Here is a 144,179-nt window from a genome sequence, read left to right on the forward strand (position 1 = left end):
CCCATCATAGAGAAGTGGATATGAAGATACAGGGATGCAATCAATAGATAAAAGAATGTGATAAGAGCTTTCAAAAGAGCAAATAGACACTTGCCATTCCTACCCACCTTGGAACCTCTACCAAATGTGATCAATATAGAATGGCTTTGTATGGCAATATCGATAGCACCACAAAATGGAGATATGATCACAAGAGAGGAGCATGAGTATGCAAGAGGATGTGACCCTCAGGTAAGTATATTCTTTATCTCTGTCTCATGTATATACTTTGTTTAATGCACTATACTAATGTTATGCTTTTGTTTAATGTTAGTACAAACTATATAATGCAATATGGTTAGAGGGAAGGTACTTTCGCACGGAGCGTGTGGATTCTAAAAGAAACACATTTGATTATGGTGTGATGCAAACTTTTGAGCAAGAAAGTCGACCTAGTAGACATGATACCAATGTCATAGGGGACAATCTTGAGTATTGTGGAACTATTCAAGATATTCTTGAGGTTGGATTTAGAGCATTTAGTCTATTCTTCTTTAATTTCAAATGGTTCAAGGTGATATATAGAGGTGCTCAAGAAACTATGAAGAAACATCCAAATGGGTTCTTTTAAATTGTTTCCACCAAGTTTTGAAAGATATGTTCATACTACCTCAACATTGTCAAACAGGTTAGTATCCCAACCAATCCCAAATCAAATCTTGATTTAGTATAATAAAACTGTAACCCCTTTGCTTTGTGATATTAGGTTGTGTTTTACATCGCTCAAATTGAACCAAAGTGGTAGTATGTTATACCAGTTTCACCTCATTCAAAATATATCTTTTAAGATCAAGATGTGGAGGTCGAATCTCTAGATGAGGTGCAAGTACTACCTCAAATTGGCTCATTGGAAGAAAAAGATGAAGAAAACATTTTGGAGGGGGCCAATTAAGAGCTCGGGGGGTTCACTATGTGTAAACTCTAACTATGTGTAAACTCTATATCACATGCGTTCAACACCTAATTAAAAAAACCCCTTATCTGTAAATTTTTCATAAATAAAACACACCCTTTTTCTATTCAATCTGTAAATGGTACCCTTCGGTATGTAAAAAATGTGTAAAAAAGGGATTTAAAAAATCCCTTTTGTTGAACCCATGTGCTATGCTTACATATTTATGAGTGAGCCCCCCAAGATCAAGAGCATGAGGAACATCAAACCGAAGAAGATGACGAGTCACCTATCAATCATGAGAATGCTTCATTGGATCATGATAGTAATATTGATATGGAACCCATCTTTTTAGTGAGCTTCCAATAGATATAGACATTGATGAAGCAACACACTTAGATTTATTACAAGATGGAATAGATTCATGATCTTGACATTGTTTTGCTTCTCAAGAGTTTTCAACTATCTTTTTGTTTTGCTCTAAACATGGCTCCAAGGGTTCTGATGGATTTTTTTTAAATTATAAATCATTTTCTGTGTGTATGTGATATGTATAACTTAAATTGAGCATCCAAAAACTCTCTAATTTTATGCAGCGAGAATAGCAACACAATCTCACTGCACAGTAGCAAAATCACAAAATAGCAGTGAAATTTTGCTGCTATAGGCGCTACTCATCCAGCAACGAAAAAGCGTTGCTATAAATGCTACCGAACAACGAAAATTTTGCTGCTACTATAGGTGCTACTTAGTAGCAACAAAATTTTGCTACTAGGCAATGCTATTTCACTGTGGGGTAGCGATTGGAATCCTCGACATCCTGACAAAATAAACGCTACTGGTAAACACTGCTATGCGCTTGACGTGCTGTAGTGTAATTTTGTGGATAAGGGGAATCTTGTGAGCATCTAGATTGAGAAAATCAAGTAACTACTTTCTTGGATAAGATTATGGAGGATAATATGCAACCTATAGATCTAATCGATGATGTAAATCACTTGAACCGTTTTCCTATATAAAGGTGCATCTAATACAAAGTAAAGTATGCGTGTTTTTGTTTACTGTCATTCTGTCGCATTAACTATTCTATTAATCTCGTATCCCTAATCATGCTTACATTATCACCATGAAATATTTATCTTTTGATCCATAGTAGTTTTCAATAAATAGTATCAGAGCCAGACACAGTTTCTACTATGCTGCTCTCTATCATGACTTGCTGACCACCAGTGAGAATAGCAGAAGAATTGATGCCTTCAACTAATGCAATTACTGTAGCCTACCCATTTGCGCCACTCTCATTTCAATCTATTGTTCAACGTTCTTCTTCAACTTTGCTTCTCTTCATTATCCCATGCTATCAATGATCAATAACATCCTATGAGGCCATTAATGTCCATCACATGTTGAAGTTCAACATTCAATGCTAGCTTGCCGCTTTTGCATAGTTGCAGCTCACAAGCCAACATTATCACATTTTTTAGCTCCTTACTATGTGCTCAAGAGGAAAAAATATTGAGCAAGGAGTTTCCATCAAGGATTTCTTCAAGTCTTTCTCAACAATCGGATTTCGACATGTCCTGTTGATTCCATCTAACTGATTCAGTCTAGCTGATTTCGATCAGTCGAGTTGATTTTGGTGATTCCGACCGATTCCAACTAGTTGATTCCATCTTGTTGAATCTAAACCTTTTGATTCCAAACTACTCATTCCGATGTGCTGATTCCAAACAACCCAACTGATTCCAAATTTACCTTGGCTTTCTTCATGACTTATAAGTAATGTCCATTAGTAATGAGAGTGTGGCTGAAATAATTAACATTATGTCTTCTCAAAGTGAAAACTCATCTTTATCTTCAGTCCACGAACCCTCCAAATCTCCACCAAGCACCCCTCTAGGAGACAGAAGTTGCCTATTAAAAGAAGAATTAATAGAGCTTCTAGAGAAGTGTGGAATTCAAAGAAAACTTGGTATTATAAAAAAGGCATTTAAATGGGTCTCTGTTCTTATCTTGCATCAAACCTTGATTTGTGTGGGACATGGGATATGAAACAAGATATAGGTTATTAACTTTCTTGTGGGGATTACTTTAAGTGGTCATATTTATTTAGTTTAACACGTGTTTTATTCTTCACCGAAGTACTAGACACTTCCCTTGATCTTGCAAGAGGTAAGACCCTGCTATGGCTCCTAGTGAGGTGAGAGAAAAGTTTAGAGGGGAGAAGTTTAATCTCATGAAAAAAGTCTTGTGGACCATTGTTCAAGGGGAAGAGGAAAGACTTACTACTAGAGAGACGAGTGCACAATGGGATTTAAAGAATGATAAGGAACTAGGCATTATTGCAGAACACTTGGATGACACTTTTGTACATCAAATTTACACTTGTGATATATGGCAAGATGCATGGGAAACCCTAGATAAATTATTGGGTGGTACTTGTAAACACTCCAAGATTACTCTCCTAGATAAATTATTTGGTGCTACTTATAAACACTCCTAGATTAGTCTCCTAGTGAAGTTCGTTGGGCTTCAAAAGGACTCCACAACTACTATGCCTGCCCACATTAATGATGTTAAAAGCCTATTAACATCACTTATGAAATAGAAGATGATGATAAAATTGATGTGTTGATTAAGCCTGTGTCACATCTTGATGAATATTCAACCCTTGTCAAAACTCTTTTAAACCTTTCTACTCCTTCCCTCATTGAAAATGAAGCTTCTCTCTTGGAAGAAGAGAAGCGGATCCTAAAGAAGAGTGAGTACCATGTTGATGGTGCTTATTTTGTCAAAGGGAAAGCCTCATCCTCGAAAGCCACTCTCCAAACCAAGAAGACCTTCAAATGAACTTTTTGTGGCAAACAAGGACATCTTGATAAGTTTTGTTTTGTAAAGAAAAAGGCTCAAAAAACCTGTCTTATTGGAGAGAAGAAAAAATAAGACTCTCAATAGAAGGGCATCCATAAGGCTAACATTTGATTTGATGACTATGATTATCCCTTTTGATGGTCATGGATTTGTCCCATTCTATTCACATGTTTTTTTTCTTTAAGCTTAGATACTCTTTTTATGGCATTGTAAACCAAGAGTTTTATTTGATGTACCATCTTTTACATCTAGTTTAGTGAGATAACCACCTTTGTGTATGACAAACTCACCTTTGTCATCATAACCATTGTATCTCGAGCTTTATACCTATCTTTGTTCATGGGAGGACATTATAGTTTAGGTCATCTTAGCCTTTTTTTAACTTTACCCATATTAATCATGCTTACATTATCTCCATGAAATATTAAGCTTTTGATCCACCACCATAGTTTTCAATACTTACAAAGAGAGATGACAAAAAGGTAATAGAAGTCCACAAAAAGATGAGAAAATATGTTTTCACTACTCGATCTACTCTCTAAACTCTGGCTTTATCAGAATGCAGTTGTGCTAGAATGAAACAAGCATCTTGTTCTTGAAGTGTTGGATGATGTATGATCATGTGTTGGTTTTGGCATGATCCTAAGACACAAATATAGTAAAATACATGTGTTTGCATGCCATAAATGGTTTCTTGGTCTCCTCTATTTTTTGAAAGTTAGGGCATGTGCAATATGGTGCATCTATAAGAAGGCAAAAGATGACATGTCGACTTGTTGTATATAGCAGCGGTCTCCTCTAAAAGAACTACATTGAGATCATTGGCTAGAGCTATCTTCTTCTTTGCCTCTATTGAGATCGCATGTCTCCATTTTTTTCTCTTGTTGCTAGATGGAGGAGACATGTCTTCTAAATCTGCAACTCCTTAAATATGTGTCTATGTTCTATGTAACACATGTGATGGAAAAGCAGCTCTCAATGTGAATCTAGGGTCTCTAAGTGTGGCGGGTAGTTTTTCTTGCTCACAACTCTAAAACACTTACGTTTGTAATGGATCTAAATTCTTATGATGGCCCACATTGTTTTGTGTATATTCTCCTCAATTACCTTTTTCTCCTCCATATCAATTGCTATGTTGATTTCTACAGACTCGCCAATGTCCTTTATTGTACTTGCTATGTATAGTCTCCTCTCTTTGAAGCACATCCTCCTCTCCAAAGTGTGCTTGCTCACCTTCAAAACTGATTTTCCATGGCCTAGCATCCTTGAGGCTTGTGTTGTCTTGACTCCATCACATAGCTTGGATTATGCAAGCTAGCTTCAATACTCCCCCTCTTCTTTTGCTGAACCATCTCTTTGTCTCCATGAATGTTAGGCTCTTTATACATAGGAGTTCCTACAACTTCGGAATATATCACTTGAGCAACCATATCCTACATTGAGTTATCCTTGCCGACACTCAATGTAGAAATGTCAGTCTATCTGGCCCTGTCCGAATGTATCCTCGCATTGGATTTAGCCTCGACGACACTCGATGTAGAAATGTCTCCATATCGGGCCCTATCCCAATGTATCGTCCAATCTCAAAACCAAGATACTTTTAACATTTCATGCAAGAATTTATCACATTGGTTACACAAGCATCAAATAAGGACATTTTTCTAGTGCCTCCTTCTCTAGCTAGCCAACTAGTATGCACACTCTCTCAAAGATTTGTGTTAGGGATTTTTGCTCTTTCCCATGGGCTCGTGGTAGCCTCTTTCGTCCAAAGTGAAACTTACACATGTGAATAAATATTTCTACTTTCTAAGTTTAGAAAACAAATGGAACAACTATGGCTTCACTAACCTCATGTAGACTCCCCCAATGAGAAATTCTCTGGTGCCACCACAAAAACCATTGCCACAGAAAATTAATATTTTATTTTGGAACATTACCCTCAACCCACTAAATCTCAAATAGGGAGGCTTGTAGAGCTGCAACCTCAGGCATTTGAGAAAGCCTCCATGATTTGCACATGTGAAGATGTGTTCTTCTATGTTCTACTGGCATCAAATTTTTGGTGTGCTTTTGTAGACTCTACTCCCTATGAAATAGACAAGATCTTTCTTTACCTTATAATAATACACTATTGGGGCCACCATTGAACACAATACATATCTCAATCCAATTAGCACTAGCCTCATTTTCCATAAATCCTTTATAGTCACCTGCTGGGAATCCTTATTCAATCATCACATTGTTTAGATTCTCCCAAAATAGAATTTTCCATTCCGCATCTTCCTCCTTTGTTTCACATATGGCTATTACCATCAATCCTTTTAAACTACAAGAACAAACATATCATTAAAAATCAAAGTAGACACTAGGAACAAACAAGACAAAAAATCCAATTGCAAACTTGGGTCATAGAGGGAACATGATATTGTGGCTCAACCATGTATTCTATGGGTGTGGTCAAAATGCACCCAAGAATTACACAAGTCACCACTACCAGTTCAATGCATGCAATTCACAAGATCCAATCTAGAACCCACATATTTGGTAGACATTTTGAAGAGAAAGCACTTGTCCCCAAGGCTTTGCCTTGACTCCAAAATTGGATGCCATGAAAAAAGGAAACATACACCTCTTTTTGAGTTGTAGGATGTTTCATAACCATCCCCTATAACTGTAGACTCTTTCTTTTTCTCACATGTGACGATGCCCTTGAGCTTGTATATGATAAAAATTATCAATATTCATTGATTGGAAAAATGAAATGCATTAAAATGAGGGGAGAGCTACAACCTTTGATTTTATACTAATGGTATCAACTCTTCGAGAAAGTTATTTAGCTCTATATCCCCCATATTTTCCACATGATCAACAGTGAGAATATCCATCAAAAGTTGTCGTGCCACCAATGTCTATATTTTTCTTGGTCTAGTACTACCTATGTTCACCTTGACGACATCCTTTCATGTCCCAGGTTGGATCAAATAATTGTATTCACCCTCCTGTATCATTAGATGTGTCATGGAATTATCATTTGGAATGACATAATAGACTAAACACTTGCAAGTATAAAGAGAATCTCGTTACAGTAATGACACATTATACGTGTCCTTTCTTATATAAACATAATGCACAATCCTGTTACAGTAATGACACATTATACGTGTGCTTTCTTCTTTAGCTGGAAATCCTTTTGGCACCCTATTTTCCAAGAAGCCATGGAAATATGTATCATTGAACCTCTTGCAATGACATATTGCTTTTCCTTGGCCTTGACCACAAATCACCATCATAGTTTTGTTGCATCCCATCTATACTTGAACCTGCCCAAATGTTAGAGGTAACTCAAAGCAAATATTCCCATCATATTATCTCGGTAGCTATATGTAACTGGTCCGCTTGACTGTGCTATTAAGACTTCATGTGCGATTACTTTTAGCACTTTGTAGAAGCCATGGCAGCACATGTTTGACTAAGCTATTAGCCCTCTCAAACACATGTCCCACCCACAATTAACACATAATCTACCACTCAATCATTAAATTCATCCTAAATAATATTAGCCAGTGCACATAGCTAATTAAACACATTAATCCTGACCATATCATTCTAGCGCACATAGCTTATTAAACACATTAATCCTAGTACATATCATACCAACACACATAACTAGATTAAACACATTAATCTTGGTAGATGATATAAAAGGCACATCCAAAAAATATTTCCCGAAATAAAATAATGGGAATCCCCATAGTAGTTATGACTAACAATTTTCTAGAGTGACTTTGTTGAGGTCGACTTATCAAGATACCTTGTATCCTTCAGGTTTGAGCTTTGCTGCAGTAGTTGACTTTATTCTTTGAGTTTTTCTACTTTATGGATTTTTTATGCCATCAACTTTGAAGGAGGATGTTTGGCCTCACTTTTCTATTTTTATTCCAAGCCAATGCTTCTTGAGCTAGATCAATCTTCTTTTTCAACATTTAAATTAACTCCTTTATCCTTTGCTTCTTCTTTCTTGACATTCAAATTCTTGTGTGTATTTTGTACGTTTTTCTTTCTTTCTTGAGATTACAATATGTTTATGATCACATACTTAAAGCTAAGATGCGATTGGTAGTTGTTAAGAGAAATCATGCAATTGAGGAGTTGGAAGGCTATGATCAAACTAGGCCTTCATTCGCAATTGAAAATTGCAAGATGGATCAACCAGTCACCATATGTTTTTTTAAATATATGTGTGAGGATTTTCTGCATGGATCACACTAATTCATCGTGTCTAATGTGCGCACCTTAGTGCCCTACACATGCATAATGAGATATGTCATGCCATGCAGAAAACTCATTGAGTGGTCTATGAGCTGTCGATGATGGGGCCTCTATCGAGCCTCTATCTTATGTGTTCGGTGTATGATGACTAAGGTACTCTTACACAAGCCTGGGTATTCAAACTAGTGTCAATGGTGGTGAAGAATTTTTTAATAACATCCTTGCTTTCTATGGAAGTCCTTCTTTGTGAACTGGTGGGTGAAAGTTTCTTGGAAAGGTCTTCTTAGAGCTCAAAGTTTTCCCCCAAAGGACTTGATTTTGGTATCCAAAACTACCAAACCTCTAAAATAATACACTTGAAAACCCAAGAAACCTAAGGCCAAAAAAAGTTCTTCAGCCAAAGAGACTTCAATTGCAACTCACCAACTACCGAATAAGGTAATTAAGCACCTGACATTGGTGGGTCCTAAAGAAATTGATTATTGCTCAAGGCTATTATGAGGGAACATCATCTATTTGGATTCCAAAAAGGAAGTTTGGCTAAACCTACACCATTATTGACCCTCTATCTGACAAGCCTATAAGTCCCCTTCAGACTAAATTGGACCTCATCCAACAAATTTGTCACACAATGTGCATTTTTTGATGTTATCTATCCTAGTGAGAACTCCTTCCACATGAATATTATGCAGTTAACAAATCACTTAAAAGGACCTAACATGGTGAGATTGGCCTTATAATTTAGCCACCACCATTGTCATTTTTGAGCTTAGGTGGACTTAGGGGTTTTTGTTTATGATGAGTCTTCGATGATGAGCTTAGGTGGACTTAGGGGTTTTTGTTTATGATGAGTCCTCGATGATGATTTGTTTGTGCAAAATGTTTGAGTACAACCTGGCATGTCCAAGAAATTCTTGAGAGCGATCAGAGTTGAAGGTATTTCACACTCAGAGGGTGCATGCAATGTGTTTGGAGGGCACAACCAAAAGAGTTTCTTCATTATGCAACTTTATAGTTTCATCCTCTGATAGGAGAATATTGACTTATTGAATAAAATTTTATAATTAAGTGTTCTAGAATCCTAATCCAACATGCTTCTTTAGTGGCCCACCATCCCCGATATCTCCCCAATAAAATCTCTTCTAATAGAGCACCAGACATCATTATAAAGAATTTTCCTTTTTCTCAGTGATGATGAGCTATTTCAAATACCATTTTGCACACAACCAAACAATTCACAATTTGGCTACCAACTGGTTACACTTATGCACTTGGGGAAGACAATGAGGGTTTCCCAACCAAGAGAAGTCCAAGTCTCATAAGACAATAGGTTGTGGATTGCACCGTAATTTAGAAGAACTAGTTTACATACAAAGTTATCCTCTGGCATATGCAACCACAATCATGTAGGATTAACTTGCCATTCCTCTTCTTCCTCATTTCCCAAAATTTTAGCCATATTTGTTTGTAACCCGCATCTTTTTTGAGTTTTTGTTTTCCTTTGGCCTCTATGTATTTTTTGGCCAACTCCGGGTTCCGCTTCCTAGTTGAAAGGCTAAGTTTCTTCAAATCTTGGGGTTGATTACAATGGGGGAATGACTTTGGTTTGGCATAAGAAGGCACCTGTTTGTGTTGGTTATGCTTCCCCCTTCCTATTGACTTCACACCTTGACGAGAAGTCTTTGTGGATTTCCACAACTCCAAGGTAATAAAGCCAGGCATGGTTATCTTCAATTATAAGAGGGTTCCCCCACTGTAAATATTTTTAGGCTTGAATTTTTTCCTCTTTTTTGAGCCTTTACTTAGTTCAACAATGTTTATTTAAACCATATTTGAATTATTGGAAAACTACGATAGATCAAAAGCTACAAATTTCATGGTGATAATAAGGTGGTACAATATCAACAAATTAACTAATGAGACAGATCCTTACTTGTTTCAACCCTGACATATGCATTGACACCGACATTTGTACTCTCAACATCGACTGTCTCCTCCCACACACGTACTCTCAACATCGATTGTCTCCCACATACCAACAACTTTCTATACTAGCATTAATTTTATGTATGTACACCATTGATAACCACTACAACACACGGGGAGCATAGCCGCATTCAAAATTATGCACTTATAAAAGAAACCAGTTAGAAAAAAATCCCTTGTGTAGCCATAAGAGTGGTTGTGCATGCAGCTATGGATATGCGGTTATAGCCGTGTGGCATTGCTGTCTATAGCCATGCCTAAAGTCATGATGTAGTCTATAAAACAAAAAAATGAAGACAAAATGGGAGAGATATGTCTCCACATCTTTCCCATTTTGTCCCCATTTTAAAAAAAGATATATAATATTAAACATTGCAAATACAAAAAAAAATTGCAATGTATTTGGCAAATGTCATAATTATATTACAGGACATGGCAAAATTACATGTGTATACGTCCAAAAAGGCCATATATAAAATAAAGCATAATGAAAATATATGGAGTTATGGGCTGTATTGAGGAGTCTACATCTCACATATTTCGAATATTATTGTCCCTTGTAGCTCCACCTTCTTCTCTCACATCTATATTACTTCTCGCGCTTGCACATTTGCACTATTTGCACTATTTGCAGTAGCACGGCTTTTGGTAACATGATGTTTAAACATAAAAAAACTAACATAAGTGAAAATCAATTTTGAAAAACAAAGAGGTTATGGTTTTAGGAATGTACTTACTTGCCAAGCATGGCTTCCGTAAATAACAATCCATCCTTCATCTTCCATCTTTTCAAAAAGAGAGCTTCCAATTCCCGTTGTAGTGCAAAATCATATTCATCTTACATAGGGATTTGGAAGCTTGTAGTCCACTGCTTCAAGCTATAGACATATAAACAAATGAACACTGATTTTATGTTGTTATAAGGTTATAACCTTTTTTTCTTTTAAAAAATGATACAGATTGAGGCAATATACTTACAGAGATTGTTGGGATATGGGATATCTAGTGCTCCTTCATGTGTAACATCGCGCTACAAGCTGTATGCTATCTATCCATGCATGAATATAATACTTAAAACTCCTATAGAGCATACATAAAGCATATATATACATGCATACAGAGCTTTTGTATGCTCTATTATGCATGCATAAAGCATACATATGCATGCATGTATATTAGATCTACATGTATACTCTAATATGTATGCATATAGATCTCTTATACATAATATATCTATGCATAGAGGTCTCATTATGCATAGATGCAAAAACACATTTATTATTTTTTAATGTCAATAGTAAAGGCATATTTCCTCAAATTTCTACACCACAATAATAAAGGCATCTTTTGGTACTTTTTTGGGAAAGAGCGAGTATGTATTGTTTTTTTTTGTACATGCAATTTCAGATAAGGGTTCATGTGCTTTTTGGCCCACCGTACCTCTCTCTTCTCTCGCTAACTCTTTGTTCCCCTCTCATTTCCTTAAGATTTCTAACTACTGAAAAATGCTCATAATGCAAACACCATTAATCAATAGAAGACCATGTTCTACAATACCATACCTACTTGAAAATGCACAATCCATAGCGAGAGGGAGAGAGGGGGAAGATAAAGATATTACACAATAAAACTCTCTACAATTAGGCTTCTTCTATTGACATTACAAAAGTCCCAAAATACTACAAGATGTGTAAAATTCCATGCATTGAATGGTCTAAAAATTAAGGTAGGTTCTCCTACGAGAGACAACGCATTGTAGAGATCCAAGTTTAATAGGATAGGTTGGTGGTCATATTATCATTCTGGCATAAGCTAATAACACATAAAAAAATGAATTTCAAGTGCTTATATGAAAGATATGGCTTCTTCTTGGATTCTCTATCTACAAAATTTGCACATGTACAACATGGTTTGTCTTTCACATGAACATCATATTTTCCAATGTGTGCATCATTCCCGTGCGATTCAATCTTGAAATGTTCATGGTTATGCTCTTACCTCTACACTTCTTCTACCACTATAGCTTCCTCTAATAAAGACTTGTGGTACTTGACTCTTATGCCATTTAGCAGGCCTAAGCCACCTACCTCTATGTTAGTAGTGGACCCATGTGGTGGTTCTTTATAACTTGTTGTTTTTTAAAGGACCTTGTAGCTCCACCACAACTAGGTGGGGTGGACATAACACCTTTTGCATTCTTTCTCTCCACCTGTTATCCACCTTCCCATAATGAATATACCTCCTCATTTGTGAGGTTAGTTGCCATATCAACTAGATATACCTTGGGTGGTGGATTGGGCTTTGGGTCTGTGTTGGTGTTTACAATATAGCAATAAAGCATGTGATCAAGGAAAAACCACATTCCTTATCTAATGAGGACATTAGGGTGCTTGCAATAGCCTTTGAATGATGGTTCAGGAATACCCTTTGCAAATCCAGCTATGTGTTGCCTACACTCTTACCCCCAGGAAGTGTTCTGTTGCATGTGACCTTGCTGCCAATGCATGTCATTTAGATTTCTCACATTGCTTCATTCACCTTACCTTGCGTGCAATCACACTGAACTCTTGGACTTCCATTGTTCTTTCAGGAGTACTAGTTGTCTCATGCTCCTTAAAATTGATCTTATGTGTTCTCCGCGCCGTATACTTGCAATCTCATACATGCACGCTATACTCCAGAAGATGTGTGGCCTCAACATCAATATCAATGACCATAGCAACTATTCTCTTGTGATGTGCACTTTCTTTGTCACCTCTAAGGGGGGCAGGCACCTTATACATGCATGTTCCTTCAGTTTCCATGTGATTAACTATTCGGACCATGTTAAAATCCTAAGATCTCTTTAGATGATTTTTATGCATAAACATGCATAAATGAGGCATAAACTTATCCACCTGATCACCCCTGAGCCCAAGGGATGCACACATGAATTATAATGAAATATATCATACCTTTACCTTGATGTCCCATACCATCAAGAGGTATAACTCCAATCCAATAGCATGTAGCTATAGTGTGAAATGGTAGGTGAGTAGTTATGATCCTCTATATACAAGAGAGCATAACATAACCTAACCTTAAAATAACATCAAGAGACGATAGCCTAAGCCTTAAGATAACATGGCCTTGGCCTCCTTGAGTGTGCGCCATGCCCCTATTATATAGGAAGGCCCTCAAGTGACTCTCGACTATCCATTTTCCATGTGTGACCCCCCTTGGATGCCTGACCCTAACCTTAACCCTTAAGGTTAGTCCTAACCCATGCTCCACTAGAGCTTGTTCCCATGCTCCCATGCTCACAAGCCTAATGTGGGTTAGCCTCCTAGTATATGCACACATAATGTGCATATAACATACCTCCCCTCTCTCAAAACATTGCACTCTTACAATGAAAAGAAGGAACACTACGCTGAACAATCTCAACCGACTCCCAAGTTGAATCCTTTATTTCCCTATCTTTCCACCTAATTTTAACCTCACGAATTAGTCAACTACAAAGTTTCCTTTCCCTCAATTCAAGTACCTTATCAGGTTCATGTGGAACAAAGGATAATTCTTTGACTTCAACGAGTTCTTGATGAGGAGTAACTGTGTTATCCCCACCTCCCAATTTCCCTTTCAATCTATTGATATGAAAGATTGGATGAACTCTAACATGTGGAGATAGTTTAGTTCATACCTAACCGTGCCAATCCGATGTATAAATCGAAATGGACCACAATATCTAGGAGATAATTTCGAGCATTTTCCTTTTGACAAAGTTTGAAAATCTTTAGGAACTTTTAAATAAACCATCATTGGAATATATTTTTTCCAATTTGATGCTTTTTCAGAGACATATGCACGAAGAATATCCTCTACAATCTGATTCATACACTCTATTTGCCTATCATATTGTGGATGATCATAGGAATTCATACTCAAAGTAAGTTCCTCATTGTAAACCATTCAAAATAAAGTAGGAAAACATGGCATTATAACAGCAGGAATTCATACTCAAAGTAATTTCCTCATTGTAAACCATTCGGAATAAAGTAGGAAAACATGGCATTATAACAGCAGGAACCAGGTATCCACCATCGGTGGTCCGATGTACCCCACATCTACTCATGGAATTACTGGCGTCTCGAGTTACCCATACCAACATAGAGAGTCCTCAACGTCTCGATGAGTCACATATGTCCATTCGTAAACCATCAGGTTGACTATATAAATCACCTATAGTACGGAGCTAGAGAAAGAAAGGCTAACAAAGGAAAAATATGAATTTCCTTAATCTAAACATAACAAGATAAACTCGTTGAACTCTAAAGAAAGAGATTTCAACAAGTGAAAATGCCGATGAGATTACACTCATCAATACATGCAGGCTATAGATAAAAGAAGTTTATCTAGAGAATGCCCACACTATAACTTCTAGTGAATTTAGAAAATGAGATTGTCTTTGAATGTTGAGGTCAACATGATAAGTGATGTAAGCAAAGCAACAATCTTGAGCCCAAATTATCCCATAAGATAATATATGTGAGGGATCACTAGCGTCCCATACCACAATGATACCACCCATACATACCTTAACAATTTGAAACTCCCTACTATGCCGTCTAGGAAAAAATGCCTGTATAAAAAGAATAAGATGGCCTTATCCTAGACTTTCACATACTAAAATCTGTCTCTATATTCTTGAGACCACATCAAGGAATAACTCTTTCTGAGTACATCATTTAGAAAAGAAATTGAATTATCGATGCCTTTCTAATGATAACTACCCAAAACACAATAAAGTTAGGATAGAAGAATAACTCACCTAGATACATAAGCAACTAGGTATCTGAGTTGGGATATGTACAAGAGTACAAGAATCATAGTCCAAAATTACGTGCAAAAAAAGAAGACAAATGCTACCTTCAAAGCACATGAAATTATCCAAAAGATCAAAAGATCCTTATAAAACCATGGAAAAAAGCATAAAAGCTCCTCGAATCCATAAAAACCATAGTTGATCATAAAAATCAATGCATGCCATCTAATGGACATTAATCATGCCAAAAGAAGCATTAAAATTGGTGGCCAACTCGTTAATTGAGAGTATATGAATGTGGTGTCGTTCAAGCAAAACTCCAAAGTAAGCAAGTGAAACATATGTATGATAAATGGAAGAAATAAAGAAAATCCCTTCAAGAATGAGTAAATACTCACATAAGATAAAGAGTTGAAAGCACTCATTAAGAAAACCCCTAGAAACAAGTGATCTAGGCAAAACCTGATGAGTCCATATAAAACTTGGAAAACATGCAATAAAATCCACCAAAACAAACCGATCAACTAACCCATGATAGAATTTGTCTTAGGCTTAGGAAATTAAGCATATACCACACTTAAACAAGTGAAAAATAAATTATCATAGAAAAGTGTCAAAGGTGAAACACACTTAACATGCAGATTCTAGCCTTCATTGAAAAAATTAAGGAACATGTCCAAAAAGAATAGCTAAACAATGGTAAAAAAACCATGAAAATATTGTTCAAAATTAATCTAAATAGAAATATCTACTAATACGAGGTATAATCATATTAATAATATGCGAATAACGCGCACATCAATCTAATGTCAGCACGAGAAAATGTACTTCAACATTAAAAAATCGTCGAAAATATTAAATTCTCGAGAAAAAGAATTATTATGATTTTTTCCAAAATTTTTCCAATTTTATAAGGCCTCAAAATATGATAATTTTAAATTCCACCAAACCTATCTTATGGCATTCCAAACCTATATTTTTTAAGAAAATTTTTAGCAATTAAATTTACTAAAATACCATTGTTATTTTAAAAAATACCAATTTCTAGGATTTCTAAAAATAATTTCTAGAATATTCCTAGTTTTTTCTCAGAATCCCATCATTCATGAAATTTCCAATTCCGCCTGACAATTCTCAAATCCAATGAAAATTTACAATTTTAATGGATTTTCTAATTTTCTAGGTCAAAAAATATATTTTTAAAGGAATTTGGATGGTCACGGGCACCCGAATGGACACACCACATGCCAAACACCAACCCCACATCTCTTTTTTTCCTTTTTTCAGCTTTTTTGAAAAGAATTGAGAAGATTTTTTTTCAAAAAAACTCTTTTTTTTAAATATATTTTGAAGCTAAAAATAAAATAAAAACTTTTAACTAAGGTTTTTTTTTAAAAAAACCCTTTAAAAAAACGATTGGGAAGTGGCGATTTTCGCCAAGCGCACAGTAGCCCCTCCTTGTGTTGCGATGTGAGATAGATAGAGAGGGAGGAGCCCTCTCCTCTCTTCTCTCTCCTCTATTCCACTCTTCTCACTCCCTCCTTCTTTGTTAACAGAGAGAATAATATTTGATTAATCTTTTTAAGCATAATCAAATACTAATTATGATTAACATTAATTAAAAAATGTGCTTTTTTAAGAGGTGTTTATACACGCGAGAGGAAAATAGAAGAAAAATTCAGAATTGAGAGACGAAAAGGGTCCCACGCACATGGGAGAGCATTCAATGCATCAACATGTTGCTCCCTATTGCATTTCAAAAGAAAATGGGCAAAAATTTGATAGCATACCCGCGAAAAAACCCGCAAAAATGTATTAAAAATACATTTTAAACCATAAAAATATTTAAAATATTTCAAAAAAATTAGAAAAAAACTCCTAAAACTTTTAGAAAATCAGGGAATTCATTCTACCAAAATATCCACAGTAAAATATGTGGTATTTTAGTAAAGAATTCCATTAATGCTTATTTTAAACCATAAAAAATAGAAAAAAATAGCATTAAACTCACGGAATTCCCCTGCACTGTCAATTCGTCTATTGAATAGTAGTATAACACATTTCAACTACCATATCGGTGATCCACATGCAAATCATCAACACAAATCAATAAAATAATATTTTTTATTTAGTAAATATTAAAATTTACTTCAAAAAATGCTAAAATTTACAATAAGAAAGAAAAAATCAACAATTAACTAGAGATTGCTCTGATACCATTGTTAAAACCCTAAGATCTCTCTAGATAATTGTTATGCATAAACATGCATAAATTCATCCACCCGACCATCCCTAAGCCCAAGGGATGTACACATGAATTATAATGAATTACATCATACCTTTACCTTGATATCCCATACCATCAAGAGGTATAACTCCAATCCAATAGCATGTAGCTATAGTGTGAAATGGTAGGTGAGTAGTTATGATCCTCTATACAAGAGAGCATAACATAGCCTAGCCTCAAAATAACATCAAGAGACCATAGCCTAAGCCTTAAAATAACATAGCCTTGGCCTCCTTGAGTGTGCCCCATGCCCCTATTATATAGGAGGTGTTGGAGCTCTATATATGGCTCACTCTACCTAACTGGGTCTCACCTATATATATGTATCTTGTCCTCAATATGAATCAGTCTTTGGGAGCGTACATGATGTGTCTCTTGTCTTGTCTCTCTACATTTCAACATGGTATCAGAGCATCTATAAGGGAAGCATCTATGTCTTCTTGTTAAATTCATGATTATAATTTCATGTCTTACAAGATTGTTCTTTGATTATGTGTTGTCTACATGATTTTATAGCTTAACTTGTTGTAATTAGAGTTGTTTCTTAATCGGTGCAGGTGCGTAGATTGTATTGTGCTAGTGAATCCTATCAAAAAAGTTTGTCAAATGGAGTTGTGAGTCAAACTTTATGACAGTTCAGGCAAACTGCATCTGTAACAGCAAAACAAGTTCTTTGAATAAGCAAACAGAGCTGTGGGAATTTGCAAATCTTCCATGGTCAGACTGGGAGAAGAATCCGCATGCAAAGAAGCAATTCGACTACCTCAAATCTACCGGCAGGTTTATCACACAACAGGTGCAAGTAACACGAGATTATGTAGCAGCAGCATTTCATTTACCTTCAAAGGATTCTAGTGTCTTAAAAGTGACCGACCAGATGATGAGGGCGGAGTTTGGTTCTCCCGATGTGGTACAAAGGGGTATTTCATGGTTAGGAATGCATCTCGACAGAGGCAAGTGCAGTGTACCTGGTTTTTATGCAAGGTGTGCCTGTTGGTGAAAAGTTTGTATATGAGTAAGGAATCTTATGCAGTGCTGCATAGTGCAGAAAAAGGATTGAGTATTGATTGGGGTTCTTTTCTTCATGAGAAATTACAGTTTTATGCAGGGCTTCGGGATAAAAGAAGGCAAGTTTCGGTGGACCGTTTAGCCCCATACATGGCCGGGTTATTTACATATAGGGATTAGCTTCGTTCCAATCCTATTCATGCAGAGCCGAAGGCGACCATGAAGGAGCCTGTGGATGGTGGAAACCTCAAGAGAAAGTTGCAATACATGGCAGGGTCAAGCATGAAGGCAACTGATGAAGGGGATCTCCTTGCTGCCGGATATTCAGAGCAGGAGGTGTTAGAGGCAGTGGCTAAAAAGAAGCCTTCTTTAGTGGTGTTTGAGGGAGATAAAGTAGGGGGTAGCAAGCCTGAATCGACTATCGTCAAACATAAGTTAAAGATGCCAAAATGAAAGGGCACTGGCGGATTGGCATTACAGGCTTTAGGGAGTTCTGTACCATCTACTCCTGTAGCACCAGCAGTTCAGATGATCATATCCCCACAGGGTTGGATGTAGCCATGAGACCTCAAGAAGAGGTCATCACAAAGTTATACTCAGTATAGCATTATATAAGGCAGCAAGCTAAGCAGGGAGAGAGACAGAAGGCTGCTATGGAGGCTTTGGAAAAGCAGGTAGCTGATAATGAAGCAGCAAGATTGGATGACATGCACAAGAAAATAGAGGATTTGAAGGAGCAGAATGTTCAGCTCAGGAAGCAACATAAGGAGGAGTTGTTGGGTGTGCGGAATTCCACAGCATTGTTCAGACAGTGGACAGAGGTGTTTAAGCAAGAATGCAAGTCTGAGTGGACTCAGACAATGGACAAAGTGGTAGCAGTTCAAGCAGAGAATGAGTTTTTACAGTCTCGGATTGCTACATTATCAGAGTTAGAAGAGGAAATCTTGGAAGAGAATCAGGTTCAAGGAGTAATAATAGCAACTGAAGATGTTGAAGTGATGAAGAAGGAGAATGCATTAGAACTGTGGGAAGGTTTGCTGTTGAAAATGGAAGAATGGATTTCAAAGCCTTATCAGGAGGTGAAGGCTATGTTTACTTCTGAAGTGGATGAGGAATAGGTCATGTGGATTAAAGAGCTTAAGGCAGAGAATATGAAGCTGTCTAATCAATTATTACAGCAGACATTGCAGGAGGTTAAGGATGCAGTTCCAGTGGAATCTGGTGTGTTGTGGATATGTAGATAGGAGGACAAGAGGCATTGTCACCTGTGTTTGCAGCAGGAGGTGATATGGCTAAGGGTCAAAATTTGATGTTAGTACATCTGAGGAGACGAAAAATCAGTTCGAATTGGTGAAGATGTCAAGACCTTTGGCTGATGATGCAGAGATTTCGGGAAATAAATACAACAGAGGATGAAGGGGATGGAGCATTTTAGGAGGGGGATGGTGGTTTTTCTGCTTGATCGTATGTTTGGTACCTTGGATTTGGTTCGAGGCACTACCGTTTGCTATCAAGTAGGAAGCTGCTATCCTCAATCAATAGAGTAGTTTTGGTCGGATCAAGGGATTATGGGAAACGGGTCCGCCTGGTCACGCTCAGGCCACCGGGCTGTGCCAGTGTTAGGGCTCTACTTATAGTATCATAGATGATTACTTTACTTTGTTTTAGTTTTCAAGTTTAGCAATTCCTTTTTGTAAGTCTTTTTGCAAAATACCTTAGTCGGACTTTCATTATGTCTTGGGGACATTCCGATGAAGGAATGCGGTTATAACCACTTGTAATGGATGCGGGCTTTTAATCAGCCGCACTATTGTGTTTTGGATATGATGAATTAAGGAGTTCTGTCTGTGCTCTGCAATGGCATTCGGACTCATTTCTGTCATCCACATGTGTATTTTTTATTTCAGTCTTATTTCCATGTATCCGAATTAGGTTTAGGGAAAGTCTGATTTGAGTCGGGAATATACATAGGAAGATTATTGAATAGATTGTAAGCTAATTAAAGTCTCGAGTGAGGGCTTAAACAGGAGAGACCAAGAGAGAGCTCAATGAGCCTCGAGAGAAAACAAGTGAAAACCCTACAAAACAAACATAAATAAGACATATTAACAAAACATTGAAGTCACACACACAATCAAAAGCACAGGCAAAGTAGAAGGGCTACCTATCAGCTAGTGTCACATGCTAGGGCTTGTAGCATGAGAGAATTAGAAGAAAGAGTTAAGGGAAGGGCTTAGGTTCAATCCTAAGGGATGGAGGGGTGTAGAGAGGAGAGAATACTAAAGAAATAAGCCCCTCTTTTGAAACCTACAAAAATGTGAAATCATAATAAGTGAACTCAGTACGATTTTGTTAAGAATCCCCAGAGTCAAAATAAGCATTGAAATATCCATTGAAAAAACCATGGAAAAAAGGCGTAAAAATAAATTTCTTATTTTTTGACACTTATTTTGATGTTTATTTTGACCCTTGCAACTTTTCACTTTAACATGCAAATTCTCATTCAAATTTAATCATTTTGGTGGTCCATTTTAAAATAGAATGTACTGACTAGGCCATGCATGAAATAGAAAGGAGTGTCCACCTCCCCCTCATTTAAACCCACATTCGAATGCGTATTCAACATACATGGAGCCTGAGAGTGTTATGAACATTTCAAATTTCATCAATTTAGAGGAGAAAATGTTGTGCCCGTGCAATCATTGCAAGTATCAAAATTTTCAACGTCAAAGAATTTAGAACGAGCATTCTAAAAATGGGCTTTATTTCCATAGAGCGCTTGAAACATCTACTTGTTGATCTCTTTATGCATCCAGACAACAATGAATTAGTCAATCACATGGATATCCAATCTAAGAGTGGAGAAAAGAAGAAAGGGTATAGCCAAGCTTGGTGGGATTAGAACTTGAGAAATCTTGGATAGACTATGATAAAGTTCTAGAGCATGACATGGATGTCATGATAGATGCTCTACATGACAAAAGTCACAGAGTAGACAATCATGATGAAGAGCATGAAATGGCCCAAGAAGAAGATGACATAAGAAGAAGTATGGAGAATGACATAAGATGACATGTGGAGCATGTTTCTTAAGAGGAGAAAGATCTACATAGGCTTGTTTGTCTACCACTTTATCATGGAGTATGTGTTTCTATTTTATGCACTTGCCTCTACATATTGAACTTGAAATCAATATATGGGTTGTCTCATACGAGCGTTTCAAAACTAATGGGGTATGGGTCCCTTCATCTCTATATGTTTCATATGTTTTCATGATTAGTATTTAAAGTGGATGCCACATGAATGTCTTCTCTTTCTCCTAAACTGTTCATTGTGATAAATCATATAGGTTATTTAAGAATAAAATTATACTAGAAGATAATGATATGCCTTCGGACCATGCACGAGTCAAATCAATGTTACACTCCATAGGGATGGACTACAACATACACCATGTTTATACACAGAATTGTATTGTCTTTCGGCAAGAATATGCCACTCTTCATGAGTGTCCATAGTGTGGTTCATCGAGATATAGGCGAGATGTCCAAAGGACAAAGGGTCCTTGCTAAAGTCTTATGGCACTTCCCCATCATTCCATGCATTCAAACAATGTTTAGATGTAAATCCATTAATGCCTTGGCATTGGAACACCATATCCACAGATGACATAATACATGTGCGTGTTGATTATCCAACATAGAGTCATATTAAAGATAAGTGGGTGGCCTTTAGGTAAGAGCCTCGTCACATTTGTCTTGGAATAGAAATGGATGGAGTCAATCCATTTGGCTTACGAAATTCATCATGTAGTACATGGCCCATTTGACTAGTTAACTATAACTTACCACCATCGGTAGCGATAAACAAGGGGTACCTTTTACTTTCCTTGATAGTTCCAGCAGGGAAGTATAAGGTGAAGTACATGAACGTCTACAATCTACGCGTGTTATGGGATGGTAACAAAGTTCATGATGCATCCAAGCAATTTGGAGAAAGGCTACTATAAGGTCCAAAATATTTAAATAGTTGTTGGCTGTAATGTAGCAAAAATAAGGCCCAAAATATGTAAATAATGGGCCATGGGAAAGGGTACTATAAATAAGGCCTTGGGTTCATTGTAGGGATCTTTTGGTCATTCATATCTTGGACACTTACATGTACTCTTGTCTCCTTTCATGGAGAAGGCCTTTCATGGTCTAGGGCTCAGGGCAAGCTTGATAGCCACGCTCATAGTGAGAGGTTAAATCACTTAGGCCTTATGCAAATACCTTCTTTGCTAATGTGCATGTCGATTTCTTCTCTTTTCATCATAATTGAACATAACGGATGCTAGATTTGGACTTTATGTGTTGATTTCTTTGATATTTGGTCTAGATCCATTTCAATTTGTATTAGAGCTTCGATTTTGATCAAGTTTCTTGAAATTTCTTGAAAATATTTTGAGTTCTCTTGATTTTCTTGATAAAGAAGATGAAAAATGGTGGGATTGCATGAATTTTGCTTCAAGTATAAATTTTTCTAAGGTCTTTGGGCAAGAATTGGGCAATGGATCAATTTCTTGGACTAAATCTGAGCACAAGACCAAATTTTAAAAAAAGATGACCAAATTTGAACTAAGTAGGAGTGATTAATGGTAATTTTTTTAAAATCACATTTTTAGTTTCTCTTCCACTTTTGTTTAAGCTTTCCATGTCTAGGGTTCATCAAATAGTAGCCGTTTCCACACAAACCCTTGGGACTTTTGTTGGGGACATCTTTAGCAACACTAGAGCACCATTTTGAAGTATTTTTTAGGCTTGGAATGTTTTATTTTTCTCCTTCTTCCCATGAATCAAGAAACCCTAGAAATGGTGTTCTCAATCTTTCATAGGGCTCAAGATCCATCATACTCACCATATATTAGCATTAGAGCCTTATCTTGAGTACAGTTTGTGTGATTTGCATCTCCAAAGCTCCATACAAGCTAGCAGTGAGTTCTGCATGAGGAGGAGTTCCTTTTGCTTCTAACCAACACTTGGTGCAAGATATGGAGGCTTCCATAACTTAGTAATGCTATTGGGAGCTTAAAGAAGACATTCTTAGAGTCTTTTATATGGAGATTTTGAAGTTCTTGAAGCTTTCTTCAAGAGGGCCAAAGCAAAGAATGTGCTTCGCAAATCTACACAAGGAAGAGACTTTTCTTTATCACACAAGCTAGAGGCTTCTTGGTAATCATCGATCAATTGGTACACATTTTCTTGCATTATTTGATGGATTTCATGAGTTCTTGAATCCATTATCAAGAATTACGAGTTTCTTTGAAGAAACCTTGATCTCATGGATTAAGCCTTGATTACATATGCTAACCAGCTTGCTAAGAAAGTCCAAGAAGCCACATTATGGTCATTCGATTGGCTTGATTCAATGCATATTGGAAAAGGGGATTGCATTGTGAGTAATGGATGCATTTAGTTCAAATTGGTTAACCCTAGTTCCATTTTTTTCTAGTTTTCTCAAGATATTTCATTATGGCCGGGAAGCCAAAAAGGTCATCCTCCGAAGTTATCATTGGTCACATAAGACATGAAAGGGGATGAGTTAGTGGATCATGGCAACATTCATGTAATGGAGGAGTTGGGAGAGCAATTGATTGTGGTGACAAGCACTCAAAAAATCACTTCTCCATCAATGGAGCAAGAATTTTCAGTGTAATGTTCTGACATGTAGTGTAAATTTACCTTAGTTACAAATACAAAATAGTAAATTTGGATTTTATTTCTCTATAAAATATCCCAACGCTATTTGAAGGCCCATTTAAAATAGGCAGTGCACTAACATTAGTCTCCATTTTGTTCCCCATTTGTGTATCTTCTTCACCTATAACTTCTGTGAATTTTCAGATTTGAATCAATATTGTCTCCTATGTAACACGGAAGAAAAAAGACTTTTCTTTGTTTTGAGAGCAGAGTAAAAAGGACTTGGTTAGGCCTGCGCTTACACGATTTGCATATATGTTTATTATGTTGGTCAATTTGCTTGATGAGAGATGTTATAAGGGATTGCGAAAGTTAATGCTTTGTGATAAGTTTGGAATAATCTAGGTTTCACATGCTCAAAAAGCAGAGGAAGTATCATCCATTGTGTATGGAGCAACACTTTGGCAAGAAGCTCGATTGATTGTGAACATATGTGTGCCTATTTTTAAAATTATGTGCCTGGTTGATAGGGAAGGAGCCACCATGGGCCTTACCTATGAGCTCATGGATTGCATGGTGGAGACCATAGAGAATATTCAAGGGGTTGATTCCACCAAGTTAAAGTAGGTTAGAGATTTTTGTATTGAGCGTTAGTATATGTTTCATACACCCTTGCATACTATGGGCTATGTTTTGCATCATTTTTGGAAAGGAGAATTCCAAGATAGTGACCAGAGGTGCATAAGAATTGGATGACTCTGCTTGAGGCTTACACAAAAGGTGATGCAGAATTGTAAGGAAATATTCTTGATGAGTATGATAAGTACAAGTCAGAAGGAGATTCATTTTTGTGTACAATTACAAAAGAAGAAAAATAATGCAAGAGGGTGTGAAATGGTGGCAAACATTTGGGACATGCACACCTAATTTGTAGTAGTTAGGAATCCGAGTGCTCTCTCAAGGCACTTGTGTTTCACCATGTGCAAGAAATTGGAGCATATTTTCTCTCATTAACAACAAAATAAGAAATGGGCTCAAACCTTCACATACTGAAAAGCATGTTTTTGTAAACACAAACCTTCATCTCATGTATGTAAAATCAAGGAGCGGGGTTATGAGAGAAGATGGAGGTTACATTGGAAATGCTCAACAAAGAGAAGTATGGTGATCAATTGATTGCTCTACAAGAGTTGTAGGAGGCTATTGAGGAGGAGGAGGAGGCTATTGAGGAGGAGGAGGCTTAGGAGGCTAACTGTGGTGAGGCCTCATCCTCGTATGCTATTGAGGCCCTTGACTTTGATGATGACGACGACGACAATAATGATGCTCTTATTGTTGAGTTCTTTCCAAAGGGGGACGATGATGATATAATTTACGAGGATCTTGTTAAGTAGCTTTGCTACTACTTCATTCATGTTCTTCTAGCTTTCTTCATCTTTAGCACGTTAGTATTTTTGTTGTTGGCTTCATCTTTAGCAAGTTGCATGTTGAATCATGAGACTTTGATTTATAATGTTTAAATGTTTTAACATTCATTCATGATCTTTACCGTTCCGAACTATAAGTTTTACATATTCTCCATCATATTTAATGACTGGATTCTCATGTGTTTTTTTTTTAAAATACTCAACAAAGTAGTGTCACGTATATTTCAAACTAGAGGTTTTTACCGTACTTTAATCATACTTCCATACTCATATGTGTATTCCATATGATTATGGTATGGAAAAACTATGTTCTGGTGGTTGATGCAGAAGGCTGTTTCAAGCAAGTAATTTCAAACTAGAGGTTTTTACCATACTTTAATCATACTTCCATACTCGTATGTGTATTCCATATGATTATGGTATGGAAAAACTATGTTGGTTGATGCCGAAGGCCGTTTCAAGCATGTGGTTGGGGAGGGGCAGGTTGACCAGGAAGAGGTCAATGGAGAGGTGCGAGTTGCCCGGGTTGTGGCTGTTGAGGGCAGGAAGGGAAGGGAAGGGCGGGGCGGTAGTGGCATGTCAAGGTTGAGTTGGAAGTGCACTAGGCCACTAAGAAGATGAAGAGATTGCCGGGAGAGAGGGTCTGCTAGAAGAGGGAGTTGTTTAGGCATAGTGGAGATAAAACCCACCTTGGGCATGCCCTGGGCCAGGTAGAGCACCTTGGTAGAGTACAAAAAAGAGTGTGCATCATGTCTTTCATGTTAGTACGTCAAAAGAGCTGTTGGGTGGAGGAGATAGCTTAGTGTTAATCTCGTTCTCTATCTGATGGGTAAACAGTACTGGTCAGCCCGAATCTCAAAATATCTCTCTCTCTCGCTGCTCCTTCATAAAATCACCTCAAGGCTCTCAAAGAATAACCCAAAAAAATAGCGAATAAGTTAGATTACCATACACGAAAATGATAAAGATAGCAATCTTTTCTTAAAACCAGAATTAGTTAGATTACAAAACACTGGAAAGTGGTATTGGTTTCATTTCGCGAATACCGACTAAACCGTGCGGGATCTCCAAATGGCCCGAACACGGACTTTGTTTCTCTTGTGATGATCTAACTTTCTTTAATACTTCTCTTTGACAAATATAGTTATCCACCCCCTCATGGGAAGCCTTTACTAAAAATTAAGGGTCAAGTTGGTGTCTAGGCCCTGCTTCGAGCGCCCGTTGTGGCTATATTTACTATGTAAACTCCCATGTAAGTTTCCTTTAGTCTAAACTTCCCACTGTGACCCTCTTATACATTATCGAAAATGGTTAGGTATGGAATATAAATCTCTTACAAATGATGGCACAAAATAGGTATAAAAACTCCAAAATTGGCCAAAAATCGACATCTCTAAAATCACTCAATTTGTGACCAAAATTAAAAGTATTTGCCACTTTTAAAACATTTAATATAGATGCTAAAAACCACCAAGTCAACTGGACCCAAAAATAAATACATAGGAGTACGTTACATCCTCTTTTGAACTTGAAAGTATGGAAACATTGGGCAACTATTTCAAATTTTGAGTGTAATGTGCTGACATGTAGTGTAATATTGGCAAATTTACCTCAGTAACAAATACAAGATAGCAAATTTGGATTTTCTTTCCCTATAAAATAGCCCAACGCTGTTTGAAGGCCCTTTTAAATTAAAATAGCCAGTGGACTAACATTAGTTTCCATTTTGTTCCCCATTTGTGTATCTTCTTCACCTATATCAAAACTTCCTGGAAATTTCAGATTTGAATCAACATGATCCCTATTTTCAAAACAAGAGACAGATATATATGATAGTTAAATATGTATGTTAGAATCAATCGATGCATACCATAAGACTGCGATTTTGCTTTGTACTGTATCTTGAAGTTTCTAAACACACTCATTAGATACTCCTTGGATTTAAATTATGATAAATGAACTGGATTTAAATTATGATAAATGAACTTACCGCTGAAAGGCATTGTAGTTCCTTGTCACAGCTAGGAGAGGGTGGTCCTGACGCTAGCAGTGAGGAGGTCCACCTCTTTCTTCTCGATGCCGAAGGCCGTTTCGAGCACCTGGTCGGGGAGGGGCGGATTGGCCGCGAAGAGGGCGGCGGCGAGCTGCGAGGTAACCGGGTTCTGGCTGTTAAGGGCGGAGATGGCCAGGGCGGGCTGGTGCATGTCGGGGTTGAGCTGGAAGTGCACTAGGCCACGGGGGAAGACGAAGAGATCGCCTGGGGAGAGGTTCTGCTGGAAGAGGGAGTTGTTGGTGGAAACGAAACCCACCTGGAGCATGCCCTGGGCCAGGTAGAGCACCTCGGTGGCGCGGGGATGCACGTGGGGAGGGTTAAGGCCCTTGGGCTGAAAGTCGATGCGCGCGATGGACAGGCCCTGCGTGTTGAGGCCCGGGAAGTTGGTCGCGAAGGCCAGGTTAACGGCGGAGCCCAGTCCTTTGACCAGGGGTGCCGCGTTACGAAGCAGCGTTGACGTGAAGTCCGAGGGCTGCAGGTCAGCCCGTTGAGGGTGAGTGGGCCGCCGTCCGCCACGCAGAAGTCCTGCAGAGGGTCTTCATCGGCGGCACTCACCTCGACTATGAGCAGCGGCGGCGCAGAGGAGGCCAACAGCATCAGCGCGGCCAGAAGCAAGTAGCTGACTGCCATGACTGAGAGACTCGTCGCTGCAATTTATGAACGGCGCCCGAGTTCAAAGATTCTACTATCTCCCACGCCACGCCACGCGGACGCCACACCTGAAAGCAATTGGAGTTCGATTCGGTTCTCCGGTCAGCATCTTACGGCAGCGCTGCCGACGTAAATTTTTTTTTTAATTTTTTAAAAGTTGGACGATTTTTATTACATGAGGATCTCGCATACCCTTCTTATTATTACAAACACACACACACATACCTACGGGTTTAGGAAGTACAAGAAGGTAACACCATATGCAATGTAATGTAGGCACTGCTGCCATAAGATGAAAAACCCGTGATCTAAGTTTGAGACCTACCACCACTAAAACCAAGAAAGTCCGGACAAGTTACGTAAGTAGTGAACACAAACACATTTCGTGATGAGAATAGATCATGTCTCACTGGGTCGTGACCCCATGAAACCAGATTCAATCCTAGATATCGATTTTGTAGAACCCATGAACTCATCAATCCCCATGAAATCTTAGAGTCATTAGGATACTTTCACTCTTCTACAAAAGCATCAATTAGACTAGCAAAGAGTGAGCAAGGGAGCAATTTATGAACGGCGCCCGAGTTCAAAGATTCTACTATCTTCCACGCCACAAGGTGAACGCTATCTGAAAGCAACTGAAGTTCGACTCGGTTCTCCGGTCAGCATCTTACGGCAGCGCTGCCATAAGATGAAAAACCCGTGATCTAAGTTTGAACACAAATGTCATCAATCCCCATGAAATCTTAGGGTCATTAGGATACTTTCACTCTTCTACAAAGCATCAATTTGGGGTCCCCACAGGCTACAAATATATATGGCTGGAGCCTTCCTTTACTCTTGTGGAAGAAAATATTTGAAGCACCATAGATCTAAACATATTAGTAGGAACTTGTATGAAACCATACCATACTATGCTTCAAAGATTATGAGACATAGAGCAACATTCATTAGGGAAAAAAATATGATGCCTACAGATATGGTTGATCTTGAGCACATTAGGTATTTGGTGAAGTTCATGATCCGCACACGATAACTAGGAGGTGGATTGCACTACTTTATTGTAAACTATACATCGATAAATGCAAACATTTCAACCCAATGATAGTAGTCGAATAGTTAATGTGAGACCTACCCCACCATCACATCGCGAGCACCTACCAAATTATGTATGTAGATTTCTTTGACTCTCAACCAAGTAGAGCATATGCATTTGTCAAAGGAGGTGGATTGCACGACTTTATTGTAAACTGTACATCTATAAATGTAAACATTTGAACCCAATGATAGTAGTTAATGTGAGACCCACCCCGCCATCACATCACCCACCAATGTTGAATAATAAGACTAGCACATTCTACCTTCTCCACTACACTATATGGGTCTGGGGACCACTGTCCTACCTAAAAACTATAGGACTATCTTTACTCTTGTTTAAGAAAGTGTTTCTACTGACCTGCATCTACATAATCCCTTATGTAAAAATAAAGTCATGCATGATTGTAAGCTAGTGGAGACACAAATCATGCTTGTAGAGCCATATTTAAGTGTGGACACATTGGGCAACTCAACACAAATCATGTGTTAGTGACTTCATGATGCAACACACTAGATGATCAACTAGGCAAGTGAACACAAATCATGTGTTAGTGACTTCATGATGTAACACACTAGATGATCAACCTTCATTGTCAAATATATGGCTACGTCTACCCTTGCGTAATAAAAGCTTTTACTTAGTACTGCATATTGTTGAAAATCAATTCTCCATCCTTGCCATGATTAACTACTACAATGCCCCTTTTTCTAGGTGAAGCCAATGAGACACAGATTCCCTGAAGATCAGCTTATTCAGGGTAAGGCCATCAATAGTCTGATGGTTAAGAGACAAGTTACATAGGCATGGCATACCTGTAAGTGCAGAATGACATACCCATACTAGACTATACTAAGGGTAGAGGGAGATCTTCTCCAGACATAATATCCTCACACTCGAGTCCTCACACTGCAGGCTACAAATTGTAATGCCGCATTTCCAAATGTCATATATAAAGTTATACTTATGGATTTCAAAAACCTTATATAATTATTAAAATTTGGTATGATTATATAGATAAAATGAAATAGTGAAAAAATAGGTATGTTTACGATAAAAAACCAAAAGTAAGTCCGCTTTAATATACATCACTATTTTGGAAAATGGTTCATGAAAGTTATTGATTATAGCCACCCTGATAATTTTAAGTACCACATAAGTATATTCTGCTATGTAACTTGAGTCTTACATAGACAATTGTAAGGTTCTACCAAACCTATAATTTGGACCCAAGGGACGTAAGAGCTAAAGAGAGGACTAGTTTAAAAGACAGTACATTCTTTCAGCCTAGTTTTTCTTATATGCATGCTTGATACATAAATGATGATTTCATTTTCATGTATTTATGAGAATACAAAGACATTCTTTCAGCCTAGTTTTTCTTATATGCATGCTTGATACATAAATGATGATTTCCTTTTCATGTATTTATGATAATACAAAGACATTTCATTTAATATCTAAAGTATCTTTAAAATCATCAATATAAGTGCCATGCGACAATCAATCACTACATGCCAACAATCACAACAAACAAATAACTAAAAAGATATAACATTGTGACAAAAAGGTAATATTATCTAGATATCTTGAAATGAACATGTATGTTTGGTCTTTTTTCCTAGATAAACCCATGAAAGAACTCATCAATCCCCATGAAGTCTTAGGGTCATTAGGATACTTTTACTCTTCTACAAAGCATCAATTTGGGGTCCCTACAGGCTACAAATATATATGGCTACAGCCTTCCTTTACTCTTGTGGAAGAAAATATTTGAAGCACCATAGATCTAAGCATATTAGTAGGAACTTGTATGAGACCATACCATACTATGCTTTGTACAAAGCATCAATTTGGGGTCCCTACAGGCTACAAATATATATGGCTACAGCCTTCCTTTACTCTTGTGGAAGAAAATATTTGAAGCACCATAGATCTAAACATATTAGTAGGAACTTGTATGAGACCATACCACACTATGCTTCAAAGATTATGAGACATAGAGCAACATTCATTAGGGAAAAAAATATGATGCCTACAGATATGGTTGATCTTGAGCACATTAGGTATTTGGTGAAGTTCATGATCCGCACACGATAACTACTAGGAGGTGGATTGCACTACTTTATTGTAAACTATACATCTATAAATGCAAACATTTGAACCCAATGATAGTAGTCGAATAGTTAATGTGAGACCTACCCCACCATCACGTCACGCGTGAGGAGCACCTGCCAAATTATGTATGTAGATTTCTTCGACTCTCAACCAAGTAGAGCATATGCATTTGTCAAAGGAGGTGGATTGTACGACTTTATTGTAAACTGTACATCTATAAATGTAAACATTTGAACCCAATGATAGTAGTTAATGTGAGACCTACCCCGCCATCACATCACCCACCAATGTTGAATAATAAGACTAGCACATTCTACCTTCTCCACTACACTATATGGGTATGGGGACCACTGTCCTACCTAAAAACTATAGGACTATCTTTACTCTTGTTTAAGAAAGTGTTTCTACTGACCTGCATCTACATAATCCCTTTTGTCAAAATAAATTCATGCATGATTGTAAGCTAGTGGAGACACAAATCATGCTTGTATTTAAGTGTGGACACATTGGGCAAGTGAACACAAATCATGTGTTAGTGACTTCATGATGCAACACACTAGATGATCAACTGGGCAAGTGAACACAAATCATGTAGCTTGAGTCTTATAACTATTTTAAGGTTCTAAGAAACCTATACTTCAGGCCCAAGGGACGTACGAGCTAAAAGAGAGGACTAGTTTAAAAGAAAGTACAATCTCTCAGCCTAATTTTTCTAATGTACATGCTTGACAGATAAATGATGCTTTCATTTTTATATATTTATGAGCATAGAAAGACATTTCATTTAATATTTAAAGTATCTTTAAAATCATCAATAGAAGTGCCACGCCACAATCAATTACTACATGCCAACAATCACAACAAAAAAATAACTAAAAATATATAACATTGTGATAAAAAGATAATATTATCCAAATACCTTCAAATGAACATGCATTTTTGGTCTTTCTTAAATTAAAAAAAACAATTTTGAGGTAAAATACATATAAGGATTGCAGGGATATCTATATCTACTCCTCCTTCATGTGTAACATCTCAATGTAACTTATTTGCACTCTACCCATGCCTAAACATAAAGGTCATGTAAATACATAAGAACTTAGTACCACTTTTCTACCATCTAGCCATATGTCTAATAGATAGAACATACACTGCAGAGGGGCGGTACTCACCTGGGCTATGAGGGCGACGTAGAGGAGGCCAACACCATCAGCGTGGCGAGAAGCAAGTAGCTGACTGCCATGACTGAAAGACTAGCAAAGAGTGAGCAAACAACTCGTCGCTGCAATTTATGAACGGTGCACGCTCATCGCCCAAGTTCAAAGATTCCACTATCTCCCAAGTTCAAAGATTCCACTATCTCCCACGGGGCAACTCGAGTTCAATTAGGTTCTCTGGTAAGCATCTTACGACACCGCTGTCGTTATGTATGTTGAGTGGATTGTATTTACTTGATGCATGAGCCATTTATGTATACATAGAGCTTCGTATGTTCTATTTATTGGAACGTAAAGCTATGCATGCACCATAAACCTATACATGCTCTATGTATCCAGACATAGAACTATGTATGCTCTATATGTATGTATGCATAGAGATCTGCATGCTATATATATATATGCATAAATGGATCATACATACCTCTATGTATGCTCTATGAATGCATACATAAAGCATACAGAGGTCTATGTATGCATAAATGGAGCATACATAGCTATATGTAGGCTCATGTATGCATACATAGAGCATGCATAGTTCTTAATACTGCATGGATTGAAAAAAGTAAGGGTGGTTAATGCTGCTTGGATTGAAACAAGTAAGGGTGGTTAATGCATTCCTTAAATGACGTAAGAACCTACTTTCTTATATGCATCATGAAATAAAAAAGCATGCGTGCGGTGTACGTAAGAGTTGAATGCAAGGAAAGATTTTCAATGGCGAGGCTCTAACTATAGTGCATAGTGTGTATGTGTTAGTGTATAGTGCATGAGTGGTGTAGAAAGTTGAGATATTTTTACATAAATCTCTTGGCCCTCCTCTCGAAAAGTAATGTTTTGACTCTTATGCTTGCCCCTCTCACACAATTGACTTGACTTAGACTCTTATGTGTGTCTTTCAATCGCACGTGACTTGGATAATGATGTATACATGAAAGAATTAAAGTGCAAAGGATAAATGATAGCTCTCCACTATGTTTTAAGGTTTTGAGCAACACAACAGGATAATTTTTTATTCCATCCTCCATTTTTTTGGCATCAAGGTATCTCCTCGAAAGCGACACAAATGGAAAGCCCAAATACACACACTCACTAGCTTAAGAGACTAACCAAGTGAAGTTCACTTACCTTTTTCTTAGCGTGGCAGATCTTATATACTCAACCGCCATATTGGAGAAGAGGCAGATCTTATATACTCAACCGCGATATAACCATAATGCACTGGTAATTTCTCATGACCATTCTCACACTCCACAAAAGTACAATTAGATCTTTCATGCCTCCCTTTACTATTATATGAACCTCCAATGTCACGACTCCTAGAGTAATGCATCAGTTATAGCATTACTCACATAAGTGAAATGCATTTGGCTCAGTGATCATGATATGTATGTTCTTTGATGCAAGAAATGGGTTGGGTTGGCCAATTACTTAATGATTCATAGGTGGTGTTGTAACCTCTTCCAACATTGTTGAATCCTCTTCTATATTGATTAAAGCTTCCTTAATGATTCATAGGTGGTGTTGTAACCTCTTCCAACATTGTTGAATCCTCTTCTATATTGATTAAAGCTTCCTTGACCTCGATAAAAACCACGACCTCTTGTAGCAAATTCTTGTTCACCTCTTTTTTGGTCTTGCATCTCTCCTTTTGAAATGATTTCTCTATGATGCGTTAAGATTGTTCTCTAGCATAAATATTCTTGTGTTCTTTCCTACAAATCTCTTCTTAAGTGCTTGCCATGTTTCACTATAGCTATTTTCTTATCTCTTATATGAGTATGCATGTTATCCTTTGCGTTGAAGTGAATCGTATACTTATCCATTTCTACTCTTTCTGGCCAAGATTCTTCCTCAATAGGATCATGTTTGTACCAGTAACTATACAAGTAGCCTCTTCAAACCAAAAATAATTTCCATCTTAAATCTCCATGTAGCATAGTTGTTATAACTAAGCTTTCTCTTTTCATTGAAGAAAAACATGTTGTCAAAGCCAACCATTGCTTTGAGATAGAATAAAAGGGAATGAAATAGATGTACCTGAGAAGTAGATAGCTCTTTCTTTGTTGTAGACAATGAAAAGTGCTTCTCTAGAAAATATGCCATGATAGAAGAACTACTTAGCTTGAGTAAGTCTAGAAGTAAATAGATCTGAATCTGAACCGAGTAGATTTGATAAGTAGTAAATAGACTTGAGCTAAACTGAGTAGATCTAATGTAATAAATGCTAGAAAATTCTAGGCTTGCAAAAGAATATGCTAGGATATGCCAGGCTTTTTGTGAAATGTGCTATTTTCTATTAGGCTCTAATACCATGTCAAAAGAATTGAGATTGTGCTCAAGAGTGAACTGCAGAAAGTGTGTAGGAATGAGCTTAGGTGCAAGAGAGAAATAAGGGTTAGGGTTACAAGAATGTTTTGTACCAGAGATCTACTCATTTTCTAACACATTCCACATGGGATGAGCACTTTGAATGCTTACAAAAAGTATTAATCAAATACAAAGAGTACAGGATCTCCTTCAATCCTTTCAAATGTCAATTCTAGGTTTAGCATGGAGTGATCTTGGGAGATAAGAATGGCATATCTATAGATCAGAGTGATTGCGGCAGCACTACCGCCTCCCACGAACTTCAAGGGAGTGCAGTGCCGCTTTATGGGCCACATGGGGTACTATTGACAATTTAGTATCTTTTATGCTAAGGTAGCATGTCTACTATACAAATTACTCATACTATTTGAGTGAAAAAATGAGTGTCAATAGGACTTTGAGGGGTTGAAATAAGCATTGGTCAATGCACCATATTCATGTAGATGCTTCAAAGTTTTCCACAAGATGTGTTTTGGCATAACTAGTTAGCATAAGCTAGACTTCCTAGTCAGCTTTGCAACTAGGAATCCTTTACAAGGTAGAGATCAACTATACTATGATAAAGCATGAGAGAATAAGTGATGATCTATCAGAGGGGTTCACTTGCCATATAGAAGGGAATGCCACTTAGGTGCACAAAACTCATAAAAACCCCCCATTTAAGTTTCTCTAGAGAATAAATTATACCCTCTTTAAGCTTATGAGTCTTGCTTATGAAACTTAAGTATCCCATATTGAAGGTGTTAAAATTCAGCAGTAGCTATTAATGCAGTACATGTGGTAAGAGGAAACCCGTATCATGGGTTTACGCTACACTACAAGAGATGGGGAGCATAGTCGCATGATGACTAGGGCAGGTGCGCAGGGTGTGCATAGTTTTAGAGTATGGCTATGCACACAGCTGTATCCTCATGCACAGACACATGTATAGCTATATGTATAGCCACATATTTGGGGGAAAATCTACATCCCAGGAGAAAATTCTAGAGAGCTCAAATTATCCCAATATCACAAAAGAAGAAGTACAAAATGTAATGTAATACAATCAATTATGGACTAAATCAAGACTAGCAAATTAAGAAATTGATTAATGAATAACCCCATCATTCCATGCATTCAAACAATGTTTAGATACAAATCCATTGCATCTATAATGACTTGGCAATGGAACACCAAATCCACAAATGACATTATACATGTGTGTGTTGATTCTAATCACATCCAAGACAAGTGGATGGACTTTGGGTAAGAGCCTCTTCACATTTGCCTTGGACTAGAAATGGATGGAGTCAATCCATTTGGCTTACAAATTTCATCATAGAGTACATAGCCCATTTTCCTATTTAAATATAACTTGCCACCATGGGTAGCGATAAACAAGGGGTACCTTTTACTTTCCTTGATAGTTCTAGGGAAGTACAAGGTGAAGAACATGGACGTCTACTTGGATCCATTAGTTAACAATTTACGCATGTTACGGGATGGTATCAAGTTCATGATGCATCCAAGTAGTTTGGAAAAAGGGTTACAATAGTGCAAGGACTACTTATGTGGATCATGCATGATTGGCCGGGGCTATGGACAGTGCTCTAGTAAGTTTATTATTCTACAATTTCTTGATCAAATATGATTTTTTTATTGTACATCTCAATTATTTTCATATCTCATCACATTGATTAGAATGTTTTGTAGGGCTTTCAATATCTGGTTATGATGGATACCCTATATGTGGGCCTAGATTAAACTACAAGGGATGAGGCTCATACCCGCGCTCCTAGCTGCTAAAAATGACTTGTGAAAAAAAGTGGCGGGCCCGTGTATCAGTGCGTGTATAATCGCGGCCAGAGACATGCGTGTAAAAGCGCGTGTATAGGACTGTTCAGATGCATTGATACACGGGTGTATACACGCATTCTATCAGTTCAGCTGCATTTAGACGCGCTGATACAAGCATCTATACACGCGTTTTGTGACTTTAGATGCACTTATACACGCGTATTTCTCAGATTTGACACGTTTATACACGCGTGTTTTACAGATTATCCACGTATATACACGCGACTTTTTACAGTTCTGGCGCGTTTATACACGCGAACAGAGAGCAAAAAAAAAAATCCAGAGTGCTATTTGGTACCTGAATGCTGTTCCAGCATTGTAGCACCCAATGACACTCTTTGGATTTTTTTTTTTGGTGCATTGGACCATCCACGAAGAACATATCCACGAGGAAGATTAAGACAAGAATGACATGAATGCATACATTGTCAATACACGATTCAAGACAGACATGAATGCAATACTATCGATTCACGATTCAATATTACTATCAAAATTTCATACATATATACAAGGGAGTCCATATGTCGAAGTAGCCCATGGCTTCAGTTTACAAAAAAATATATACAACCACATCCTCAATATGGAATGTGATACTATAAGTCTGAGACCCAAATGATGACTCAGTGCTCCCTCCATGCTCAGATGAGCTCACATCGGTCGGAATGTCCGATGAGTACTGCTCACGTCCACCCTCTACAGTGGCGGCGGGTGGATCATGCAGCTTGTGCCTGTTCAAGTAATATATAGTATATAAGTATATATATATATGTAATTCAATAGACCAAAATCATTCGTTTAGAGTTTTCAAGTACCTATCAACCGTATGGTCTCATGGCCATCTCAAACTGCGCGTCCGTAATACGTCCCTTGGCTCTGAAGATGGCCCACGTGTCACGTCTGCTATGCTGGCGAGCATACCCAGTATCGTGGGCTGTGGGCTTCCTCCCTGTAACCCATCGCTGTATCATAATCAACACAATTTGTAAGATTAAAACAATCATAGAATCAATGAATTAAGTAAACAATCAAATAAAGTGGCAAGATACTTACGAACTCTGCCTCCCATGACTCGACGCCACCAGATCCGAAATGCAAAGATCCAATGGTCTCCATCTGGATCCGTCGTGCCTCCACATGCTACCTGCTCTTCACGCCACCCTTTACTTGTTTCTTTGCCTCCTTCCACTCGCATTTGTGTGCAGTGGGCAGGTTTCTCGGCAGGATAGCCACCCGCCGCCGCAGCTACATTTAGCCCATCATCGTACGCGAGTTTTTTAAGGTGAGATATTTTATTACTTAAGATCTCCCTTATTTGCGTCCTTCCCCATACATCCGAGAATGTAGCATGTGGGGGATTGGGGTACCGACTATGTACAGCCTCTATCACCTCCCCAACTAATCGGCTATTTTGATCTTTAAATTTAATAAAACAATTTCTATATAAGTTTGATACTACCCCACGCATGTACTCCATTACCTCTTTCCCCCCTCGCATCCATCACTATCCCGCCCCTATCTGTCACATCATAGCAGATCACTCCCTCCACCTCTCTCATCTCCTCCTCTTCCGAACTGTCTCCTCCAACTCTTCTCCCTCTATCTCCTCTCTCACCGCGTGCCCTACTACCTCTCCCACCAAAGCACCCGCTGCATCCTCCACTCCCACTCTTCCTACTGCTCCAGGTGGAGTCACGACTAGGGGATTGTCTACGTGACGGTGGCTATGAGCCCTGACGTGACGGTGGCTCTGAGGGTGTACGTAATGGTGGCTGTGAGCCCCGACATGACGGTGCTTGGGAGGGTGTGCGTGAGTGTGTCTGGGGACGAGGTATGTCTCCGAGCGATGGACATGGAAGAAGAGAAGCTACATGCCATCTCGTCGGACTCGTAGGCATAGACGGCAGTGGAGTGCCCTGGATAGTTGCGGTAGGGGTATAGACACCAGGCATGGAAGGAGGGGGATGGGCATACATGTACTCTGTAAGCTCAACTAGACCAGGATGGCGCCCAAAATGATTTAGCATCTCCATCAGCCAATTGGTGTATGCAAATGGATCGGATGAAGAACCTGGAATATCCATAAAGAATCTGCAAAAATAATCCTCATGTACATCATGGGCTGTCTCTTGACTCACACAAATATCATCATCCAAGCCACCTATCAGCCTACAAACTATAGAAACAAGAAACACAGTCTCGTGTATACACCCGTCCAGAAACGCGTGTATACACCCGTCCAGAAACGCGTGTATATGCGTGTGAACAGTCTGTGCAGACAGGATACATGCAGATACACACGCGTTTTTACACGCGACCTATGCAAAAAAAATTTTGAAAGCGACCGACCTCCGACAATGTGTCCTTATAAAAGGCCCACTGTCGCCCCTGTCAGAATCGTTCACCCAAAATAGCAACCAGAGAAGGAAAAGGACGGAGACAAACCCAAAGAGCAAAGAGAAAATAGCATAAACAAATCTGAGGAAAGAGACAAGGCAAAGGACAAACTGACTCACCTCCGAAAAAGTGAGTCTTCTTTTTTGGTCGGTTTCCTTTACCCGTGTGTGCTCCTTCTCTACTCCTTGCCTTCTCTACTCCTTGCACTTAGGTTTAGTGTCTGTTGAAAGAGGCAAAAACGAAAGAGAGCAAATATGTTAGTTCAAAATGTTTATTTGGGGAAGGCGGGTTATTTTTAGTTTAAACAGGTCGTCGTGTGTGTAGAAACACGTGTATTTTTGCGTGTATGATAAATTAGCCGCGTTTATACACACGATTTTAAGGATCTAGCCGCGTTTATACACGCGATTTTCAAGAAGTAGCCGCGTTAATACACACGATTTTTAGGAAATAGCCGCATTAATACACGTAATTTTTAGGAAATAGCCGCTTTAATATACGCGATTTTTATACTTTCATTAAAAACATATTATGATTTTGTGTTTTCTGGTTTGTACATAGAATGTCATCAACCTCCTCGAGCAGTTCTGGTGAAGATAAAACAATGCATCATCGTAATCGCGATGTGTGGTTGGGACAAAGGATCAAGTGTATGTGTAATCGATGTCAAGGATGCATTGTACAAGCACGTCGAATTACCTTGAATCACATCTCTATATATGGAGAATGGAATCAAACAGGTTTAGAGGTGAGTAGATGTAAATTGATGGTAGTCAAATGACTCATGGTATCCAAATTAAATTAATGGAGTTGTAATATATAAACTCTAATTTAAGCAGGATGCAGTACCACACCCTAACATGGTGCCCTACGCGTGGCGAGAGCACGCAAAGCGTCGACGAGATGATGCTGGAGCTTCGAGATCTATTGTCAGAGATGAGTGGGAAAGGGATGACAATAGCCCTGCACCCCACGAAGTTGTGGAAGAGGAAGTGTTTGATAATATGGTGCGGAATCTTTTTAAGGATGATCCCAAAGGTATGGACGACGATGATATGGAAAAAGAGCATCTTTACAAGGCTTCATCGACACCGGTTTTTGAAGGGTGCACATTCTCTATTTTACGTGCTTCACTTGAACTACTCAATATACAAACAGTTTATGGATGGAGCAATGCAAGCCTTGACGCATTATTGAAGTAAGCATTCTAACTTGCAAATTTGAATTAGTGCTTTAAGGTTTAGGATCTAGGACTAATTGATGATATTGGATGCAGGCTATTATCAAACATGCTTCCAAAGTGAAATAGACTACCCACCTCAAGAGACATAGCGAGGCGCTATGTGACATCTCTTGGAGGATTGGATTATGATCGCATACATGCATGCGTCAATGATTGCATTCTCTTTCGTGGGACGCATAAGGAGGCTCGACATTGTCCCACTTGTGGTGAAGTAAGGTATAGAACAGATGTGAAGAGTTTTGATATACCTCGTAAAGTCTTGCGACACTTTCCTATAATTCCTCGCATCAAACACATGTTCAAGTGCAAATCCATAGCAGAGCTCATGTCATGGCATTCCTCACATCGATCGGATGAAGGCATGTGGAGAATTCCCGCAGACACTCCTGCTTGGAAGCATATTGAAGATGAGTGGCCCAGCTTTAAAACAGAGCCCAGAAACTTGAGACTTGGCCTAGGTATGGATGGAGTGAATCCATTTGGTTTCAAAAGCACTGCATACAGCGTGTGGCCAGTTGTGTTGGTGAATTACAACATTCCACCATTAATGGCCAATCAAGAAGGGACATCTTATGTTATCCCTTCTAATTCCAGGGGAAACATAAAGTCAAGCATATGGATGTTTATCTCGAACCATTAATTAATGAGTTGGAGGAACTATGGAGAGGTGTTGCGGTGGTGGACATTAATAGGCCTCCCTCCTCTCGACACTTCGACTTTCCAAGATACAGTGATTATTCTGGTAAGAATTCTAATTACCTCCCTACTCTAATACTATTGGATATATTAATTATAAATATTGACTTTATTATTCTAACTTTTATTTATATTTTAACAGGTTTGAAAACATCCGGTAAACATGCATGTCCTGTTTGTGGCCCTTCATTAGTACATGAGTATGCTGACGGTTTGTGTAAGACCATATTCGATAATCATCATTGATTTCTCCCCTCAGATCATCCTAAATATGTTGCTAGTAAGAGTAACATTCCTCCACAAACACTTTGTGTAAAAGATTGAAAGCGTATTTGGGAGTCTATAAATATTCTTCCTCCAAATGGCATGAACAGGTATAGTAATGTTTTTCAATCTTGTTTTATGTAGTCTCTAATTGGATTAAAGGTCACATAGAGCAATCCCTTATGTAGGTACTCCATTTTTTCGGCTACCATATTGGACCCATCTTAAGATCAACCATGTTCTTGATCCCATGCACATCTTCAAGAATGTGGGATCTGGTATTTGGGAACATGTTATTGGTAAACGAGATAATGTTAGCGTACGTGAGGTGAGGACTTGCGGGTCGCAGGACGTATGTATCAAGCTTGGCCACGAGAGGAGGGTGGGCACGTTCGTCTTCCGCCTGCACCATGGATTATATCAAAGAAAGAGGAGAAGCAGGTAAAGCAGGCCATCACCACTTTGTGTACTCCCACTGGATGCATGAGATCATTGAAGGGAGCCTTTACAACCACTAAGAAAAGAGGGGTTGAGCAACTATATGGATTGAAGTCCTGCGCGATTGGCACAAGATGCTCCAAGTAAGTGTTTTCCAAGTCTTGTACGTTGAAATTAAATTTTGTAATGCCATAAACCATACATACATGTGCTCTTATGTGCACAGTTCATACTACCTACTAGCATCGACCATTGTGCAAATAAGAGTTTGAAAAAATGTATTTATAAGATGGGCGAGCTTGTGAGGTATGTAAAACCCATGTCAGATCACCCTTCATTATACCTTGCAAAATGAACGTGCATGAGGTATAACGTACTATTTATTTATTTTTCAGATATGTTAGTTCCAAAGCAATTGATCCAGCCACGTTGGATGATGCGCGTGTTATGGCAGTGGGGGTGGTTTGTTTGGTAGAGGAGACTTTTCCGCAAACCATTCTCATAAGTCAACTACATCTCATTGTGCATTTAGTGGACGAAATTGCTTTATGTGGCACTGTGCATGCATGTTGGATGTTCTTCCTAGAGCACTTCATGAAGACCTTAAAAGACTTTGTGAGGCAAAGTGCAAGGCCTGAAGGAAGCATGGCCGAGGGTTGGTTGATACAAGAGTCTCTTGTATATATTTCAGAATTTCTTGGTCAGGTGGACAGCTCTTTGCCACGACTATGGAGCAATGAAGAGGACTTGAGGATGACCTCTATTGTGCCTCAAGGAAAAGGACAGAGTAAAGTAATTGATAGAACATTGATTGATGATCTCAATTTCACTTGCATCCTTAAGAGTGATGTGATGAGCAGATGGATTACAAGATATGAGGATGCAAAGACAAAAAGGCAAGTAGAAAGAGCTCTCTTTTGGAGGCAACATGGCTCTCATAAGGCGTACCCTAAGCATCTAGCAACACTTCTGAATGATATCCATGTTGATTGGTTGCATGAGGAAATGGAGAGAGCAGAGAGCGACGAGGGGCTGCATATCACGGCAGAAGAATGGGAGTATGCACGAGGATGCATGTTAAAGGTACATAGAACTAATGTTTTGCATTAGTTGTAAGTGATTTGCTTTTAATATTTATTCACATTGCTTACACAAATATTGCTTCTATTTTGGTCCAGTGCACTATGTTCAATGCTATATGGTGTGAAGGCAAGCATTTTCGAACACAAAGAATTGATGAAAAGAGGAATACACAAGATTGCGGTGTCATTAGTAGCTTTGAGGGAGCTAACGAAAAAATGGATGATTATTGTGGCATAATCCAAGACATATTTAGGCTTGACTTTCGTCGCTTATTTGTGTATGTTTTGGATGTCAAATGGCAAATGAACGTGGTGGAAAAAGGGCCTAATGCAACGATAAAACGCCATGCAAGTGGCTATGTAACTATTGACTCTACAAAGTTTTGGCAAACAAAGAAAGATAGGCTCGTATTGCCATAACAATGTGAGCAGGTATGCATTTTTTTTACTAATGTGTTTCATGTACATATATATCTAAGCTCGTGTACCCCTTGACTTTTGATATGCTAATTAATTACTACAGTATGTGTATTTGAGTAGGTGATCTATCTACCAATGGTGCATGACATTAAATGGCAGTACGTCATCCCTATTGCACCATGTTCCAAAGTGATGTATAATACATTCATTGATATGGAGCATATGGAGGATGTAACAAGCCGCAATGAAGATGATGTCGAACATGCCAATGAAGATGTTGTGATCGATGATCAAGAAATAAGAGATGATCATGATAATGAGGATGAGCGTGCCATTTCTCATGATCATGAGAATGACCCTACCATTGAGGATGATGGTGATGTTGATGAGGATGATCAGGACATCGATACCATTATCAATGGACAGAATATCGATACCATTATCAATGGACAGAATATCGATAGTGGAATAAATTTAATCGTAGCCTTACAAATTGATCAAATGGATATTGATGTTGATCGTTTGGCAAGGATGGATCTTATTGAATATGAGATCGAACCCTAACCAATCCATCACTGTATCGTTCTAAATTGATGATATTTCTATTGTATGTGTTATCTTTTAATTATCATCTCATGATTTATTTTTGAATATATTTCATTGTTGTAAATGCATGTAGTGGGATTGTGTAATGATATATACTGTAATGTACTATGAGATGGTTTAAAGAAAATAGTTTTTAATTTTGTAAAGGAATTCAGTTTTTCTCTAGTATCAAGCGTGTATTGATGTGTGTATTAATACGTGTATTGATGCGTGTATTATTACGTGTATATACACGTGCTGATAAATGTCAATATACACACGAATTTAAATGCCAAAATACACGCGCCCGATTCTATTCAAATACATGCATGACCATACACGCGCCCGTAATTTATCGCGTGTATAAAATGCGTGTATGGCAGCATTGTCTTGTAGTGTTAGAGTCTCAATACTCAATATCTTTGAGAGATTTTATCTATGAGGGCGATAAAAAGTATCTCCCCACCACGACAACCATGAGTTGTGAGAGAGATTTATAGGGAGGCCTCCTTGTGTGCTAAAGCCAAGTGATTGAAGGAGGGCATGGAAAGTGGATCTAAGTTGTTCACCCCCAGAATGAAGGAGCTATCCATCTTCCATCTCCTACCATAGTGGAGTGATCTTCTAGTTAATCATCTTCTTGACCCTATACACATATTCAAGAACATAGTTGATATGCTTTGGAAAACCATTACATGTGCTAAAGAGAGCAAGGAACAATAGGATGATCTGCAAGAGGTGGCTCGTATGCAACACTTATGGGCAATGAGCAAACTTGATTGCAAGGTGGTTCTCCCTTAATAACCTTAGGTATTGACCAAATAATAGTATCAACATGTACAGAATTACAGCAATAGTGAGTTTCATACTCCCACAGTGGTTCCATGCATTTCTTAAAGGGAGAATTCATAAAGGATGAAGAGCTTAATGACTTGAAGTCTCATGAGACTGGCACAAAATCTTATAGTTTGTGCTATGAATAAATATTAAGGATTGCATCACCAAGGACATAAGAGTGACAATATACAACATTGGTGCAACAGTATGGTGAATATCAAAGAAGGAGATTAGAAGAAATACATTGGAAATATATTAGAAGAAATACAGTTGGTGTCGTGAATAGCCATTTAGGATTGCCTTGCCGCCGAGGACATAAGAGTGACAATATAGAAGATTGGTGCAGTGGTAGAATGTATATCAAAGAAGGAGATTAGAAGCTCTAGGGGTTCACCTAAAAGGATGTAAGTATACAATGTGAGTTCCAATAAAGGGGTTTTTCAATTCAAAATTTTAAAGGTAAATTTACATAAATACATTTATAGAAGGGGTTTTTTAATCAATTTTAAAAATAGGACAGTTATTACAGGATCAGGGTGCCCAGTTTTGTCCACTCAAGCACCCTCTCAACAATTAAAAAATAGGCATTTGTTTACCTTTAGTGGCCAATCTCTCCTGGCTAACGAACAAATTTTCTTTCAAGTTCTTTTGTTGGAACGTCACATGCAAAGTTTGGAATCTAGTTGTGTAATCTAATTAAGAATTAGATAGTCAAAAGTCCTTATTTCCTTAGGTACAAAATCAATGTATACACCCTGTCCCAAATTTGGATTGATTCCATAAAATGCTAATATCTTTTATATATAATCTCATATGAGATTCCCACTTTGGATCTTAGATCTTCATAAAATATAGAGATTAACGTGATTTTTTTGAGAAAATTTTAAGCTATTTGTCTATTTTCTTTAAATATTTCAAGGTCTTTAAAGTGTTATAATATATGCCACTTTTACACATACAATAACTACCATTTAAAATGCTCAATCATGTAGATCAAAAGAGTGGTAGATAGTAAGACATTAGTAGAATGTGGTGGTTAGTCAAAATTGCAAATCTAATGGTTGGATTTTTAATAATCTCTTTTCCAAATTTCTTTTAGGCTATTAGAAGACTTGTAAATATTAATAATCTAATTGATAAAATTACATTTCTGATGTAAATTATCTAAAGCCTATAGGGACTAGTTTACTTATATAATGGGACATCTATTTAAAAAAATGGATCACTCTAAGTATGGAAAGCTCATTTTTTATCATCTCATCATATTTATTTATTTATTTTGATTAATTAGATTAATTTTTTTTTAATTTAAGTGATATTGGATTAATTTGAGTGCATGTGTATTTTCTATTAGTTTCTTGATCTCATTTGAAGTACCTTGGCCCCCCAAATTTGCTCTCTAAGCATTGTGCCAGTCCAACATAAAGTGGACAAAACTGGACACCTTGATCTTTGCAAAAACCCAAAAACCCATAATTGCATAAAGAAAAAGGGGTAATTTTATTCATGAAACATTAATAAGGTAAGGGGTTTTTAAATACCCTTTGACAAACTTGATACATAGGGTTTCTTATTAGTGCACCCATTGAGATAGGAAGAAATAGATTGGAAGAAGCTCGTCTAAACTCCATTGAGGAAATTACAATAGCAGAGAAATTCTTTCCAAAAACTTTTTTAACCATTCAATTGCACCTATTGGTTCATGTGGTTGATGAGATGTCTATAGGAGAGGTTGTCCATAGCTTATGAGTATTTTTCCTTGAGAGATTTATGAAGACACTGAAAGGTTTAGTTCAGCAACAAAGAGCTCACCTTGAGGGTAGTATGGTAATGGAATGGCCTGTTCAAGAATCTCTTATATACATAATAGAATTTCTTAGTATGTTAGACCAAGATATGCCACAATTATGGACATAAGAAGAGGATGATCAATTCATAAGAAGAGGATGATCAAGCCGGGGAAAAAAACCTCCTAAAGAGGGAAAAAGTGCCCCGGCGGTCCTAAGTGTGTTCACACACATCACTGCCTATATATATGGCAACAATATTTATCTACCAAAGCTTGCACTAATGGTCCCAAATACAAGGATATATGTAGCAATATTTACAAGAAATTATGACGTGTTTGCCAAAGCTTGCATTAATGGTCCCAAATAAGAAAACTATAACAAGAAAGTATATTACTTGTTAAGTAAAAAAGAAATTATATGTTGTAGCTCATCATCGACTCTCGCATACTTAGCTAGATCTATGGCTCCAAATACATCTATTTCTAGAAAGACCTCTCCAAATACATCTTCATGAATGAGTGAAGCCTCATTTGTTTTAGAAGTAGAAGCTAGTTCATATGGATCATCCTCTTTTATTTATGGCATTGGAGGTGGTTATGTAGAAAGTTATTCTTCTATTTCTTCTTTAAATTTTGGATTAATTGTTGTGTTTACTTCTGGTTTAAGTTCAAGTTATTCAATTATGATATCTTCATTTAATTCTTCTTCTAGTTGTTCAAGTGGATCAATATTTGCTTCTTTTGCTTCTTGAGTAAGTTCCTCAATCTCTACTTCATATGATATTTCCATATCTTTAAACATTTGTTTTCTATCTGGATCAATTTGGATTACAAACCACCACCTATAATCTCTCAAGTCTCCACATTCACATGTCCAATTCTTTTATGCCAAATGTATGTGTCTGCAACAATTCCTGAACCATTTGCAAACATCGCAGCACTCACTTCAGGCATGTTTACATTCAATGTAAACATTCTGTCCACTTTGTTGCCTTTTGCAACCAACCTGCACTTGTCTTTAAAGTCTTCAATATAACAACCATCAGGGTTAAACCGAACCTACAAACCTTGCTCAATCATCTGGCCAACTGAAACCAAATTCTTTATTATGTTCGAAACATGAAGTACATCTGCAAGGTACTTCACTTTGCCATCCTGCATAGACAATGGCACATCTCCAACATGGGTAATTGGATGACCAGTGTCATCTCCTATTTCCACAAATCCTGGTCTTTCAGGGTTTTTCATCTCCTTGAACCACTCCCCATGACTTGTCATGTGGTTTGAAGCACCTGAATCAACGTACCATACATCATCTTTATGTGCTGCTTCAACATTTTCAGACATGGCATTAACAACATGCTGCATAACAAATAACGTTTCATTATCCTCATTGTTTTTGCTCGAGGATGCATAGTTGTTTTGCTGGGATTTCCCATTTTGCATGTCAACTTGCTTCTTATAACAATCTGCCTGCACTTGTCTAGGCTTACCACAACTTGCCAATTGCCTTTGCCTTTGCCAATTTGCACAACCTCTTTAACTCTCCCTGTCTTTGAATTGGCCTCTTCCACCTGTGTCTTGTTGTTGTGAATCCCGGGACTGTTGTTGTTACTGCTGCTGGCCATAATTATGATTACCTGTTTGGCCACCTCCTTGGCCGCGTCCACGGTCTCCTCTATCTTGTCCTCTTCCTGAACTTGTGTAGAAGGCCTATTGCTCTGAAATGTTTTTGTTTTGTGAAGACTGTTGGTCTTCACCCAAGCTCTTCTCTTCTATAATCAACATAGACACCAAATCTGTGAAATTGGGAATGTTTTTCCGAGTCTGAATAGACATCTTGAACACCTTGTATTGTGGCCTGAGACCATGTAGAGAGACTTCCACCTTATCATCATTATCTACTGAAATGCCAACAGATGCAAGGAATTCCATAATACCCTTTATCTTCAATGCATAGTCATGCACAGACATACTCGTTTTCTCCATAGTATGAAGTTCATTCTTCAACCGTATCTTTCATGCCTTGGTATTCGTTTCATAGAGTTTTACCAAGGTGTCCCACACCTCCTTGGGGGACGTGGCATCCTGTATATGCCCAATCATGGTGTCTTGTATACTAATAGAGAGCCAATACATAACTTTTCTGGCTCCTTGGTTCTAATCCTTGAACTCTTTCACATCTGCCAGCAGTCGGATTGATCTTCGGTATCTCTGGTGCCTCTTCATGCTCACCTTCTATATAGTCCCAGTAACCCTTTCCCATTAGGAAATTTGTTAACATGAACCTCCAAGCATGGAAGTTGTTCTTATCAAGCTTCTTAGCAACAATATGGTTTATGCCATCATTTGACATCATTAGGAAATTTGTTAACATGAACCTCCAAGCATGGAAGTTGTTCTTATCAAGCTTCTTAGCAACAATATGGTTTATGCCATCATTTGACATCTTGCCAGACACACAAATTTACCAGAAATAGCACTCTGGTTTGTTTTGCACAAACTATTGTATTTTCTACAGCAGTAGTAGCGGTACTGTACTACACTCAAATGTCACAATCAGTGACCTCAATGTGCATACATACACCCAATGGCAACTGTTTGACCTCCTTGCTGCACACACAATGTCTGCACAACCAATCTGTCTTGCTGTAGTTCTTAAAACAGAGTTCTGCAGAGAATCGATGACTTATCCTTAGTGCTCGAAATCGCCTGCTTTTTGAAAAATGAAGGTCCTAACAATACGCCCGAAACACGTTTTTACCCGATAGGATGGTATCATTGCCCTAAAGCTTTACTCCCACGCGAAGAAAGCTCCTCAATCAGAGATTGTTTGCTGGTGCCTCCCGTAGAGCTCCCAACTTACCCTCTTACCGCTTCTTGTGCTTCTCTTGCTTGCAGCTCGGTCCTTAGCATGAACCAGGCTCTGATACCATGAAAAGAAAGAGGGGAAAAAAAACTTGAGCTCTTGCAAGCACACACACACTCACAAAACCCTAAAAGAGAACACACAAGGTGAGAGGCTGAAAATCTTCTTCTTCACACAAAACTCAACACACTATATACAAAGATAAGAGTACACACTATGAAAAGGTACTCAACCAAATACATACTAGGGTTCTCTATAGTGTGAACCCAACTAAAATGAGCTGGCGCTATAACTATGCCAGTCTCTAGAATGGCTATCACACAACTTGTCATCCCACTGGCCGCATATCACCCATAATCTCACCAACCATGCCAGTGGTGTAAGTGTGGGGCTTATCCCCCCCAGGCGGGTCATCAGTGTCCACCGCCTCACTAGATGAGCTCGATATCTCAATAACAGCGAGAGCCATCTTGCTTCTCTCATTATAGCCAATTATATCAAAGTATTCTTCCATAGCCTCAATCCACTTCTCCACTACTTCACCTAACTGCTCCCTTCACCCTTGAAGGGACCAGGTTGGGATCTGTGCAAGGCTTTTCGAACATCCGGATCTAACTCTTTATCATCGGTTAGAGGATCCGGTTGCCTTGCATGGGCCATGCACCTTATGATTCTGACAAAACGAGATTTTCGTCAACTTAACTTTGACAACAAATTCATGATTATTTAATTTTTACGATTTATTCTTTAAACACATAATTATTTTATCATACTTTATGAAACAAGATTTTCTCTGATAATTTTATCAACCATATTCACAATCATGAAAATAATTTGGATTTTTTTTACAAAACATTGTTTATTATCAAAAGTTTTCGATATATACATAGAGCATCACGGCTCCCAAAATCACTACCTCAATCGCGTATGCATAAACCGCGTACGTATAAAGAAGCGAAACTGCGAAGGAGACATACCACACACGATTCATTACAGAAAGAGGTGCTGTAATTCTACTTCTAGGGATAAAGCGGCTAAGAAGCCTAAAAACTCGACATGAAATTCTGAAGTTCCTCGGTGAATGATTAAAGAGTTGAACATGTTGAACAAGCCCTAGTCTTATCAGAATCATGGCTAAGGAAATATTTTGCCTAAGCCTCTGATGTTGACTGGTAGTACTGACATTAATACATCGTCCTCCAAAGAACCACATATATCGACGTCGCTCAATAGGGTCACGAAAAAAAAGACTCTCAAAATGACGTGCGAGCCTCACTCTGCTTACTCAGGTCGTAGCAGAGTTGATGAGGTGCTCCAAAGCAAAGGCTATCATATCCTGACTCTGGGAGAGTTCAAGAATGCCAGATAGATTCGGGGTATCCATCTATAAATTTCCAATTCAATTTATGAGTTTTCAATTTTTGAAGTTCATTCAACATAATATTAACAAGTGAAAATATTATTTCCTAGATTTACTTTAACATTTTAAGCAATTTTTGTTGTCGTTACGTAAATTTACAATAGCGCTCTGATACCAGCTGTAGGATCCCATAGCCCCCTTCGCATTCTCGGTAGCTGGCACAGTGGAAGCAGCTCCCTCATGCGCGAGGCAGGGTTTCCCACTCGAGGCCTTGCCCCCTCGAATGTCTGGCACGAGACTAAGCTGGTGGTCATTCTAAAAACCAAAACCAAGAAAATTTTCCATGCCCGAAAAACGGGGACAATTTCACCATTTTGAATTTCTTAACGAATTTTTCTAACGAGGTCAAGATACTGAACTAACCTTCATCTGAATAAACCAGAAAGAAGGGAAACTATTACAAACTTAACTTGAAGGGATCAACACCTTTTTCCTAATTGAATCAGGCACAGCCGTTGATCTATTCATTAGAGAAGTCTTCAGGCTTTTGTTTAACTACTCGAGTTCCAAGTGTATTCCTATTAATCAATTTTATTATTAAAGCTCTACTGATTCCAGCCTTCGGCCCATGGGTTAGCTACCGCCGAGCAAATTGGAATCGATAGAACCAGACAAGTACTCACCCACCCATAATTGAATGCCTTTCTTAACTTTTGCTTTAGAATATAGATACGCACACACTCCTCTTTAAACTTTAACTTATAAAACAATCCATTGACAAACAATTATTGGTTACAAATATCATAACTCAAAATTTCCATCCAATTCCTTGTTTCTCAAAAATAGGTATCACTCTCTGGACTCTCCGTCGAGACCAACTGGTTAGCAACAACGAGATCTAGTAACAGATTACAATAATTTTTCGTCATCATACATATATATCTTCCAGGACATACGCATGGGGGTCCTAAAAGCATCATGAGCCCGTGCATCGCCTGGTCAGAACCCTCCAGGATCCTCCTTAGGTGTCATGGCACTTCACTTAGGTATCACTTCGTTGGCCCTCGCCCATCGTACCGGAAGCACACCATTTTTCACCATACCCAGGCTGGGCAAGACCTGGGCAGGTTTTTGCCACATGAGCCGTCCTTTGAACACTCCCCCCGCCAGCTATTGCAACCGAACTTCCCTTAGAAAAACACATATACCAAATGCTCTCTCCAGTGCTCCAAGGGTTTTGATAGATTTTTTTTTAATTATAAATCATTTTCTGTGTGTATGTGATATGTATAGCTTAAATTCAACATCCAAAAACTCTCTCGAATTCTATGCAGTGAAAATAGCAACACAATCTCACTGCACAATAGCAAAATCACAAAATAGTAGTGAAATTTTGCTGCTATACGTGCTACTCATCCAGCAACGAAAAAGCATTGCTATAAATGCTACCGAATAATGAAAATTTGCTGCTACTATAGGTGCTACTTAGCAGCTAGCGAAATTTTGCTACTGGGCAATGCTATTTCACTGTGGGGTAGCGATTGGAATCCTCGACATCTTGACAAAATAAATGCTACTAGTAAACACTGCTATGCCCTTGACGTGTTGTAGTGTAATTTTGTGGATAAGGGAAATCTTGTGAGCATCTAGATTGAGAGAATCAAGGAGCTAATTTCTTGGTTAAGATTATGGAGGATAATATGCAACCTATAGATCTAATCAATGATGTAAATCACTTGAACTATTTTCCTATATAAAGGTGCATCTAATACAAAGTAAAGTATGCGTGTTTTTGTTTACTCTCATTCCGCCTCATTAACTATTCTATTAATCTCATATCCCTAATCATGCTTACATTATCACCATGAAATATTTATCTTTTGATCCATAGTAGTTTTCAATAAATGGTAACAGAGCCAGACACAGTTTCTACTATGCTGCTCTCTATCATGACTTACTGACCACCAGTGAGAATAGCAAAAGAATTGATGCCTGCAACTAATGAAATTACTATAGCCTACCCATTCGCACCACTCTCGTTTCAATCTATTGTTCAACGTTCCTCTTCAACTTTGCTTCTCTTCATTATCCCATGCTATCAACAACAATGATCAATAACATCCTATGAGGCCATTAATGTCCATCACATGTTGAAGTTCAACATTCAATGCCACTTTTGCATAGTTGCAGCTCACAACCGACATTATCACGTTCTTTAGCTCCTTACTATGTGCTCAAGCAAAAAAAATATTGAGCAAGGAGTTTCCATCAAGGATTTCTTCAAGTCTTTCTCAACAATCTGATTTCGACATGTCCTGTTGATTCCTATTGAAATATACAAGTGAATAGGGTGTGTGTGGGAACAAGCTCTTGGATAGAGGCTGTAAAAGAGAAGATGTAATTGTGAAAGAACCTGTGAAAAGGTGAGAAGAATCTACTGGGAGAGAATAAAGGGTAGCATGAGAGAATTTAGGAGTGTGGAGTTATTCTAGGAGATATTCAGGGAAAAGAGAAGAGGTGGAGAGAATCAGGCAAAAGGTGGAGATATTCTGGAAGTGAATCATGGAGAAATCAATGGGATTTGATGCTTGATGTAAAATTTATAAATTGAGGCATAGCCCTAATGAGAATTTACTGGTTTTTGAGTATCCATGCCTACATTAATCTATTTACTATTTATTCACTAATTATGTCTTAATTATTTGCTAATCACTTTATTAATGATGTTGATTCTAGTGTTTGATCCACCATAGCTCATAATTATGCTCAAATTTTTAACATGGTATCAGAGCCATGCCTAGAATCCATCAGATTTATGAGCCTAGTATTTAATTAATCAAGATTAGTAGAAAATTATAATTTTTCCTCTTTTTTCAATTAGCCTCTGTACCCCCAGCCAGTGGAGGATCTCCCTCTCCTTGCACACTCAACCATTGCCCAAACCCTTCTAGCCCAAGATAGCTAACCCATAGGAGCTCCAGCCCATCAAATCAGAAGCGCAAACCGTCCCCACGGAAGCTCCCGATTTTCGCTGATTAAAAAGCTACATTTTTCTGCAATAAATCAATGATTTCTACTTCATCAAATCAAATGGGTCTAATTCCTCTTAGCCCCGGGGGTTTTCAAGCATGCTCTACAAACTGGTGAAGACAGAATTCAGTTTCATCAAGTCTATAGTGAGATCCAAGCTCTTCATCAAATCTGCAGGTGGCTTTGGTAAAACAGCGATTAAGCTTTCAATATTTGGTCAAATCTTGTGTTTCTTGTCTTAATCCTCTACTAGACTCATTGCTATTGATGCCTTTGAAAGCATTTGAGCTCATTTGAAGTGGAAGGCACCAAATCTGGACTCCCCGCATACTCTGTTTTTTGCACACAAAATAGAGCATTAATTTGTTAATCAGTGATTAATCAGTGCTAATCACTGTATTTTGGTGCAATTGAGGGTTCAAATTAACCATTAGGTATCTGATACAGATCCCTATAACTTCAAATTTTAAATCGTAGTTGGTTTGATACTCCAACCATCCCGTACAAATTGGTTACCCTTGATTTAATGTAATTTCTGGTAAAATTGTGCTGATAAAATTGTGAAAATCATCATTTTGCATTTAACCTTTGGTTAATGCCTGTAAATCTCATTCAAATTCAAGATTATTCACAGCCAGATTTGCATTTGGGAATGTGCATAAGAATGGATGCTATACGCATTATGTATTGGGCACATTGCATCAGTGTAAATATGGGAACAGACACTGCCCTTGTCCAGAATAAGGCAAGTGGTAAGACCTCCCACATAAATTTGGGTTTGAATTGCATAATGATACAAAATAAACATAAAAAGCCCAAAGGAACTGTCAGCAAAACACTGAAACATGTTGCTCACATGGAGCAAAATGACCTGACGGATGAGCTCATGGCCCCAGCCATGAAAGAAGAAGAATATCTCTTCCCAAGAAGAGGATCCACACCGAGAAGAAGATCTGAAGGAAGACATGGACACAAGAAGAGAAGCTGCCATGAGAAGAGAAGCTGCCTCAAGAAGACTGAAAGAAGAGACGAACGCGTGGAGAGATGCTGCCACGAGAAGAAGACTGAAGAAAAGAGAAGATGTGAGGCTCCAAAGAGTGAGGAGCCATGTGAAAATCTCTGAGAGAGAGAGAGAGAGAGAGAGAGACCCCACAACCCAATGTAACCTGCCCCAATAAAGTAAAACCACCTCTGAGCCACCGATGATGTAGGCCACGTGGTAGATGTATGTGTGAGCACTTTAGTCAAGGTCACGGGCACTTATAGTAGCCTTGGACACATAGAGAGAGAGTGTGTCAAGGACTATGGAGTTTAGGGACTTGAGGCACTGGTCGCGGACTGTCAAGTAAGAAAAAAACTTGATACAGGGTCCAGGTGTGCTGAGATAACTTGAGGGGAGGAGTAGACACTAGTCGCAGACTACCAAGTAAGGGGAGGCAAACTTGGTATAGGGTCTAGGTGTACTAGGAGTATTCACTTGAGGGGAGGTGTTGAAATATACAAGTGAATAGGGTGTGTGTGGGAACAAGCTCTTGGATAGAGGCTGTAAAAGAGAAGATGTAATTGTGAAAGAACCTGTGATATGAAAAGGTGAGAAGAATCTACTGGGAGAGAATAAAGGGTAGCATGAGAGAATTTAGGAGTGTGGAGTTATTCTGGGAGATATTCAGGGAAAAGAGAAGAGGTGGAAAGAATCAGACAAAAGGTGGAGATATTCTGGGAGTGAATCATGGAGAAATCAATGGGATTTGATGCTTGATGTAAACTCTATAAATTGAGGCATAGCCCTAATGAGAATTTGCTGGTTTTTGAGTATCCATGCCTACATTAATCTAATTATTCATTAATTACATCTTAATTATTTGCTAATCACTTTGTTAATGATGTTGATTCTAGTGTTTGATCCACCATAGCTCATCATTATGCTCAAATTTCAACAATTCCATCCAACTGATTCAGTCTAGCTGATTCCGGTCACTCTATTTGATTTTGGTGATTTCGACCGATTCCAACTAGTTGATTCCATCTTGTTGAATCTAAACCTATTGATTCCAAACTACTCATTCCGATGTGCTTATTCCAAACAACCCAGCTGATTCCAAACACCCCAGCTGATTCCAAACTTACCTTGGCTTTCTTCATGACTTATAAGTAATGTCCATTTTAGTAATGAGAGTGTGGCTGAAATAATTAACATTTTGTCTTCTCAAAGTGAAAACTCATCTTTATCTTCAGTCCACCAACCCTCTAAATCTCCACCAAGCACCCCTCTAGGAGAGAGAAGTTGCCTATTAAAAGAAGAATTAATAGAGCTTCTAGAAAAGTGTGGAATTCAAAGAAAACCTGGTATTATAAAAAAGGCATTTAAATGGGTCTCTGTTCTTATCTTGCATCAAACCTTGATTTGTGTGGGACATGGGATATGAAACAAGATATAGGTTATTAACTTTCTTGTGGGGATTACTTTAAGTGGTCATTTTTATTTAGTTTAACACGTGTTTTATTCTTCAGCGAGGTACTAGACACTTCCCTTGATCTTGCAAGAGGTAAGACCCTGCTATGAGTGAGGTGAGAGAAAAGTTTAGAGGGGAGAAGTTTAATCTCATGAAAAAAGGCTTGTGGAACATTGTTCAAGGGGAAGAGGAAAGACTTACTACTAGAGAGACTAGTGCACAATGGGATTTAAAGAATGATAAGGCACTAGGCATTATTGGGGAACACTTGGATGACACTTTTATACATCAAATTTACACTTGTGATATATGGCAAGATGCATGGGAAACCCTAGATAAATTATTGGGTGGTACTTGTAAACACTCTAAGATTACTCTCCTATATAAATTATTTGGTGCTACTAATAAACACTTCTAGATTAGTCTCCTAATGAAGTTCTTTGGGCTTCAAAGGACTCCACAACTACTATGCCTGCCCACATTAATGATGTTAAAAGCCTATTAACATCACTTATGAAATAGAAGATGATGATAAAATTGATGTGTAGATTAAGCCTGTGTGTCACATCTTGATGAATATTCAACCCTTGTCAAAACTCTTTTAAACCTTTTTACTCCTTCCCTCATTGAAAATGAAGCTTCTCTCTTGGAAGAAGAGAAGAGGATCCTAAAGAAGAGTGAGGACCATGTTGATGGTGCTTATTTTGTCAAAGGGAAAACCTCATCCTCGAAAGCCACTCTCCAAACCAAGAAGACCTTCAAATGAACTTTTTGTGACAAACAAGGACATCTTGATAAGTTTTGTTTTGTAAAGAAAAAGGCTCAAAAAGCCTATCTTACTGAAGAGAAGAAAAAATAATACTCTCAATAGAAGGCCATCCATAAGGCTAACATTTGCTTTGATGACTATGATTATCCCTTTTGATGGTCATGGATTTGGCCCATTCTACTCACATGTTTTTTTTCTTTAAGCTTAGATACTCTTTTTATGGCATTGTAAACCAAGAGTTTTATTTGATGTACCATCTTTTACATCTAGTTTGGTGAGATAACCACCTTTGTGTATGACAAACTCACCTTTGTCATCATAACCATTGTATCTTGAGCTTTATACCTATCTTTGTTCATGGGAGGACATTATAGTTTAGGTCATCTTAGCCTTTTCTAACTTTACCCATGTTGGTTGATGGGAGAGTGTAATGCCCAAACATGCTCTTAATTTCCTATGGTTGTTTTAGCAATTAGAGGAGTCATTTAGTAAAACACTTTCACCAAGCATGAAAGTGAAATCTTGTGAGAATATATTTTGATTGAGAGAATCAAGGAGCTAATTTTGTGGAGAGAATTATGGAGGATAATATGAAACATGTAGATCTAATCGATGATGTAGAGCTCTTGAACCTTTTGCCTATTTAAAGGCCCATCTAATACAAAGCAAAGTACGCGTGATTTTTTTACTATCATTATGCCTCATTAGTTATTTTGTTAATTTTATATCTCTTATCATGCTTACATTATTATTCCAACCTATTTGGCCCATGGGTTAGCCACCGCCCAACCACTGGAATTGGTAGAACCAGACAAGTACTCACCCACCCATAATTGAATGCCGTTTTTAACTTTTGCTTTAGAATACAAATATGCACACACTCCTCTTTAAACTTTAACTTATAAAACAATCCATTGACAAACAATTATTGGTTACAGATATCATAACTCAAAATTTCCATCCAATTCCTTGTTTCTCAAAAACAGATATCACTCTAGACTCTCCATTGAGACCAGCTGGTCAGCAACAACAAGATCCAGATTACAATAATTTTTCGTCATCATACATATATATGTCTTCTCCTCCCCACGACATACGCATGGGTGTCCTAAGCACCATGAGCCTGTGCATCGCTTGGTCAGAACCCTCTAGGATCCTCCTTAGGTATCCTGGCACTTCACTCAGGGATCGCTTTTCGTCGGCCCTCGCCCATCGTATCGGAAGCACACCATTTTTCACCATACCCACGCTAGTCAAGACTTGGGCAGGTTTTTGCCCCGTGAGAACAATGCAACCGAACTTCCCTTAGAAAAACACATATGCCAAATGCTCCCTCCAGCATTCTGGTGTAAGACAGTCCTTTAAGAAAAATGGGTCTCTATGCAAGTTTTCGGTTTTGATTTTCTTTTGAATACAATGGGTATATCTTAAATCCTTATCCCAATACTTCTAGATCACAGGTCTAAAATTCCAACAGAATTTCCTGAATTCTGTAACCTTGATCCTCAGATCAGAATCAAGGGTCTTAACTTGATTTTAGATTCGGTGGGTGATTTGAGTGAAATGTTCCTGAAGAACTGGTCACATTGTCTTTTCTTGAAACTGACGAAGGAGATTAAGTCTTGGTCATAGTCTGATTTAGGTTTTGAGTCTGGAAAGGTTCTCACTGAACTAACTTTCTTGAAGGGTAATATTTCAATTACTACTTTACTGAATTTCATTCATTGAGTATTTGCTTAACTGAATTCAAAACCAATCATGAATTCCTATGAGGAATAAATTAATCATTTATCTAAAATTCTGACTTCGATAGTTTTTCTGAGTTTTCTCATTACCATCCTAGAGAATATGAAACGGTAGAATTTTCTCTCACAGAGTATTTACTTATTCATTTACCAATATTCATGGGATTTAAACATAGGATTAAAGAGAACTCTTATTTTGATATAAAAATTCTGTATATATCTATTAATGCATAAAATCCAACTTCTATGGAAATAACACTTTTATATAAAAGAAAATCCTTTTATGCATCTATTTATGCATAAAAATCAATTTTGATGAAAGTAACACTTTTATAATAAAAGAATTCTTTTATGCATCATTTCATGCATAAAAATCAATATTGATGAAAGTAACACTTTTATAATAAAAAAAATATTTCCAATATGCATCTTTCTATGCATAGAATTTAAATCTAATGAAAATCACTCTTTTATAATAAAAAAATAACCAATATGCATCTTTTTATGCATAGAATTTAAATCTAATGAAAATCACTCTTTTATAATTAAAAAAAATAACCAATATGCATCTTTCTATGCATAGAATTTAAATCTAATAAAAATCACTCTTTTATAATTAAAAAATAGCCAATATGCATCTTTCTATGCATAGAATTTAAATCTAATGAAAATCAATCTTTTATAATTTAAATAAAAACCAATATGCATCTTTCTATGCATAGAATTTAAATTTAAATGGAAATAACACTTTTATAATAAAAAAATTTCTACTATGCATTTTTCTTTGCCTAGAATGAAAATAACACTTTTAGAATACACAAATGGTGGGGATTAATAATTTTTAAGTAACTTGAGGATAGAAAAAATTAAAAAATGGTCAGCTATACAAAGGAGGTTATGGTAAAACATTCTAAACTAATCAAATTCCACTTTTAAAAGAGAAACAATATGAAAAGTTTAATTCTAACAATTTGATTGCTTATCTAGGATAAAGAAAAGCTGAATTTAGGAATGAAGAGAGGGGGAAAGCCTTTCCAACAAGGCATAACATCATTTTTTCATTTTAAAGAAAACAAAAATTAGAAAACTATTAAAAGGAATAAAGAAAAAGTAGGATTTCTAGCTTACTTGAATTTATGGGAGCTTTCCTTTGGCTTGATGGTTTGAGGGATCTACTCTTGTTTGCAACAAGAGTGGCCACCAATTCTTTTGAAGAGGGAAAGGTCAAAAACTAATGAATTATTAATAAATTCACTATTTTTGGCTTTGGGGGGTGGAGTAGAGTAACAGTACATAAAACACTATTAAGCTTCTAAAAATGGGGAGGCTTCTATTTATAGGAAAAAGTGAGCTTCTAACCAAGCAAACTGATTCTAGAATTTTTCAGATCAGTTTGGTCAATTTTTGACCATTTTTTGTTCAGTTTAGTTCACTTTTTAGATCGAGTTTTGAATTAGGAGAGAGGAGAGATGAAATGTCTCATTATTTGAGAATTTAAAACTCCACCACACATGTGAAATAGGCACCTCCTTCATGAGGGGGAATCCCCACCCTCTGAGGTGTCAAAATTTCATTTTGTTAGTATTTCCTCTGGTCCTTAGTCCACTCTTCATCTTATGCAAGTATTTACTCATTTTTGGGGGGATTTTCTTTATTTCTTTAATTTACCTCCTCCCCTTATTGGTCCATAGAAACCTTAATTTAAAATTTTTAAAAAATCTGGACCCTTAAGATAAGGCCTTTTGAACAGATTATAATTTATTTCTAATGCACCTTCTAAAATGCTTTTTGAACTTCTGTTTCAGGGGAATTTATTTTAATAAGATGAGATATTTTTCCATTCAAAAATATTTAAAAACTGAATCACCTCTCTCTAGAAGATTTTTCCTCTCTAGGCCAAAACAGGTAGAAACAAGATCTTTTATATTTTTGAAGAGGGATTTGATTATAGGGGAAGATAGTGGACTTCTTGAGAGGTTGGGGAGGAGTCTTACAGACCATTTTTCAAAATTTTCTCTCTAAAATTTACTAGAAATTATCCAAGATGATTTAAATCATTCTAATCTAATCAATTTTCACTTTATTAAGAGTAAACAATATGAAAAGTTTAATTTTATCAATTTGAGTACACATCTAGGATAAAGAAAGGCTAAATTTAATAATGAAGAGAAGGGGGAAAGCCTTTCCAACAAGGCATAACATCCATTTTCATTTTGCTCTTACCCAAAGTCCATCCACTTGTCTTGGATCTGATTCCATGTTGGAGAATCAACACGCACATGTATAATGTCATCTGTGGATTTGGTGTTCCAATGCCAAGTCATTATAGATGCAATGGATTTGTACCTATATGATATATCACAATGAACAGTTTAGGAGAAAGAGAAGATATTCATGTGGCATCCACTTTAAATACTAATCATGAAAACATGTGAAAAATATACAGGAGAAGGGACCCATACCCCATAAGTTTTGAAACGCTCGTATGAAACCAACCATATATTGATTGCAAGTTCAATATGTAGAGGCAAGTGCACAAAATAGAAACACGTGCTCCATAGATCTTTCTCTGCTTAAGAAGCATGCTCTATACATCGTCTTATGTCATGCTCCAAACTTCTTCTTATGTTGTCTTCTTCTTGGTCCACTTCATGCTCTTCATCATGATCGTCTACTTTGTGACTTGTGTCATGTAGGGCATCCATCACGACGTCCATGTCATGTTCCAGATCTTTATCATAGTTTTTCAAATCTTTCTCGAGTTCTAATCCCACAGAGCTTAGCTTTGCCCTTGCTTCTTTTCTCCACTCAGATTGGACATCCACGGTATTGACTGATTCATTGTTGTCTAGGTGCACATTGAGATCCCTAAGTACATGTTGCAAGCGCTCCATGGAAATAAGGCCCATTTTTAGAATGCTCATTGTAAATTCTTTGACATTGGGAGACTTGGTACTTGCAATGATTGCATGGGCCAACGTTTTCTCCTCTACATTGATGAAATTTAAAATGTTCATAGCACATAGAGGCTACATGTATATTGAATACGAATGCAAATGTGGGTTTAAATGAGGGGGAGCTGGAGCCTCTTTTCTATTTCATGCATGGCCTAGCTAGTACATTCAAATTTTAAATAGATAGGTGTCAAGCCGCCAACAAGTTTAAATTTGAATCAGAAATTTCATGTTGAAGTGGCAGGTTGCAAGGGTCGAAATAAACATCAAAATAAGCATCAAAAAACAAGAAATTTGTTCTTGACGCCTTTTTGCCATGGTTTTTTCAATGGATATTTCAACGCTTATTTTGACTCTTGGGATTTTTAACAAAACTGCACTGAGTCAGGTTACATTTTCATGTTTTTGTAGGTTTCAAAAGAGGGCCTTATTTCTTTGGTATTCTCTCCTCTCTGCACCTTCCCCATTCCTTAGGATTGAACCTAAGTCCTTCCTCAACTCTTTCTTCTGATTTTGTATGTGTGTGTGTGTGTGGTCTTTCAAAATTGCTACATGTTGTGTTTTGTTTGTTTTGGAGGTTCACAAGTTCTCCTTAGTCTCTCATGCTACAAGCCCTAGCACGTGACTCTAGCTAGTAGGTAGCCTCTCTCCTTTTCCCTTGCTTTTGATTGTGTGTGTGTGTGATTTCAATGTTTTGCTAATATGTCTTGTTTATGTTTGTTTTAGAGGGTTTTCATTTATTTTCTCTTGAGGCTCAAGCTCTCTCTTGGTCTCTCCTATTAAAGCCCTCCCTCAAGACTTTAATTAGCTTACAATCTCTTCGATAAGCTTCCTAAATGCGTTCTCATTTTTTTTTAATGAATCCTCTTTCTTTTGATTTTGCCCTTAGGTAGGTAGATCCTTTAAGACCACGCTCCTCTCCTTATTAGAGTCATGGTGTAATCATGAGCATGATGATTCCCCATGCTTATGCCATGTAAACCATAAACCCTAAACATTGGCGCCCTTGCATAATCATGCACATAACCACCTTTAATTGTGTGTGTAGACCATGGATTGCACACCAGATGACACACCTATATACACCCCCAATATCTCCATCATGCCTACTCCACAGGCAATGTCCCTTGAGTCAATTTTACAATTTCATCTCCCAAATGAGCAAAGGGCTATGGCTCAGGCCTACTTTGGGTTTGGCACTTCTGCACAACCATCACATCCCACCACCACACAGAAGCCACATCGATGGTGGACACTCCATGGAAAGTCACACAAACCCACCCATGGCTCGCTCGACTAATTCAAGCCATAGAAGATGAAATTTCTCGTCAGGTTTTTGCTATGGTGGTGGCTCCACATACGCTTCTACACCTCCCTGCAAGCGCCCATCCATTTCTAGTTGTGAGGGGACACCATGATCACACTCATCTCGCCGCTTTGAAACAAACCCCTCTACCCCCAGTTCCGATCATTACCAATACCAAATAGTGGAGGGAAATGTGGTCCTCACAGCAGTGATATCGGCAATGAGATGAAGAATTGAATCCATGAGTTATGCAATATAGTCTTTTCAGGACTTTATGAGTACATGGCATAAACTGGATCAAGCAAAGAAGGATTGCATCGTTAATCAAATTAGGAGTGAGTTTAGGCCAATACCAAACAGGGAAGAGGTACATCATAGAAGGATTAATGATCACATGGTGAATGTATTGAAGTATTGCAGGCATAGTAACATTACACACATAGTAAAGATAAGGGGAGAAAATCCCTAGTATTTTAAACAATTGATTTGGGAAGCACAACACAAATCAGTATAGGTATAAGCAGTAGGAGGAGGCCACAACCAAGTGGATGGAGAGAACAGGGAGATCCCATCTTGCGAGCGGTAGCTGGGATGCTTTCCACATGTACTCTGTAAATATTAATAATATTTATGCTTTCCACATAATGTGCATTTCATTTTTGTTAAGTATTTATGCTTCATGCTTCTAGCACCAAAGAGTGACCTCGATCACGTAGAAAGTGATACAGAGAAAAGGTATCCCTTAAAGCATGGCAGTATGCCTTCCTTAAGAAACTTGAGTGAGAGGGTGTCAACGTCAATTGGATATATGTGGTCAATACGGCAAACCTCTACACTTTGCACCCATCAAATAGTTTTGCATCACTCATAATTTCTGACTTTTTGCATTATGACTACTTTCTACAAGGACCAATGCCAGACCCTGAATCCACAGATGATTAGGTTCGGCCTTTCTCACAAGGAACTATGTACATGAGTAATGCCTTTAAATTCTATTCTGTCACTAAGTGCACATTATAGAAGATAAAGTAATAACAGGTATACTTTAGAGAAAATAATACCTTCTCACATTGGTGTGGTAATGTAAATATATCCCAAAGATCTGTTCATAACTTAATGGAGTAAACGACAACAAATCCACTATAATCTCTTCTCATAGTTGTGGTTAGAACATTGTTGGGTGACCACTTTAAACCATTGAACACATCAAGAATGAACATCTTGAATTCCCAACTATGTCTTGCATATACCTCCACAATAATCAGATTGGAGAGAATAAAATTTGAGTCTAGCACTAGCTCGACTCACTTGTTGTGGTTAGAAAATTGAACACATCAAGAATGAACATCTTGAATTCCCAACTATGTCTTGCATATACCTCCACAGTAATCAGATTGGAGAGAATAAAATTTGAGTCTAGCACTAGCTCGACTCACTTGTTGTTGGGTGACCACTTTAAACCATTGAACACATCAAGAATGAACATCTCGAATTCCCAACTATGTCTTGCATATAGCTCCACAATAATCAAATTGTTGGAACATTGTTGGGTGACCACTTTAAACCATTGAACACATCAATAATGAACATCTCGAATTCCCAACTGTGTCTTGCATATAGCTCCACAATAATCAGATTGGAGAGAATAAAATTTGAGTCAAGCACTAGCTCGACTCTCTCATTCAAATCTAGCCATTACTCCATAGTCAAAAGTTTATCTTTCCTTATATCTATTCGCTCCACATGAAAATACTACCCATGTGACCATAATGCTCCATATTTTTTATAATACATTACATATACAAAAAAATAATTTTTAAAGAGAGCATTATTTTAGTTGTACATCAAGAAAATTAATTATTGAATATGGACGTGTTAGTTTAATTTACGTACATGCCAATCACATCCTCTTGTAAATTCCATCTCTTTCTTCTTATTAATGCCTTCAGCGTCCTCTGTTGCTTTTGATAGAGTTTGTTCTAGCTATCTAGGTGGCATATTATTAGGGAGTTGTGTATTCTTAAGAGGATATATAAGATGTCTTTGTCTTCTCCTGAAATGTTTTCCTACATTTGATGTCTCCACTTGTGCCTCTTTACATCAAGCCATTTTTCATTTCTGGAGAATTGAACATATCAAATTTATTGATCTTATCTTTTAATCTCTCATCCATATTATGAGTTAGTCATTTGCCTTATGGTACCTCTCCAACTATATGTTCAGCCTCTTTATTGTGCCAAAGTTGAGGGATGTCTCAAGATCAATTTGTTTATATAAGAAATTTGGACATGTACACCAATTATTCTTGTAGTAACCAACCTTCTACCATCGCTATAGAGAAATTCTATGTTAACATCACTATGCTAATGTCACATGGCCCAAAAAACACATGGGTTTGCTATGCGTGAGCTTTTAAGATACGAGAGATGTTAACACGTCAATCATTAGTGACATTAGGGGTGATGTTTAACGTCACAAAAAATGTCACACTTCGTCATAAGAAAAGCCCTTTTAAGGGATTTTGTGGTAAGGTTGTGAGAGTGATGTTTAGTGCCACAATATTTTGTTTCACTAAACGTCACTATTTCAGAGTTGGCTAAACTTATGGAGTGTGACATCTAGTGTCACATTTACTGCGTGACACAAAATGTCACATGGAATTTCAAATCCCAAAAGCACCAAAAAAACAGCTTGTGATGTGTCTTTTTCAATGATTGTAGCTTCTTATGCGTGCTCCTCCTTCTCTTCCTCTATTTCCTCCCCAACACTTACCTACACATCCACACTTATTCTCTATGTGTGTAGCATATTTGTTGCCTATTCCCGTTTTGATCTTCTTTAGATTCATTTGTTAAGGCCTTCGTGCGTTTATTGCAAATATAGAGTACTCTAAGGGCATGGTGCAACCCACACTATCGATTGTCATGAGTGATAAGGGTTGAGGTAAATTATCTACTTAAAGCATGTCTTGATTGGTGGGTGCCCTATGGGATTGCACTTGTTGCCTACTTGTCTACCATCCAACGACATTCCAACTTTGCTTGATTGAATGATCCTTGGCCTTGTAGAGGTCTAGGAGATGGATTCAAGCTCAGTTTTTTGAAACATCTGATCCCATATATGGGCTTTAGGAGTAGATCTACTAAATAACTGTAGTATTTGCACACTCGATTGAAACTTCTAGGTGACTATTTGAAGGGTCATCGATACAAACTTGATGAGACTTTGTTAGAACCTACTAGACACCCTATCCAAACTTTCTAGATTTGTAGAATATTTCTTCAGACATGGATAGTGCAGGATAGATCAAATTGAAGCTTTCTTGTGGTCCACAAGTGGCCTTAATTCAAAAGATGTTGCATCCCTTGGATGGCCCTTCAAACCACATCCAAATGGGTGGGGGTCATCGATTTCCTATGTTTCTAGTGAAACCTAGGAGTACAACAATATTTGCGGAGGTTGGATGATTCTAAGGCCATTTTTCACCACTATTAGACTATTGTCCTATGGTTGCAAGCAGTGCTAGGTAGCCATTTTTGATGTCCATAAGCCATTTCGGACATTGTGAGTTACATCTTTGTGAGCACCTATAAATAACAGACAATCATTGACACATGCATGTATACGCTCCTACTCCATGCCAAGTGTCGTCAGTACTGTCCTAGCATGCACCCTTACAAGTTCTTGGCATCTTATTGTCAAAAGGAAGCATCCTTTTAATGAGCCTACAAAAAGTTTAAGAGAATTTCAAATATTATTTATAAAGGGTATATCAAAATTGTAAATTGCTAACTACAAACATTGAGAACTCCCCAAAAGAGGCTTGCAACACTAGAATTTCTCCAACCATACATGGTTTTCAAGTTTAGTAACTCCAAGGTCGCATGAAGGGTGGAAGATGCACACCCCTCGTTTAGTAGAGTGCAAGTGTGCAGGTTTTAGGCTAGTCACAATTGATCTTTGTTAAGTGTGGTTTTAGGCTCCTCCTCTCCTTCTTTCTCAAAGAATTCATCAATCATATCATCGATTCCCAAATCCTCATCGACTTCATGTGCCATTGATGGAGGCATTTCTTCCTCATGTCGAGCATGTGGGCTCACCCCAATTGTAGCATGGAGGTGTCTAAAGCCCCTACATAGTCATCCACTCATCTCACAGAGTAATGAGGGATAGACTCCCTCATTCTATGACATGTCTCGTTCTCATCCTTGTCCTAAAAAATAGAGACTACCTTATGGAATACCTAAATCATGTGCATAAGAACATATATATACTCACCAAAGAATATAGATGCCATACATCTTTGAATCATCTGTAATCTTACGCATGCTTTATTGTGATTTGCCATAAATTCATGATTGCTCGCTTGTATCTCTCACATGGACCAAACATGCCAATTTTGCATGGTGTTGTGTCATCCTCGGAAGAAGAAGACATTGACAACGGATGGTGGGTGCCTAGTTGTCAACACCCATAATACAAAAGTGTATCTAGAATCCACTCCATTTGATAAAAAACATCTCTTTGGAATCTACAAAAACAGATCTCTAGATTTTTTTCCCTAGTGTACAGCTAATGGGCGCGGCATACCCTCACACACATAGTGTATCTACAAAACAAATCTCTAGATTTTTTCTGCAGTACATATCTAATTGACGCATCGTACCCTCATACATAGTCGTTTCCATATCTATGTACTGGGAAAATAAAATTGGATACCTTTACTCGCGCATGTTGCACCACCTGCTTTTGCTTTATCCACTCGTCTTCTCCTTCGCATGCGTTTAAAGGTCAATCCTCTCTAGCTATGGCATGCACCTTGCCCTAGTCTCCCTTGTCCTCCCCTGCCCTTATCAAGCTCTTCTCCCTTCACAAGCCCTTCTCAAGCTCTTCTCGTAATCCCTCACCTTCACAAGAAGTCAAGTGCAAGATGAAGAATGTGAGATACCACCAACTAATCAAGATGAAGGTGTCACTATCCAAGATAATGAGGAAGGAATTGAATCCGAGCATAATGATGATGATGATAATGATGTTGAGTCCACTAGCAATGGGATAATTTTTTTTGTTGATCTTACAATGGAACATATGGATATTGAGATAGACCAATTAGCTTGTATGGATTTGATGGTATTTGCAAACAAATGTTGGGCTAAGCTTACCTTTATTCATTAATCAATTTCTTAATTTGCTAGTCTTGATTTAGTCCATAATTGATTGTATTACATTACATTTTGTACTTCTTCTTTTGTGATATTGGGATAATTTGAGCTCTCTAGAATTTTCTCTGGGATGTAGATTTTCCCCCCAATATGTGGCTATACATATAGCTATACATGTGTCTGTGCATGAGGATATAGCTGTGTGCATAGCCATACTCTGAAACTAAGCACACCCTGCGCACCTGCCCAGGTCATCATGCGGCTATGCTCCCCATCTTTTGTAGTGTAGCGTAAACCCATGATACGGGTTTTCCTCTTACCACATGTACTGCATTAATAGCTACTGTTTGATTTTAACACCTTAAATATGGGATACTTAAGTTTCATAAGCAAGACTCATAAGCTTAAAGAGGGTATAATTTATTCTCTAGAGAAACGTAAATAGGGGGTTTTTATGAGTTTTGTGCACCTAAGTGGCATCCCCTTCTATATGGCAAGTGAACCCCTGTGTAGACCATCACTTATCCTCTCATGCTTTATCATAGTATAGTTGATCTCTACCTTGTTAAGGATTCCTAGTTGCAAACCTGACTAGGAAGTCTAGCTTATGCTAGCTAGTTATGCCAAAACACATCTTGTGGAAAACTTTGAAGCATCTACATGAATATGGTGCATTGACCAATGCTTATTTCAACCCCTCAAAGTCTTATTGACACTCATTTTTTCACTCAAATAGTATGAGTAATTTGTATAGTAGATATGTTACCTTAGCATAAAAGATACTAAATTGTCGATAGTACCCCATGTGGCACATAAAGCGGCACTGCACTCCCTTGAAGTTCATGGGAGGCGGTAGTGCTGCCGCAATCACTCTGATCTATAGATATGCCATTCTTATCTCCCAAAGATCACTCCACGCTAAACCTAGAATTGACATTTGAAAGGATTGAAGGAGATCCTGTACTCTTTGTATTTGATTAATACTTTTTGTAAGCATTCAAAGTGCTCATCCCATGTGGAATGTGTTAGAAAATGAGTAGATCTCTAGTACAAAACATTCTTGTAACCCTAACCCTTATTTCTCTCTTGCACCTAAGCTCATTCCTACACACTTTCACCCTATGCAGTTCACTCTTGAGCACAATCTCAATTCTTTTGACATGGTATTAGAGCCTAATAGAAAATAGCACATTTCACAAAAAGCCTAGCATAGCCTAGCATATTCTTTTGCAAGCCTAGAATTCTCTAGCATCTATTACATTAGATCTACTCAGTTTAGCTCAAGTCTATTTATTACTACTTATCAAATCTACTCGGTTCAGATTCACATCTATTTACTTCTAGACTTACTCAAGCTAAGTAGTTCTTCTATCATGGCATATTTTCTAGAGAAGCACTTTTCATTGTCTACAACAAAGAAAGAGCTATCTACTTCTCAAAGCAATGGTTGGCTTTGACAACATGGTACATCTATTTCATTCCCTTTTATTCTATCTCAAAGCAATGGTTGGCTTTGACAACATGTTTTTCTTCAATGAAAAGAGAAAGCTTAATTATAACAACTATGCTACATGGAGATTTAAGATGGAAATTATTTTTGGTTTGAAGAGGCTACTTGTATAGTTACAGGCACAAACATGATCCTATTGAGGAAGAATCTTGGCCAGAAAGAGTAGAAATGGATAAGTATACGATTCACTTCAATGCAAAGGATAACATGCGTACTCATATAAGAGATAAGAAAATAGCTATAGTGAAACATGGCAAGCACTTAAGAAGAGATTTGTAGAAAAGAACACAAGAATATTTATGCTAGAGAACAATCTTAACGCATCAAAGAGAAATCATTTCTAAAGTGGTCCAAACTACTTGGTAAGGCTCAAAAGCAGTATAAATGAGCTCAGTGAAGTTGGAAAATTAGTGGATAACGAAAGGTTCATTAAAATAGCTTTGAATGGTTTAGGACAACTGAGTCCCGTTGCACTACGTAGTACGGGCCAGGCCTTCTTTGCACGGTGGCAGCACGGTGGCAGCACGGCTCGACCCAGCATCCGACACATTAGCTGGAGTTTTGGGCTTTCCCGTGACAGTCTGCTTTCCAGGCCTCAGGAAGGAATACCTTCCTCTTCTCCCGGTGATTGGTGGTGCCATCGGGAGAGTGATGGAACCCCCCCACCGCTGCCTCGGCCCTCACACGAGCAGCTGGGATTCCATCTCTCCGCATTTGTATTGCCTCGCCGGATTTGTGCCTCACATGATATCTATACACAGTCTTTGGGGCGACCCCATTATACAACGAGTGGAGTATTCTAGCTTTCCAAGCCAATGCTTTATTTGCAGACAGATGAGTTTGCCCTTGGCGTCAGACTAGGCAACTGGCCCCGGTGGCTCCCCCTCCTACTTCCCACACACAGGAGCAAACCCTAATATATATTGCAAACCCTAACCATAGAGAGAAGCCATATCCCTTCTCACACAATGCATAAAACCATAATCCATAATACACACAACACACTATGAGTTGTGTCCACACACATCTAACCCTAGCTAATGTCCACACACTATGACCAGCTGGACGCGGTTATTTATGTCTCACACAAGTTCCTACCTAACATGCCAGCACATAACATAGCTGGCTCACACTGACATCGAGCTTGAATCTCAACAGCCCCTCTCAAGCTCATGATGTACTGCCATAGATGATGATGTAGATGAGCTTGGGATATCAAGGCTCTCAACACTCCCCCTCAAGCTCATCCCACGTACTCCCAACATAGTACGGAAGTACTCAAACTTCTCCTTGCTAAGTGGCTTTGTAAAGATGTCTGCCACCTGCTCATCAGTCTTCACATACTGTAGATCCACTGTACCATCCAGCACTTTCTCTCTGACAAAGTGATAATGGACCTCTATGTGTTTGGTCCGCGCATGAAATACTGGATTCTTGGCCAACTGTATACTGCTCATGTTGTCACAATGACAACTTTGCAATCAATAGGCTCACCCAAATCTGCCAAGAGACTCTTTAACCAAATTCCTTCACAAGTAGCAATGGCTGCACCTCTGTACTAGATAAAGCAACTGTAGGTTGCTTCTTGCTACTCCAACTCACCACGGCACTTCCAAGTGTAAAGGCATAACCACTAGTAGACCTCCTGTCATATGAGCTACCTGCCCAATCAGCATCTCTGTAGCCATGTATATCCAAGCCTTTACCACTCTCATAAAGAAGACCATAATGTGCAGTGGGCATAATGCGTCTCACTGCATCCAAATGAGGTTTTCTGGGGCTCTGCATAAACTGGCTTACTAGCCCCACTGCATAACTCAAATCCGGGCGTGTGTGATAGTCATGTAAATGAGACTACCAACCATCTTCCTGTACATAGATGGATTATCTAACTCCTCACCAAAATCTAACTCCTCACCAAAATCAACCCGCAACTTCACATTCTGCTCCAAAGGTGTACTCATAGGCTTACACCCTATCATGCCATATTTTGCCAACATATCCAATGAATATTGGCGTTGCACTAACCATGTACCTGCATGGTCTTTGATCACTTCAATTCCAAGAAAGTATCTCAACTCACCCAAATCTTTCATGTCAAATTACCCACTCAATGCTTTCTTGACATGCATCACATCTGTACCATGATCACCTGTGATAATCAAGTCATCCACATAGATGACAAGTAAAACAATTCCATGATCTGTTTTCTTCACATAGAGTGAAGAATCTGTTGTAGAAACTTGAAATCCAAGGGAGATAAGATGTATGCTCATCTTATCACTCCAAGCACAAGGTGCTTGCTTCAAACCATATAAAGCCTTTTTTAATCTGCATACATGAGTGGGATACTTTGGGTGTACATAACATTCTGGCTCTGCCACATACACTTCTTCTTGTAGATCACCATTTAGAAATGCATTTTTCACATCCATTTGATGCATTTCCCAACCATTAGCTGCAGCCATAGCAATGACTGCTCTTACTATTCCCATCTTTGCCACTGGACTAAATGTTTCATCATAGTCCAAACCTTGGGTTTGTGCATAACCCTTAGCTACCAATCTTGCTTTATGTCGCTCAATGGAACCGTCAGACTTGCATTTCACTTTGTAAACCCATTTACAACCAAAAAACATTTTTATCCTGTTGTAATGCAACCAAATCCCATGTGTCATTTTTATGAACCAATGCGTCCATCTCAACATCTATTGCTTTCTCCCATACATGTAATTCCAATGCCTTCAACCTTCTTCTTTCCTTTGTCCACAGCACTACTCCCAGTGCTCACACTCTCATGCCTCAAACGTCCTGACCATGGATGTACAATACTACTCTCAGCCTCTGCTGGCTGGCCCAGACATAGAAGTAGAACTAGAACTTGCTTGTGGACGTCCTGATCATGGACGTACAGTACTACTCTCAGCCTCTGCTGCTGGCCCAGACATAGAAGTAGAAGTATAACTTGCTTGTGGCAAGTTTACATGCACATCAGCTTCAAGTGACTCAATGACACCCTCATCCTTTGCTTTGTACCAACTAGCAAGCTCATCAAACACCACATCTCGTGTGAGATAACCACTTGTCTAGTTTGTGGATTGTAACATTTGTATGCCTTATGATCGTGTGCATATCCAACAAATACACACTTTTGTGCCTTAAATTCCAACTTCCTTCTTCTTTCATCCAGGCACATGTACATAAGCTATGCATCCAAAAACTTTGAGGTGTCCAATGTCTGGCCTAAAACCTGTAAGCTGCATCTTTGGCGTACTTCCATGTATGGCTGCTGTAGGTGTTTTATTCAGTATATACACCGCGGTAGCACAAGCTTGTGCCCAATAATAATCTGGCATTCTCTTTTCATTGAGCATTGCCCTAGCTACTTCACATATGACTATTCTTTCTCTCAACCACACCATTTTACTGAGGTGTATACCTGCAAGTCAATTATCTTCTTATTCCATGCTTTCTCAAGAAATGCTCAAAAGCATTTGAGGTGTATTCACCACCTCCATATGTCCTCAAACACTTAATCCAAGAACCATATTGCTTTTCTGCAAAAGCTTTGAAATCCATAAACTTTTCCAACACTTCACTTTTCTCTCTGAGAAAGTATATCCATGTCATTCTACTGAAATCATCAATGAATGTCACATAATATAAACTGCCTTTGATAGATGGGTTTTGTGCAAGACCCCATACATCACTATGTACGATCTCAAGTGGCCTGCTACTCATGTTGCCTTCTCTAGGAAACCGCAACCTCGCCTGCTTTCCAAACTGATAGGCTTCACAAACATGCATATTCCCATCATACTTGAATCTAGGCAGCCCACTAACAATGCCTCTTGCCTGCATGTTCTTTAACCTTTGTATATTGACATGTCCAATCCTCTTATGCCACATATCAATGTCTTGTACCACATTTCTGCTTTTAGAGAACATGGCTGATTTTAACTCAGGAATCCCAGCATCCAGCTTAAACAACCTGCCTTCTTTCTTGCCTTTAGCAATGACTCTACATCAAATCCTCAACGAAGCAACCATGCTTGTTGAAACAAACCTGTAATCCTTGTTCCACCATTTTACCAACTGAGGCCAACCTTTTTGTAATCGAAGGCACATACAATACATCTGACATAGATTTTGTTTAACCATTGTGCATAACCAATGGTACACTTCCAACATGTGTAATGGCATGCTGAGTATCATCTCCTGTCTCCACATAGCCTTTCACATCCATAGGCTTCATATGCTCAAACCATTCACCATGACAAGTCATATGGTTTGATGCTCCAGAGTCCATATACCAAGTGTCATCATTTCAGCATTTGTCATCATAGATCCCACAACATGTTTCATGGCAAACAGATGATTTGCGCTACTTGATGCATAATTTCCACCATGTTGTGCATAATTTCTACCATAATGTCCACCACGTTGTGCTCTACCCCCTCTCAAATCATTCTGTTTGTGGAAACAATCACGTGCCATATGACCAAATTTCCCACAGTAATGGCATTCCACATCTTCCATAGATGTTTGTTGGCCTTGCCAACGTCCTCTACCACGAGGATTACCTCTGCCTCTCTGAGGTGTATATCCACGACCACCTCTAGCACCATATGAAGGCTGAAAATTCTGTTGTGGTGACCTGTCTTGCCATCCACAACCATTACCACAACCATATGAAGGCTAAAAATTCTATTGTGGTGACCTGTCTTGCCATCCACAACCATTAACACGGCCACGTGATGCGAATCTCCCCCTGCCTCTAAATCCTCTTTGAGAATAGAAAGCCTGATTTTTGCCATTATCATCATGGCTAGTAGATGCATCCTGAAAGGAATCACTGAGTTTGGTTTCCTCAACAAGCAAGAGTGAAACCAACTCATCAAAATCTGGTAAACCTGTACTCCGAACCGAGATGGATGTATCAAAAGATTTATATTCCTTGCCAAGACCACACAAGGTAATGTCTACCAAATCATCATTAGGCATGGGGGCATTTATTGTTGCCAATGCATCTGCAAACTTCTTTATTTCTTGCACATAATCATGGATGCTCCTTCTATTCCGCTTCACATTATGTATCTGTTGTCACAACTGAGACTTGCGAGCACTCGTGTCTGTATCAAACAACTTCACCAATGTATCCCATGCATCCTTGGGATTCTCAGCATCATGTATGTGTATGAGCATAGCATCCGAAATACATATAGACAGATAATGCAACACTTTAAATGCTCTTTCTGACCATTGCTTATGAGCTAGAACTTGCTGCTGTGTAGGTTGTCGGGATAGTTTCGGCTCTCGCTCAGCACCTGTAATGAGATTCCAAAAACCTTTAAATCCCTTCAAAAAACTTTTGATCCTGTACTTCCATGCCTGGAAGTTCTTCCTATTCAGCTTTTCACCAACAATCTGTACTGGATTATCCGCGACATGTTTGCTCAATGCAAATACACCTTCTGCACAATTCCAAATCTGTAAAAGAGCCTTCCTCAGCTCAACCACACTCCAATGAGTGTTCCAGATGCTCCAAAGTAGTCAACAATCTTCAATTTTGATGTAGAAAATCAACTTGTATGCATCCAAAATGAACTGGCTCACATAGTCCAAGATACCCTGCTTTGATGCGCTTTCCAAGGCTCCAAATTGCAATGTAGTGGTTCAATCAAGTGTGCATAACTTGCGTTGACACCTAAAAAACCTCAATGTTGAGTATCAGCACCAACCAACATGTGTACATATCAATTTCATCAAACCCCTTTCTCTGTTCTGAGAAAAACCAGAAAAACCAGTAGTAATTTTGCTCTAATTTCTTCAATCCTTGTCCAAATTGAGCAACCAGGCACTAACTCCATGTAAAAGGAATCAGTCCAATTGTTTAAGACCAATGAGTAATTGATCGATTAATCACCCTCTGTTTCTCTGCAAACCAGTAGATAGCCTGTTTAATCAGCTCATTTCCAACTCAATTGATGATAATTGCTCAATCCAATCATGTAGCCTCCTTCTCAAGTGTATGTAGTAGCCAATTGATAAACCAATTTTGAAATTAATCAAGCACAAGAGGTGATTTTGGTCCTCCACTTTGCAAAATAGTGTGAAATATGCTTTGTTTCTCTGTCCAACCTGCGCCGCCTGCCTCCTGAGGGATTTGGGAGTGACTATAGTGTTAATTGATGATGGAATTAAGTCCCCAACACACCTAGGCATGTGTGCAATCCATCAATGCTTTGATTTTTACCAAAAACTTACTCCAAATGCATCAAAATTTGGCTTCCTTTTCTCTGTTTTGTGAGAGCTCAAAAACCAGTAAATTTCACTCATTCAAATGCATCCAAATTGCTCCAAAATCAGTGTAGGTCTTGCATATGAGTTGCCAATACATTCCTCCTTGTCAGATACATATGTCTTTGCCAGATTTACATCTATTTCCACCATACATCACTGCTTCCAAGCTTCAATGGAAAGCTTTCAAAAACCAAAATTTTTCTTTGCTTTGGGTTGCCCTAATTTACTTTGTTTTTGCATGAATCACCTGCAATCCACTCAAGGATGTTTAGAATAACTTACCTGGTAGGCCAAGCTATCAGATCTGATAGTAATCAGTGTGCTCCAAGCTTCACAGCATCAATGGCAAGCTTCATAGCTTTTTTTCACAGCTTCTCCCTCTTCTCTCACTCACTCATCATAAACCCTAATAGTAGACAGCACAAGGCTCTGATACCATGTTGAAAAAATAGGTAGAGGGAGAGGAGACACACACACAGGAGCAAACCCTAATGTATATTGCAAACCCTAAACATAGAGGGAAGCCATCTCCCTTCTCACACAATGCATAAAACCATAATCCATAATACACACAACACACTATGAGTTGTGTCCACACACATCTAACCCTAGCTAATGTCCACACACTATGACCAGCTGGACGCGGTCATTTATGTCTCATACATGTTCCTACCTAACATGCCAGCACATAGCATAGCTGGCTCACACTGACATCGAGCTTGAATCTCAACAGCTTCCAGTAGGCTTTCGACAATGGAAAAGAAAGCGTCAGTCCCTAGAAACCTTGGCAACCCTAAGTGGAGCAAGAAAACGACGTGTACGAGCAACAAGGTAACTTCTATTCTTGCCATTGTTTTGCAGGCCATTCTGTTTTGTTAAACATATTGATGTTATTTTGTATTTATGTTCCATGTAGAGATATTGCTGGGGATATGATGGGATATGAAGGTGGTGCTGAGGAATGTAGAGCAGGCATATTGAAACATGTTGTTAAGTTATCAGACATATCAAAGTTGCTAGAAGGTCCCACATGCAAAATAGCTAAGCAAATCCAAAACAAAATTTCTGGAGAGCTGCAAAATATGGTAAGCCCCATACAGATTATGGATGCATGTGATAGTGCTGGTGTCAGTACCACCATCACCATAGCACTCCCTGAAAAGTAGATCGCTTCAGCAAGGGTGAGCTGTGCATCATCGAGCAGACCGTTACGTAAGCTTTCCTGCACTGAAGTTTGACGCATGGGTATGTTAAACTGATGCTTGCAAGACGATGCACTGGGTAGATTACTTTCTGGTTGCACATTAAAGTTCGGAGTACAAGCCGGCGATGCTTCCGGAGTTTGATGATTAGAACAACTATGTTCTTCCTACCTCGATACATTGGCAGTAGATGAGAACAGTTTCCTTGCGTCTTTCTTCTGTATTTCGTCTCTTAAACGTTTGGCCACTGTGCAGGTGCAGAGGGGTGGGTACATCCTCGGCCTTTCTTCTTCACTCCACCTAAAAAGTGTTCTCTTAATCGAGGCACCCCACCTGATTTTACTGCGTGGCATAGCTTACACTCCCAATCTATGAATCGGTCACCGATGTTAATTGCATATTTCCACACTATCCCAGGTGCCTTTTTTTTCCTGCTATTCTGAATTTGGGCTCTATTAGAAGTATCACTAGGTCTAATGTTTTCTTCCATCTCAAATAACCTATTCAAGCAAGCATACAATAATGAATACACAAACGAAGTAACAACAAAGCCACTCACATATTACAAAACATATATCACCACAGAAACATAGAAGCCTTATAAAACCAAGTGATTACTAAAAAGCTAAAATGTAGCCAAGCAAAAATCTGAAACTAGTTTGAATCTATTTTGACAAAAATAAAAGATCGTCATATATGTTGATCATCATATATGTTGTTTATTGTTTTTATTTTAAAAGAGAAAGACATCCATGATGATTCATGCTAATTGCAAAGGATGACTGAAAGTTTTTTGCCTATAGGAGTTTTATTTTTCAACTTACAGAACCGTAGATATTAATTTTTGCTAGACTTTTAGCATCACGACAAGACAAGACGAATGCATAAATGTGTATTCTAAGATTAAGATACATGTAATTGACAGCATGCATACAATGCACATTGCACCCCCGATGAAGGATGTCTTTCGTACCCAATTAAGGATACTTTAAACAAATCAAAGATCTATGATTGCCCAATACTCTAGTATAGGACAAAAGACCTTCCCTAAGACTCTAACATTGACAAAGCAAATCAAAGATCTATGTTTGCCCAACACTCTAGTATAGGACAATAGACCCTTGTCTAATAAAAACTATATCAAATATCAAGAACCAATACAAGCCCCTAAGGAGGACTCTTGGCTCCATGAAAATATCTCATTATTTGTGAATTTAAAACTCAATCACACATGTGAAATAGGCGCCTCCTTCATGAGGGAAACTCCCCACACTGAGGTATCAAAAATACATCATTATCTCTTCTTTTTTTACTAATAACCTTATCCTTAGTCAACTCTTCATCTTATGTGAGCATTTACTCATTTTTGGGGATTTTCTTTTATTCTTCCATTTATCTTCTCCCTACATTTGGATTAATCTAATTGGTCCGTAGGAACCTTAATTTAAAAATTTTAGAAAATCTTAACCCTTAGGCTAAGGTCCATAGGGACCTTAATTCAATTCAAAAATTTTAGAAAATCTGGACCCTTAGGCTAAGGTCCTTTTTACCTGATTTTAATTTATTCCAATTGCACATTGAAAATTTCTTTTTGAATATCTATTTCAGGGGAAACCATTTTAGACACTAGGAAGATTTTTATATAAAAAATATCTCAATTTTGAATTACCTCTCTCTAGACATTTTCTCTCTCTAGGCCAAAAAAGGGTAAAACACGATCTTTCTTTTATCTCAGAGAAGGGAATAATTATAAGATCAGAAGGGGAGGTTCTTACACCTACACAGCTCAAAAGTCGGAGGGAGGAATCTTACAATAGTAGATGGGGAGCCCTCGATCTTCTCACTATCCTTCTCTTATAAAAGAGAAGTTGCCTTTGGCTTTAATAGAGGGAAGCGTGGAGAAGATATCATCCGAAAAGGGGCATTCTCCACCCTGCTTGTCTAAGCAGTATTGTAGGAGGTCTCAACAATATTCTAATATCGCATGTTGCCTTTTTTGTTTAAGCTTTAAGCATTCTTTTGTTAGAGTAGCCTTGTGTTGTTGCCTCTTTTGTTTTGTATCTTTTGCACGAATCCTCTCTTGTAGCTTCACATGACAGTGGTAAGCTCTCTTCTTGTTTTGATGGCTTGCAACATGTTTTTTCTTTGTTGCACCCTTGGGTGCTGGGTTTAGGTTTAACTTTACCTCTATGCATAGGGCTAAATCAAGCTCTATGCATAAGGCTCTATGCGTAGGCTTTATATGCATAAGGCTCTATGCGTAGAGCTTTATGCATAAGGCCTATGCATAGGCTTTATGCATAAGGCTCTATGTGTAGGCTCTATTCATAGAGCTTTATACATAAGGCTCTATGCGTAGGCTCTATGTGTAGGCTTTATGCATAAGGGCTATGCGTATGCTTTATATATAAGGCTCTATGTAGAAGACTCTATGCATAGAGCTTTATACATAAGGCTCTATGCATAAGACCTTTATGGTTTATGTTGCAAGCAATTGACTCTTATGCATGCATGTATAGGCAATGTCAATCGACCCATCACAAGACCTAGATGTGGCAAATTTGTTATCTATTATAAATGAACAATATGGGTAGCAAGCTTGATCTCAGTTTACTCAGACACAGGTATGATTCCATCAAACCTTTTCATATACACAAAGTTAACCTTTTATGCATTCTGTAAGTCTTATTGTTTAATCTTATATGCAAGAGGGCTTACAATCGGGCCAGTCAATGCCATGGGGGAGATCTACCCCACTTGGCCAATCGAGGTAGACCACGCCTTTGATAGGCGCGCAGGTCTGAGTGGTGCATGCTCATCTCATGGTATGGCTACAATGAGCCCACACCACATTACTTGACTAGATCCACCCCTGCTCCCTCATGTCTGTCTTCACCAACGACGACAATGTAGTAGGGATTCTGGGGGTCTAGTAGACGTGCTAGCGGGGAGGAGCAGGCTGCTTTTGCTTTGGCAAAAGCAACACTAGGTATCTCAATGCGTCTCCCTACTAGTAGAGGGCTCTTCATCTACTCATTATGACCTAGCCCCTAGGAAACCCATTCCACCATTCAATCCACGCACCCTACCATACAACGTGGATGTCGATGGTGCTCTTGTGATGGATGCACAAGGAAAGCAAGTCATGAACCGCATGCATGTACTTGCATGTCCAAATGTGAATTCTTTATAGACAGCAGGGTAGAGTACTTGGGATACATTATATCTAAAGAAGATATTTCAATGGATCCCAAGAAGATTGGAGCCATTGTGGAGTGGCCAACTCCCATTTCTCTTAGAGACGTTCGTGGATTTCTAGGATTTGCAGGTTTTTACCGAATCTTCATTTTTTATTTTTCTCATAAAGCAAGTCCTATGACCGGACCTTTTGAAGACGGCGGGTAGAATATTCATATGGATTGTACAATGTGAGCAGAGTTTTTAAATTAGTTAAGGAAAACAATACTTTCCTCTCGAGCCGAAGTGTGAGGCCTCTTCCTTCCATAGTCAGGAAGTACTCACCGCCTCTTGTTGTTGAAAAGCATGTGGGTGCTTTCTCACACGAACTTGTGTGCATGCCTCCACTCCTTGTGTGTGAAAACGTTGGGCTTCTTTAAATTATTATTTGCTGCTCTCTTGATATTTACTCTCCTCTTTGCATATAACTTATGCTCTAGCAATATGTGAAACACTTTTTGCAAGTGATCTTCATGCTCTTCTTTACTTTTGGAAAACACCAATATGTCATCCAAAAATACCAACACAAAGTCATCTACGTTCTCGTGAAAAATGCCATTCATCACACACTGAAAAGTAGCGGGTGAATTTGTTAATCCAAATGGCATCACAACAAATTCATAATGCCCAAAACGTGTTCTGAATGCAGTCTTTGCTATATCACTTTCTCTGATGCGAATCTGATGATAACCAAATCGCAGATCAATTTTAGAAAATATGCAACTCCCTGCAAGCCGAGCAAAAAATCTCCCCCATTCTTGGCAATGGGTACTTATTCTTGAGTTAACTTATTGAGCCCCTTGTAATAATCAACACACAACTGCATAGTCCCATCCTTATTTTTTACAAAGAAAATAGGAGCACCCCACAGCGACACACTAGGCCTAATAAATCCTTGCTCAAGAAATTTTTGCAATTGCATTTTTAGCTCTGCCTTTTCTTCCACAAATAAATGATAAGGAGCTCTACAAACAGGTTCTTCACCACGTCTGAGCTCTATTTCATGATCTACAAATCTATACGGAGGCAATTCAGTCAAATTGTCAGGAAATAAATTTTGAAATTCTTGAAGCGTAGGATAATCATCACCCTTTTTCTGTTCCTTAAGACTTTCTGTCAGCAATTCCACGGCATATACATGACAACCTTTTCTTACTGCTTTAACAAACTGTATAGCAAACATCATTCTAAATTCTACTTCACATCTTTGACCCTGTAAAAAGCAATAATCTTTACTGTCATCTCCAATCCTACAAACCCGCTTCTCATGACACATTATTCTAGCCTTTTTTGGCACTAACCAATCCATCCCTAAAATGGCATCATACCTTCCTAGAGGCAACACATGAAAATGTGCTTTTGACTTGAGGTCACCTATGAGATGAAAGGCATATTCTTAACATAATCCTTACATGTTTGCTGCTTTCTCGACACAAGCTCTACCATAAGCTTCTTTTGACAAAATTCAATTATTCCTAACTGTTTTGTCACGTGGGTTGATAGAAAACTATGGGCACTTCCCGAGTCAATCAACACTTGAAAAACATTATTTGCAATCTCGATAGGAATTTTTATAATTGAAGCTCAGTTTTCAGCCTTACCTGCATGAATAGCAGCATTGATATGTGAATATTCTTCAATCTCGTCAGCCATAGTTGCAGCAACCTTTCCTTTTTCTCCACGAGCATTGTCACTACTTGAAAATCCATGTACATTATCCTGCACATTTTGACTTGTTTTATGATCCTTTGTAGTTAGTCCCTCACATTCCTCATGTGGGTGGTTGCAAGATGAGGGTACTCACTTTCGTTCACTCTCTCTAAAATTGGGACATCCATGCATCTCGGGCGGAGTACCTCGATCGTGATAACGCCGCGAATCAAAACACGACACGTGCCTCCCGAGCCTAAACCGACATATCTCGATCGAGATGCCAACTAATGCCACGCTAGCAGGTCCGGGTTTCCAGGCGTCATCCATGTCACCAATACATGTCACCGCCACCACAATATCTCGATCGAGATACCTATGCCACTCGGATCCACATCAGGGCCACGCTGTATCCCCGTAGGCATATTTGACCAGCACATCTCCATCGTCCACGTATCTCGAACGAGAAATTTACATCCAATCGCGACCATTCATTGTTCGAGGTAATCGGATACAATCTCCACCGTCCCCATATCTCGATCGAGATACAGAGTTCAAATCTCAGCCGTCCAAATATCTCGATCGAGATACAGAGATTCAATCTGCACCGTCCGAATATCTCGATCGAGATACCTAGATGCAATCTCCACCGTCCAATTATCTCGATCGAGATACGGAAAAGCAATCTAAACCGTCCATTCACGTACGCTGGAAGATGCGATCTCGGCCGTTTAAATATCTCGATCGAGGTATATAATGAATCTTGACCGTCGAGATACCTTGTCGTGGTAATGCCTTTAAATCGTGGCCGTCCATTTACCTCGAACGAGATAGTAATATCAAATCGCAGCCGTCGATCCTTCCCCAACCCTAGAATTAGGTGTGTATCTTGGCCGTATGTTGCACTAACCCTAATATCCAGAGCGTTAATCTTGCAAACCCTAAATTGCATGATGTTTCCGAACCTCGATCGAGGTTATAAAACCGGAAAACTTTTTTTTTTGCCTCATTTTCACAAGTCGTTTTCACTCTCTTGCGCTCTTGATTTGGATTAGTATTAGTGAGCCCATTAGCTTTGTTTTTAGCTTAATTAGTGCTACTTAGCACTAAGCATTAGCCCTTTCACATTAGACCATTCACATTGGACCCTTCACATTTGGCCTAGGTTTTAGCATGGAGGGCCACGAGGAGGGCCACGAGGAGGGCCGCTCATCTATTGCGGACCTCATCGCGGAGATAGACCGTGAGTTAGCGGCTATCCGTAGGAGTGCTGGAGACACTCCGTCTACATTACATATCGTGGCAGACTTGGAGGCGATGCTTGCGTCCCTTCGTAGCCTTCACGATATTGTTTATGTAGATGAGTGGATAGCCCACCATCGCGCTGCTCCTGTGTCACATGGCCTGACATATCGTCAGGTCTGTGATCTTGCTCCTATTAGGGATGGGGCTTTCCTAGATCTTTTCCTTGATAGTCGTGGGATGAGGCCCGGGGCGGGCAAGCCCCTCACTATTTCGCGGTGTTCGCATCCTCGTATGGCGGCACATATCTATAGTCGATATGTTGCCGCATATGGGAGGATGCCGAACAACCGCCAGATTCCCATATACTTCGCAAAGCAGTTATATGCGGAGTTTGTCCTAGGGGAGGAGGTCGATTACACCAGCCATCGTCCGGGTGGTGGTGCTGGCCGAGGCCGTCTCCAGGACCAGGGTAGGCGGCCTCCACCGGCCCTTCGTGCGGCACCAGCTCACGATCCTTCCTTTGTGCCATTGTCGACAGTAGAGGCTCTTGGCACGCAGGTCGGCATTGACGTACGGAGCACCACGGAGAGCATCCAGCACGTGGTGCGCCTATTTTCACGATCTATACCGACGACAGATGTGGAGGTATTTACATATATAATACGTCTTAAGTTTTTTTGGTCATTTATCTTCATGTTTATATGTACTTTTCTATATTTTTACATGAGCAGCATGGTTGATTGTGTCACGCAGGTTCCCACACCTGCCACTCAGAGGCTCACTCAGGAGTTGGTAGAGGCGAGAGCGGAGATAGACCGCCTCCGAGCTGCATTACAGATGGCAGAGGCAGCTACTGCAGAGGCACAGCATCTGAGAGAGTCCGACATCCAGCAGGTAGGTTTCTCTTGCACGTTTAAGTTACAAATTTCTTTAAGTAATACCTAATGAGAGACTAATCAAATATTTTAATGCTTTACTTTTTTGCGTAGGCTCGGACCGAGGTAGAGAGCTCCAGAGCTGAGGCACAGCATCATCAGATTATGGAGCAGATTGCCCAGCACAGGGCAGAGCAGCTGATGCTGCATGTTCGAGAGTATCGTAGATCATCGGACGTGACAGTGCCTTATCTACCGTTATATCCACGGCCTGTCACAGAGGTTTTTCGACGACCTCTCCCGCAGGATGCACCACCCTTCCTGCGTGATGCGTGCTGCTGTTTATGTATCGAGGACATTGATAGTACAGGAGGATATGCCCTAGGATGTGGACATATTTTCCACTTGTCTTGCATCACCCAGGAGCTCGTCCGGTTCTCAGCATGCCCATCCTGCCGTGCACGCATCGACTTAGCGACGTACAGGGTATTGGGCATCGATGATCTTCACCCAGGCCTTGTACGAGTAGATGCCAGGACTGGCAGGCCAGTCGACTTTACATCAGCTATGGACTTGGGACTCGACGCCTTCGACGATAGAGCCCAGGAGCCTGAGGTGCCTCCTGAGATAGAGTGGAGCTCACATGAGTTCGACGCTTACCAGAGAGTCCTGCATGAGAGCCAGGTGACAGCATTTGAGCGCGTGGGTGGTGCTGGCCCTAGTGGCACAGCGGGTGATGGTGCTAGCAGCAGTGCTGCTTCTCATGAGCAGCGTGTCCTTACAGCAGAGGAGCTTACACGAGCAGAGTGGCAGACACGCACCATTGCAGATTATCGATTTTGGGTTTATAGACAGAGGCGTCTTGCATTAGCACGACGTAGAGAGAGAGAGAGGGCCATAGCAGCTTTTGGGACTCGTGAGCTCCCGAGTACACCGGCACCAGCTCACGATCCTTCCTTTGAGGCAGACCTCCCCGCAGACATTCGACGACCCCCGCAGCCGGCACAGCCTCCTCGACGTGCACAGCAGCCTCGACGCGCACGTCGACCGGCAGTTAGAGATGACGATTTTGATTGGGTTGCTGTTGATAGTGACTAAACTCAGACTAGCTGGGTTAGCTCACTTACATTGTACTTAGATTTTTGGGCAGTGACTAACCTCAGACTAGCTGGGGTAGCTCATTTTCATTCTGATGTACCTATTTGATGTTTATATCATTATGAGTTTTCTCATTATTGAGTATCATTACATTTTAGTTGATGTTCTTGATTTTATTATATTTCTTAACACTTTGGCTATCATATTGTTTGTTGAAAATCTCCATTATTGAGTATCATTACATTTTAGTTGATGTTCTTGATTTCATTATATTTCTTAACACTTTGGCTATCATGTTTGTTGAAAATCTCCATGCCATCGTACCCAAACATGCTCTGATGGGGACCAAACTTTGCAAGCATGGGGAGGGGACCCACCCCCACATGCTTGCAAAGTTTGGTCACAATCAGAACATGTTTGGATTGGCAATTGGCGCCCAGTGCGGGTTTTTCAAGTCTCTTGGTGCTTAAGAGGCCATGGAAAATCCGGGCCTTCCCCATACCATCGTACCCAAACATGCTCCGATGGGGACCAAACTTTGCAAGCATGTGGGGGTGGGTCCCCCCCACACGCTTGCAAAGTTTGGTCACAATCAGAGCATGTTTGGATTGGCAATCGGCGCCCAGTGCGGGTTTTTCAAGTCTCTTGGTGCTTAAGAGGCCATGGAAAATCCGGGCCTTCCCCATGCCATCGTACCCAAACATGCTCTGATGGGGACCAAACTTTGCAAGCATGTGGGCGTGGGTCCCCCCCACATGCTTGCAAAGTTTGGTCCCCATCGGAGCATGTTTGGATTGGCAATTGGCGCCCAGTGCGGGTTTTTCAAGTCTCTTGGTGCTTAAGAGGCCATGGAAAATCCGGGCCTTCCCCATACCATCGTACCCAAACATGCTCCGATGGGGACCAAACTTTGCAAGCATGTGGGGGTGGGTCCCCCCCACACGCTTGCAAAGTTTGGTCACAATCAGAGCATGTTTGGATTGGCAATCGGCGCCCAGTGCGGGTTTTTCAAGTCTCTTGGTGCTTAAGAGGCCATGGAAAATCCGGGCCTTCCCCATGCCATCGTACCCAAACATGCTCTGATGGGGACCAAACTTTGCAAGCATGTGGGCGTGGGTCCCCCCCACATGCTTGCAAAGTTTGGTCACAATCAGAACATGTTTGGATTGGCAATTGGCGCCCAGTGCGGGTTTTAGGGTCTCTTGGTGCTTAAGAGGCCATGGAAAATCCGGGCCTTCCCCATACCATCGTACCCAAACATGCTCCGATGGGGACCAAACTTTGCAAGCATGTGGGGGTGGGTCCCCCCCACACGCTTGCAAAGTTTGGTCCCCATCGGAGCATGTTTGGATTGGCAATCGGCGCCCAGTGCGGGTTTTTCAAGTCTCTTGGTGCTTAAGAGGCCATGGAAAATCCGGGCCTTCCCCATGCCATCGTACCCAAACATGCTCCGATGGGGACCAAACTTTGCAAGCATGTGGGGGTGGGTCCCCCCCACACGCTTGCAAAGTTTGGTCACAATCAGAGCATGTTTGGATTGGCAATCGGCGCCCAGTGCGGGTTTTTCAAGTCTCTTGGTGCTTAAGAGGCCATGGAAAATCCGGGCCTTCCCCATGCCATCGTACCCAAACATGCTCTGATGGGGACCAAACTTTGCAAGCATGTGGGCGTGGGTCCCCCCCACATGCTTGCAAGGTTTGGTCACAATCAGAACATGTTTGGATTGGCAATCGGCGCCCAGTGCGGGTTTTTCAAGTCTCTTGGTGCTTAAGAGGCCATGGAAAATCCGGGCCTTCCCCATACCATCGTACCCAAACATGCTCCGATGGGGACCAAACTTTGCAAGCATGTGGGGGTGGGTCCCCCCCACACGCTTGCAAAGTTTGGTCCCCATCGGAGCATGTTTGGATTGGCAATCGGCGCCCAGTGCGGGTTTTTCAAGTCTCTTGGTGCTTAAGAGGCCATGGAAAATCCGGGCCTTCCCCATGCCATCGTACCCAAACATGCTCCGATGGGGACCAAACTTTGCAAGCATGTGGGGGTGGGTCCCCCCCACACGCTTGCAAAGTTTGGTCACAATCAGAGCATGTTTGGATTGGCAATCGGCGCCCAGTGCGGGTTTTTCAAGTCTCTTGGTGCTTAAGAGGCCATGGAAAATCCGGGCCTTCCCCATGCCATCGTACCCAAACATGCTCTGATGGGGACCAAACTTTGCAAGCATGTGGGCGTGGGTCCCCCCCACATGCTTGCAAGGTTTGGTCACAATCAGAACATGTTTGGATTGGCAATCGGCGCCCAGTGCGGGTTTTTCAAGTCTCTTGGTGCTTAAGAGGCCATGGAAAATCCGGGCCTTCCCCATACCATCGTACCCAAACATGCTCCGATGGGGACCAAACTTTGCAAGCATGTGGGGGTGGGTCCCCCCCACACGCTTGCAAAGTTTGGTCCCCATCGGAGCATGTTTGGATTGGCAATTGGCGCCCAGTGCGGGTTTTAGGGTCTCTTGGTGCTTAAGAGGCCATGGAAAATCCGGGCCTTCCCCATGCCATCGTACCCAAACATGCTCCGATGGGGACCAAACTTTGCAAGCATGTGGGGGGGACCCACCCCCACATGCTTGCCAAGTTTGGTCCCCATCGGAGCATGTTTGGGTACGATGGTATGGGGAAGGCCCGGATTTTCCATGGCCTCTTAAGCACCAAGAGACTTGAAAAACCCGCACTGGGCACCGATTGCCAATCCAAACATGTTCTGATTGTGACCAAACCTTGCAAGCATGTGGGGGGGACCCACGCCCACATGCTTGCAAAGTTTGGTCCCCATCAGAGCATGTTTGGGTACGATGGCATGGGGAAGGCCCGGATTTTCCATGGCCTCTTAAGCACCAAGAGACTTGAAAAACCCGCACTGGGCGCCGATTGCCAATCCAAACATGCTCTGATTGTGACCAAACTTTGCAAGCGTGTGGGGGGGACCCACCCCCACATGCTTGCAAAGTTTGGTCCCCATCGGAGCATGTTTGGGTACGATGGCATGGGGAAGGCCCGGATTTTCCATGGCCTCTTAAGCACCAAGAGACTTGAAAAACCCGCACTGGGCGCCGATTGCCAATCCAAACATGCTCCGATGGGGACCAAACTTTGCAAGCGTGTGGGGGGGACCCACCCCCACATGCTTGCAAAGTTTGGTCCCCATAGGAGCATGTTTGGGTACGATGGTATGGGGAAGGCCCGGATTTTCCATGGCCTCTTAAGCACCAAGAGACTTGAAAAACCCGCACTGGGCGCCGATTGCCAATCCAAACATGTTCTGATTGTGACCAAACCTTGCAAGCATGTGGGGGGGACCCACGCCCACATGCTTGCAAAGTTTGGTCCCCATCAGAGCATGTTTGGGTACGATGGCATGGGGAAGGCCCGGATTTTCCATGGCCTCTTAAGCACCAAGAGACTTGAAAAACCCGCACTGGGCGCCGATTGCCAATCCAAACATGCTCTGATTGTGACCAAACTTTGCAAGCGTGTGGGGGGGACCCACCCCCACATGCTTGCAAAGTTTGGTCCCCATCGGAGCATGTTTGGGTACGATGGTATGGGGAAGGCCCGGATTTTCCATGGCCTCTTAAGCACCAAGAGACCCTAAAACCCGCACTGGGCGCCAATTGCCAATCCAAACATGCTCCGATGGGGACCAAACTTTGCAAGCATGTGGGGGGGACCCACGCCCACATGCTTGCAAAGTTTGGTCCCCATCAGAGCATGTTTGGGTACGATGGCATGGGGAAGGCCCGGATTTTCCATGGCCTCTTAAGCACCAAGAGACTTGAAAAACCCGCACTGGGCGCCGATTGCCAATCCAAACATGCTCTGATGGGGACCAAACTTTGCAAGCGTGTGGGGGGGACCCACCCCCACATGCTTGCAAAGTTTGGTCCCCATCGGAGCATGTTTGGGTACGATGGTATGGGGAAGGCCCGGATTTTCCATGGCCTCTTAAGCACCAAGAGACTTGAAAAACCCGCACTGGGCGCCGATTGCCAATCCAAACATGTTCTGATTGTGACCAAACCTTGCAAGCATGTGGGGGGGACCCACGCCCACATGCTTGCAAAGTTTGGTCCCCATCAGAGCATGTTTGGGTACGATGGCATGGGGAAGGCCTGGATTTTCCATGGCCTCTTAAGCACCAAGAGACTTGAAAAACCCGCACTAGGCGCCGATTGCCAATCCAAACATGCTCTGATTGTGACCAAACTTTGCAAGCATGTGGGGGGAACCCACCCCCACATGCTTGCAAAGTTTAGTCTCCATCGGAGCATGTTTGGGTACGATGGCATGGGGAAGGCCCGGATTTTCCATGGCCTCTTAAGCACCAAGAGACTTGAAAAACCCGCACTAGGCGCCGATTGCCAATCCAAACATGCTCTGATTGTGACCAAACTTTGCAAGCATGTGGGGGGGACCCACCCTCACATGCTTGCAAAGTTTGGTCCCCATCGGAGCATGTTTGGGTACGATGGTATGGGGAAGGCCCGGATTTTCCATGGCCTCTTAAGCACCAAGAGACTTGAAAAACCCGCACTGGGCGCCAATTGCCAATCCAAACATGCTCTGATTGTGACCAAACTTTGCAAGCGTGTGGGGGTGGGTCCCCTCCCCATGCTTGCAAAGTTTGGTCACCATCAGAGCATGTTTGGGTACGATGGCATGGAGATTTTCAACAAACAATATGATAGCCAAAGTGTTAAAAAATATAATAAAATCAAGAACATCAACTAAAATGTAATGATACTCAATAATGAGAAAACTCATAATGATATAAACATCAAATAAGTACATCAGAATGAAAATGAGCTACCCCAGCTAGTCTGAGGTTAGTCACTGCCCAAAAATCTAAGTACAATGTAAGTGAGCTAACCCAGCTAGTCTGAGTTTAGTCACTATCAAGATAGAGATCTAGTCAGCAGCACCCTCTCTAGCTCTCAACTGCTCTAGAATGCTCTCATGGTCATCCACTCGAAGCCGAAAACGAGGGTGAGAACTGTGTTTTCGGCTCTGTACTCGAACAAGAGTGAGTCTGGTAGCAACCACTAGATGAGAGAACTGAAATGCCTCTAACTCCCACTTCCACTGCTGGAACTCAAGACTCCCCCGATGAAGTCGAATCTACTGGTAGAACCGGCCTGCCACAATCATGCTATGGGCGTCATAAGAAAACCCATGATCATCCACTGTATCCTGGTCAAGCATGCACTTTGGCCTAGTGCAACTCATCAGATAGTAGTCTACTCCCTCGCTGTTTCCCTCACTGGCAATAACAGCAAATACATCACCCTCCTGTAGCAAATCTGTCAGGTCATCATAACTGACCATGAACGCAGGACCTGTGTGCTCATCAGACACCACTGGATGTGAAGGATGCTCGGGGGAGAGGAATGTCTGTATCCATGCATCTGCCCATCCTCTCGAGGCACAATGTGACCAATCGCCATCCATACATGCTCCACAGAAGCATGCAAACCGTCGTGTGTAAATCGTGGGGGCCGCCATGCACGTGCTCCTGATGGAATGTAAGCCCAAGGTGCCAGGTACTGTGTCACAATCATGGGAGGCTCTGCGGTCAATCGTGCCACCATCCACATGCCAAAAAAATCTCCTGACAATCCGAGCATCACGTCTGGGGTACGATGATGCTGCACTCCCACACAAATGTTGGGAGCACCACTCGACTACGTGGCCCGCATCTCTGAACCGCTGAGCATCCTGTCGCAGCTGATGACGCCTCAAGGCACGTTTCACACACGCGCCTGCACCATCATGCTCACCCTTCCCGTGACCAGTCTCAAAGAATGACCAAATCACTGGGATACTAGACTGCACATGCCACCTATAAATCCATAAAAGATAGTCTTAGTTATTGTTTTCTTTAAGATGTTCTAGTGAATTTAGTTTAATTGAAAATGTAAGAAAGCCATAAGTACAACCTGTAGAGCCAATAGAATTGACGTGATGACTTGAACTGTGCGCCACAACCATCAGACCAAACCCATCGCTGGACATGTCTGATCCCACAATCTCCTAAAAAATCGTCATGGAGACGAAAGCAGTGTTGCACAAAATGTGCATCATGTGAACGATCATCACTGATATAGAAATGATACTCTCGAATAATGACACGGGTCTCGGGGGTACTCGCTATCCCATCTACATGAGCCTCTGCATGTCGATAGCTAATGTGGACCAAAATAGCAACCTGGTGAGGGAAGCAATACATACGTTTAGGACACAAAAAATCAATTAAGTAATGAAGCTCAAACATAAAACAAATAGTACAAAATATAACCATTACCTGCTCTGAGAAGTAATACTCAGATTGTATCTCCTGAAAAGGTGTGAAAGTGTAGTTCTCTGCAAAATCAATCACAGAGACGACCACACCAATAGGAAACTCTGCTAGGCATGCTCGGAACTGACGATCCTGCCACTTGGCACAATGACTGTGCCGTATGTAGGGGTAGATCTGCTCCCTAAATGTGGCTGTGAAGTGACAACGTGGTGTATGTTTGTCCACGAGCTGCAACTTCCTGGACTGTCCACCACTCTGGAGCTGGTGTGTCACATACTCATAACGTTGCCATGCCACTATCTCTTGGTCACTTGCATCAAGATCTACCATCTGTAGATGTGCAAGTGAACCACATGATGTGCAATTGCTCTCCACACAAGGCATCCTATGGAACTGGGCATCCTCCGTGCGTGCACACAAAAGAGAGTGGATGAAATCACGTGGACTACGAGGCAACTCTCTATGCCCACTAAGAGAACGGAACACATCATAAAAAAGATTGAACTCAACATGGTAGCGACAACAACATGTGTCACGCTGACGTGAGTACCTCACAAACCAAGGCTTACACCCCTCAAATGACCTTTGCCCAATTTTAAGCTCTGGATACGAAGCTACAAACTGAGAATACAACTCAGTTTGGGACATTTCAAGAAAGCAAGCACCGTGCTCAATGAACACTCCTCTTGTCACTCTCTTACGCAAAGCTTTCTTGAAAACTGGCGATGCACGACAATTCTCCTCCCAAAAACTTTCTATCAAGGTTCTAGTGGTTTCATCTAGTAGGCGATCATGCCTAGCTACACGACCACTACTCGCCCACATAGCACCAACCTCATTGGCATCTAAACTTTGTCGCCTAATAGACCCAACTCTAAGTGCGTGTGGTGCTATGGAAAGGATGCGAGATGTGGCACTAACCTTACCCTTCATTTGGGAGCTACTTATGGCTGCCACAATAGCCCGTCGAGCAGCCAAAGCGTCCGCAGAGTTCCTCTTCTTGTTAACTTTATAGGAATGACGAACACTTTGTAGCACCGCCATGCCAGCTCTCCTCTCTCTTCGACCTCCAATGTCGGAAAGCGCCCTGCAGTTGGCCATGTTGGGCAGATCAATCAAAGCATCAAGCACACATGCCTGTGATGAAGACGTGAGGTCTTTGAAATAGGATTGGAAGATTGCACGGGCACGACGATATGCCCCTGACTTTGATAGTTCTTTCCTATCCACACGAAGGGCGCCCAAAGGAGGGGGGGTGGGTTCTTGTAGAAGAGAGGACTCAAGAAGGGCGGGTTCATGTGGATTATCTAAACTAAGGGGTAGTGGGGGGGAAGAGGGCGAAGGGAGAGGAAGTGGAAGAGGAGGAGCAAGGCTTGGATCATCGCCAACGGAAGGTGTTGCTCGTTGACGTGCTCTCCACTCTCTCTTTCTCTCACGAGCTACCCTTCTCCTCTCCTCCTCTTGAACTTGGTGGATGGGGGGGAGTCTAGTCCTATCACGTTTCCGACTCCTACGGCTTTGAGAACCCATTCTCAAGGAAGCTAAGAGAGAAAATATTATAAGGGCTCAATGATGGGATAGTACTACAGATAAGTGTGGGATAGTACTAGAGATGTGTGATTATATAGGAAAAATAGGTTATCCACTTCAAATCTCACTGGATTTCCTATCTAAGATTGATTGGATAACTAAGATAAACATAAAGATATTTAAAGATAAACTATTATCCACTTAAAAATTAATATTATTTATAATATTTATTAACAAGTCTAAATATTTATCATTACCAGATATATAAATGTATATAAATATATCTTTAAAGAAATCTTTTATTTTATAATTATATAACTGCTTTTTTTAAATAAAGTATTTTTTTCATATTTTATTCAAAGGTTTATTCTACATAAAAAAATTTCAAGAAATATAAAAATAAAAAATTTATTTTTTTAAAATTAATAATATGATCTTTAATAATATTTTTATTGATCTAATCCCAAAATATAATCCTTTTAAATTAGTGATTTTAAATTCTTTTATTTAATAAGTTACATATATTTTATTATTTAAATTTCTATATTCTATTTCTCTAAATTACTAAATTAACTTTTCCAAAAATATGTTTTTGAAAAAAGAGGGGAGGTGGGAAGGAGATGCCACGTGTCACAAGCGTGCATGACACGTGGCATTCTCTTGACATGTGGCACTATTATGGTTGATGTGGCAATTCCATGATGTGGCATGCCATGTCACCATGTGCGAGGTGGCATGCAAAGGTGGCAAGATGATGTGGCATTAATGATGACTAGGATGATGAGGTGGGGAGTCAACTAGGTTGACCATGTTGACATGGAGGGTGGAGGTGGCAAGCTGAGGTGGCAAGCTGCTTATGTGGATCCTCTCGATGCTCACGTGGACATAAAGTGGCATGCATGTATAAGGTTTGGGCCTACCCAAGCCTCACACATGGAATGAAACCTAAGCTGTGAAGTTTACCAAGCCTAGATTTCCAAACCTAACTAGGATTGGTTTTAGACTTGAAAAGGGGAGAGTGGACACAATATGGAAATTTTCACTTGGGAGGATTGAAAATGGACCTTCCCATACTCAAATCAAGCCAAATTTTTTTTGATAAATTCATGGCAACAAGAGTATTGATCCCATGAGTTTTTAGATTGAAAGATTCAATATTTAATTTTCTAGAGTTAAATTACTATTGATTTAATGGGCCTCTGACAGTCATAATAAATTTTCCAAAGTAAATCTACAAAAATCAAACCGTTAGATTTGTAATTTTATCTTATACCCACATTATACTAATCTTTCCCAATCTAATCATCACTAGATCCATACAATTTGAGCATTTTAAATGGTAGATGTGGTGGGAGGATAAAATAGTATGTTTTTTAACAATTCTAATATCTTTTAAATAATATAGAAAATAGTAGAACACATCAAAAATTACTCGATAAATCAAGTTAAGCTCTATGTTATTTGTATTTGTGAAATGCAAAGTGGGAACATCGTATGAGTAATAATGTAAAAGTTATAGGCAATTTACTCACATTCACTATACCTGTCTAAACCTAGGACAGGGCCTGTATACAAACTTGGTTCCCAAAGAAAAGGGGATTTGCAATTATTGGATATTCGATCAGATTATAGTTTTAGGTGCCCAACTTTGCATATGATGTTTCATTAGAAGACCTTGAAGTGAAACTCCTTGGCTAACTATGAGAGATTGGCTATTCTTCTTGAAAAAATGCCTGTTTTTCAGCTAAAGCCAAGGGCGCCCACGCCATGAAACTAGATAACCTCATCTTGCAACCACCCATGTGTTGCTGGTTTGTTTTTGCACTCATAAGTTCTATGACCCCTTTGTAAAGCAACGAAAACATAAACCTTCACGTTGCACCTTTTCTACCATCTCTGTAGACAAATATGTGAAAGGCTGATTACCATTCTTCTTCTCGCCAGTTTGCATTCTCCTATTCTACATAAAATTCCTCTTCTCATCATAAAATGGATTTGATCTCTTTCTTTTATTTCCAAAACTTTCTTCATTCTTTCCCATCTATTCATATGTCATGGTACGCAGCATAGCATCTTGAACTGTAGTTGGCTTGTTACCCTTTACCAGAAATTTGATTTGCCTGTTTAAACCATTCACAAATTGGGAGGCTCTTTCCTTTTTTGTTAATTAGGGTGAATATTTTTACAAGTCCCAAAATTTATCATGATATTCTGCAACAGTAAGTGCCCTTTGTTCCAAGTTTAAAAATTCATTCATTTTCTCCACATATGGTATTTTGGTGGATAGTAATGCTGAATCATATGCCTTTTTATTAGAGGCCACGTGATGTCCTCATTCCGTAAGCCTGCTGTGCGCATAATAGACTTCCACCATAATTTTGCACAACCTTCAAAAAGAAGTACTGCTGTCTTTGCTGCCTTAGCTTCCTCACTGAAGTTACATGTTCGAAAATAATCTTCAAGCAGCTCAATCCATGCTTCTACCTCTTCACTTCTCTTCCCCTTTCCACTAAAGGTTGGTAGTGACCTTTTCTTTGTAACTTGTTTGAGAGCAAAATCATCTACATGTCCCGATTTAAGTCCTGTGCCAATAGTAGTTTTCATGGCCTGCACTGTATCCTGTAACTCTTTAATAACTCGATGAATTGAAAGATCCAAACCAACCTGTGTAGTAACTCTTGGTTGAGGGCTTATAGGAATTTCACCAGGTTCCTCTTGCTGCTCTTTAGAATTTCTTACTCCTTGCCATTCTCGTTGACCATGTCTATCATCAAAACTTAGACGATCTTCCATTTCCCCATCTTCTCGGTCATCTCTGTCTTCTTCATTCAAATTCATGGAAGCTCAAGCGTGCATGACTCTCATTCTTTCCTCCAATTCTTGATTTCTGTCTCAAAACTTAGACGATCTTCCATTTCCCCATCTTCTCGGTCATCTCTGTCTTCTTCATTCAAATTCATGGAAGCTCAAGCGTGCATGACTCTCATTCTTTCCTCCAATTCTTGATTTCTGTCTCAATAAGTCTGATAACTTTGTTTGGAGTTACACCCACACGTAATAATCCTTGCAAAAGCTCCTCTTCTTGCCCCGAATTGACTACTAAATTTGTTTGATGTGCAGCCATCTTGTGATTGCACAACAAAAATTCAAAACGATTCTCAAGAGAAAGAAATTCTTGGCTGTATCACAAAATTTGAAAATAATATTAGTCATCCAAGACCTGCAATATCCGCAATCAAGTGCGGATTGCCCAACCTAGGCTTTGATACCAACTAAAAGGTACCCAAATTCTGTTCTATATTCTAACACAAAATTTTCCAAATCTTACAGAAAACTACTTCAGAAAAAGAAAGAGTTTTTCAACAAATCATATTTGCTTGCAAAATCCAAAGTAACAGTAATATTTGTCAATAGAAAAATCTAAAAATCATAGAGAGAATCACCAACAAAAGATCTAACCAATAGGGCCTTTCTCTGACGCCCGTCCACCCAACCACCACTCTCTGCAGGTATGCCTTTAGTAAATCTCATCCACTCTGGGTTCTACCAAATGGCTCCCAGAGGGCATAAATCCTAATCTCTGTCCGACGTTCCCTTTCTAACCGGCCCAAATCTCAAAATCTCTCTCTCTATCCTGTGCACAGAAAATCCTCAAGGCGGCTCAAGAAGCCAAAAAAAATAGGTCACGAGAATTAGTAGATTATCATGCACAAAATCATCAAAGATAGAAAATCTTTTCTAACAACATGCGTTCAAAAACCAAATTAGAGAAGATATGTTTGTTTTAAAACACTGAAAAGTGGTGTTAGATTTGTTTCATGAATATCGGCCACCCCATACGGAATCTCTGTATTATTTGAGCTCAGACTTTATTCGTCCTGTGATGAATTAACTTTCTTTAATTCAGCTCTCTGACAAATAAAGTTATCTACTCTCTCAGGTGAGGCCGTTACTGAAAATTAAGGGTCAAATTGATGTCTAGGCCCTGTTTCGGGCGCTCGTTGCGGTTATACTTGTTATGAAAACTCTCATATGAGTTTCCTTTAGGCTAAACCACTCACTATTACCCTCTTATACATTATGTAACATGGTTAAGAATAGAATAGAAATCGCATACAAATGGCACCCCAAAACATGCATAAAAGTTTCAAAATTGACATATCTAAATTACTAAATCTGTGACCAAACTTAATCTTTTATGTCATCTAAGTAATTCCTACTATTCAACATTGAATATAGATGCTAAAAATCACCGAATCAGATGGATCTAAAAATACGTACATATGAGTACGTTACACCATATGAGGTTAACAATGGCACTATCATTTAAAGATGCATTCACTAAACCTTATGAAATAGAAAAAGCCATTTTGGATACAAATTTTACACTATAATTGTAGAGCTATGAAAAAGCCAAAGGGAAATGAGGTTCAATATTTAAGCTAGCAAGTCCTAGAAACATGCCAAATTTTAGTCAAGGGGAAAGAAACCAAAGTGGACAAGCAGCTATAAAAAGGGAATCATTTCAAGGTGATGCTATATATAGTCACAAGATGGACAATGGGATATCACAAAAAGCTAGAGGGACAAAGAAGAAGGTATTCTATGTTTCAACTCCAAGAGAAGAAACTGGGGTGAACTGCAAGTCATGAAAAATCTTCACAAAATCATGCAAACGTTCACTCAACTCCATTTTTGAAAAAAAAAACCCAAAAATGTACCTTTTTTCAAATTTATGGACACAGAGGACATACTTTCATGTCATACATATAAAAAACACCACTACTTTTGTGGAAAAAAATGCATAAAACATTACTTACATTTTACTCTTAACCCAAAAATGTTCAATTTGAAAAAAGAATTACAAAGGAGAAGAAACTCTTACAATCAACTAGAAGAGGCATTAGACCTTTTGCTTAAAAATATCAATTGTTTTTTGGCGCAAGTATCCATAAATTTTTAACTCAAATCCATACACAAGAATTTATATATCATACAAATAAGGCATGTCCACACGTCGACCAATTACACTTTTCTTTCCTTTTTTGTTTGTTTAAGCATTAGATCATACTGTCTTGAGCATGGATAAGTTTTATACTAATACACATTTCTAGACTGGGTGTTATATGTAGCGTGTTATCTACAAACTGATTAGGTGGTAAAATTGGCGTTACTTTTAGACCCAATATAATTTGAAGAAACTCTCTTACATGGGATTAGTGCATCATCTAAGAAAATCAATTCTCTTTGTATACAAAGTTGATCCAATGGTTGAATTTAAGCATATTCTAATTAGATTATGGAATCCAAATTCTCATCGATGGATTTTTATTTTCCCATCGATGACCTTTTTTCATTAACAAATTTTTTTTCCACTGACGAACTATATTTTTTATCCAATAGAAGTGAAATTTTTCTTCATTATGGACCAAATTTCTCTTTTTCGGACAAAAATCTTACTATCATGATACAAACGTGAGTCTTTTGGATTCTAGAATCTACTTTGTCAACAAAGTGGATTCTAGAATTCAAATTTCCATCAATTTTTCAAAATGACAACTGTTGTCATTTTCATGGTTCAAAATCTAAATGTTATAAACTAAAAATTATGTTTTTGCAAAGACTATAACTCTAAATCGAACTATTAGATCAAAATAAAGTAAACTAATAAATTGTAATACTCATTACCATCTAAAATTTGAGAATTTGGATCGTTGGTTTTCTATCTGAATCTAGAGAAATCGTTTCTTTTAATAAGCCTCTTCTATGGCCATGGACTCCATATACCTTCTTATCGTAACATCAAATATATGCTCTAATTCAATGATTGGGATAAAGTGTAATGATTGGGATGAAGTTAGTTAAATTTTTATAGAATAAAAAGCACATTTTTGTAATTCTAAGTAAAGAATGTATTATAGATTACATAGACATGCGTGAATTATTAGTAGTTTTAAGGAATATTAGATCTTGTCACACTGACCTTGTTTTTTCCATTTTGTTATTTGATACGAAAAGTGAAAAACTTTTCACCTTTAAATTGGTAATATGTACATTTTTTAAAAGAAGTTTGAAACTATGCTTATTTTGCAGCAAAAGTTATAAAAACAGTTCTCTTGAATGTCTCCAAAAGATTGTAAAATTGATCAATATTTAGGACTAGTGAAAATCAAGATAGCCTCTTGCAAACGACTACTCATGACTTGTGAACATTTTTCATGACTCATTGTTGGTGGTAAATACACTTGATAGAATCCCAATGGATAAAGCACCACTCTAACCGGAACTCTGGGTTCATACTAGCAGGCTACTTTCCTTCTAGGACACCACTGTTGCATTTTTTTCAGAGCCTCGGGAGTATGCTATTGTGTGAGCATCCAGATGCATGTGTGTGTTTATGTCCCCGCATGTCTATTTACTACTGTTATGTGCATCTCGCATAATATTTATCTCACACCGATGCTCTAACTTGGTCTTGACCAAAGTTTCACGTTCTCAGAGGAATCTTCAAAGTAAAGGCACAATTGCATGAAGATCTAGGCACACTTGTCCATCTTCGGTGCTCAAAAGAAGAGAGAAGATTGTCTTGTTCATGTGAAAGGAAAGTGAACCAAACGATGTTTTTTTCCTTCACAATTTACAGCAAAGAAAAGAACCTTGGACAAAGAAAAAGAACAAAAAAGAAGGGTGGGTGGCCCAAGCCATGAAGGGGCACACTCGTATTTTGAAAGAAAAATTTTGAAGAAGCGAAATGGTAGTAGGTGAAGGGACCTTTTTGATAGGAGCGGTCGTGTACAACATAGGGGGTGGGACAACAAAAAAGAATAAGTGCACACAGCAGCATTGAGGTGCGTAAAACTTTCTGGTCACCAAAGAGCCAACAACAATGATGTAATTTTGTTGTGTACAATTAGTAGCAACCACAAAAGACGTAGGCATATAATAGTGCATACAACCATCATCGAGAGCCATAGTGCGCGGACATGACAACACAGCCCAGAGGCAACATTAGGCAACATGTGTGAGGAGATATATAAACTCTCAATCGCTGTCATTCACTTGTTAAAAGTAATATACATTTAAAGTTGTATTTAGACCCTAAATATCGAAAGCTTGCAACACTATGTGGGAATAATCTCACTACATGTTGAAGTTTGTGAGAAGCTTGCAACACTATGTGGGAATAATCTCACTACATGTGGAAGTTTGTGAGAAGCCTTCTCCTCCCTAAAAAAACAAAAAACACACAACACATATTGGCTTGTGATTTCAAAAACATAAAAGCCCTAATAAGAGTTGTATAATTTTATTGATTTTGTATCTTGAGCACTAAAAGGATCCACACACACTCAAGAATGAAAACAACCTTGACAACAATATAGACGAATTCAGCGTAACACTCAATGAAAGGAGATGGGTGTCAAGGAATAAACAACAAGATAAGATATTTTTATTTACCTTTTTGTGATATCTAATTCATGCTCTTATGATATATAACAACACTCTATTTTTGTTATTATAAGAACACTATCAATTATAATATATTATGTTGTTCTTTGGTTACGTCTCATGATGTTGATGTTATAGTTCTTTGTTTCTCTCAGCTTATTGATGATACATCAAAATAACATGTTTCTATCTTAGCTAGTTTGTAGCATTGAGATTACATTGCCTACTCATGGGAGACAGTTACATAGTTGCACACTTCAACTATAGACCCATTCTTCTTTGCGACTTGGTCTTGGGAGTTGAAGATAGTTGTTAGTTTTGAATAGCTTTCTTTGCTAGGTGTTCTTGGGCTTGGGTTTAGCTCCATAATATATTTCTTGACAATTCTTAACAGTGGCACACCCGGTGGGACCTTTTTCTTTCCTTTGTGATCGAGTGATGCGAATCTACAATTTTTTTCATGGAGCTTATAGTACTTTTCGTTTTAGGTTACTAGCTTTTCTTTTAGATTTGTGGTATAATTAGACAACTAGCACCTTAAAGCATGAGAGTTCCAGAGATTTTTAAACCCAAAGTGTTGAAAAAGTTAATAAAGAACACAAAATTTTCTCAAAGGAATAACCTTGTTAATAACCAAGCTTTAGAGTCCGAAGAGATCATTTTGTGAGTAAAGGAAAAAAAGAGTGTAAGGAAGATAATGATGTAATCAAGACTCCTCTTAAACCTAGAAGGATTGATATAAAGCCTTATGATGGGGTTGGGAGGAAGGAAGCATACACTAATGCTAGAGAATCCATTCTTTAGTGTATGGTATGCAACCCAATGATTGGAAAGCTAAAAAATAGGTTCCATGACATGGATGAGCATGAAGCCCATGTGATTACTACTTGGGAGGGTTAGTAGCGGCCTTTCTTGAGCAATTCTCACCTACCTTGAATCCATTAAATGCCCTTATTGCCTTGGGTGGTTTCTGTGAAGGAAAAAAGTGAAAAGCTATGTGGGTAGATTTGCTAAGTTTAAAATAAAGCGTTGTAATCACCATATTTATGATGAAAGATTATTAATGGAGAGCTTTATCCAGGGTTTGTTGTGATCATTACAAGTCCATGTGAGGTTAACATGAATGGCACTATCACACTTGAAGAAGCATTCAGTAAAGCTTATGAAGTAGAAAAACCCATTTTGGATACAAATTTTGCACTACGATTTAGAGCTATGTAAGAGACAAAGAGAAATAAAGTTCAATATAAGCTAGCAAGTGATAGAATTAAGTTCTTCTCTCTTAAATTTTTGGAATTCAGGTGCTTCTCTCTTAAATTTTTTTGTGGACTCGCAATTCCTTTGTTTCCATATTTGGATCCTCAGCTCTCTTTATTCTTTATTGCTTGCATTAGGAAAAATTTGGACTTAAATTGGACCCTTTAAGGATTTCTACATATTCTCGCTAGCAAAAATGGGCGCATGGTGAGATTTTTGCAAATCAACTCATAAGTGAGCAAAATTTAGACATTTGGAATCTACTCTTTGAGACCTTTCCAGTGATATATAGCATGATGAGTAATTTTGTATATTCAAGATGTCCCTAAATTTGGTGATGATGTGGCACGTTAAATGTGCCACATCATCACCAAATTTGGGGACATCTTGAATATGCAAAATTACTCATCATGCTATATATCATTGGAAAGGTCTCAAAGAGTAGATTCCATTAAACGTACCATATCATCACCAAATTTGGGGACATCTTGAATATGCAAAATTACTCATCATGCTATATATCACTGGAAAGGTCTCAAAGAGTAGATTCCAAATGTCCAAACTATGCTTACTTTTGAGTTGGTTTACAAAAATTTTACGATGCGTCCATTTTCATAGAGAGTCAATGTGTAGAAATCCTTAAAGGGCCCAATTTAAATCCAAATTCTCCCTAATGCTTGCACTTTAGGCTCTATTGGCAACACTTGGGCCATTTATCGAAATGCCATCTTCTCATGAGTGGTGAAGACTCTCTATGTATGGCATGAAGTTTATTGAATGGACAATAAACAACAATTATGTCCTCAAGCATGCTCCAACTTGCCTTGAGGACAAGTCCCGCCTCGAAGATAAGTCCACAATTAAAATGGGGGGAATGTTAACTACATCGGTTAACAGGTGCTTCCCACTTGCCTATCCTAGAAGTAAACCACAAGCATCTCAATCACTGTATCTTTCACCATCACCCATACTTGCTCAGTTAAACTACTTGCATGCACGTTCACTAAGTTCTAGGAGACCAAACTCCTCATACACTCGATACCTATTGACTTTGTGTATCGATAGGAGCCTCCATTACTCTCTAAGCATGGTATTGAAGCCTTGACCCACGCCTACACATCCTAATCTCTCGTTCATAATCTTTAATCCTCATTATCCATTACCATCATTAAATCTCTTACAATATCACCTCACCAATATTCATTAGTGATATTTAGATTTTTTCTCTTAATTTGCAGGTACCACCCTCTAATTTTTAGATCAGAGCCAAAAACTACAACCCTCTAATTTTTTATCTTTATCTTGCAAAAATACAACGCTCTAGCTTTCATCTCAAGATCTAGAAATTTAGAGGTCTCAATACCAAACCATTGAATGAGAAGCTTAGCACCTCGGGCGCTCCCTGTTTTACAAGCCCTCATCGCTCATTGGCCAGCTCATAATCAGCATTTCTAACAGTACCAGTTTGATTTGGGGGAAATGATGAAATTGGTGTCTACAGTCAACATTGGAGCAATCCTTAAGAGGAAAGCTCTACTAGGTCTAAGGAATCTTCTCAGTGCCCTTAATCAGCTAGAAACTATGTTGACACATCAGCATAGAAAAAACCAGGTGCAAAATCTCAATCACTGCTTTTGTTTATTTGTTGTTAACTAGAATTTTAAACGATTATCATGTGTTAGAATTGTTGTTTGCGTGTTAGAAATATTGTTTACACATGCCCCCATCTTGGATGTAACATCTATTTTGTATGGCTTTGCCTGTACCTCTGCATGAGAGCAACAGGAAATTCATGTGTGCTAGAGTTAAAATGCTAACAAAGAGATGATATCGAATGCTAACAAAGAGATGATATCGAATGTACTTGAATCATCTATTATGCATGAGGTCTATGTTGAAATCATGACATATGCATGCTGTATACAGAAAGAGCTTTATACAATAGTTAATATTCAGATTACAAAATTGCCAGGTTGATAGCTATTCAAGTCAAAGAAAAGTATTTTACGCAGGTAAGTCCGAAAGGCATTCCTCAATTCATCATAGTGGGGCAATTAGATTCAACCTCACTAGACCAGCTCGCCAATTCTAAGTTGAGAGCCAGCTCCTCCTCTCTGGTCTTTGTAAGAGCCTCGAGCGTCGCCTTGTCCCAAAAAAGCACCTGTAGAATTAGAAGGGGAGAGGCTACAGCCATGCTGGTGTTGCCATGGCTGCAGCATACACGAGAGCGAGAGCGAGAGGGAAAAGGAGACGCGCTCACAGTTGTGAATCGTTGTTGATTATTAATGAGAGAATACATTTATTTATAGTTATTGAGTTGTGCCTCTTCGTGTGTCCGTTCATTGCTCACATGCGTTCACACACATGCGGGCATTATAGCATTAATTCCTACACTCCCCCTTAATGCGAATGTCCGCATAAGGGTAAGTGAGAGCATGCTATGTGTCTAGTGATGTATGTATTGTGAATGCACGAGACATGATATATTTTGTTTACATCATGAGTGAACAATTGTGCTTTCGTGTGGTCGACCTTGTTTCTGCTGGGTGGGAACTTCAGTGATAGCCGTTTTTTTTTTTGGGAGTGGGCTTTATCAGGCGCATGCAAAGGTCTATGGGCTTTATCAGGCGCATGCAAAGGTCTATGGGCTTTATCAAGCCTTCACGAGAGTTGTGTAGCAAGATGGAGGCGGCGAGAGAACAAGGCTGGTTGGCTTTGCTCGAAGGGGTACACGTCGAAAGGCAGGCGAATTGCACAATTATGAAGACTTTGGCTTGCGAAGATGGCGGAGGCGATGCAGGCCCACACAGGCTCTCCAGTAAAGTAGGCGATGATACCATGTAGAAGTCGAGGGGGAGAGGCTACAGCCATGCTGGTGTTGCCATGGCTGCAGCATACACGAGAGCGAGAGCGAGAGGGAAAAGGAGACGCGCTCACAGTTGTGAATCGTTGTTGATTATTAATGAGAGAATACATTTATTTATAGTTATTGAGTTGTGCCTCTTCGTGTGTCCGTTCATTGCTCACATGCGTTCACACACATGCGGGCATTATAGCATTAATTCCTACAGCACCGTCTCCATACAGAACCCCCAGCAGACCAGCCATGAGAATATAGTCTTGCCCTGTGAACTTGTAGCGTGGAAAGATGATGGGGAATCACGTCCACTGCTCTGAGGCCCAATGATGCACCACTCGACCAACCAGCAGCTTGCAGTCGGATGGGATTCTGTCGTCCATAAAAGGCTTCGCATGCACGCCGGACTTTCATCCTACCTTGCTTGATACTTCTTCAATAAGACCACCTTCTCATCATCACTGCACTGCATGCATAGAGCTTTCCAGGATTCTCCTGACACCATTTAGCTTCCCTCGACTGCATAAACACATCAAAGCTGCTCTGTGTGATTTGATTATTCTTTTCTACCATCAAATACCCTTCTGGGTGCAGCACAGCAACTGGAAAGCTCCGATCTGCAAGGATCACCATGTGTACCGGCTTGTACTGACCCTTCTCCACATTTGTGATTCCTGCACACGATGCATAGTAAGCTAGCTGATACATCACAGATTCTTCATCTGTAGCAGGATCCCAAACAAAGCCTAGTTTCTTGCTGTCACAGACAAGTAGCGTGTAGAAGTCACCCCGTTCCAGATAGCCACGGAAGTCCACAGCTTGGGGAGGTCCCAAGTCAGTCCAATCTTCATGTTCAAAATCAATTTTGTCACAGCTTTCTCCATCCAAAGGATGTTGTGTAGGTTCAACGACCCGTGAAGCCCCTTCCAGCTCACGTGCATCATCCACACTTAACTCAACCAATGCATTCTCCCCACTATTGATCTGCTTACCATGTTCAACACTCTCTAGAATCAATCGATATCCAGGTCTTGGGGCCAGATGTGTGAATATTGGGAAAAGTGATGCAGCTATGCCCCGAACTTTCATCTCGTTCGTCCTACGTTTGTAACAGTTCCTGAGCATCTGCAAGTTGGGGAGGACATGTTGCAGAAGAAAGTAATCCAAATTCCCCTTGTCGACCTCATTAACCCTGAGAATGGTGCCATCATGGAACTCACAATTGAAATTAAACTTGTCCAGAGTGCTATAATTGATCTCGATTAGAGGATGACATTTCTGGAAATCTGTGCGGGTCATGGAGCTAGGAGTAACGTCAAAGGCTGATTTCTGCTTGGGCATGACTGCCTCTGCGTTATTCTCACTGAGCAATGTGGATGATTGAAACCCTAGAAAGCTGCAAAAACTACAGAAGGAAAGCCAAAGCACATACCTTTCTGAAACCCTAGAAAGCTGCAGAAGCAAAGCCAAAGAGCATACCCTCTGAGACCCCAGAAAGCTGCAAAAACTACTGTATATGTGCGCGTGCGCTCTCCCAGAAGGCAGAGCGTTCTCTGGAAGCTTGTGAAGCCGGCATAAGATTAGAATGAGGATTTTATAATTCAAGGGTTTCTTTTTATATATTTCTCATTGCCTTAGGAGCTCGTGATAGATGTGTCGAGTTAAGTTAAGTACGTTTACAGGTGGATGTGATCACGCGAGCATTTCATGTCCTCGGAATACTCCTCTCCCCAATCCCCTCAACCCCCAAGGAGGATGAGGGGAGGGAGCGAAAGAAACTGTTCCCGAGTGGGTAGCAGAGAAAATCATCGCCCAGTCCCAAAGACCTCAGACGAGGATTAGGAAGGTATGTTTGTAGGTTTCACCCAAGCGGACCAAGAGCCAAGTTGGGCTTTTGTCTCTGTGCAGCATAACCATGTTTTGTTCCGGTAAGTCTTCGTCTAAAGCTACAAGACAACATCTTTCATGATAGAGTTGTTTCTTAGGTTTTCCTAAAGAAAATGTGGGAGGTCGTCGAGCTAACAATGTTTGCATCTCTTGGAACAACTTGGTAGAAATTCCCAAAATAGTAAAGGTGGATCTCAGGGAGTTTGGCAAATTGGAACTAAACTTGAAATTCAGGCCATTTCAGAGTGCTTGTTTTTAGTGTGGTGGTTTTGGACACATAGCAAGGAAATATGTAGGGGAGGCACATGCTAAACCAGAGAGTGAAGCCAAAGAAAAAGATGAAATAGGTGGAGGTAATATGACTAAAGGAAAGGAGACATGCATCCATGGATAGTGCACACAATAGAGGAAAAGGGATTCTATTCAATGACGGGGATTCCTTAAGAGAAGGAGTATGGAGAAAGATAAAAGGGAAAACTAATCTGAGACAGGCTAAAGATGAAGCTAGAAAAGTTGTTAATAAAGTGGTGTTGGCTAGGAATAAACAAGGAAGTAAATCTTCAGGCAGCCTAAGTCCTCTGTTGTATTCATATCCTTTAAGTCCTTTAGGAGAGGAGGATAGTGGGACCTCTTTTTTTCAAAAGTTCAATTGGCAGTGGATGAAGCCTCGAAAGAGATACAAAAGGAGGGGGATCATGAAGGGAATGGGGTGGACGTAGAAATAGTTCTTGAAACTGCTCTAACATGAATAAGTCATTGAAGATTAATTGGGTGGGCATGGAATGTTAAGGAAATTAAAGACAAAAAAAAAACTTTTTGGGGTTTAGTTAAGGAGTGGGGATTCTCCATTTTATCTATACAAGAGCATAACCTATTTGGGCCTAGAACCATGAGGAAAGATACATTTAAGGATTGGGTGGTGCTGTATGGGGGTTTTAGTGGAGTTATGACTATTGTAAAAAGCAACTTGAAGCCTAACATTATAGCTAACCATCCTAATGGTAGGATTTTGGTTGTTGAAATATTATTAGAAGGAGAGAGAGTGTGGTTAGTAAATATCTATGGTGCCCATAATCATAAAATTATAAGTGGGATGTGGAAATGGATAGCTAACCTGAATATTTAGGGTGAATGATCTTTATGGGCGATTTTAACATGGTTGAGAATCAAAGAGATAGGTGTGGGGGGAGTATTGTTTTGATGGGACAAGAGAGAAGATGAATTGGGAGAGCCTAAGAAGGAGGATGGGCTTAAGGGATGGGTGGGAGATGGGGGATAATTGGAGTTCAGATCCTAGACACACTTATTTTAGTCTACAGTATTTTGAATCATCTTCTAGAATAGACATGGTTTTTTACAACCAACATGCAGTATGCGCTCATTATACTTTTAGAATGGTAGTTGACTCCAGCATTGCTCTGTCTAATCATATGCCTTTAAAATGAGATTGGCATATAATGGGTTTGAAAGAGGTTGAGTTAAATATATTTCCTAGTAGAATACTAAGAGTAAATGCGAGATCAGCCATGAGACCTCCATGAAGCTACTATAGGGAAACTCTCCACGCAACCGTCGGATATAGGAACCCTAGTCGGCTAAAATCATCATGGCCATCCACACATGTCTGGATTCACCTCTGAAATGCCAGACTCCCCCTAGTCCTACCCATGTCCAAACACTACTCCCTCCCTTTTGGAAGAGTTTTCATCCTCAAAAATAAAGGTAGGATATCAGGTCTTGACTAATGTCCTCCCAAGTTGAATCTTCTTCCGGTCTATCCTTCGACTTAACTAGATAGTGTTGTCTAAATCTCTTGAAAATTCAAGATGCACTCTAGCTCATGTGGTAGCACCGTAGGCTAAATCTACAAGAACACGTGTATCCACCACATTGGCATCTTTGCCTAGTCGTTTCCTGTAGATGACTAACATGAAAAAAAAGTTGAAACTTGGAATGTTCTGGCGGAAGAGCTAACTTGTAGGCAACTTCACCTACATGATTAAGTATTGTGAAAGGTCCCCAATACCTTGGCAATAACTTTGACACTTTGCCCGTCTTCAAAGTTTCCTAACTCAGGAAAACCTTGAGAAATACTTGGTCACTTTTCTCAAATGTGACCACTCTGCAGTCTTCTTCCGCATAATGCTTGTAACGATCTTGGGACCATTTAACATTTTCCTTGGGCCCACAGAGTAATGCTTTTAATGATTTGGGGCCGTAGAGTGGCCACATTTTCTCAAATGTGACCACTCTATGGTCTTTGTCTGCATAATGCTTGTAATGATCTTGGGCCCGTTTAATGCTTGGTCACTTTTCTCAAGTGTGATCACTCTGTGGTCTTTGTATTCATAATGTTAAATGGTCCTAAGATTTTCAGCATATCATGATGATCTTGCAAAAATTATTTAACCTTTTGAATTCTTCCAGTAGCTAACCCTATAGCTACTTGCGATCAGGGTTAAAACCCATATATAAGCCTGAAAGGACTAAAGCCTATAGCGACATGCTTCGGAAAATTGTAGGCAAATTCTAAAATTATCTTCTCAATTCGTTTGTCGTTTACTCACATATGCATCCTCGAGTACTTGGTTGACCCTTTTTGTCTAACCATTACACTGGGGGTGGTCAGAAGTGCTCATACTAAGCATTGTGCCCAACCTTTTGAACACTACTCACCAGAAGTGACTATTGAACTTCTGGTCTCTAATATCACTAAATAACGATATTGGCCTGGCCCATAAAGTCGATAGATATTCTCAATGAAAAGCCATGATAACCTTGGCGTTTTCACTGTTTTTTAGTCGGAATAAACCAAGACATCTTGGTCAACCTGTCCACTACAACCCAAATGGCATCATGGCCTCTGATAGTTATAGGTAGACATACAATAAAATCCATAGAGATTCTTTCCCGCTTACCATCAAGGATCTGTAAGGGTTGTAATAGCCCCCACGTCCCTGTGAAGTCTAGGCCAATAGAATTGCCTTCTCACTAAGGCATAAGTTTTCCTAATTCTAGGATGACCCACACTTGGACTATCATGACACTCATAAAGTATTTTGTGCCTAGTGTCAGAATCCGAGGGTACACAAACTCTTCCTTTGTGTAACAAGTACCCATTGTCGATGAAAAAATGCTTCCAATGATTAAGGTCGTCCCTAGAATGAGAAGAGTTGGGTGTGTAACTATCATCTCTGCACTCACTACTATGGAGTGGGAGGGATCCTTGCATGTAACAACTTTCCACACCTGTGCATATGACTGATCATGTTTTCCTTTGAGTGAATCTAAAAAGAACTTTTCAACTCCATGAAACTCAACGAGTGGACTTGAGGTATGCAACTTAAGGCATCAGCCACAACATTATATCGGCCCTTGTTGCGATACCTTAATTGAAAGTCAAATTCTTGGAGGATTTCTGTCCACAGAGCTTTATGACCTTTCAAATTAGTTTGAGTTTTCAACCATTTGATGCTCTCATGTTGATTAAACATAATCTCAAACTTAGCAACGTAGAGATAATGTCTCCACTTGCTTAGAGCACAAATGATGACATAAAGCTCATCCTCATACACATAATAATTTTGCTGAGCTCTATCCAACTTCTTGCTCTCAAAAGCTATCGGTCTTCCTCCATAAAGAAGCACAAATGTACGGTCACTAGCATCCATTTCAACCACAAACAGTTGCTTAGGATCTACTATTGCCAACAGGTGCGGTAGCTATGGCAACCTTAAGGCAATCGAAACTTTGTTGTTGGTCATCACCCCAAACAAAGTTGTGACTGATAGCCTTAATTGGTCATCACCCCAATCTTAATTGGTCCATCATAGAAACCACTAACTGAGAATAATCTCGAATGAATTTACGATAGAACCTTGCCAACCCAAGGAATATCTGTAATTCCTCCAAATTGGTTCGATGAGGCCACTTAAGGATTGCCTCTACTTTCGGAGGATCCATCTAAATTCCCTCTGCCAAATTTATGTAACCCAAATGATGGATCTTTGAGACAATGAACTCACACTTTCTCTCTTTAGCTTAAAGTGTGTTTTGCCTTAGCAATTCGAACACTAATCTTACATGTTGCAAATGCTCTTCTTTGGTGTGACTAAAGATCAAAATATCATCAAAAAATACTACAACGAATCGACCAAGATACGAGTGTAAGACGCTATCCCCATAAGCGTCATAAACATAGTTGGAGCATTAGCTAGACCAAACAACATAACTAAAAACTCATAATGCCCAAATTTGATACAAAAAGCTATCTTAGGCACATCCTCCATGTGCGAATGCAAACTTGATGATAGTCTGACCTTAAGTCAATCTTGCTAAAGTATCGCGCACACCAGTTGATCAAAAATCTCATCAACTCGTGGTGGTAACGGATACTTATTCTTTATTGTGATTGCATTCAAACCATGATAGTCCATGCATAAACACATAGACCCATATTTCTTCTTCACCAGTAAAATTGGTGATGCCCATGGAAAATTCCTAAGCCTAATGAAGCCCCTGGCTGAGGTAGTCTGCAAGTTGACGCTCTACCTCATTGAGAAGCTTCAAGTGGCAAGACTTGCACCATGTGCACTGCCTTACTACCGTCCTTATCGACATCTTTGCCATGATTCTTTGGACAATTCTGTTTATCGTGATCAGTAGCCATTGTAAATAAAACATATTTTTTTGTTTTTAGCTTGCTCATAATCTTGCAGAGACCAGTGACCCCTTGGCCCCATAGCCTTCTTAACAGCATCATTACCTTGTTTGGCCCCCTTCCATTTGTTCCCCTTAGAACTATGGAAGTCAGATGCTCCAATCCAAGGTGTCTTGTCCGTGCGTTTCTTCTCGATATTATGATCCAAGATCTACACACTTTTAATGGCCTCTTCTAAAGTTTTAAGATATTGAGATTTAACCTTAGTCTTATATTCATTATCTAAACCATGCAAAAAACCTCATACCTTCTGAAAATCATCCAAGCCTTTGAGCTTGAGAATTATCTTGAAATACTTAGAAATATATTGGGTCAATGTAAGACCTTCCATCTTACAATTTTCTCAAGCATCCTAGTTACAAGCCTTCTCGCTCTCTCAAGTAAGAATTCTTTTCCAAGAAGTGCCTCAAAAGTAGCCCATGCCGTAGGTCGATCGCTCTCACACGGAGACTCATCCACCACTTGTAGGCCTTGCCCTCCTGTGCGAGACTTGCCTCGAGTGTGCGAACATCATGAGGAGAATGCTTCAAAAGGTGCAAGTCCATCCAGTTTTGTAAAAAAGTGTTCACTGCATCTTTATTACGCTCCTTCTCTTCCCCACTAAACACAAGAGGCTTCATGCTCTTGAGCATAGCTACCACTTATTGATTCCTAGGTGTTTCGGTGTCTTGAGTTGACCCCCCAAGAGTAGATGCCCCTAGAGGATCAACTGGGACACTCCAAAACTCTGAACCAACAAACCAAATGCTTAAGAGTCTCTTGCATGGTCTGTAAACTTTGAGAAGGAACAAGTAAAATTTGTTCAATACAATGTGTGCATGATTCTAATAAAGTATGTGCATGTAAATCCACAAATCCATGATCACCCACATCCAAATCAGCCATATTGGTATCTAAAGATGGATGACCGCCATGCTACGGACCCTTGCGGTGCTTGGAATCTTCTGAGGTCATGGTAACAAATCAAATTCAAGTGCAAGATGAAGATGAGTCCCTGACCAAAACCAGCTCGTATATTGTTTGGCCGCCTTTCTATAGACACCGTTCTTCTCTCCTTGCTATGTGCAAGGTGTAAAGAAATATCAAAAAAAGCCTCCTCGAAAGCTTGGGAGAAAGCATCTTCAAAAAGCTCCTTCTTCAATTGCTACTGCGTGTCTCTTCTCGTTATTACAGATACAAGAGAGAGATAGAAAAAACTAGAAGCTGTATGTTCTTCTCTCTCCTTCTGGCTGGATTACCTATGCACCGATGTCAATGAACCATGGCTTTTCTCCCCTTGTTTTCACTACTTGGGTGACATTGGACCTCGTGTGTTTCATACAATCTCTCCTTCTGGCTGGATTACCTATACACCGATGTCAATGAACCATGGCTTTTCTCCCCTTGTTTTCACTACTTGGGTGACATCGGACCTCGTGTGTTTCATACAATCTCTGATGAGATCCTAGATCCACTTGTTAGGTACTTCCTCGCTACCTAGGGTAGGCTTGAACTCATTCTTGATTTGATTACAAATTCTTATTTTCTTCTTCGATGGGAGGTGGACGAATTTTGTCAAAGTTTCATGGGTAAATACTACGCCACATAGCTCCCTCAGATGACGCATCTCGTGGACCAACATCATCAAGAACGACCTTCCCTTCTCGTGTAAAGATGTTGATCTACATTGGGGAGAGGGATACTACCAATATGCAAACTAGATTGATGCGATGAGATGGGGGTGTCGGCCACACTATGTATGGGTGGATGCTCTCGTGGATGCATCCGTGTGGCACTACCGCCACAACAACCACCACCACCCCTATGACGGGAATCGTGATTACAGTTGGAGGAATAGCCCGAGGGCGAGGGGGTTTGACTAGGGGATGGTATGACCATAACCATGGTCACAATTGTCGATGGGACGGTACATGGCTTGTCATGGGTAAAATAGGCTCTAGCCATGGTTGCTTTCTTGGGGGTGGCTTGTGTAATGAAGAAAAAAATTGGACAAGGGTCATGACACGTGGAGTAAGTGGGACAATTGGTTGGGGGGTAATGCAAGGGGTGATTTTCAAGCTATATATATGGTCCTCTATCTGCATATGTGCATGTATATGGTTATGCAGGTGGATATTAAAGTTATGTGCATGAGCATATGAACATGTGACATGTGAAAAATATATTTTTTATAAAAAGAATAAGACCAAAGGGATTACCTCTGAGATTAGTTGTCAGAGTTCCTGCATCACAAAAAAAGAAAACCCACACTAATCAGCTACGTTTGAAAAGCATAAAATCAAATTAATATGGAGAGATTAGGGAGAGAAAAAAGGGGCCATGGCCAAACTCATAGCCATGGCCATGTGTGCATGATTGGCCATAACCATGGTAATGGATGCCCACTTTGGAGGATCGACCATGGCCATGGCCATGGATTGCAAAAACAATTGGGAAGTATCCCGTGCCTGAAAGAAATCAAGGTGGGAAGAGATTTGAGCCATTCATAATATGAGAAATAACTTCATTGCTTCATTCATAATGTGAGTGCTACATGGGCTTTATATAGCCTTTCGAAAGAAAAACATGCTGTCAAAGCCAACCATTGCTTTGAGATAGAATAAAAGGGAATGAAATAGATGTACCTGAGAAGTAGATAGCTCTTTTTTTGTTGTAGACAATGAAAAGTGCTTCTCTAGAAAATATGCCATGATAGAAGAACTACTTAGCTTGAGTAAGTCTAGAAGTAAATAGATGTGAATCTGAACCGAGTAGATTTGATAAGTAGTAAATAGACTTGAGCTAAACTGAGTAGATCTAATGTAATAGATGCTAGACATTCTAGGCTTGCAAAAGAATATGCTAGGCTATGCCAGGCTTTTTGTGAAATGTGCTATTTTCTATTAGGCTCTAATACCATGTCAAAAGAATTGAGATTGTGCTCAAGAGTGAACTACAGAGGGTGAAAGTGTGTAGGAATGAGCTTAGGTGCAAGAGAGAAATAAGGGTTAGGGTTACAAGAATGTTTTGTACCAGAGATCTACTCATTTTCTAACACATTCCACATGGGATGAGCACTTTGAATGCTTACAAAAAGTATTAATCAAATACAAAGAGTACAGGATCTCCTTCAATCCTTTCAAATGTCAATTCTAGGTTTAGCATGGAGTGATCTTTGGGAGATAAGAATGGCATATCTATAGATCAGAGTGATTGCGGCAGCACTACCGCCTCCCATGAACTTCAAGGGAGTGCAGTGCCGCTTTATGTGCCACATGGGGTACTATCGACAATTTAGTATCTTTTATGCTAAGGTAACATGTCTACTATACAAATTACTCATACTATTTGAGTGAAAAAATGAGTGTCAATAAGACTTTGAGGGGTTGAAATAAGCATTGGTCAATGCACCATATTCATGTAGATGCTTCAAAGTTTTCCACAAGATGTGTTTTGGCATAACTAGCTAGCATAAGCTAGACTTCCTAGTCAGCTTTGCAACTAGGAATCCTTAACAAGGTAGAGATCAACTATACTATGATAAAGCATGAGAGGATAAGTGATGGTCTACACAGGGGTTCACTTGCCATGTAGAAGGGGATGCCACTTAGGTGCACAAAACTCATAAAAACCCCCTATTTACGTTTCTCTAGAGAATAAATTATACCCTCTTTAAGCTTATGAGTCTTGCTTATGAAACTTAAGTATCCCATATTTAAGGTGTTAAAATCAAATAGTAGCTATTAATGCAGTACATGTGGTAAGAGGAAAACCCGTATCATGGGTTTACGCTACACTACAAGAGATGGGGAGCATAGCCGCATGATGACCTGGGCAGGTGCGCAGGGTGTGCATAGTTTCAGAGTATGGCTATGCACATAGCTATATCCTCATGCACAGACACATGTATAGCTATATGTATAGCCACATATTGGGGGGGAAATCTACATCCCAGAGAAAAATCTAGAGAGCTCAAATTATCCCAATATCACAAAAGAAGAAGTACAAAATGTAATGTAATACAATCAATTATGGACTAAATCAAGACTAGCAAATTAAGAAATTGATTAATGAATAAAGGTGAGCTTAGCCCAACATTTGTTTGCAAATACCATCAAATCCATACAAGCTAATTGGTCTATCTCAATATCCATATGTTTCATTGTAAGATCAACAAAAAAATTTATCCCATTGCTAGTGGACTCAACATCATCATCATCATCACCATTATGCTCGGATTCAATTCCTTCCTCATTATCTTGGATAGTGACACCTTCATCTTGATTAGTTGGTGGTATCTCACATTCTTCATCTTGCACTTGACTTCTTGTGAAGGTGAGGGATTACGAGAAGAGCTTGAGAAGGGCTTGTGAAGGGAGAAGAGCTTGATAAGGGCAGGGGAGACTAGGGTAAGGTGCATGCCATAGCTAGAGAGGATCGACCTTTTAACGCATGCGAAGGAGAAGATGAGTGGATAAAGCGAAAGCAGGTGGTGCAACATGCGCGAGTAAAGGTATCCAATTTTATTTTCCCAGTACGTAGATATGGAAACGACTATGTGTGAGGGTACGATGCGTCAATTAGATATGTACTGCAGAAAAAATCTAGAGATTTGTTTTGTAGATACACTATGTGTGTGAGGGTATGCCGCGTCCATTAGCTATACACTGGGGAAAAAAATCTAGAGATCTATTTTTGTAGATTCCAAAGAGATGTTTTTTATCGAATGGAGTGGATTCTAGAGACACTTTTGTATTATGGGTGTTGACAACTAGGCACCCACCATCCGTTGTCAATGTCTTCTTCTTCCGAGGATGACACAACACCATGCAAAATTGGCATGTTTGGTCCATGTGAGAGATACAAGCGAGCAATCATGAATTTATGGCAAATCGCAATAAAGCATGCGTAAGATTACAGATGATTCAAAGATGTATGGCATCTATATTCTTTGGTGAGTATATATATGTTCTTATGCACATGATTTAGGTATTCCATAAGGTAGTCTCTATTTTTTAGGACAAGGATGAGAACGAGACATGTCATAGAATGAGGGAGTCTATGCCTCATTACTTTGTGATGAGTGGATGACTATGTAGGGGCTTTAGACACCTCCATGCTACAATTGGGGTGAGCCCACATGCTCGACATGAGGAAGAAATGCCTCCATCAATGGCACATGAAGTCGATGAGGATTTGGGCATCGACGATATGATTGATGAATTCTTTGAGAAAGGAGAGGAGGAGCCTAAAACCACACTTAACGAAGATCAATTGTGACTAGCCTAAAACCTGCACACTTGCACTCTACTAAACGAGGGGTGTGCATCTTCCACCCTTCATGCGACCTTGGAGTTACTAAACTTGAAAACCATGTATGGTTGGAGAAATTCTAGTGTTGCAAGCCTCTTTTGGGGAGTTCTCAATGTTTGTAGTTAGCAATTTACAATTTTGATATACCCTTTATAAATAATATTTGAAATTCTCTTAAAGTTTTTGTAGGCTTATTAAAAGGATGCTTCCTTTTGACAATAAGATGCCAAAAACTTGTAAGGGTGCATGCTAGGATAGTACTGACGACACTTGGCATGGAGTAGGAGCGTATACATGCATGTGTCAATGATTGTCTGTTATTTATAGGTGCTCACAAAGATGTAACTCACAATGTCCGAAATGGCTTATGGACATCAAAAATGGCTACCTAGCACTGCTTACAACCATAGGACAATAGTCTAATAGTGGTGAAAAATGGCCTTAGAATCATCCAACCTCCGCAAATATTGTTGTACTCCTAGGTTTCACTAGAAACATAGGAAATCGATGACCCCCACCCATTTGGATGTGGTTTGAAGGGCCATCCAAGGGATGCAACATCTTTTGAATTAAGGCCACTTGTGGACCACAAGAAAGCTTCAATTTGATCTATCCTGCACTATCCATGTCTGAAGAAATATTCTACAAAGCTAGAAAGTTTGGATAGGGTGTCTAGTAGGTTCTAACAAAGTCTCATTAAGTTTGTATCGATGACCCTTCAAATAGTCACCTAGAAGTTTCAATCGAGTGTGCAAATACTACAGTTATTTAGTAGATCTACTCCTAAAGCCCATATATGGGATCAGATGTTTCAAAAAACTGAGCTTGAATCCATCTCCTAGAGCTCTACAAGGCCAAGGATCATGCAATCAAGCAAAGTTGGAATGTCATTGGATGGTAGACAACTAGGCAACAAGTACAATCCCATAGGGCACCCACCAATCAAGATATGCTTTCAATAGATAATTTAACTCAACCCTTATCACTCATGACAATCGATAGTGTGGGTTGCACCATGCCCTTAGAGTACTCTATATTTGCAATAAATGCACGAAGGCCTTAACAAATGAATCTAAAGAAGATCAAAACCAGAATAGGCAACAAATATGCTACACATAGAGAATATGTGTGGATGTGTAGGTAAGTGTTGGGGAGGAAATAGAGGAAGAGAAGGAGGAGCACGCATAAGAAGCTTTAATCACTGAAAAAGACACATCACAAGCTGTTTTTTTGGTGCTTTTGGGATTTGAAATTCCATGTGACATTTTGTGTCACGCAGTAAATGTGACACTAGATGTCACACTCCATAAAATTAGCCAACTCTGAAATAGTAACATTTAGTGAAACAAAATATTGTGGCACTAAACATCACTCTCATCAACCTTACCACAAAATCCCTTAAAAAGGCTTTTCTTATGACGAAGTGTGACATTTTTTGTGACATTAAACATCACCCCTAATGTCACTAATGATTGACGTGTTAACATCTCTCGTATCTTAAAAGCTCACGCATAGCAAACCCATGTGTTTTTTGGGCCATGTGACATTAGCATAGTGATGTTAACATAGAATTTCTCTGTAGTGATGGTAGAAGGTTGGTTACTACAAGAATAATTGGTGTACATCTCCAAATTTCTTATATAAACAAATTGATCTTGAGACATCCCTCAACTTTAGCACAGTAAAGAGGCTGAACATATAGTTGGAGAGGTACCATAAGGCAAATGACTAACTCATAATATGGATGAGAGATTACAAGATAAGATCAATAAATTTGATATGTTCAATTCTCCAGAAATGAAAAAATGGCTTAATGTAAAGAGGCACAAGTGGAGACATCAAATGTAGGAAAACATTTCAGGAGAAGACAAAGACATCTTATATATCCTCTTAAGAATACACAACTCCCTAATAATATGCCACCTAGATAGCTAGAACAAACTCTATCAAAAGCAACAGAGGACGCTGAAGGCATTAATAAGAAGAAAGAGATGGAATTTACAAGAGGATGTGATTGGCATGTACGTAACCACAACAATGTGAGAAGGTATTATTTTCTCTAAAGTATACCTGTTATTACTTTATCTTCTATAATGTGCACTTAGTGACAGAATAGAATTTAAAGGCATTACTCATGTACATAGTTCCTTGTGAGAAAGGCCGAACCTAATCATCTGTAGATTCAGGGTCTGGCATTGGTCCTTGTAGAAAATAGTCATAATGCAAAAACTCAAAAATTATGAGTGATGCAAAACTATTTGATGGGTGCAAAGTGTAGAGGTTTGCCGTATTGACCACATATATCTAGTTGACGTTGACACCCTCTCACTCAAGTTTCTTAAGGAAGGCATACTGCCATGCTTTAAGGCATACCTTTTCTCTGTATCACTTTCTATGTGATCGACCACTCTTTGTTGCTGGAAGCATGAAGCATAAATACTTAACAAAAATGAAATGCACATTATGTGGAAAGCATAAATATTATTAATATTTACAAAGTACATGTGAAAAGCATCCCAGCTACCGCTCGCAAGATGCGATCTCCCTGTTCTCTCCATCCACTTGGTTGTGGTCTCCTCCTACTGCTTATACCTATACTGATTTGTGTTGTGCTTCCCAAATCAATTGTTTAAAATACGAGGGATTTTCTCCCCTTATCTTTACTATGTGTGTAATGTTACTATGCCTGCAATACTTCAATACATTCACCATGTGATCAGTAATCCTTCTATGATGTACCTCTTCCCTATTTGGTATTGGCCTAAACTCACTCCTAATTTGATTAACGATGCAGTCCTTCTTTGCTTGATCCAGTTTATGCCATGTACTCATAAAGTCATGAAAAGACTATATTGCGTAACTCATGGATTCAATTCTTCATCTCATTGCCGATATCACTGCTGTGAGGACCACATTTCCCTCCACTATTTGGTATTGGTAATGATCGGAATTGGGGGTAGAGGGGTTTGTGTCAAAGCGGCGAGATGAGTGTGATCATGGTATCCCCTCACAACTAGCAATGGATGGGCGCTCGCAGGGAGGTGCAGAAGCGTCTATGGAGCCACCACCATAGCAAAAACCTGACGAGAAATTCCATCTTCTATGGCTCGAATTAGTCGAGCGAGCCATGGGTGGGTTTGTGTGACTTTCCATGGAGTGTCCACCATCGATGTGGCTTCTTTGTGGTGGTGGGATGTGATGGTTGTGCAGAAGTGCCAACCCTTTCCCCAAAGTAGGCCTGAGCCATAGCCCTTTGCTTATTTGGGAGATGAAATTGTAAAATTGACTCAAGGGACATTGCCTGTGGAGTAGGCATGATGGAGATATTGGGGGTGTATATAGGTGTGTCATCTGGTGTGCAATCCATGGTCTACACACACAATTAAAGGTGGTTATGTGCATGATTATGCAAGGGCGCCAATGTTTAGGGTTTATGGTTTACATGGCATAAGCATGGGGAATCATCATGCTCATGATTACACCATGACTCTAATAAGGAGAGGAGCGTGGTCTTAAAGGATCTACCTACCTAAGGGCAAAATCAAAAGAAAGAGGATTCATTAAAAAAAATGAGAACGCATTTAGGAAGCTTATCGAAGAGATTGTAAGCTAATTAAAGTCTTGAGGGAGGGCTTGAATAGGAGAGACCAAGAGAGAGCTTGAGCCTCAAGAGAAAATAAATGAAAACCCTCTAAAACAAACATAAACAAGACATATTAGCAAAACATTGAAATCACACACACACAATCAAAAGCAAGGGAAAAGGAGAGAGGCTACCTACTAGCTAGAGTCACGTGCTAGGGCTTGTAGTATGAGAGACTAAGGAGAACTTGTGAACCTCCAAAACAAACAAAACACAACATGTAGCAATTTTGAAAAACCACACACACACACACATACAAAATCAGAAAGAGTTGAGGGAAGGACTTAGGTTCAATCCTAAGGGATCGGGAAGGTGTAGAGAGGAGAGAATACCAAAGAAATAAGGCCCTCTTTTGAAACCTACAAAAACGTGAAAATGTAACCTGACTCAGTGCAGTTTTGTTAAAAATCCCGAGAGTCAAAATAAGCATTGAAATATCCATTGAAAAAACCATGGCAAAAAGGCATCAAGAACAAATTTCTTGTTTTTTGATGCTTATTTTGATGTTTATTTCGACCCTTGCAACCTGCCACTTCAACATGAAATTTCTCATTCAAATTTAAACTTGTTGGCGGCTTGACACCTATCTATTTAAAATTTGAATGTACTAGCTAGGCCATGTATGAAATAGAAAAGAGGCTCCAGCTCCCCCTCATTTAAACCCACATTTGCATTCGTATTCAATATACATGTAGCCTCTATGTGCTATGAACATTTTAAATTTCATCAATGTAGAGGAGAAAACATTTGGCCCATGCAATCATTGCAAGTACCAAGTCTCCCAATGTCAAAGAATTTACAATGAGCATTCTAAAAATGGACCTTATTTCCATGGAGCGCTTGCAACATGTACTTAGGGATCTCAATGTGCACCTAGACAACAATGAATCAGTCTCAATAACGTGGATGTCCAATCTGAGTGGAGAAAAGAAGCAAGGGCAAAGCTAAGCTCTGTGGGATTAGAACTCGAGAAAGATTTGAAAAACTATGATAAAGATCTGGAACATGACATGGACGTCGTGATGGATGCCCTACATGACACAAGTCACAAAGTAGACGATCATGATGAAGAGCATGAAATGGACCAAGAAGAAGACAACATAAGAAGAAGTTTGGAGCATGACATAAGATGATGTATAGAGCATGCTTCTTAAGCGGAGAAAGATCTATGGAGCACGTGTTTCTATTGTACACTTGCCTCTACATATTGAACTTGCAATCAATATATGGGTGGTTTCATACGAGCGTTTCAAAACTTATGGGGTATGGGTCCCTTCCCCTGTATATTTTTCACATGTTTTCATGATTAGTATTTAAAGTGGATGCCACATGAATATCTTCTCTTTCTCCTAAACTGTTCATTGTGATATATCATATAGGTTATTTAAGAATCAAATTATACTAGAAGATAATGAGATGCCTTCGGACCATGCACGTGTAAAATCAATGTTGCACTCCATAGGGATGGACTACAACATACACAATGTTTGTACACATAATTGTATTGTCTTTCGGCATGAGTATGCCACTCTTAGTGTCCATAGTGTGGTTTATCGAGATATAGGCAAGATGTCCAAAGGTCAAAGGCTCCTTGCTAAAGTCTTATGGCACTTCCCCATCATTCCATGCATTCAAACAATGTTTAGATACAAATCCATTGCATCTATAATGACTTGGCATTGGAACACCAAATCAACAGATGACATTATACATGTGCGTGTTGATTCTCCAACATGGAATCAGATCCAAGACAAGTGGATGGACTTTGGGTAAGAGCCTCTTCACATTTGCCTTGGACTAGAAATGGATGGAGTCAATCCATTTGGCTTACAAAGTTCATCATAGAGTACATAGCCCATTCGCCTAGTTAAATATAACTTGCCACCATGGGTAGCGATAAACAAGGGGTACCTTTTACTTTCCTTGATAGTTCTAGGGAAGTACAAGGTGAAGAACATGGACGTCTACTTGGATCCATTAGTTGACAATTTACGCATAACCTACAAAACATATCCCCAGCACCCAATGGTGCAATAATAATAGAGGAAAATATGAAAGCACTTATCTCTTTTTGTGATGTTAAAAAAGAGGATTAGAGGACCTACAAAAGCAACAAATGGGTTAGGAAAATATTAGTAATGCATACATACAAAAGCTTCTTGTGACCCTCATTCACCATCTTTCTCAAGCCTCTTCAATGAGACGAGAATCTAGTCTAGGTCCACACAAAGGACATGCATTGTATCCAGATATTGATAGTCCTATATGAAAACAAATAATATTATACAACCATCCACATATATATCAATAGCTGTTATATAATAAAAAAATAGCTTACCACTACATTCACCATAGCCTAGCCAATCATGCATAGTCCACATTAGTATTCCTCGTAATGAGAAATCCTTTTGTCCAAACCTCTTTTACATGTCATTAACATCAATTCCTTCCCACAAAAGTTTTAGCTCCTCTATTAATGGGGCTAAGTACACATCCATGTTGGCTATCTTGTACTTCCCAGGGACTATTAATGAGAGAAAAAGATGTATCTTCTTTATTGGTAACCATGGTGGAAGTTTGTAGTTCATAAGACAAACTAGCCATATGTACGCCATGTTGAACTTTTAAGACCAAATGGTTTCACACCATCCATAGCTAGCCCGCCGATGTGAATATTATGAGATTCCTTATTAAAGTCGAGCCACTTCTCTTCAATGTGTCTTCACGCACGGCAATCAGCGGGGCATGCACATAACATCGTTAGTAGATCTAGTGGTCCGATGCCAAGACATCATAGATGCCATGGATTTACACTTGAACATAGGTTGAATCCATGGAATGACAGGGAAGTGCCTGAGTACTTTTACAGGAACCCTTTATCTAGTCCTTTTGAAGGAACACTTTCTCTCTGGACGTCTTTCCTATATCTAGATTCTCCATACTGTGGACATTGTGCAATTCCTGCATGCTCATGCTGAGAGAGAACACAATCATTTGGACAAGCATGGTAAGAATTGTGGTCCATACCAATGGATTGTAATATAGATTTTGCATGCGTATGGTCCACATGCATCGTGTTACCTTCTGGCAATATTTGATCTCTCAATGACCTGTCATATTAACAATGATGATTTTAAAAAGGGAAAAGAAAGAGATAAAAATGGAAAGGGCAATTATAAGTGCTTATTGGACCATCCAAATATTGATTGCAAGTTTAGCATTGCAAGGCATGTACGCAAAATAGATATACATGCACCTTGATAATACAGAGGTGTACGAGCTAGCCTATGCAACTCTTAATCTTCTCTTGAGGTTTGCTCCATACATCAATGGACACCGCCCATCTCCTATGTTATTTCTTGCTCAATATCCCCTGCATCATGTAGGTCGTCTATCATGCTATCCATGTCGCTCCAAATACATCAGAGAGTCCACCATGGTTTCTTCTTCAACATGAGCCTGATTAGTAGTTGCTTGTGTCATTATCCATCTAGTACTCCACTCGCGTTGAAGGTCCAAGAAATCGATATGTTGCTTATTTTGAGGACACACATTTGCAACACCAATTAATTCATTTAGATGCTGAACTAGAAATATACCATTTTTCTTTACATGGTCATTATAAATTATTTATCTCGTCGAGAGATTTCGTACTTGCACTGATTGCAAGGGAACAAGCAATTCCTCTCTACGATCAAGCGTTCCGATGTGTTTGTAGTGTTCACACCATCCATGACTGTAAATTTATGTTTTTAGGGAGCGGTGGAATGGCCCTTTATATGTAAGGCCATAGTCTAGTCACCCAAAGTTTAAATTCTAATGGGGAAAGGTATCAGGGGGGGAAATTTCAAAGATTATATACATTTTTACTATGTAATATCTTTTGTCATCGAAAAGGCTGTCGAAATATTCGTTGAAACACTAATCAAAAATAACGTTGGAAAGTTAATTTTTTGACACAATTTTCAATGCTTTTACCGACATTCACTCCGACGCACATTTTGACGTCTATTCCGACACTCGATAAAAATTACAAAGCCAAAACACACACTCTGTTTTTCTCATTTTTGAAGCTCTCCTTTTGTGGCACCGATAAGTTCATCTCCCACCCCCCACCCCCACATGAACTATTGCATGTCCTCTCTCTCTCTCTCTCTCTCTCTCTCTCTCTCTTTCTCTCTCTCTCCTACATCCCTACACTCTCGTAAACCACCACCTTGGTTGCTTTCATGATTTCTAACATATTCATAGTGTTCTAATCTCTTTTTTTGGGTTTTTTTTGAAGGTTGCATATCTTCAAACCCCCCCTCCCCCCCACGTGACCTTTTGGTTGTCCTCTCTCTCTCTCTTACATCTTTGCACTCTCCTACACCACCATCTTTCTTGCTTTCATGTTTTCTTACACTTGAATAGTGTTCTAATCTTTTTTTTTGGTTTTTTTTTTTGCAGGTTACATATCTCTACTATCTAACCCTAATCTCTCAAAGGTAAGCCATCCACATGTAAAGGGGCATCCCTACATCAAAGGGATCGTGGAGCATATTTAGGAAAAGCATCTAGCTCATCTACATCAATGATGTCATCCAGGAAAAGAGAAAGCTTAATGATAACAACTATACTACATGGAGATTTAAGATGGAAATTATTTTTGGTTTGAAGAGGCTACTTGTATAGTTACAGGCACAAACATGATCCTATTGAGGAAGAATCTTGGCCAGAAAGAGTAGAAATGGATAAGTATACGATTCACTTCAATGCAAAGGATAACATGCATACTCATATAAGAGATAAGAAAATAGCTATAGTGAAACATGGCAAGCACTTAAGAAGAGATTTGTAGGAAAGAACACAAGAATATTTATGCTAGAGAACAATCTTAACGCATGAAAGAGAAATCATTTCTAAAGTGGTCCAAACTACTTGGTAAGGCTCAAAAGCATTATAAATGAGCTCAGTGAAGTTGGAAAATTAGTGGATAATGAAAGGTTCATTAAAATAGCTTTGAATGGTTTAGGAAAGCAGCAGGGAAGTTTGTTGCAGCTATTATGACTAGAGACACTCCACCAAGCTTTGAAATAATGTCAAATATGCTACTTCAAGAGAAAATTAAGAGAGGAGAGATGAAAGACCAAAATAGAGGTGAACAAGCATTTCCTGCAAGAGGCCACGGTTTTTACTGAGGTCAAGGAATATTTAATAAATCTAGAGGAGAGATGCAAGACCAAAAAAGAGGTGAACAAGAATTTGCTGCAAGAGGTCATGGTTTTTATCGAGGTCAAGGAAGCTTTAATCAATATAGAAGAGGATTCAACAATGTTGGAAGAGGTTACAACACCACCTATGAATCATCAAGTAATTGGCCAACCCAACCCATTTCTCGCATCAAAGAACATACATATCATAATCACTGAGCAAATCCAAATGCATTTCACTTATGTGAGTAATGCTATAACTGATGCATTACTCTAGGAGTCGTGACATTGGAGGTTCATATGATAAACAAGATCGCACTTAATCGTGTCAAAGAGGAACCCTCGTAGATGTTTTTTGAGTTCTTCATCACGAAGATATTTTTGAGGAGGATCATTCTCTTGGGTACTATGTTGAAACCACTCGTCAAGAAATTCATTCATGCGATAATCATTATGTTGCTCATTGTCAGGTTTCTCTATTTGAGAGACATATTTCTCTCTCAACCTTTGAAAAGTACTAGGTTCTTGAGTTCATAGAATTCTCATACACTCCACCGACAACAATCGAGAGTGACCCTAGTGGTATATGGGCACATCCTCTGTAATATCATATTCTGTAACCTATGATCCATGTGGAAACATGCAAGTGTAAATACACAATACAAACCTATGATCCATGTGGAATCATGCAAGTGTAAATACACAATACAAACACCAAGAAGTGAACCAAGAAAATATCGTTGATCCTTTGAACCCCAAGGATCAGAGATTCATAAATAGAGAAGTGTGTAACGTGTATACGGTCACTTATGGGAACATCTACTATCCTAATATTCTCATGGGAGAAACCCCATTTTCATCACACAAACACGCACTTAGAAAGAGGGTCTCCTTTAATGTTAATGGGCACGTTGCCAGATATATATCTTGTGGAGAGGACTCTATTGGAAAAGCTAGAACCTCTTGCCTTGACTAGACACCCTCGCTTGGTTAAATATTATTCTCATGTGGAAGTACCAACTGTTCACACCACATTACCAAAGCATACAACCATCCCATCAATTATTTCGGGACTACCTCATAAGTCCCAACTGAGCATTTAGTCTCTAGAATTCTTGAGAAACCTAGCAAAAGTCACCATCACATCAAGACCCTATGTGGAGGGACCAAACCTTAGAGAGTATTGTTGGGAACTCACCTCTAGGTTGGAATTACATTAGAGACCTAGAGTACCACCATTTATGCTAGGACGTAGCATGGCTATCCCTTCACTAAGGATGGTTGGCATGCCTAAACAAAAACCACCACTTGTCATGCCATTCGTATCACTTGTAGTACCAAACCCTCTAGTCCTCTGATGGCTTCTATTGAACTAGTGTGGATATCAAGCATGTTATATTGCTTTTTTTTTCATTTCAACAATTAGTTATTCTAATTTTTGCATTTATCTATGGCGACCAAGTTTTGACTCGTCCTCTAGTGCACTGCCTCCTCCAGTGCACCTACGAGCTCCTATGGTAGGGAGAGGAGTCGTCTTTCACAACATCATCTAGATATGTGTCCCATGCACATGATGAGACACAAGCTTACTATGAGGAGAGAGCTCCATGTTGGTGTGTGAATTGTCGAGGCACTCACCGATGCGACGACAATGTCGTGCCCCATGAGCTCGAGTATGGAAGATGTCATGATATACGAGCACTAGAGTGATAGGATCAACTTATGGTAAGTGATGCTTCTTATTTATTGTGCATTATACATTCAAGTTTTACATGATCTTGATAGGAAAGTGATAAAAAACATGCATTTAGGTGTGATCTTTGATGACGAGGATTAGGGGCATGGGATTGATCCATCTATGCTTCCTTGCACGCGACATGGTCAAGCAATTTATAAATGGAGACATGGTCTCATCCTTTGCCTCTTGTTCCTCAATCTGACAAATCTGGCCATCATCTCTTGCCCGGTCTCCAATAGCCTCTCATATAGGCATATAATCATAGACTCTATGGAGGGTGCCTGGGAGAGTCACTTCTAACTGATAGAGAGGTTTTTAGCTTTTTAGGTGCTTGCTATTTGATTGGACCATCTATGATTCCTGATGGTGGGCAAGGTCTTTTCATTACACACATTTGCACATGCCAACTCATTCAGAGGTCACTCTCATGACACTTTATGGGCCTATCTATTGCTGGGGTCCATGGCATCAGCTTGCTCGCTACATCAGGAGTATGAAAATATATGGGATATGTGCTAACGCTGCCTCTACCACAAAAAGAGGCATTACACATAACGAGGGAGAGAGGCTTTATATTGATGTCAGACACCACTCAAGAAAATATATTAGAGAAAATTAGTGATAGTAGAGGGAGGCATGAAAGAGCTAATTGTACTTTTGTGGAGTGTGAGAATGTACTAGTGCATTATGGTTATATGGCGGTTGAGTATATAAGATCTGCCTCTTCTCCAATATGGCGGTTGAGTATATAAGATCTGCCACGCTAAGAAAAAGGTAAGTGAACTTCACTTGGTTAGTCTTAAGCTAGTGAGTGTGTGTATTTGGGCTTTCCATTTGTGTCGCTTTCGAGGAGATACCTTGATGCCAAAAAAGTGGAGGATGGAATAAAAAATTATCCTGTTGTGTTGCTCAAAACCTTAAAACATGGTGGAGAGCTATCATTTATCCTTTGCACTTTAATTCTTTCATGTATACATCATTATCCAAGTCGCGTGCGATTGAAAGACACACATAAGAGTCTAAGTCAAGTCAATTGTGTGAGACGGGCAAGCATAAGAGTCAAAACATTACTTTTCGAGAGGAGGGCCAAGAGATTTATGTAAAAATATCTCAACTTTCTACACCACTCACGCACTATACACTAACACATACACACTATGCACTATAGTTAGAGCCTCGCCATTGAAAATCTTTCCTTGCATTCAACTCTTACGTACACCGCACGGATGCTTTTTTATTTCCTGATGCATATAAGAAAGTAGGTTCTTACATCATTTAAGGAATGCATTAACCACCCTTACTTGTTTCAATCCAATCATGAAGTCTCTAACACATGATTTGTGTTCACTTGCCCAATGTGTCCACACTTAAATATGGCTCTACAAGCATGATTTGTGTCTCCACTAGCTTACAATCATGCATGACTTTATTTTGACATAAGGGATTATGTAGATGCAGGTCAGTAGAAACACTTTCTTAAATAAGAGTAAAGATAGTCCTATAGTTTTTAGGTAGGACAGTGGTCCCCAGACCCATATAGTGTAGTGGAGAAGATAGAATGTACTAGTCTTATTATTCAACATTGGTGGGTGATGTGATGGTGGGGTAGGTCTCACATTATCTATCGACTACTATCATTGGGTTCAAATGTTTACATTTATAGATATACAGTTTACAATAAAGTCGTGCAATCCACCTCTTTTGACAAATGCATATGCTCTACTTGGTTGAGAGTCGAAGAAATCTACATACATAATTTGGTAGGTGCTCGCGACGTGATGGTGAGGTAGGTCTCACATTAACTATTCGACTACTATCATTGGGTTCAAATGTTTGCATTTATAAATGTATAGTTTACAATAAAGTAGTGCAATCCACCTCCTAGTTATCGTGTGCGGATCATGAACTTCACCAAATACCTAATGTAGGCATCATATTTTTTTCCCTAATGAATGCTGCTCGATGTCTCATAATCTTTGAAGCATAGTATGGTATGGTTTCATACAAGTTCCTACTAATATGTTTAGATCTATGGTGCTTCAAATATTTTCTTCCACAAGAGTAAAGGAAGGCTGCAGCCATATATATTTGTAGCCTGTAGGGACCCCAAATTGATGCTTTGTAGAAGAGTGAAAGTATCTTAATGACTCTAAGATTTCATGTAGATTGATGAGTTCATGGGTTTATCTAGGAAAAAAGACCAAACATACATGTTCATTTCAAGATATCTAGATAATATTACCTTTTTGTCACAATGTTATATCTTTTTTGTTGTTTGTTTGTTGTGATTGTTGGCATGTAGTGATTGATTGTCGCATGGCACTTATATTGATGATTTTAAAGATACTTTAGATATTAAATGAATTGTCTTTGTATTCTCATAAATACATAAAAATGAAATCATCATTTACGTATCAAGCATGCATATAAGCGAAACTAGGCTGAAAGAATGTGCTGTCTTTTAAACTAGTCCTCTCTTTAGCTCGTACGTCCCTTGGGTCCAAATTACAGGTTTGGTAGAACCTTACAATTGTCTATGTAAGACTCAAGTTACATAGTAGAATATACTTATGTGGTACTTAAAGTTATCAGGGTGGCTATAATCAATAACTTTCATGAACCATTTTCCAAAATAGTGATGTATATTAAAGTGAACTTACTTTTCGTTTTTTATCATAAACATACCTATTTTTTCACTATTTCACTATTTTTTCCCTTATACAGTTTACAATAAAGTCGTGCAATCCACCTCCTTTGACAAATGCATATGCTCTACTTGGTTGAGAGTCGAAGAAATCTACATACATAATTTGGTAGGTGCTCGTGACGTGATGGTGGGGTGGGTCTCACATTAACTATTCGACTACTATCATTGGGTTCAAATGATTGCATTTATAGATGTATAGTTTACAATGAAGTAGTGCAATCCACCTCCTAATTATCGTGTGCGGATCATGAACTTCACACAAGTATGGTATGGTTTCATACAAGTTCCTACTAATATGTTTAGATCTATGGTGCTTCAAATATTTTCTTCCACAAGGGTAAAGGAAGGCTCAGCCATATATATATTTGTAGCCTGTAGGGACCCCAAATTGATGCTTTGTAGAAGAGTGAAAGTATCCTAATGACCCTAAGATTTCATGGGGATTGATGGCATTTATGTTCAAACTTAGATCACGGGTATTTCATCTTATGGCAGCGCTGCCGTAAGATGCTGACCGGAGAACCGAGTCGAACTCCAGTTGCTTTCAGATAGCGTTCACCCGTCCTTGTGGCGTGGGAGATAGTAGAATCTTTGAACTCGGGCGCCGTTCATAAATTGCAGCGACGAGTGCCTTCTTTTCAATATGTACTCTTTGCTAGTCGCTCAGTCATGGCAGTCAGCTACTTGCTTCTGGCCGCGCTGATGCTGTTGGCCTCCTCTGCGCCGCCGCTGCTCATAGTCGAGGTGAGTGCCGCCGATGAAAACCCTCTGCAGGACTTCTGCGTGGCGGACGGCGGCCCACTCACCCTCAACGGGCTGACCTGCAAGCCGTCCAACCGCGTGCAGCCCTCGGACTTCACGTCAACGCTGCTTCGTAACGCGGCACCCCTGGTCAAAGGACTGGGCTCCGCCGTTAACCTGGCCTTCGCGACCAACTTCCCGGGCCTCAACACGCAGGGCCTGTCCATCGCGCGCATCGACTTTCAGCCCAAGGGCCTTAACCCTCCCCACGTGCATCCCCGCGCCACCGAGGTGCTCTACCTGGCCCAGGGCATGCTCCAGGTGGGTTTCGTCTCCACCAACAACTCCCTCTTCCAGCAGAACCTCTCCCCAGGCGATCTCTTCGTCTTCCCCCGTGGCCTAGTGCACTTCCAGCTCAACCCCGACATGCACCAGCCCGCCCTGGCCATCTCCGCCCTTAACAGCCAGAACCCGGGCACCTCGCAGCTCGCCGCCGCCCTCTTCGCGGCCAATCCGCCCCTCCCCGACCAGGTGCTCGAAACGGCCTTCGGCATCGAGAAGAAAGAGGTGGACCTCCTCACTGCTAGCGTCAGGACCACCCTCTCCTAGCTGTGACAAGGAACTACAATGCCTTACTATATAATATCATCTTCTAAATAATTTCATCTTCTAAATAATATCATCGATGTTTCCGAACTAGTGGAGTTGCCGAATTAACTTGCCAGTGTAAGCTCTTGAGTAAGTTCATTTATCATAATTTAAATCCAAGGAGTATCTAAAATGAGTGTGTTTAGAAACTTCAAGATACAGTACGAAGCAAAATCGCAGTCTTATGGTATGCATCGATTGATTCTAAAATACATATTTAACTATCATATATATCTGTCTCTTGTTTTGAAAATAGGGATCATGTTGATTCAAATTTGAAATTTCCAGGAAGTTTTGATATAGGTGAAGAAGATACGCAAATGGGGAACAAAATGGAGACTAATGTTAGTCCACTGGCTATTTTAATTTAAAAGGGCCTTCAAACAGCGTTGGGCTATTTTATAGGGAAATAAAATCCAAATTTGCTATCTTGTATTTGTTACTGAGGTAAATTTGCCAATATTACACTACATGTCAGCACATTACACTCAAAATTTGAAATAGTTGCCCAATGTTTCTATACTGTCAAGTTCAAAAGAGGATGTAACGTACTCCTATGTATGTATTTTTGGGTCCAGTTGACTTGGTGGTTTTTAGCATCTATATTAAATGTTTTAAAAGTGGCAAATACTTTTGATTTTGGTCACAAATTGAGTGATTTTAGAGATGTCGATTTTTGGCCAATTTTAGAGTTTTTATACCTATTTTGTGCCATCATTCGTAAGAGATTTATATTCCATACCTAACCATTTTCGATAATGTATAAGAGGGTCACAGTGGGAAGTTTAGACTAAAGGAAACTCGCATGGGAGTTTACATAGTAAATATAGCCACAACGGGCGCTCGAAACAGGGCCTGGATACCAACTTGACCCTTAATTTTTAGTAAAGGCTTCCCATGAGGGGGTGGATAACTATATTTGTCAAAGAGAAGTATTAAAGAAAGTTAGATCATCACAAGAGAAACAAAGTCCGTGTTCGGGCCATTTGGAGATCCCGCACGGTTTAGTTGGTATTCACGAAATGAAATCAATACCACTTTCCAGTGTTTTGTAATCTAACTAATTCTGGTTTTAAGAAAAGATTGCTATCTTTATCATTTTCGTGCATGGTAATCTAACTAATTCTTATTCGCTATTTTTTGGGCTATTCTTTCAGAGCCTTGAGGTGATTTTATGGAGGAACAGTGAGAGAGAGAGATATTTTGAGATTCGGGCTGACCCAGTATTGTTTACCCATCGGATAGAGAACGAGATTATGTCAAAGTTACTTCAACAACAAGGCCTCTTGGCTTGATGTTGAAATACTTGAAAGCAATAATAACACTTACTTGAGTGTCCATCCAAGATCCACACGCATAAAAGCATAATCGTGAATCAATCCTAGGACGTGTAATCCATGGTTCATCAACACATAGAAAATAAACCAAGAGGACAATTGGTGGGTTTAGCTACCATCTAACCTTATGCTCCAAATTGAATATAATGGAAAGACACTCTGCTAAGTGAAAGACTACACAACCTGAGCATAATTTGCACCCCCGAAGGCATGCACCACCCATATGATGCAACCCTATTCTTCACATGATTGTCACTTATGCCACTAAACAATGGGCTAAATAGTAGATGCATCCTTGAGAGATGATACTCTCCCAAGGTTCATGTTTCATGAAAAATCTCCCCAAGATATAATATTATCCCTTTCCTTACCAGAGGATGTTTTAGGAAAAATATAAAAACTAAATTCGAGTAAAGAAACATTCTCCCAAGTGTGGTCGTAGTCTCCCGGTTTGATCAGCCACTTAGAACTTGACATGTTAATCATTCCCTACGAAATCAGCAACCCCAACCATCTAATGAGAAACATAAAAAGAAAAAACCCCGAGTCTCATAAGATCCTAGATAAACACTAAGCTATCTCCTACACCCAGGAGCTCTTTTGACCTACTAACATGAAAGACATGATGCACACTCTTTTTTGTACTCTACCGAGGTGCTCTACCTGGCCCAGGGCATGCCCAAGGTGGGTTTTATCTCCACTATGCCTAAACAACTCCCTCTTCTAGCAGACCCTCTCTCCCGGCGATCTCTTCATCTTCCTCGTGGCCTAGTGCACTTCCAGCTCAACCTCGACATGCCGCTATCGCCCCGCCCTTCCCGCCCTCAGTAGCCACAACCCGGGTACCTCGCACCTCTCCGTTGACCTCTTCCTGGCCAACCTGCCCCGCCCTTCCCTTCCCTTCCCGCCCTCAACAGTCAACCCGGGCAACTCGCACCTCTCCGTTGACCTCTTCCTGGCCAACCTGCCCCTCCCCAACCACGTGCTTGAAACGGCCTTCGGCATCAACCAGAACATAGTTTTTCCATACCATAATCATATGGAATACACATACGAGTATGGAAGTATGATTAAAGTATGGTAAAAACCTCTAGTTTGAAATATACGTGCTTGAAACAGCCTTCTGCATCAACCACCAGAACATAGTTTTTCCATACCATAATCATATGAAATACACATACGAGTATGGAAGTATGATTAAAGTACGGTAAAAACCTCTAGTTTGAAATATACGTGACACTACTTTGTTTAGAATTTTTTTAAAAAAACACATGAGAATCCAGTCATTAAATATGATGGAGAATATGTAAAACTTATAGTTTGGAACGGTAAAGATCATGAATGAATGTTAAAACATTTAAACATTATAAATCAAAGTCTCATGATTCTAAAGATAAAGCCAACAACAAAAATACTAACGTGCTAAAGATGAAGAAAGCTAGTCGAACATGAATGAAGTAGTAGCAAAGCTACTTAACAAGATCCTCATAAATTATATCATCATCGTCCCCCTTTGGAAAGAACTCAACAATAAGAGCATCATCATTGTCATCGTCGTCATCATCAAAGTCAAGGACCTCAAATAGCATACGAGGATGAGGCCTCACCACAGTTAGCCTCCTAAGCCTCCTCTTCCTCAATAGCCTCCTACAACTCTTGTAGAGCAATCAATTGATCACCATACTTCTCTTTGTTGAGCATTTCCAATGTAACCTCCATCTTCTCATAACCCCGCTCCTTGATTTTACATACATGAGATGAAGGTTTGTGTTTACAAAAACATGCTTTTCAGTATGTGAAGGTTTGAGCCCATTTCTTATTTTGTTGTTAATGAGAGAAAATGTGCTCCAATTTCTTGCACATGGTGAAACACAAGTGCCTTGAGAGAGCACTCGGATTCCTAACTACTACAAATTAGGTGTGCATGTCCCAAATGTTTGCCACCATTTCACACCCTCTTGCATTATTTTTTCTTCTTTTGTAATTGTACACAAAAATGAATCTCCTTCTGACTTGTACTTATCATACTCATCAAGAATATTTCCTTACAATTCTGCATCACCTTTTGTGTAAGCCTCAAGCAGAGTCATCCAATTCTTATGCACCTCTGGTCACTATCTTGGTATTCTCCTTTCCAAACATGATGCAAAACATAGCCCATAGTATGCAAGGGTGTATGAAACATATACCAACGCTCAATACAAAAATCTCTAACCTACTTTAACTTGGTGGAATCAACCCCTTGAATATTCTTTATCATCTCCACCATGCAATCCATGAGCTCATAGATAAGGCCCATGGTGGCTCCTTCCCTATCAACCAAGCACATAATTTTAAAAATAGGCACACATATGTTCACAATCAATCGAGCTTCTTTCCAAAGTGTTGCTCCATACACAATGGATGATACTTCCTCTGCTTTTTGAGCATGTGAAACCTAGAGTATTCCAAACTTATCACAAAGCATTAACTTTCGCAATCCCTTATAACATCTCTCATCAAGCAAATTGACCAACATAATAAACATATATGCAAATCGTGTAAGCACAGGCCTTACCAAGTCCTTTTTACTCTGCTCTCTTCCGTGTTACATAGGAGACAATATTGATTCAAATCTGAAAATTCAAAGAAGTTATAGGTGAAGAAGAAACAAAAGTGGGGAACAAAATGGAGACTAATGTTAGTGCACTGCCTATTTTAAATGGGCCTTCAAATAGCATTCGGATATTTTATAGAGAAATAAAATCCAAATTTACTATTTTGTATTTGTAACTAAGGTAAATTTACACTACATGTCAGAACATTACACTGAAAATTCTTGCTCCATTGATGGAGAAGTGATTTTTTGATTGTGCTTATCACCACAATCAATTGCTCTCCCAACTCCTTCATTACATGAATGTTGCCATGCTCCACTAACTCACCCCCTTTCATGTCTTATGTGACCAATGATAACTTCGAAGGATGGCCTTTTTGGCTTCCCGGCCATAATGAAATATTTTGAGAAAACTAGAAAAAAATGGAACTAGGGTTAACCAATTTGAACTAAATGCATCCATTACTGACAATGCAATCCCCTTTTCCAATATGCATTCAATCAAGCCAATCCAATGACCATAATGTGGCTTCTAGGACTTTCTTAGCAAGCTGGTTAGCATATGTAATCAAGGCTTAATCCATGAGATCAAGGTTTCTTCAAAGAAACTCGTAATTCTTGATAATGGATTCAAGAACTCATGAAATCCATCAAATAATGCAAGAAAATGTGTAGCAATTGATCGATGATTACCAAGAAGCCTCCAGCTTGTGTGATAAAGAAAAGTCTCTTCCTTGTGTAGATTTGCGAAGCACATTCTTTGCTTTGGCCCTCTTGAAGAAAGCTTCAAGAACTTCAAAATCTCCATATAAAGACTCTAAGAATGTCTTCTTTAAGCTCCCAATAGCATTACTAAGTTATGGAAGCCTCCATATCTTGCACCAACAAGTGTTGGTTCGAAGCAAAAGAAACTCCTCCTCATGCAGAACTCACTGCTAGCTTGTATGGAGCTTTGGAGATGCAAATCACACAAACTGTACTCAAGATAAGGCTCTAATGCTAATATATGGTGAGTATGATGGATCTTGAGCCCTATGAAAGATTGACAACACCATTTCTAGGGTTTCTTGATTCATGGGAAGAAGGAGAAAAATAAAACATTCCAAGCCTAAAAAATACTTCAAAATGGTGCTCTATGTGTTGCTAAAGATGTCCCTGACAAAAGTCCCAAGGATTTGTGTGGAAACGGCTACTATTTGATGAACCCTGGACATGGAAAGCTTAAACAAAAGTGGAAGAGAAACTAAAAATGTGATTATAAAAAAATTTACCACTAATCACTCCTACTTAGTTCAAATTTGGTCCACATCTTTTTAAAATTTGGTCTTGTGCTCAGATTTAGTCCAAGAAATTGATCCAGTGCCCAATTCTTGCCCAAAAACCTTAGAAAAATTTATAGTTGAAGCAAAATTCATGCAATCCCACCATTTTTCATCTTCTTTATCAAGAAAATCAAGAAAACTCAAAATATTTTCAAGAAATTTCAAGAAACTTGATAAAAATCGAAGCTCTAATACGAATTGAAATGGATCTAGACCAAATATCAAAGAAATCAACACATAAAGTCCAAATCTAGCATCCGTTATGTTCAATTATGATGAAAAGAGAAGAAATCGACATGCACATTAGCAAAGAAGGTATTTGCATAAGGCCTAAGTGATTTAACCTCTCACTATGAGGGTGGCTATCAAGCTTGCCCTGAGCCCTAGACCATGAAAGGCCTTCTCCATGAAAGGAGACAAGAGTACATGTAAGTGTCCACGATATGAATGACCAAAAGATCCCTACAATGAACCCAAGGCCTTTTTTATAGTACCCTTTCCCATGGCCCATTATTTACATATTTTGGACCTTTATTTTGCTACATTACACCCAACAACTATTTAAATATTTTGGACCTTATAGTAGCCTTTCTCCAAATTGCTTGGATGCATCATGAACTTTGTTACCATCCCATAACATGCGTAGATTGTAGACGTTCATGTTCTTCACCTTATACTTCCCTGCTGGCTGCTGGAACTATCAAGGAAAGTAAAAGGTACCCCTTATTTATCGCTACCGATGGTGGTAAGTTATAGTTAACTAGTCAAATGGGCCATGTACTACATGATGAATTTCGTAAGCCAAATGGATTGACTCCATCCATTTCTATTCCAAGGCAAATGTGATGAGGCTCTTACCTAAAGGCCACCCACTTATCTTTAATATGACTCTATGTTGGATAATCAACACGCACATGTATAATGTCATCTGTGGATATGGTGTTCCAATGCCAAGGCATTAAAGATGCAATGGATTTACATCTAAACATTGTTTGAATGCATGGAATGATGGGGAAGTGCCATAAGACTTTAGCAAGGACCCTTTGTCCTTTGGACATCTCGCCTATATCTCAATGCACCACACTATGGACACTCATGAAGAGTGGCATATTCTTGCCAAAAGACAATACAATTCTGTGTATAAACATGGTGTATGTTGTAGTCCATCCCTATGGAGTGTAACATTGATTTGACTCGTGCATGGTCCGAAGGCATATCATTATCTTCTAGTATAATTTTATTCTTAAATAACCTATATGATTTATCACAATGAACAGTTTAGGAGAAAGAGAAGACATTCATGTGGCATCCACTTTAAATACTAATCATGAAAACATATGAAACATATAGAGATGAAGGGACCCATACCCCATTAGTTTTGAAACGCTTGTATGAGACAACCCATATATTGATTTCAAGTTCAATATGTAGAGGCAAGTGCTTAAAATAGAAACACATACTCCATGATAAAGTGGTAGACAAACAAGCCTATGTAGATCTTTCTCCTCTTAAGAAGCATGCTCCACACGTCGTCATATGTCATTCTCCATACTTCTTCTTATGTCATCTTCTTCTTGGGCCGTTTCATGCTCTTCATCATGATTGTCTACTCTGTGACTTTTGTCATGTAGAGCATCTATCACATTAGGAACTCAATGGAGTCTTTTTGGGCCCTTTAATTTGCCATGAGGTTATGGAAACGTTTAACTTTTTGACAAATAGGAGCCCGCCATGTAAGCAAAAACCAATGGTTTGTAAGAGAGGTGTAAGAGTGGTCAAAGGGTGCACTTTTTCCCCCAAAAAGGGGAGGGGGCAATTTTACAATTTTCGGACCTCCATAACTTCTACATACAAGCTCCGATTTGAGCGGAGATTATAGATCCCTGATCTACGCATCAAGAGCTTTCCATAGATATGTTACATGATATGGTTTTATCCGCTAGATTTTAAATTTCATTTTCCCCCCAAAATTCAAATTCGAATAAAGTAGCCGTTTTGAAGCTTCAAATTAGAAAACGTTTCTTCTTAAGAGAAAAGGTTTGACTCCCTTAAACTGCCAAATAAAAGGGCCCAAGAAGACTCCATTGAGTTCCTAATGATGACATCCATGTCATGCTCTAGAACTTTATCATAGTCTGTCCAAGATTTCTCAAGTTCTAATCCCACGGAGCTTGGCTATACCCTTGCTTCTTTTCTCCACTCTCAGATTGGATATCCATGTGATTGACTAATTCATTGTTGTCTAGATGCATAAAGAGATCAACAAGTAGATGTTTCAAGCGCTCTATGGAAATAAAGCCCATTTTTAGAATGCTCGTTCTAAATTCTTTGACGTTGAAAATTTTGATACTTGCAATGATTGCACGGGCACAACATTGTCTTCTCTAAATCGATGAAATTTGAAATGTTCATAACACTCACAGGCTCCATGTATGTTGAATACGCATTCGAATATGGGTTTAAATGAGGGGGAGGTGGACACTCCTTTCTATTTCATGCATGGCCTAGTCAGTACATTCTAATTCAAAATGGACCACCAAAATGATTAATTTTGAATGAGAATTTGCATGTTAAAGTGAAAAGTTGCAAGGGTCAAAATAAACATCAAAATAAGTGTCAAAAAATAAGAAATTTATTTTGACGCCTTTTTTCCATGGTTTTTTCAATGGATATTTCAATGCTTATTTTGACTCTGGGGATTTTTAACAGAATCGCACTGAGTCACTTATTGTGATTTCACATTTTTGTAGGTTTCAAAAGAGGGGCTTATTTCTTTGGTATTCTCTCCTCTCTACACCCCCTCCATCCCTTAGGATTGAACCTAAGCCCTTCCCTTAACTCTTTCTTCTAATTCTCTCATGCTACAAGCCCTAGCATGTGACACTAGCTAGTAGGTAGCCCTTCTACTTTGCCTGTGCTTTTGATTGTGTGTGTGATTTCAATGTTTTGTTAATATGTCTTATTTATGTTTGTTTTGTAGGGTTTTCACTTGTTTTCTCTCGAGGCTCAAGCTCTCTCTTGGTCTCTCCTGTTTAAGCCCTCACTCGAGACTTTAATTAGCTTACAATCTATTCAATAATCTTCCTATGTATATTCCCGACTCAAATCAGACTTTCACTAAACCTAATTCGGATACATGGAAATAAGACTGAAATCAGAAATACACATGTGGATGACAGAAATGAGTCCAAATGCCATTGTAGAGCACAGACGAAACTCCTTAATTCATCATATCCAAAACACAATAGTGCGGTTGATTAAAAGCCCGCATCCGTTACAAGTGGTTATAACCGCATTCCTTCATCGGAATGTCCCCAAGACATAATGAAAGTCCGACTAAGGTATTTTGCAAAAAGACTTACAAAAAGGAATTGCTAAACTTGAAAACTAAAACAAAGTAAAGTAATCATCTATGGTACTGTAAGTAGAGCCCTAACACTGGCACAGCCCGGTGGCCTGAGCCTGACCAGGCGGACCCGTTTCCCATAATCCCTTGATCCGACCAAAAATCCTCTATTGATTTAGGATAGCAGCTTCCTACTTGATAGCAAACGGTAGTGCCTAGAACCAAATCCAAGGTACCGAACATACGATCAAGCAGAAAAACCACCATCCCTCTCCTAAAATGCTCCATTCCCTTCATCCTCTGTTGTTGTATTTATTTCCCGAAATCTCTGCATCATCAGCCAAAGGTCTTGACATCTTCACCAATTCGAACTGATTTTTCATCTCCTCAGATGCACTAACCATCAAATTCTGACCCTTAGCCATATCACCTCCTGCTACAACCACCCACAGGCGACAATGCCTCTTGTCCTCCTATCTACATATCCACAACACACCAGATTCCACTGGACCTGCACCCTCAACCTCCTGCAATGTCTGCTGTAACAATTGATTAGACAGCTTCATATTCTCTGCCTCAAGCTCTTTAATCCGCATGACATATTCCTCATCCACTTCAGAAGTAAACATAGCCTTCACCTCCTGATAAGGCTTTGAAATCCATTCTTCCATTTTCAACAGCAAACCTTCCCACAATTCTAATGCATGCTCTGTCACTGCTTTCTTCATCACTTCAACATCTTCAGTTGCTATTATTACTCCTTGAACCTGATTCTCTTCCAAGATTTCCCCTTCTAACTCTGATAATGTAGCAATCCGAGACTGTAAAAACTCATTCTCTACTTGAGCTACTGCCACTTTGTCCATTGTCTGAGTCCACTCAGACCTGCATTCTTGCTTAAACACCTCTGTCCACTGTCTGAACAATGCTGTGGAATTCAGCACACCCAACAACTCCTCATTATGTTGCTTCCTGAGCTGAACATTCTGCTCCTTCAAATCCTCTATTTCCTTACGCATGTCATCCAATCCTGCTGCTTCATTATCAGCTACCTGCTTTTCGAAAGCCTCCATAGTAGCCTTCTGTCTCTCTCCCTGCTTAGCTTGCTGCCTTATATAATGCTGTACTGAGTATAACTTTGTGATGACCTCTTCTTCAGGTCTCATGGCTACATCCAACCCTGTGGGGATATGATCATCTGAACTGCTGGTGCTACAGGAGTAGATGGTACAGAACTCCCTAAAGCCTGTAATGCCAATCCTCCAGCGCCCTTTTGTTTTGGCATCTTTAACTTATGTCCGACGATAGTCAATTTAGGCTTGCTACCCCCTGCTTTATCTCCCTCAAACACCACTAAAGAAGGCTTATTTTTAGCCACTGCCTCTAACACCTCCTGCTCTGAATATCCGGCAGCAAGCAGATCCCCTTCATCAGTTGCCTTCATGCTTGACCCTGCCATGTATTGCAACTTTCTCTTGAGGTTTCCACCATCCACAGGCTCCTTCATGGTCGCCTTCGGCTCTGCATGAATAGGATCGGAATGAAGCCAATCCCTATATGTAAATAACGGCCATGTATGGGGCTAAACGGTCCACCTAAACTTGCCTTCTTTTATCCTGAAGCCCTGCATAAAACTGCAATTTCTCATGAAGAAAAGAACCCCAATCAATACTCAATCCTTTTTCTGCACTGTGCAGCACTGCATAAGATTCCTTACTCATATACAAACTTTTCACCAACAGGCACACCTTGGATAAAAACTAGGTACACTGCACTTGCCTCTGTGGAGATGCATTCCTAACCATGAAATACCCCTTTGTACCTTCGGGAGAACCAAACTCCACCCTCATCATCTGGTTGGTCACTTTTAAGACACTAGAATCCTTTGTATAAGGTAAATGAAATGCTGCTGCTACATAATCTGGTGTTACCTGCACCTATTGTGTGATAAACCCGCCGGTAGATTTGAGGTAGTCGAACTGCTCCTTTGCATGCAGATTCTTCTCCCACTCCGACCATGGAAGATTTGCTAATTCCCACAGCTTTATCCGCCTCAGCCAAGCTTCTGTCTCAGCAATAGTCAGGTCCAGACAAGCCTCTTGCTCATCCAAACCCCTCTACCCCCAGTTTCTCTCATTCCCAAATACCAAATAGTGGAGGGAAATGTGTTCCTCACATTGATATTGACAATGAGATGAAGATTGAAATCCATGAGTTATGCAATATAGTATACTTTGTAAATAGTAATAGTATTTATGCTTTCCACATAATGTGCATTTCATTTTTGTTAATTATTTATGCTTCATTCTTCTAACAAAGAGTGGTCAATTAGGTAGAAAGTGATACAAAGGAAAGGTATTCCTTAAAGCATGGCAATATGCCCTCCTCAAGCAACTTGAGTGAAAGCGCGCCAACGTCAATTGGATATGTGTTGACAATATGGTAAGCCTCTACACTTTGCACCCATCAAATAGTTTTGCATCACTCATAATTTTTGAGTTTTTGTGTTATGAATATTTTCTAGAGGGACCAATGCAAGACCCTAAATCCACCGATGATTAGGTTTGGCCTTTCTCATAAGGAACTATGTACATGAGTAATGCCTTTAAGTGTTATTCTCTCACCAAGCACACATTACAGAAGATAAAGTAATAACAGGTAAGCTTTAGAGAAAATAATGCCTCCTCACATTGTTGTGGTAATGTAAATATATCCCAAAGATCTGTTCATAACTTAATGGAGTAAACAACAACAAATTCACTATTGTCTCTTCTCACAGTTGTGGTAGAACATTGTTGGTGACCACTTTAAACTATTGAACATTGTTGGTGACCACTTTAAACTATTGAACACATCAAGAATGAACATCTCAAACTCCCAATTATGTCTTGCATATAGCTCCACAATAATCAAGATTGAAGAGATTAAAATTTGATTCTAGCACTAGCTCGACTCTCTCGTTCAAAGTTAGCCATTACTCTATAGTAATAAGTTTTTCTTTTCCTATATCTATTCTCTCCACATGAAAATAATACCCATGCGACCATAGTGCTCCATATTTTTGATACTACATTACATATACAAAAAAAAAACTTTTAAAGAGAGCATTATTTTATTTGCACATCAAGAAAATTAATTATTGAAGATGGACGTGTTAGTTTGATTTATGTACATGCCAATCACATCCTCTTGTAAATTCCATCTCTTTCTTCTTATTGATGCCTTCAACGTCCTCTCTTGCTTTTCGTAGAGTTTGTTCTAGCTATCTAGGTGGCATATTATTAGGGAGTTGTGTAGTCTTAAGAGGATATATAAGATGTCTGAGTCTTATCCTGAAATGTTTTCGTACATTTGACCTCCCCACGTGTGCCTCTTTACATCAAGCCATTTTTTCATTTCTAGAGAATTGAACATACCAAATTTATTTATCTTATCTTGTAATGTGTCATCTATATTACCAGTTAGTCCTTTGCCTTATGGTACCTCTCCAACTATTTTTCCATCCTCTTTATTGTGGCAAAGTCGAGGGATGTCTCAAGATCATCTCTACAAGAGAACTTCTATGTTAATGTCACTATGCTAATGTCACATGGCCCAAAAAGCACATGGGTTTTCTATGTGTAAGCTTTCAAGATACGGGAGATGTTAACACGTCAATCAATAATGCCATTAGGGGTGACATTTAATGTCACAACAAAATGTCACACAACATCATAAGAAAAGCCTTTTTAAAGGGATTTTGGTAAGTTTTTATGAGAATGATGTTTAGTGCCACATTATTTTATGACACTAAATATCACTATTTAACAAATCACTACAACACATTGGGGGCACAACAGTGTTTTCTAGCAGCATTTCAGTAGCGCTTTTTTGTCGGGATGTCGAGGATTTCGTTCCCTGCTGAACAGTGCTATTAACAGTAAAATTTTGTTAGTCCAGAACGTTTATAGCAGCGAAATTCCGCTGCTATGGCTGATGAGCAGCGTTTATAGCAACGAAATTCCATTGTTGAGAGCAGCGTCTTTAGCAGTAGCAAAATTTCAGTGTTATACTATGATTTCGCTATTGAACAAAAATACGCTGCTATTTTTGTTGCATGAAATTCCAGAGTTGTTGGATGCTGAATTTTAAAAATACATCACATACACAAAAAAATGATATATAGTTTTAAAAAAAACATGCGTTAAAACCCTTAGAGCCATGTTTCGAGAAAAAAAGAAAAGATAGTTGAAAACTTTTGCGAAGCGAAACAATGTCAAGATCATGAATCTATCCCATCTTGTAATAAATCCATGTGTTGCTTCATCAATGTCTATATCTAGTGGAAGCTCAATGAAAAGATGGGGTTCCATATCAATTTCAATATCACTATCATGATCCAATGAAGAATTGTCATGATTGATAGGTGACTCATCATCTTCTTTCGATTGATGTTCTTCATGCTCTTCATC

The 144,179-nt window shown here is 39.4% G+C and overlaps 2 pseudogenes across 1 annotated transcript; one reads left to right on the plus strand and one right to left on the minus strand.

The window, feature by feature from the left end:
• Positions 1 to 27,234: 27,234 nt before the first annotated feature.
• LOC147613629 (germin-like protein 1-1 pseudogene) lies at positions 27,235 to 95,834 on the minus strand (annotated as a pseudogene).
• Positions 95,835 to 130,387: 34,553 nt separating this feature from the next.
• Positions 130,388 to 131,242, plus strand: LOC147613630 (putative germin-like protein 8-1 pseudogene; annotated as a pseudogene). The gene has a single exon (XR_015263240.1). The product of XR_015263240.1 is annotated as a putative germin-like protein 8-1 pseudogene (transcript).
• The last annotated feature ends 12,937 nt before the right edge of the window (positions 131,243 to 144,179 follow it).

Source organism: Cibotium barometz, chromosome 43 (assembly GCF_041138505.1).
Source record: "Cibotium barometz isolate CiBa-2024 chromosome 43, ASM4113850v1, whole genome shotgun sequence".
NCBI lineage: Eukaryota > Viridiplantae > Streptophyta > Polypodiopsida > Cyatheales > Cibotiaceae > Cibotium > Cibotium barometz.